This window comes from Perognathus longimembris, chromosome 1, assembly GCF_023159225.1.
Source record: "Perognathus longimembris pacificus isolate PPM17 chromosome 1, ASM2315922v1, whole genome shotgun sequence".
NCBI classification, from domain to species: Eukaryota; Metazoa; Chordata; class Mammalia; order Rodentia; family Heteromyidae; genus Perognathus; species Perognathus longimembris.
Genome location: NC_063161.1, coordinates 84,100,219 through 84,244,397, shown reverse-complemented (window position 1 = coordinate 84,244,397; position 144,179 = coordinate 84,100,219). Strand labels below are relative to the sequence as shown.

At 43.3% G+C, this 144,179-nt stretch overlaps 1 protein-coding gene across 1 annotated transcript; it reads left to right on the top strand.

Annotated features, from left to right (window-relative positions):
• The first annotated feature begins 31,624 nt into the window (after window positions 1-31,624).
• On the top strand, window positions 31,625-100,584 carry Slc28a3 (solute carrier family 28 member 3). Its single transcript, XM_048351525.1, has 18 exons — window positions 31,625-31,718; window positions 64,255-64,347; window positions 67,214-67,299; window positions 70,033-70,124; window positions 72,636-72,825; window positions 75,269-75,413; window positions 76,994-77,107; window positions 77,933-78,010; window positions 81,259-81,339; window positions 83,660-83,740; window positions 85,863-85,988; window positions 86,801-86,931; window positions 88,852-89,020; window positions 90,305-90,502; window positions 96,961-97,042; window positions 97,729-97,827; window positions 98,046-98,166; window positions 100,181-100,584. The coding sequence occupies exons 1-18, from the start codon at window positions 31,650-31,652 to the stop codon at window positions 100,305-100,307; spliced, it is 2,082 nt and encodes a 693-aa protein (XP_048207482.1). The 5' UTR covers window positions 31,625-31,649; the 3' UTR covers window positions 100,308-100,584.
• Window positions 100,585-144,179: the final 43,595 nt, after the last annotated feature.

The following is a 144,179-nucleotide window of genomic DNA, read 5'->3' as shown; positions in this document are numbered from 1 at the left end:
CAGGGTAGGGTTATAAAGGCAAACACCACGTGGTCAAGCTTGCCACACGCAGGTGGCCAATGAGGTTACAACACTTATAGAGCATGCCAGGTCACACGCAGGTGGCCAGTGGAGTTACAGTCTGTCTCACAGTATCTGCTTGAACCAATCTATCATTCTAGTTAAATTGGCGCATGGATTTGGCGGGGCTCACATGATGCAGGTGGATAGCCTACTCATAGGAGGGCACAGGATTAACCTTGAACATTCCTTGAAACTTCCATGCTTCAGGTGGTCAAGCAGTTTACACAATCTTATCACAGTGAAGGGGAACTTCCCTGGATAGGGTGGGGGAGATCTTAGTGAAGATGGAGTTGGCTTCTGCTCTAATCTGACCTGGAGTCAATCTGATGCCCCTCCACAGTTAATGATGGCACTGGCCAGATCTGACCTCCCTATTACAAAAGCCATTCTATAAGGCTCCACCTTGAATTAACCAGCAAAATGCTGGGCTGGAGGCATGACTCAAATGGTAGAGCACTGTGAAGTTAGAGCTAAGTAAGCAATGTAAGGAAGCATAAGGCTCTGACTTCAAATGTCAAATGCCTATACTGGCAAATACATATATAATGTATATGTCACATGTGCGTGTATACATCTACACATATGTGTATATATACATAGTTTATGTATATATATGTATGTATATGTGCATATGTGTTTCTACACACATTTTTACACTCAGCCTTGGCCATTTAAATATAATCACATGAGTAATAGGAATTTAAAGGAAGGAGAAATGGAATGGAAGAATGCATATTCCCTCATTTGTCACAGTAGGACGTCAACTGCCCCATTCAGAATTGGACACTGGAATTTACAAAAGCAAAGGATATCCCAACCTTCCTATCATCTTTATTCCCTTCATCTCCAAGAAGCATGTGAGAGCTGTGCCCATGAGGGCAGAAAATCCAGTCTAAGTCTCAGCATTTCCCCTCCTTTCTGCTCCTTTTCTTCTATTCAATTTAAGTGAAAGTGAATTTAAAGTATTTCTAAATATAGCTTCCATTTTAGAGACGTGTCTTCACTTATATAAAATTATTTTCCCCCTTCTAGGAACATATCTACAAAGATGTGAAGGGGAATTTTTTTTTTTAAGTTTTGGAAATGTGCACCTCACACACTGAAGGTTACTTTAGCTCAAGGGCTAGCCTGTGCAGCTTGTGGACCAAATAAAGTTTTATTGAAACACAGTTGTTCCTGTGTGTTTACGTGCTGTTCATGGCTGCTTTCATGCTGCAGCTGCAGAGTTCAGTCACTGTGGCATGGAGCATCTGGCTTGCAGAGGCTAAAATATTACTGAGTACATTTCCACCAAAAGCTTGCTGACCTCTGCACATAGATAGGGAGGTTTGGGGAACAGACGGTTTAGGGTTTTTTTTTTCCTTTTACTTTCTTGTTACTTGTACTTGCATAACATTTTTAGTGAGCATTATAATTATTTTGGCAGTATCAGGATTTGAATTCAAGACCTCACTCAGTTTGTTTACACATGGCTGGTGCTCTACTACTTGAGCCATACCACCAGCCCTGTTTTTTGCTGGGTTACTTGTTTGTTTTTTTGTGGTTTTTTTTTGCCAGTCCTGGGCCTTGGACTCAGGGCCTGAGCACTGTCCCTGGCTTCTTTTTGCTCAAGGCTAGCACTCTGCCACTTGAGCCACAGCGCCGCTTCTGGCCGTTTTCTGTATATGTGGTGCTGGGGAATCGAACCCAGGGCCTCATATATCCGAGGCAGGCACTCTTGCCACTAGGCCATATCCCCAGCCCTTGCTGGGTTACTTGAAGATGAGGAATCTCAGACTTTTCAACCTGGTTGCCTTTGAACTATGATCCTCTGGATCTCAGGCTCCTTAGTAACTAGGATTACATGTGTGAGCCACCCACTCCCTACTGAGGATTAGAATGTGTGACACCGTAATAAAGCCATTTTTGTATTTAGAAATCCTCATCCCCCACTGTATAAGGTAGTCACTTGTTCTCTGGGAGCCCCATTGTCTTCAAGAACAACATTCTGCCCTGGGCGAAGCTGCTGTCTCTGAGACTCAAAGAGCTGGTGTTCCTGGCACTCTTAGCCCATTTATCTGAAGAAGCCCATGGAGCCACTATCTTTGGCAAACAATTTGAGAATTCTGTCCAAATAATAAAATAATAGGTAAAGGAAGGCAGGAAAAGAGGGGAAAATACAATCTTTAGCAAATATCACATAACTCATTACAAAAATTAAAAAATCCTCCTTTGCTGACACTCAAGTGAATGTCCCAAGTATCAGAAGAAAAACCTAATGAATCCTGCTCCTGTGTTGAAAAATCTATTTCTCAGTTACATGCTAATTTTTCTGGACCCAAATAAAGGCTCCTTTTTTCTCTCTCTCAAGGATTCAAGTAATAAAATGCTGCAGTCCAAAGAAGGATGGTTAGAGTGTGTGAAATCTCCTCAGATCTGTGTGCAAGAGACCCTATTACAAAGAAGTCAGTCTTAGTCAGGTGCTAGTGCTTACACCTGTGAATCCTAGCTGCTTAGGAGGCTGGTTCAAAGCCAGACAGGACAGGAAAGTTCATGAGAGTCCTATCTCCAATTGACCACCAGAAAACCGGAATAGGAGTGGTGGCTTAAAGTGGTAGAGAGCTAGCCTTGAAAAAAAGAGCTCAGGGACAGCACCTGGGCCCTGAATTCAAGCTCTACAACCAACAAAAAGAAAAAAAATAGAAATCAGTCACAGAGACCTACTATACTGAGCCTCTGCCCTCAACTCAGAGCCTTGTTATTTAGCCTTCTGGTTATATGAGCGGCCAAGGGGAGCCCAGCACGAGAAGAATGCCCGCCTCTCCTCTGCATTTCTTTTCACCCAACATCAATTATTCATTAATTACAGACATTCCAAGGGCACAGAGGCCTAATGCTCCAGAATGAGCTATTTTGCCATCAGAAATAGGAGGAAGATTAAGACCCAAGAATTAAAGATTTTTCATGGTTCAAATGTTTTCTGCTTTAAAATAATTAATAATGTTGATTATTTTTCCCCTTTACTGAATCAGTGTGCTTTTTCCAAGAACAATAAATCTCCCCAAATCCAAAAGTGCTCAGAAGAAAAAGACTTCTAGCCAAAACCTTCCGCTTCCTTTCTGATTAGAAAGCAACTGTAATTTTTGCAGAAAGGAAACAAAAATCCATAATGAGGTCTGTTTTTCCTAAAAATGCTAACTGATCCACTTGCTATGTCTAAAAACAGAGGAATACAAACAATTTGGCTTCACACCTCATCTGGCTTCTTGCACAATTAGAAGGCTTGAAAAATCACTCTTCTTGCTTTATTTTACAGTCCTGGGACTTGAACTCAAGATCTTGCACTCTCACTTGGCCTTTTCTGCTCAAGGCTGGAGTTCTACCTATTGAGCAATACTGCCACTTCTGGCTTTGGTGTTAGTTATTTGGAAATATGAATCTCAGGCTTTCCCACTTGGGCTGGCTTTGAACCTCAATCCTCAGATCTCAGCCTCTTGAGTAGCTAGTATTACAGGTAAGTCACCAGCACCCATCAAACACACACCAGTCTTACAAATCAATTTTAAAAGGTATGCATTACTCAGGCCAGACACTGGTGGCTCATGCCTGCAATCCTCACTACTCAGGAGACTGAGATCAGAGGATTGTAGTTTAAAGCCAGCCTGGGCAGAAAAATCTGAAAGACTCTATCTCCAAAATAATCAGCAAAAATCTGGTCTGGAAGCATGGTTCGAAGGGTAGAGTACCACTCACTTCTGCTACAAACCTAATGAGATTGGAAGCCATGAGTTCAAGTCCTGGAACTAGCTGACACACGCATGTAATAAAAGGTATGTATTAATCAGATTTTCTGTCCCTGTGACAGAATTTCAAAGGAGGAAGGATTTATCCTTTAGATTCAAGGTCAGCTGGAACCATAGCTCTGGTCCCAGGCCAGGTAGAACAACATGGTGGTGGGAGTGTGTGTCAGAAATTGCTCATCTCATGGCAGCCCGGAAGTAGAGCTGGGAGGGGGAAAGACCCAAGACAATCTATCACCACTAAGGATATGACTCTCACAACTTCTCACAACTAGGTCCCATCTCTGAAAGTTTCTACCTCTAAAAAAAGTCATCACCAACCAGTTTGGAATCAGTCCTGGACTAGTAAGGGGAGAGGTCACTCCACCAGCTCTTTGCCCTGCTATGCAAGCTCCCCAACCTCTATTGGTAAATCAACATGTGAAGCACAGACTGCCAATGTCTCTTTTAGCTCTGGCATGTCACCATGCTTCTGGTCCCACAAGGCAGTTGGATTAATGAGATGAGCTACTTCAAGAATCAAATCAACATTTCCTCAGGAAGGGCAAGGTCATTTTAGAAGCCCTCATCAATTGGTCAGAAACTGCCTCTGCCCTCCAAGTGCTCCACAGTCCCTTCTAAAGTTAGTGTAGGATGTAGGGCAGCCCAGGGCAAGACAGAGGGGGAGCAGAGAAACAAGATGGGTGAAGTAGACTCAGCCCAATGCATCAGATTTCCAGGTTCACTTGTAGAGAGGTCTTGTCATTTCCCAGCTGTTTCCTTGTCTGTGGAATGGCTGAAGTGAGGATGTTTTACAAGCTTAATTGGAATTGAATAAGATGATGTATATATTTTGTGGGTCATGTACCATCTTTACCCCCCACTGACTTTTAGAGATAACAGAAATCCCCAGTGGCCCCTCAGAAATGACAACTAAAGAATAACATAGTATCATTTGCAGGGAAATGAATGAACCTAAAACAAATCATATTAAGTGAGGTAAGCCAAACCCAGAGAAACAAATGGCACGTGTTTCCTCTCATATGAGGAAGCTAGATCTAAAATACATCTGGACATGATAACTTACACAGGACTCAGGCTTTCACTCTCAGTGAGACCAAAGAAGGATTCTCTTAGAAGAGGAAAACAAAGCTCAAAGTCTATGTGCGTCTGATCATATAAAATGATATTTATCAAAATAAACTCCAGGAAATGGAAACAAGAGGGTTCTTTGGTTGCTGTTTTTGTTTTCTTTTCTCTTCTGCCTTATCAGTCTGACAGGGTTGGCGGGGGGCACAAAAATGGAGGGACAAAGAGTGATCAAATGCAGCAGTGGTACTCACTAAACACCATGTCAAAATGAACAATACCACTTATGGGTGGAGACAGGAGGGAAAAACTGAGAGAGAACAAGGGAAGGGATGGCATTATCCAAAAAGAAATGTACTCTTTACCTGACTTATATAACTGTAGCCTCTCTGTATAATACCTTTTTGGTTTTGCTGGTAGTAGTGGTCATGGGGCTTGAACTCTGGACTTGGGCTCTGTCCCTGAGCTCTTCAGCTCAAGACTAATGCCCTACCACTCTGAGGTACAGCACCACTTCTGGTTTTCTGGTGGCTAACTAGAGATAAGAATCTCATGGATTTTTCCTGCCCAAGCTGGCTTTGAACCACGATCCTCAGATCTGAGCCTCCTGAGTAGCTAGGATTACAGGCACGAGCCCCCAGTCCCCAGCTACTTTATATCACCTTTATAATAACAATAAATTAATTTTTAAGATAAATGACAAGTAATACGTTAAGGTTTGAAATGTCTTCCTCTCTGTAGCTATATCTACCAAAAAAAAGTATCCAGAAAACTTGGATGGCAATGCTATTTCAGGAAGGGAGTTGAGTAAAACTTTTAGATTTTTGTGTGATTGATTTTTGGTGCCAGTCCTAAGGCTTGAACTCAGAGCCTGGGCACTGACCTTTAGCTTCTCCCCTTGAGGCTGGTGTTCTATCACTTGAGCCACAATCCCACTTTCAGCTTTTTACTGGTTAATTGGAGATAAGAGTCTCATGGACTTTCCTGCCCAGACTGGTTGCGAACCTCAACTCTGAGATCACAGCCTTCTGAGGAGCTAGGGTTACAGGTGTGAGCCACCAGCACCCAGCCAAGCTTTTCAATTGTGAGGAATACAAAGGAAAATCCATCTTAGTATTGGTTTCAATCTTGATCTACCTACTCAAAGTACCCACAGAACCAGAGACAGGTCCTCCAAGGGAGGACTCTTGGAGAGCACAGTGGCTCCAAAGAACCCAGCCTGGGGCATCTTAGACTGAGCAGGACTCAGGGGAAGGACAAACGCCTTCTTCTGAAGATCTCCAAACTGCCTGGACTTGACTCTTGGGCAGAAGTCAGTCGAATGGGTAGACAATCTAGGCTCAGCAGCGCCCCCAAGTGGCAAGAAGAAGCAGCTCCAGAGCTGCAGCCCAACCTTGAGATTTTTCTCTCTATTTGAAAATGGAAGTTTGGAGACGTTCACTTTTAGATTGTGAATGCTTCAAAATTTCACTGATAATCTTTAATGAAAGAGAGGGGACTGTCCCCTAAAGTATGAAAATGGGTCTTCACTAATCTACTGGGCAGACACCCACATTCTATATCAGCTCATACATGTGACACTCAGAAAACCAGTAACAGAGCTCAACATGTGACACGTATTCAGTCATCATTGTGAATAAACATGAACTGAGTTAATTATGACAGAAGTATGTGCAACAGAGCCAAAATTATATCCATTAATATGTAAGCTTCATAAATATGGAATTTTTGGTTTTCCTACTTCTGAATTTCAGGCATTTAGAATAGTACTTAACATGTAGAACCAAATAGATAATTGTTTAATTAAATATTAAATGAATGGAAGAAGGCAGTAAAACCTCCTACCATGTTACACAGTGGGTCCCAATCCATTTACTGCTCAACACAGGATCATGGCACCCCATAATAACATAGCGACCAATATTGGACCATAGATGCAACAGAGGTCCCAGAGGATTGTACAGAGAGTGAAAGTGTAGCCATCAGGTGTGTGCATGCAAGTACACGCATAATAGACAACAAAATGGCCTAGCCACATATCTGAGAATGTGTCTCATTATTAAGCAACAACAAGAGATTGAGGAAAGACCTCAAAGCCTACTGAACACATGAGCAGAAAATATCAAGCTGGGAGGCAGCTCGTGGGCTGCTTGATTTCAAGACACCCAGCACAGCTGGCCACTGGCTGCCTGTTTAGAACTATTCAAATGGTTCTAAAGGAAAACGGGTTAGTGACATGGCTCAGGTTTTAGAACAAGCATGAGGCCCTTGAGTTCAAACCCCAGTACTACCAGAAACAAGGGGGCAAAGGGGATACGATTGTTTGGAGCAAAACTTTTGGTAATTGCTGAACCCCAATAACATATAAATCAAGGGCTATGATACCATGATCTTAGCTTTGCCTCATATTTTCCATACTAAAAAGAATCCAGCCAGGTACTGGTGGCTCATGCCTATGTTCCTAGCTACTCAGGATGCTGAGATCTGAAGGCCAAAATTCAAAGCCAGCCCTGGCAGGAAAATCCCTGAGATTCCTATCTCCAATTAACCAGCAAAAAGCCAGAAATAGAGCTGCGGCTCAAGTGGTTGAGTGCCAGTTCTAAACAAATAAACAAAAAGTATATACAAAAGTAGAAAGATACACAAAAGTATAAGCCCTGAATTCAAGCCCCAGGACTGGGCACCAATGTGGTAATCATAATGAATAATAATAATATAAATAAGAATTTAAAGTTTAGGTCTGAGGCCTCCCACAGTTACTAGGTGAGGAGGGACCAGCGGTCCTGAGCCCTCCCTTCACCCTGCATACCAGTGTAACCTGCATGGGGCAGGACAGGCCCCAGGCACAGAATGTGCTACTTGCACCAGAAAAATCAGAACTCTGCAGACTGCATGCACTCGAGCCTCTGTGCCACGTGAAATTCTACCTCCTTGATAACACAATTTCCCCATGCAAGGAGCCCAAGGCAGCAAGCTTCTCTCCACCCCATCCAAAATCGGTCAGGGCCCCTGGGAGCTACTAAACAAGCAGGCTCCAGGGTTTCATCCTAGACAAACAGGCAGGCTTAGCAGTGACTGGGCCCTGGAATCTGAGCAATGCTGATTCTGCAACAGTCCTGAACTGGGAGCTCCGGAAACTGTGAAGAGGGGATGGGGAACCTGGCAACTTCACAAAAGAGGAACATCATCCTAAACAACCTCCAACCTGCCCAAGTCAGCCCAGGTCTCAAAAAGACCTGGCTACGTGGGGGCCCTAGATAATTGTGTGCTCCTTATTGTTGTTGTTTGGTTTGGTTTGGTTTAGTTTTGTGTTGATACTGGGGACCTCTCACTCTCCTGATTTTCATATTCAAGCTCTATCACTTGAGCCAAAGGACCACTCTGGCCTTTTGCTGGTTAAGGGGGGGGGCGGGGTAAGAATCCCTCAATGTGTCTGCCTGAGCTGACACTGAATCATGATCCTAAGATCTCAGCCTCCTGAGCTGCTAGAATTACAGACATGAGCAGCCACCAAGGGCTGGCTACCTGGATGGTTTTGAAAGAAGATTCCAGCTCTCCTTTGGGGCTCCCTTGAGTCCTGGGCCACCCCTACATGGTTAGTAGCTCTTTGACTGCAATCCTCTCCAATGGTGTTAGGCCCAGCCCCCAGTCAGTTGCTGCTTCTCTGTTTCTGCACCGGCAACCCTGACCCCCTGCCAGGCGCTAAGCAGCTCTTAGCAGGGAGCTGTTCTAAATAGGAAAAAAGACTAGAAGCCTGAAGATGCCTGTTATCGTCCTTATTTCCCACTCCAGTCAGGAATCTATTTTGCATCTGCACTGGAGGCCCGTGAATTGACAACGGGGGAAGGGCTCCCGAAATCCACAAGGATTCCTTAAAATGGAAAAGGTTGCCTTGGACCAGGCAAAGTATAGCACTGCCCCCAAGTGGTCACTCCGTGTCATTGCCGGCTTCCTTCCTCTTGCAGAGAGCAACCTGCCTGGCCTACATAACCGCATAACAAAGCAGATGAGCACACACACACACACACACACACACACACACACACACACACACACACACCTTTCCTTTCCCTAACACTACCTTGTTTATTGTTCTAGAAATGGATACACAAGCCACAAAATTTATAAGGTCCAAAATGGTCCCTGGTGGTTCCTGGGATGTAGTAATAGAAGTCTCCACCAAGTTCTTTTAAGTCCACACTTCCCAGGAGAGTCCTGGTTCTGAACAGCCCTAAGCACCGACCCAGGGGGTGAGAGGTTATGAAATGGGTCGTATGCCTCTCAGAAGTGTCCAGAAGTTCCCATCGGGTGAGAAATGTAATCTGGACAGATGCCAGGAAAGTCTTCAAAATGGTTACCACCTTGAAATGCCTGGCCGAAAGAACTGTTTCCTCGGGAGATCTCTGTGGTTGGATTAAGTGATGAGAAGGATGCTACTAGTGATCATGAATCTCCCATGCTTTGGAAGATGAGACAAGGCATAGAACTGTTTGGATACATGTTCCTTTTCCTGGGCGTCTGGGGCTCTTCACTGAGCCAAAGCACCAGCTGTGCTCAGAGACTCGGCCTGAGATTTCGTATTTGAGTTAAATAAAATGCTCTGAAGCGAGCAGAAGGCTCCTAAATCCACTAGAAGGGAGAGGCTCCAGGCAAAGGCTGGGAGCTGAGGCGTCTGGGGGACGCGCTCCCTCTAGCGGCGATATGCGGAAACACCGCTGCTAAGCTGGCAGAGGGGCGGTTTCAGCACCCACCTGAGGTTTCAGAGTGCGGCCATCCGTGCCTTCCGGAGGCTGGTGGAGTTCCCTGGTGCACTTGTTTAAAGACACTAATCTGTGTGCCATGCTGCCCAAACATATCCTTTAGACTCACTGAGAGAATTTAAGTCAAAGCAAGCTGTTGTGTTTTTTAGTGATACGTTGCAGTAAATGAACTGCATAGGCTTAATTTGTGGTAAGTTCTGCAGCTCTTGTAAGAAATTGTAGGTGTTGGCTGGGCACTGGTGGCTCACACCTGTCATCCTAGCTAACTGGAGAGGCTGATATCTAAGGATCACAGTTTGAAGCCAGCCCAGGGCAGAAAAGTCTGTGACTTGTGACACTCTTATCTCCAATTAACCACCAAAAAGACAGAGCTAGAGCTATGGCTCAAGTGGTAGAGTGCTAACCTTGAGCAAAACAAACAAACAAACAAAAAAACCAGCTCGAGGACAGGACTTGAGTTCAAGCCCCAGCACCAAAACACACACACACACACACACACACACACACACACACCACATACACCCCACATACACACACACACAGATAAATTGCAGATGTACCTAAGTCCTTCATCTTTCCCCCAGGATGGATGGGAATGTGAGTGTTCGCAGACACCCGTGCTGACACATTGCTAACAGGCGGAAGGGAGGTGTCACTTCCTGCTTCTTGGGGACCATGTTGCTGTATGTTAATAACTTGTCAGGTAGCTATAAAGGGACTAGAATTGATAACTGTATACAGAGTCCCTTTGCAATAAAATGGAGAGTGGAGGAACACCACAAAGCAGCTGGTGGCCAAGATCTGGAGGATTGCCATTGAATGCCAGCCCCAACAGAAAAGACCAATAAACTCCATTTCCAGTTAATTCACAAAAAGCTGAGCTGGAGGCATAGCTCAAGAGAGACCCAGAGTTAGAGATCCTGAGTTCAAGCCCCAGTACAACCACAAAAAAAAAAAAAGAAATGAAGACAAAACAAAAGCTACTGAACATGGAAGCCTGAAGTCTGCCTTGCATTCAAATCTTCTCCTCATGTGTATTGACTGCATGTGTTTAGCTACAAATATTTTATTCATTCACATAAGGTGCATATATTACACAGTTCTTCAAGTGAGCCCTATGTATTATACATCTGACAGTAACTTGAATATTATTAAGTAAAATATGTAAATTTTCACTGCATAAAGGAGACAAAATATTAGTTGTTTTTCCTTCATTGATGGTGGACATAATTAACTGTCCTTTTATAGTTAATAAGTTGTCAACTGAAGTAATGCTACTTGATAGTGTTTGGTTTTTTAAATAATGTAAGAATTTATCATTATTTATTTTATTAATAATTCATATAATGTAGCATGTATAATATGGTATGTATAAATAATTATATTATTAATAATTTAATAATTATGTTTTAGAAAAATTGGAAAACAGAAAATCCAGATTGGGTACAGAACAAACCCAGAATGCTGATGAGTTAAAATCCAGTTGGCGAGATGAAGGCCCAGCACAATTCCTTTCACATAGGCCATGGACACGGAAGCCTCAGCACCTGAAAGGGCTCTCCAATGGCTCCTTATTCATTTTTCCTGGGAACACTGGGAACCCCTTTCCAACTTTGAAGCCCACTGATAAAATGAACAGCTTGGATAATGGTCTGGCCATGACACTCCCATTTCCCACAGCTCCTCCCTGGCTGCAGCATTCATCAGGAACAGGAACCCCAGCAGCCACAAATCCACATCAGCATCTGGGAAACAGGAACAGCCCAAAGTCTGAAACTGTGGCTGGCTCAGCAGGGCCTTGTCATTCACCACCACCTCCTCACCCATCAGGCTGCAGCTAGGATGCAAGTCCATCATGGCTGGGCCTGACCCAAGGCTGTCTTCCCAGCAGCCAGCCTGAGGGGGTAGCAAGCAGCAGGGCTCTCTGCAGTGGCCTGACCAGATGTGCAAATATACTCACAAGCCCCCACCTTCAAGGAGAAAAAACAATCCAAGCCAGGAGCTGGTGGCTAACAGCTGGAATCCTACCCACGCTGGAGCCTCAGATCTGAGGATTGTTATTTGAAGCCAGCAGGGGCAGAAAGGTGCATGAAACTCTTACCTTCAAGTAACCACTAAAAGGCCAGAGTGCAGCTGTGGCTCAAGAGGTAGAGCACCAGTCTTCAGGGGGAAAAAAAAAAAGCCGTGTGAGAGCATGACCCTGGGTTCAAGTCCAAGTAATAGCAGAAAGAAAAAGAAGGAAAAAAAAAAAGAAAAGGAGGGAGGGAGGAAAGGAGATAAGGAGGGAAAGAGAGAGAGGAAGGAGGGGGAGAGATGAAAGAAAGAAAAAAAGAAAAAAGAAGAAGAGAAAGAGGGAGGAAGAGAAAGGAGAAAAAGAGGAAGGAATTCTTCCAAAGTGAGAGAAGCAAGAAAACTTTGTTTGACCTTGAGGAGTGTCCTTGGACCTTGAAGGATGCATGGACTCACAAGGAAAGAAAATTCTGGTAAGGAAAAGTGCAGAAACAATGGATGCAATCTTAGAGAGAAGTGTGAATAGGGATAATAGCTTTGACTCTGCTGGCCCATGGGGACGTTTAGGGGAGAAGAGAACAAGGAGAGTTAGAAGAAGTGTCCGAATGCCTAAAACCCAGGGTGATTCTGAGCAGTGACTACAGCCACAGTGTGCAAGGGATGGAAAGAATGAGGGAAGAAGGCATAGAGACATTTTAAAGCAAAGGTTTGGAGGCTGATTCATTGTGACAAAGGACACAGCTCCAACAAAGCCAGGCAACTCTGAGTCGAGATCAACTTGCCTGGACCACAGGGTGTCCAGATATTTTCTCACACATTATTCTAGATATTTGGGGATGCAATTAATTCTCTCTAAGCTGGGCTTGAACTCCCCCTGCTTCACCTTCAGAGTACTGAAATGAAAAGTGCACTCTTTCAACCAAAATTAACAATTATTTTCTATGTTGGTCTTGGGGTTCAAGCCTCAGAGCCTGGGCACTGTCCCTGAGCTTTCTTACTTAAGGCTAGTGCCCTACCATTTGAGCCTCAGTTCACTTACAGCTTTTGGGTGGTTAATTAGAGCTAAAAGTCGTAGGGACTTTCCTGTCCAGGCAGGCCTTGAACCACAATCCTCAGATCTCAGCCTCCTGAGTAGCTCATTGGCGCCCAGCTAGCAGGTCATCTATAAATGAGGATTTGGGGTTTCTACCTAGTACAAAGGATGTGGTTAGAAAATCAAGGATGATTTGATTCCATAGATAACACATTAGTTCTTGGATCTAGCCACAGAGCTCCACCACCAGCCTGTCTGAGTGAGACTGAGAATTCTCCTTTCCCTCTGACACTTAATCCCCTGCATTTGAAATGTGAGCCTTCTCCAGGGCTCTGCCTGGTGCTCAGCCACTCTGTGCCTGACTTTCTCAGGCACATGATACTGACTCAACAGGTTCTCATTAGAAGACCAGTTCACATATTTACATTTTACTTTAATAAATACTAATATCCTCGTGACTTAATAAATACCACCTGTTTGCTTCCTCTTTGAGTGGCAGAGGTTAAAAAAAAATAAAATATGTCTTAATTTTGTTGTCAAAATACAGATTCTCTATAGCATTTATCAGGCCTGTAGAAGTGGAAGGAAATATACATGGAGAAAAGAACTATATTTTTAAAAATTTAGAAACCAATAGAATTCATTTTACATAAGAAACAGATGTACTACGTAGCTAATCTGAATTTCAAAGTTTTCTGAAATGACAAGTCCTAACAGGAGCCCACTAGGAAGGCCAAACTTAAAGCTGAAGGTGACCGGGGCAAAAATAAAGATAAATGAAGCCTACGAGAGGAAAATAAAGATCTGGCATCACTTCTAACCAGGCCAGACAGCGACAGCTCCGAGAACTGATGAGGTTTGTTTAGGCTAATCCAAAGCAGAAGGTGCTCATAGCTGATACTGAGAACGGATGGGCTCCATTTCTCTCCTTCAACATAGCAGCTGAGCCATGCTTGTCAAATGCACATCTGGCTGTGGGAGTGTGGCTTGGTGATGGAGCCCTGGGCCTAGCACAGAGTTCCATCCCCAGCACAGCCATAATTACACAGAACAAACAAGAGATCACATCACATCCTCCAACACCCTCTGTCTTTGTCCAGACTTCCAATTCCCTTTGCTCTAGCTTCTCCCTCCTGGCCTATCTGCAGTTTCTCCTATACCTTGTACTCTTGCTGTAGAGAGTTTCATTTCCTTTTTCACTACTACTAAAGCTTGAACTCACTCTCATTTGTTTTTGGTTTTTCTCCCCTCAAGGTTAGCGCTCTACTACTTGAGCCATATCTCTACTTCTGACATTTTGCCAGGTAACTGGAGATGAGTCTCATAGACTTTCCTGTCCCAGCTGACTTGAACCATGATCCTCAGATCTCAGCCTCCTGAGTAGCTAGGATTATATGCATATGCCACTGGCACACGGCTTTGTTTCTTTTTTTAAAGCTCAAATATAATTTTGAAGTTTTTATAAGTTTACTAGGGTGGGTTTTGTTGGGTTTTTTTGCAGGGCAGTGGCTGGGGGGGGGGGGGCTTGCCAGTCCTGGGGCATGGACTCAGGGCCTGAGCATTGCCCCTGGCTTCCTTTTGCTCTGCCACTTGAGCCACAGCGCCACTTCTGGCCGTTTTCTATATATGTGGTGCTGGGGAATCGAACCCAGGGTTTCATGTATAGGAGGCAAGCACTCTTGCCACTAGGCCATATTCCTAGCCATAAGTTTACCAGGGTGTATTCAGTGTCATTTGGGGCTATAGCCATGAAAGATACCCTTCAGGCTGGGGTTCCAGAAACCACATCTATTCTATTGAAGCCAAAAATTCAAATGTGGGCATAGACAGAAGACAGACAAGAAAGCTACAATTCATAAAAATTATTTGAGACTGGGGTGGTGGGGAGTGATACTGGGGTTTAGGGTTTGAACTCAGGGCTTTGTGCTTCCAAGGCAGGCACTTTACCACTTGAGTCATGCTCTCTTCACCAATAAACAATCAGTATTTTTAAAGGGCTTGTTTTCTTAATATTTTTAATTTTGATTACAGATTCATGCCTGTAACCCTAGCTACTCAGGACAGTGAGATGCAGAGGACTGACCCTTAAACCAGCCCAGGCAGAAAAGTCCAAGAGACTCTAGTTCTAATTAAGCAATAAAAAGAAGTGCTAAAGCATGTGCATTTCCAGAGCAATCTGAAGCCTATGACTCATGCTTGTCATTCTAGCTACTTGGAAGGCTGAGATTCTGAGGATCTCAGTTCAAAGCTATCTTGGATAGCTAAATGTGAGGGACTCTTATCTCTAAAAAAAAAAAAAAAAAAAAAAAGCAGGTAGTTAGAGTGTGGCTCAAGTGGCAGTCAGTTGTTTTTGTTTGTTTGTTTTCAGGTTTCGGGGCTTGAACTCAGGGCCTGAGCACTGTCCCTGGCTTCTTTTTTTTCTTTTTTTCTCAAGGTTAGCACTCTACCACTTGAGATACATCACCACTTCTGGATTTTTCTACATATGTAGTGCTGAGGAATCGAATCCAGGGCTTCATGTATATGAGGCAAGCACTCTACCACTAGGCCATATTCCTAGCCCGGAGATAGACAGGTTTGAGTAGAAAAACCCAAATGAGAATATGAGACTCTGAGTTCAAGCTTCAGTACCAGCATGAAATTAAAATTAAATTAATAAAATAAAATTTTAAAGTAGCATAACATAACACAGTGAGACAATTTATGTTTTACTATTACCAAAATAGATGACTTTAATGCAGCTGATAGCATGATTAAGACTACTCCATGAGCCACAGAACTTAGAATAGCAAAGTAGGAGGAGAAGATGGAAGCCCATCTTTGCTGAATGTCAGTGTCCCATGGATGAGTGCCAGGAGTTCTTGCTCTTCTTTGTGTGTATACACATTGATTTCATTATATTCGGTAAGTTTAAGCACCTTTCAGAAGACCCACGGACTTGGATGGAAAACAATAGTCTACCTTCACTAACCTCTAACTGAAACTAAGAATTCATTTTGTTCATGAATAAATTAATATTTCAATATCTGTGGCTTTGTCCCCAACTGAAATCAAATTTCATATTCAGTTGCAGTTGTTTTAGATACCTGGAAATACTGTTTTAGTACTTTGAAATTACAGTCATTATTAGCCATACTCACCTGCTATTTAATGTATCAACAAGGGAGAGTATTATAGTACATTATCACAATTTTTAAATACTGAATTATATTTTAATATGCTTTTCCTTTGCAATCTTTTTAGTATATGTGTGTGCTAGTTCCAAGGCTTGAACTCAGGGCCTTGCATTGCATTCTTAAGGCAGGAACTCTGTTATTTGAGCCACAACTCCACCCTGGACTTTTGCTGGTTAACTGAAAACCAGTCTCCTGGATTTTCTTGCTTGAACTGGCTTCAAATTACAATCTCAGTCTCCTGAGTAGCTAGGATTATAGGCATAAGCCACTAACACCTCGCTTTCTTGGTAATCTTACTGTACTATACCGTATTTAAAAGCATTATTCCGAGAAGAGAGATACATAGGCTTTCCCCAGTTGCCAAAAGGAGTCCACAGCATGAAAAAGTAAGCAGTCTTGGGCTGGGAATATGGCCTAGTGGTAGAGTGCTTGCCTCACGTACAAGAAGCCCTGGGTTCCTCAGCACCACATATATAGAAAAAGCCAGAAGTGGTGCTGTGGCTCGAATGGTAGAGTGCTAGCCTTGAGCTAAAGGAAGCCAGGGACAGTGCTCATGCCCTGAGTTCAAGCCCCAGAACTGGAAGAAAAAAAAGAAAAGGAAACAGTCTTGGTTTAAGTGGATGACATTTGATATCTCCACCTAGGTGGCAAAAACATCCCACTATTAGCCATATAAAACCCAACCCTGGGACTCTCCCTCCAACCTCTTCATGCTCCTCTTCATGTCTCTTCTCAATACCAGCCTCCCAGTTGCTGAAGCTCAGACCTTAGGACCACTATGCTATACCTGCTCTACTTTCACTCACCATCACAGCCGCTCCTGGAATTCCCACTCTACTCAGGAGGATCCACTGACAAAGAGAGTACTGTATGCCCAATTTTCCCAAGGAAATGTGAATGGGTTCTTTTTTGTCTGTGTGCCAGTCCTTGGCTTGAAATTAAGGCCTCGGTGTGGTCTCTGAGCTTTTTGCTAAAAGCTAGCATGCTACTGCTTGAGCCACACCTCCACTTCCAGCTTCTTTTAGTGGTTACTTGGTGGTCTCATGGACTTTCTTGCCTGCATTGACTTTGAACAGCAATTCTCAAATTTCAGCCTCCTCAATAGCTACGATCTACAGGTGTAAGCCACTTGGTAAGGATTCTTAAAATTACAAAAAAGTAGCACAATAGATCTGGGATTTAGGATGTGTCTCTTTGGCAAATTTCTAAGCAATCTCTCTCTGTAGTCACAAGGATTTTTTTTTCTCCTGAAGCAGAAAATTCAGACATCCATATGGCCTGTCTTTTCAAGGTCTACCACAGGGTGAGACAGACCTAGGTGGAGTAGCAGAGTGAAGGATGATGGGAACAAATAGGTACATCCTTTAAGATGGCTTTATTCACTCCCAGACAGGAAGACGTGGAAACAATTCTGACAAGACAGCATTCTCTTGGAGAACAGGATGTGTCTCAGGCACACCAGAGAATTGAGGCAAAGGACTGTGGAGACCCTCTGTGGCTTAAATCAGTATGTACAGAGAACCGGATTCCTTTCCTGACAACAGGAAAGACATTTTCACTTGACAATGCTCTGGTTTTTTGTAACTCAACAAGTATGTGATGGCTCATATTCTGAAATAGCCCTGGTATCCTATCACATGTTTGTCTTTAAACATCTGCTAGAGTTGAGGTCTGCTCATTTAGCTGGTCTTTTTTGTTTTTTATTTTTTGGCAGTGGTGGGGCCAGAACTCAGGGCCTAGGAACTATCCCTGAGTTTTTTCCACTCAAGGCTAGCACTCTACTACTTTGAGCCACAGCTCCACATCCAGTTTTCTGATATTTAATTGGAAAAAAAGAGTCTCAGGGATTTTCCTGCCTGGGCTCGCTTTGAACAGCAATCTTCAGATCTGAGCCTCCTGAGTAGTTAGGATTATAGGCCTGAGCCATCGGCTCCTGTCCTCTTCCCTCTCTGTGAAGGGCTTGTGAAGACCTCTGACCTTCACCATGTCACACCCCAGTTGCACCCACCCACCCAGGCCCAACCTCCAGTGCTGGCAGGATGCAAGAGCCAGGTATCTGCTCCACTCACTGATGGCTACACATCAGCATACCCATGTCTTCCATTGCATGGGACATTTCCCCCACTCCCCCACCCCTTACCACAAGCTGACTTTATTTTTTATTTTGTCAGTCATGGGCTTGAACTCAGGGCTTGAGCACTGTCCCTGAGCCTCTTTATTCTCAAAGTGAATGCTCTACCACTTGAGCCACAGTGCCATTTCTAATTTTTGAGTGGTTTATTGGAGATAAGAATCTCACAGGGACTTTTCTGCTCAGGCTGGCTTCAAACCAACCTCTATCCTCAAATCTCAACTTCCTGAGTAGCTAGGATTATAGGCTTGAGGGACCGTTATCCATAAAGTCTTGCTTTTAGTGTGTATGCCAATCCTAAGGCTTGAACTCAGGGCCTGAGTGCTGTCCCTGAACTTTTGGCTCAAAGCTGCTAATGCTCTGTAGACCACTTGAGCCACAGTTCCACTCTGGCTTTTTTGGTGGTTAATTTGAGATAGCTGAGATGACAGACACATCACTACACTGAACTTTGCAGCTTGTATTTTTTTATGTAATTTTTATGTAATATTTTTCTTTTGCCGAGTTTGGCTTCGAACTATGACCTTTCTATCTTGTCCTCCTAAGTAACTGGGATTACAGGCCCAATCCACCATACCCAGCCATGAAAGACAAAACTCTTATTATTATTATATATATATATATATATATATATATTTTTTTTTTTTTTTTGCCAGTCCTGGCCTTGGACTCAGGGCCTGAGCACTGTCCCTGGCTTCTTTTTGCTCAAGGCTAGCACTCTGCCACTTAAGCCACAGCACCACTTCTGGCCTTTTCTATATATGTGGTGCTGGGGAATCAAACCCAGGGCTTCATGTATACGATGCAAGCACTCTTGCCTCTAGGCCATATTCCCAGCCCAAACCCTTATTATTAACAAGATAGTAGCACTTCATTCTGATGGAGTACACACAGTTCTGTGCATTTGTACTAGGCTCTTTGCTTTCCAAGGTTTCATAGACTGTCAGAGGAATAAAGGAAAGTTGATTTTTGCCATCAATTGTATTTATGTCTAGCAATAGTACTGCTTTCTTCTCTCATTTAGCCCTCACAGCCACAATAGCTGAGCATGTAGACAGTAGCTTGTAGCATGAGACAATAGAAAATACAGCTGGGTGCTAGTGGTTCACGCCTATAATCCTAGTTACTCAGGAGACTGAGATTTGAGAATCAAGGTTCAAAGCCAATCCAGGCAGGCAACTTCATGAGACCCATCCCCAATGAACCAGAAGAAAACCGGAAGTGGCGCTGTGGCTCAAGTGGTAAAGCTCTAGCCTTGAGCTAAAAAGCTCAGGGACAGCGCCCAGGCCCAGAGTTCAAGCCCCATGACCAACAACAACAACAAAAAGAAGATACAAATGAAACTAAATAGAGTGAACCTTCTCTGCAAATTTTAAAATTCTCCTCCCTCTGCTTTACCCACTTCTCACTTGAAAACATTTGGATGGTCAAACTTGATGTGCTATAGTGTTTATTTTGTTCCTTCCATTAATCTAGGTGTGGCTTGTTGTACACCAGAAAATAAATATGCTGCCTTGTGTGTTAAATCATGATTTACAGCTTCATCCAGCAGACAGTGAAAATACAGAGTAACAAGAGCATGAAAGCTGGCAGCATATACCCAGATGTTCCTCTGAGGACATGGGAGGACCTCAGGAGCCTGGCATTTGTTTCCTAGAAAAACCAGGAAGGGCTCCAGAGGAGGCAGCCCTGGAGGGGAAGACTTGATAGCAGAGATGATTTGTGTGGTAGGTTGCAGGTAGAGAATGAATGGTAAGGAAAGAATTGTGCAGGCCATGTTCCACACAGCGTGTTGCCCATGTTGTGGGATAGTCTAGCAAGATCTAGAAGCCACGGGGAATTCTGGGTTTCTGATCATGTTGGGTAATAGATAATAATGGGGTGGGGCTTTTTCCATGAGCAAAGAATGAAGGAGAACCAGAGGCAAGCAATTGCGAGGAAACTGAGGCAATGATTTACATGAGAAGGCAATGAAGGGGTGGAGAGGAGGCCAAGGATAGAGAAGCAGAAATTGCTGACTGGTTGGGTTTAGGAGGTAAGCCTAAGGTAACAAGGGAGGCTCTCCCCCAGGTTCCAGTCTGGAAGGCAGGAGTGGCTAAGAACAAACAGGAATGGGAACCTGCTTGAGAGCCTCTGATTTCAGCTTTAACCACACTGAGTAGGAGGCGCCTGCAGGATATCCAGGTGGATATGTCCAATGGGCGGTTTGCAAATGGGTGTGCCGAATCTGTTTCTGCAAACATGAGCTTCATTTTCGTCCTTGCTTCATTTCTTCCCATCTTTTCACTCCTGACCCTTCCCTGAGTTTCTTTGCTCAAGGCTAGCACTATATCACTCGAGCCATAGCTCCACTTCTGGAGTTTTGCTAATTAATTGCAGATAAGAGTCTCATGGATCTTCCTGCACAAGCTGGTTTCCAACCTCAGTCCTCAGATAGCAGCTTTCTGGGTAGGTAGAATTATAGGCAGGAGCCCCCAGCACCAGACCCAGAGTCATAATTCTTAAGAATACTCACAGAGTGAGGAGAACTGGATGGTAGAGTACTTGCTTAGCATGCATTTAATCCTCAGCACTGAAACAAAGCATAAATTAAAGAATGATGCCTGGTACTGATGGCTCATGACTATCATCCTAGCTGCTCAAGAGGCTGAGAGCTAAGGATCCCTGTTTAAAGCCAGCCAAGGAAGATAAAAATTGCAAAATTCTTATTTCCAATTAATCACCAAAAAGCCCAAAGTGTAGCTATAACTCAATTACTAGAATGCCAGTCTTGAGTGAAAAAGCTACGTGACAGAGTTCCAAGCTCTGACTTCAAGCTCCAATAATGGCAAAAACAACAACAAAAAACCAGAATAATTATGATTGGATTGGAACTCAGGGCTTTAAGCTCATTAAGCAAGCCCTCAACCATTTCAGCCTCAGCTTCACTACCTACCTCTGGCTCTGAGATCAATCCTTGATATGGGGGTGGAGGGCAATCTTGAAAACTCAACTCTCTCAAAAAAATAAATAAATAAGCATACAAGACATTGAATAATTTCAGAGTATTTCATTGATGGTCCTGGCCTGATCAACTCTTAATCACAAACCCTGGTAGAGTAAGGACGTCCTGGGACTTCACATGCAAGGTGGAGGAACAAGAGGAGCCATGATGTTGAGCAACAGGAAAGGGAGGGCTGTTGCAACCAAGAGCGGTTCAAGGCTCAGGAAGCCTGTCAAGCATTCATGCTACAGCTTCAAGTTCCAGTGACATTAAAGGGTACAGGTCCTCAGAGTCACCAGGGGACAGAGCTGAGGAGCGAGGAGTGACTCTCAGGCAATGAATCAGCTGAGTAAGTACTACCCCTTTAACAGGATGGGTTAGACCAGACCTGAGGTGCTGTGCCCAGCGCTGCCTCTATCATTCTGGCAGCTGAAGTACCCTAGAAATAAAGGTCAGGTAAGAACACTTTGGAGAGGAAGTTGAGGAAGTCCTAGAGGGGAGAGAAGAAGAAGACACAAAGAAAAAGTAATAAGAGATTGATAACTTTCCTAGAGACTTGACTTTTCTTTTCCATTAAAGATTAGAAGTATGAGCACCAGTGGTTCATATCTGTTATCTTAGTTACTCAGGAGGTTGAAATCTGAGGATTGTGGTTCAAAGCCAGCCCAGGCAGGAAAGGCCTTGAGACTCTTATCTCCAGTTTACCAGCAAAAATCCAGGTCTGAAAGAGTGAACAAATGCAGCAGTGGTACTTTTTAGAAACAATGTTGAAAATGAACTATACTACTTATGGGTGGGAACGAGAGAGGAAAATTGGGAAAGAGCAAGGGAAGAGTGGCATTGCTCAAAAAGAAGAATATTCTTTACCTGACTTATGTAACTGTAACCCCCTCTGTACATCACCTTTATAATAACAATTTAAAATTTTTTCAGTCAGAACTGGAGTTGTAGCTCAAGTGGTAGAGTGTCAGCTTGAGCAAAAAATCCAAAGAAGAATGTGAGGCTTCAAGCTTAAGCCCCAGTACTGACACACAGAGGGGGTAGAGACACAAGGAACCGATAGCAATAAAAAATCCACATTGCTTAAAAAGGTGTGAAAATGATGTTGTGTCCTGTTTCTTAGAATTCTCCATTGCAGGATATAAATTACTAATGCTTCCTGGAGCCACAAACCACAATGAAGGGCCCTCTTTCTCTCTGGTGTCCTGGAATGGCTTCAAGTAAATGTCCTGGGGCCAGAGCAGAACTTATTTTTTTTTCTCCAGAATCTCTTCACTGGCACTACCTCCCTGTGAGGTTTCTCTGCATTATAAAACCTTAAGATTCAAATTGTAACATATAAGCCTATAGTCCGATTGTACAATCTTTCATTGATGAATTTATAATTATGCCTACCTATTTCTTTAGTTATAGAAATGATAGTGCTGGTCCTTCAGTAGTTCTTACTCTATGCCCACTTCTAGCCCTAACACTTGATGTATAAACTCATTCCAGTCTAACACCACCTGAGGAAAGAGCTAGCTGAATCTTTACCCAGCGCTAAGTGATAGAACTAGGAGTTGAGCCCTCCGCACACAGAACATCCCCACTTCAGATGGTTCCACTGAATAATGTCAGATTTTGCAGTGCTGTGAAAGTGATATTCATTCTGTAGAATGAATGCTCCAGATTTGGAATTTTTGTCTTTTTTCCAAGCTATTGGTACATGCAGTCCCCTCTGGAGATGATGGACAATGGTATCTCCCAGTCACATGATCACCAGGGCCCACCGTTTACCCTGTGGTGTGCTGCTAAGCTGCTAGCTGTGCGTTGTTGCCCAGCAATTAGCTGGGCTCAGTGTACTTGCAACTTAGGATATTTTCAACTTATGCAAAGTTCATTGGTGAATCAAGAAGTATCTGTGTTGTGTTATGCTTGAACTAAGGGCCTTGTAGTCTTGCTTAGCATTTGCACTCAAGGCTGGCACTCTATCCTTTGAGCCACACCTCCACTTCCAGCTTTTTAACGGTAAAATGGAGATTAGAGTCTCTTAGACTTTTCTGCCTGGGCTGGCTTTGAACAGAGATCCCCAGATCTCAGCCTTCTGAGTAGCTAGGATTATAGGTGTGAGCCACCAGTACCCAGCTGTCTATCTGCTCACTAAGTAGATTCTCACTAATGGAAACAGTAAAGTCTGGGGCTTTCTCTGTCTAGCCAAGAGTATGCTAAGCTCACTCACTCCATACCTACCCTGTCCCAGAGGTCTTGTCTTGAGGTTCTTATTCTTGGTTGGCTTGTTAGTGATTAGCCAACAAAGAGAGGTGAGGCTGACATCCTGATTCCTATTCACTTCCTATAAGTGATGCAAGTGGAGGGAGAGGTATGAGGATGAGGAAGTCCCAGCCTTCACACACCACACATACTAAGGCCAGGCCTCACCCAAGTTTTCAACAGCTTTGACGTGGAGACAGATGACTATCCCCATTGTGTAGGTATAGACTAACATCCCCCTCCCCCCGCCCTTAACCCCCCCCCCTCAGGGCCAGGTGGTGTCAGAGTTGAGAATTATCACAAAACCCTAAGTCTGAGTGTTCTCATCTCTAAAATGAGTATATTAGTACCTGTATTCCTCAGAAAGCTCTGAGAAGCAGAAGCAATAGGAGATAGATAGACAGACAGACAGATAGAGAGACAGACAGACCCTTTTGGAAGGAATAATGAAGAGATGTATCTTTATGGATCCTATCAGGAAGCAGGTAATCTTACTTTGTCTAATTTTTGACCATTTGGTTAAAGTGGTGTTTTCCAGGTCTCTCCATTAGAATGTTTGTTATTCCCTTTCTTTGATGATTAATGCAATTGTGGAAAGACATTTAGCATCCATGTAAATGTCATTGTCATCAATACTTCCAGCTGCTGTCCATTCATAACTTTTTCCAGGTGGTCACATAAAAGGGTAAAGAAAAACAATATCCTAGCAATCTCTTTCCCAAAGACACCAATACTCTTTTCCAGTAAGAGTTTCCAGAGCTTACCACCTGAAGTCACTTGGAAAAGAAATTAGTGTTTATCACAATTGAATAACAAGCACTGAGATGCCAAAGAAATGAAGTGTGTTTTCAAATCTTGAGTTCAATCCTTACACGACTGACCCACCCAATCACCCTGAAGCAACAAAGCTGGCTTTACTGCTTATCCTTTTTATAGCTTGGGGAAAATGTATGCAGAGATATTTCGATTATTTTCTCTGACATACATTATTATAATATCTGCAGATAATAATCTGCAGGCAAACAATAATAATACTATTAAAATTGTATAAAAAATTATCTCTGGGAATCTTATTTTCCCAGAATGGATTTCCTGGAAGGTCTTTGTAGACCCACAAGTGTTGCCAAGACCTTACCCTGGCCAACCTAATGTTTGCCTTCCATGCCTGTATTAGTCTTACCTCATTTGGTTTCACGTTAATCTACCTAAGGAAATAGACACTAAGTCTAACTGACTCAGCTTTGGAGTCAAGAAGTTCCCTGAACAGCCAAGTACAGTGACTGGCTTCAAAGCTGTAATCCCAGCTATTCAGGAGACTGAGATCAGGAAGATTGTGGTCTATGCCTACCCCAGGAAAAACAAACTTAGATCCCATCTCTACTAACAAGGCCTAGGTATCAGGTATGTGTCTGTCATCCCATCTATGAGGGAGGAATAGGTAGGAAAAAGATGGTGTAAAGCTGGCCCTAGGCAAAAATGTGAGACCTAGCCCAAGCACTGGTGGCTCACACCTGTAATCCTAGCTACTCGGGAGACCAAAATCTGAGGAGCATAGTTCAAAGCCAGCTTGGGCAAGAAAGTCTGAGAGACTCTTATCTCCAATTAACCACCAAAAAAACAGAAGTGGAGCTGTGGCTTAAAGAGATAGAGAACTAGTCTTCACCAAAAAGAAACACTCAAGAACAGTGCCTAGGCCCTGAGTTCAAACCCCACAACCAGTATCCCCCCCGCCCCACAATAAAATAAAATAAAATATGAGACCACATCCAAAAAATAAATAAAGCAAAAAGGGCTGGTGGCAATAGTGAAATTAAAAAGCTGGTGGTATGGCTCAAGAGGTAGAATATATTCCTAGCAAGTCCAAGGCCATGAATTATAACTCCAGCATGGCCAAAGGAGGAGGGGAGGAAGAGAAGGAAGGGGGATGGGGGAAGGAGGACAACAGAGAGGCACGGCTGGCAGGTTGGTCCTGGAATCCTATGTTTTGTTTTGCTGTTTCATTTTATCTTGCTTTATAGTCCTGCCATCTTAAGTGTATAGATGCTTACCATTTAATTTCATTCTCCAGGCAGATATATGAAATATGTTAATTGAGAGAAGAGTCAAGGACGTTACTGACTTCAAACCAATATCCTCAGATCTCACCCTCTTGAGTAGCTAGGATTACAGGCTTGAACCATCAGAGCCCTGCCTGAAATGTGTTAAATCATTTGTTATATTCATCTCAAAACAAAGCCACAGGTTAGTTGTGCATATGTGTGCGCACGCGTGCACACACTAACCCAGGACCTGAACACTATCCCTGAGATTCTTTTGCTCAAGGCTATTGCTCTATCACTTACTGATCTGAGTAGTTTATTGGAGATAAGAGTCATGAGCCACAGCACCCAGCCATAGGTTGTTCTTGACAAAACCAGAAGCAGGTGAGCTTGGCAAGGTGCCCACTGTGCAAAATTAAAGCAGATAACTCCTCACTCTCAGAGCTTACCCTGCACTTAACCCAGAGAGCAAGTACTCTCTTAAATCTTGCACCTCAATCTCTTTGTTTATTTTACTTTACCCTAGTCCCAGCCCTGGCTCTTGGGGGTGAGCTGGTCCGTGAAAATTTGTTTCCTAACAATTCACTTTAGAATCCCTATGTAAATTCCTGGGGCACATCAGAATGTAGAGGTTCCAGTGCTATTGTGTTATATTCTATTTGCAATATTAACCCAGGGCTTTTGACATGCAAAGAAACTGTTCTACCACTAAACTACACTGAGCTAAGCCCGAGAAACCCTCAGTTTTCCTCCTTTATCTTTAGTCAGTGAATAAGCCAGTCACCCTTGCACCAATTCTGTTCTAGCACTGTGTACTGATGCTGAAGAGCAGAATGAGGTACTCAGAGTTCAAAAGTGCTCACTACTTCTGGGGAAAGCAAACCACAGGTGAGGTAAGTAAAAAGGTGATGAATAAAAAAGCTATAGGGTTGTCCTGGAAGCAGGGTCTAATCCATCTGTATACTTCTTATTTATTATTTTTTGCAATGCTAAGGATTAATGCATGTTAGACAAACCCTCTACTACCAAACCACACCCCCAATACTCCTGTGTACTTTGAAACCTTCAAAAACCTCCCACACAGCTGCTTAGCGAAGATGATTCTTTCTTTTTGTGGTACTGGGGATTAAAATCATGGGCTTATGCATAATAACCAAGTACTCTACCACTAAGCTAAACTCCTGATAATTCTATGAGTGTGGAGGGAGGTGTGGGTGTGGGTATGTGTGAGCTGGTATTGGAGCTTGAATTGAGGGCCTGGGCTCTGCTCCTTAACTTTTTCACTCAAGACTGGTACTCTACCATTTAAGCCACATCTCTATTTTTGGCTTTTTGGTGGTTAATTGGAGATAAGCTTCTCATTGACTTTTGAAACTGTCTAGATCCTCAGATATCAACCTCCTGAGTAGCTAAGGTTACAGGAGTGAGCCACTAACACCAGGTTGTGTCTTCTTTTCTTCTGGATGATATGAATAATGGAAGTTGGTTCACTTGGTTAACCAATTAGTAAATCACCCATGATTTCGTGTGTGTGTGTATGTATGTGTGCGTGTGTGTGTGTGTGTGTGTGTATGTTTATCTCAGGTTGACACCTGGAATTTACAATCCTGTACCAGTTTTTGAGGTACTGAGATTACCTACTACCAAGATACCTGGAATTATCTATCTATCTATCTATCTATCTATCTATCTATCTATCTATTCATCTATCTATCTATAGGTGCTGTTCCTGGGCATTGTCCTTGAGCATTTTTTTTTTATCAAATTTAATGCTTTACCACTTGATCTACAGCTCCACTTCTGGATTTTAGATGGTAAACTGGAGATAAGAGTCTTGAGAATTTTCCTGCCACACTGACTTTGTTTTTGTTTTTGTTTTTTGCCAGTCCGGAGTCTTGAACTCAGGGCCTGAGCACTGTCCCTGGCTTCTTTTTTCTCATATATGTGGTGCTCTATATATGTGGTGCTGGGGAATCGAACCCAGGGCTTCATGTATAGGAGGCGAGCACTCTACTACTAGGCCATATTCCCAGCCCCACACTGACTTTGAATCTGTCTCCTGAGTTGCCAGGATTACAGGTGAGCCACTGGTGCATGGTGAGCCATGATTTGCAGAGGAACTGTTACCAGTAGATACAGTGTTCAGATGTTCTTGAGTTCTTAGGTACAGTGTCTAAGAAGACACTGCTCCAGAACTATGGAAAAAAAAAAGTATAAGGATAAGAAAAAGTATAAAGAGAGTAAAAAGTATTTATGAAGAAAGCAAAGGTATAACTCAAAAGGTGAGCAGGTGTAGGTGGCACACATATATAGTCCTAGCTACTCAGGAAGCTAAGGTATGAGGATCTTAGCTTGAAGTCAGTCCAGGAAGGCAAGTCTGAGAGACTTCTATCTCCAATTAGCCAGCAAAAATCCAAAAATGAAGGTGTGGCTCAATCAAATGGTAGAGGGCCACTTAGTGGTAGAGTGTTTGCCTTGCGTTCATGAAGCCCTGCGTTTGTTTCCTCAGCACCACATAAACAGAAAAACCCGGAAGTGGTGCTGTGACTCAAGTGGTAGAGTGCTAGCCTTGAGCAAAAAGAAGCCAGGGACAGTGTTCAGGCCCTGAGTTCAAGGCCGGACTCGCAAAAAAAAAAAAAAAGAAAAAACAGTTAAGGAAGAGAATGAAGCTGTTAGTTCAAATCCAACTACCAAGCACACACACACACACACACACACACACACACAAACACACACACACACAAAGAAAGAAAAAAGAAAAAGAACTAAGATAGGCAGTTCAGGAAGGGATTGACTGCCTGAAAGCAGAGTTTGGGTTTTATCCAATGGAAGTAGGGCTTTCGCTGACGCAAAATTCATCCCCTAATGGTTTCACATGTGGTAGGCTTATGCCCAGGCATTTGATCCTCCCTGACCTTCCCACTTTACTCTCTCTCTCTCTCTCTCTCCCCCCCCCACCCCTACCCCTCAGTCCTGGGGCTTGAACTCAGGGCATGGGTACTATCTCTGAGCTACTTTTGCTCAAGGCTAGCACTCCAGCCCCACACTGACTTTGAATCTGTCTCCTGAGTTGCCAGGATTACAGGTGAGCCACTGGTGCCTGGTGAGCCATGATTTGCAGAGGAACTGTTACCAGTAGATACAGCACCACTTCTAGCTTTTTCTGTTTATGTGGTGCTGAGCAATCAAACACAGGGCTTCATGCATGCTGGGCAAGCATTCTACCACTAAGCCACATTCCCAGACTCTAGTTTAGTCTTGATGTGGGGAATGGGCTCAATAAGGGTATAGGGCCATTATCTTTCCCATTGGCCTACAGTGTGGGCATCTCGGGTTTTAGAATGGAATCTGGTAGCCCAGGGCATTTCCTCATTCCTACAGAATTTCTGCCTAACCTCCCTGTTCAGGCTGACAGTACCACTATTGTAAGTGATAATTCTATCATTTAGTGTGGTGGGGCTTGGAATGGGAAAAAAAAAAATCAATGTGGTGCTGCTGGTCTGAATCTGTTAACTCCTTAAATTCAAGCTTTACATACGTACCATTTTACAGTTTATATGAACACTACCTTTGTTTGAGTATTTTATGATCATGGTTGTCTGTGCAACTTCCTCTACTAAGGTTTCAATTTTCCCTTTTGCCCACTGGAGTTGGAGAATAGGAAAAGGAAGTCTTTTACTCAACTCTTCAGTTTTCTTGTTTGCATAACAATATGCTCTCAAGTATGCTTGCCCATATACATATGGGCACCAGGGCCTGGACTCTGGGCTTTTAGCTTTTTCACTCAAGCTGGACAATCTATTGCTGAAGCCTCACCTCCACTTCCAGCTTTTTGTTGTTTAATTAAATAGAATCTCACAGAATTTCCTTCCCCTGGCTGGCTCAAACCAAGATCTTCAGATCTCAGCTTTTTACATATGATTACAGGCATGAGCCACCAGCCCCTGCAATATTTTGCCTATAGTTAATAAGCAGAAAGCACAATAGGTTGTTGTTTATTTTGTGGCTGTTTATGTGGGAAATTTTTGTTGGTGGTCATGTTGGTTTATTTGATTTGTGATGCTGGGACTCAAACCCAGAGTCTTACACAAACTAGGCAAGTAATCTACCACTGAGCTGTTCCCCCAGCCTCAGGACTGCTTCAAGTAAGTCAGAAATTTGAGTTGAATTTCTGCAACTATCATCATAAATGCAGAGACTTTTTTTTTTTTTTGCATGTGTGAAGGTCCTCAGGCTTTGAAGTGCCAGACTTTGAAGTCAGGCCCCATTTTACCACGTGAACCCCATTTTAGAATCGAACCCTGAGCCAATCAGATTTGTACCTGTATCCTAATCTTGCTTGCTTGAACACCTGATTGTTGTTACTTTGTTCTTTGCCTTTATAAGCCCTGTGTAATCACAGCTTGGGGCTACCTCCTAACCTCCGCTGTGTTGGTGGGTAGGACGAGGCCCAAGTTGCAGCTCGCTTAAATAAAGCCTTGCCTTGCTTTTGCATTTCGGAATGTCTGAGTCTCGGTGGTCTTCTTGGTGGTGGTTTCGCGACTTGGCACAACAGCTTGAACTCAGGGCCCAGGCACTGTCCTTAAGCATTTTTTCTCAAAGCCAGTGCTTTAACATTTGAGCCACAGCTCTCACTTCTGGTGACCAATTGGAGATAAGAGTCTCTTGGACTTTGCTGCCTGGGCTGGCTTTGAATACTAGTCCTTAGATCTCAGGCTTCTCAGTACCTACAAATATATGTGTCAGCCCCTGGCACAAGACAGATTGTTTTTTCTTTTCTTCCAGAAAGTAAAGATCATTCAAGACCTTAAACTAGACTGAGTCTAAACTCAAGATGAAATAACACGAGGTCACAGCCATTGGTTTCCTCCAATAATTTCACAATGGAAGTTTCTCACATATTCACTCTCTATTTATTCACCCCTCTCTTGATCACTGCCCCTGGACTCTTTGCCTTTGGTGACACGGTGAAAGTAATATGGCATACTGCAATTGCAGGGAGGAATTAATGAAAATTCTCAAGTCTCATTGGTCAGTAAGAAGTGCTAAAGATCCAGGTGCCTGTGGCTCTTGCTTATAATCCTAGCTACTCAGGAGACTGAGATCTGAGGATCATGGGTCAAATTCAGCCTGGGCAGACAAGTTCATGAGACTTTTTTGTTGGTGGTGGTAGTGGTCATGAGGCTTAAACTCAGGGCCTGGGCTCTGTCTCTGAGTTTTTTCACTCAAGGCTAGCACTCTACCACTTTAAGCCAAAGCTCCAACTCTGGTTTTCTGGTGGTTAACTGGAGATAAGAGGCTCATGGACTTTTCTGCCCAGAGTTGGCTTTGAACCTCAAACCTCAGATCTCAGCCTCCTGAGTAGCTAGGATTATAGGCATGAGCTACTGGCACCCAACTCCATGAGATGTTTATCTCCAATTAGCCAGCCAAAATCTTAAGTTATGTAAGGCTTAAATGGTAGAGAACAGACCTTAAGCAAAAATCTTGAGCAAGCAAGAACCGGAAGCCCAGAATTCAAACCCCAAAACTCTGGCGCACACACATACACAGACACACAGACACACATGCACCCTTAAACCCATTTTTGGCTTTTGGCTCAGGTCATATTAAAACAGAGCACTTGCCTAGCAAGTACAGGCCCTGAGTTCAATTCCCACTACTAAGCTAGATTTGAATCTTAAGTTATCATTTGTTGGAATTAAGAGGGAGATCCAGAAATAAATTGTTTCATTTATTTACCACATCCTGTATTTCTCTAAATGAGATTTTGAAGTCAACATACTGTAAAACGGTGTAGTATAGTGAATGAAGGCTTTGAACTGTTCCAGAGTTGACTTCGACTCCTCCTTGTCCCTCTGCTACTTTTCCCATTGTCAAAGGAGAGGACCGAGTTATGTCCATTGTACCTATGATAGGATCACTTGATGAGAAACAACCCTTCCTCTCCCTACGACCCCATACCCTCTCAGTCCCAATCCAGTCCACAGAAAATGAACAATTTCACAAAAGACCACGAAGAATGTGTTTTTTATGTTGTTGCATTACAAAAAGTTTCTTTCCCTCTCAATAGTGAAAATAAGAAACCAATCATCACTGGAAAGATAAACGAGGTGGGCGGGGACAAATGGGAGGTCTCCACCCCGCCCCTCTGGTCCCTCGGCCCCACCCCAACCTGGTTTCAGGCCAAGTCATTCAGAAGATTATTGTAGTCGTTTCCAAACTGAAGCAATGCCCAGGTCTCCACAACAGCAGGTGGCCTGACAGCCATAGAAACCGTGTTCCTTTTCCCAGGTAGGAGGACCTCCAGGCCAGACCCAGGAACGAATTCAGCGCCCAGCCAGCATCAGAAGAAACATGGAGTTGAGGAGTCCAGCCACCCCTGGGACCCCAAGAACTGAAGGCTGTAGCAACACTGCATTCCAGGTGAGCAGACATTGTCTCTGTTAGACACAAGTATATAGAAACAAGGCAAGTTTCTTAACTAAAGCAATGGGATTATTAGGCCACAAGCCAGCATTTTAATAGCATACTTTAAGCCCAGTGTGTGTGTGTGTGTGTGTGTGTGTGTGTGTGTGTGTGTGTGTGTGTGTGTGTGTATGTGTGTGTGTGTTAGAGGGTTTTTTGTCCTTTTTTTTTTTTTCCTGTTTGTGGCTCTTCTGGGTTGACAAACCTGAAAAGTCTCTTAACAAACTGTTGACCTGGGCTTGCTCTAATCTTGTGAAACAGATCTGCCTTCTCCCAGTTTTTCCTCACACAGCTGGGTGAAGCTTGCTTTTGTTTTGTTTTAATCTGTAGGCATCTTTCTAAAGAACTGAAAGAATTGGGGGAATTTAGATCCTGGATGAAGTTAGTAGCTCAGGATTCCTTTCTCTTAAACCAAGGTCACACAGCACCTATCAGCCCCAGGAAGGGCTGGTTACACAGGTCTCATCACCAACCAAAACTCACTGAATGATTAATGCTACTTGAGCCCAGGCTGGGAGCCACACACTGAGTCCCAGAGGGAAGCAGTGCCTGGGTGTGACGGATGTGGGGATTTTGGAGCTTTTCTGAGCATACTTCCTCTTCTAATTGACATTCAACACTGGAGAGATTTGGGAGGTAAACAAAACCTTAAGCATTTAGGTTTCAGGATCACTACTTGGGCAGAACTAGAAAAAGAATAAAGGTAAAGGAGCTTTGATCTGAGGCCCCTACTCTTTCATCCATAAGTTACAATAGCTTCCTATTATCTGATTATCTGAGCAATAATACAATGGTGCCCATTTCATAGTTTGTGAGTGTCTAGAGGAAAAGCCTTTCTCTATACTTTCAAGTTTACTTCCCAAGGCCTGAGAATGAAACTGACAAAGACAGGTTACCAAGAGGAAGAACATACACTGTTATAAGTATCTTTGTGTGCACTGGAGCATAATCTCAATGCCTCCTTTGCTTAGCTTTTTCTGTTCAAGTCTAGCACTCTGCCACTTGAGCCACAGTTTCACTTTCAGTTTTTTGTTGGTTAATTGGAGATTTAAAAAAAAAAAAAACTCTTGGGGCTGGGGATATAGCCTAGTGGCAAGAGTGCCTGCCTCGGATACACGAGGCACTAGGTTCGATTCCCCAGCACCACATATACAGAAAACGGCCAGAAGCGGCGCTGTGGCTCAAGTGGCAGAGTGCTAGCCTTGAGCGGGAAGAAGCCAGGGACAGTGCTCAGGCCCTGAGTCCAAGGCCCAGGCCAAAAAAAAAAACAAAAAAAAACTCTTGAATTTGTCTACTTGGGCTGACTTAAGACCAGGATCCTCATATCTCAGCTTCCTAATAGTGAGGATTATAGATGTGAGCCACCACCAGCAACTGGCCTATTAGTAGCATTTTAAATTCACACATATGGGGGTCTCAGAGAAAATAAGTTAAAAGAAAGAAAGAAAGATTAGTAATTAGACTCAGAAACAAATAGGCTGTTTTAACAAGGAGAAATATATTGTGTAGAAATGACTAGACAAAGGAAAGGAAGAGTGGGTTTCTTAAAGCTAATAAATTGTAGGAAAGGATTAATGGAAGCTGAGGGTTAATGTGTTAAGGCTTGTTCATGAAGACATCTCTCGGTGTCACCTCCATCTCCTTTGACAATGGTTATTCTCCTTTTCCTTATATGACAAAGAGTGACCTGTGTGTGGAGGAAATCTGTGCCTCACTTTTAGGAAAACAGAGGAAAAGCAGAGCAAACTTTCTGTCTGCTTTTTCTCCATTGCTTTTAGTTCAAAATATTCTTAGGGGAGAGTGTCAAATTTTCAAGGAGGCATAGTCTGACTCCCAACATAAGTGTTAAATGGGAAAGGGTAGTGTTAAGTATGGAAACTGTTATTACCCAAGAGAATGGCAGAAGACTGGACATCAGGTGCTGGTGGCTCATGTCTAGGATCCTAGCTACTCAGAAAGCTGAGATCTGATGATCTGGGCTCAAAGCCAGCCAGAGCAGATACATCTAAGAGACTCTTGTGTCCAATTACCCACCAAAAAGCCAGAAGTACAAGTATGGCTCAAGTACTAGAATGCCAGCCTTGAGGGGAAAAGCTAATCCAGACCATGAGACATTAAATACTGGCATTAAAAAAAAAAAGGTAGGGAGATAGAATACAAATGAGAAAAACATGTCTGCAATGGAAAATGGTCCATGCCACCAGCAATGCTCCCAGCTCACAAAGAAGAAGACACATAAAGGGGTCCCCACTTTCTATTCCTCACTCTCTTCCATCAATACAGCACCCCTAGACATCAGGATTCTGAGCTGGCTGTTCCAAACCAACAGACTCCCACACTAACCACACCCTCACCAGCCACAGTGACTGGGCTATTTCTTCCAAAGTTACTTTTCAACAAGAATTTCTGGAGAGCTGTATTGACTCAACAGAATCATTAACTGTCCCTTAGACAGGTCACTGCTCTTAGAAGGGATACCAATGCCAGAAGCAAGCCTCTGGGTTTGTTGCCCTCAAGAAGCAGAGCAGGCAGAAACAAGCAATTACAACATCATGTAATGTAATTTAAAGGACACAGCATATAAATGTGTAGTTGAAACAGGGCCAACAGGAGAGTTTATGACAGTGATCATGGGCTGCATAAGCTGCACTTCAGCCTGGAGGATGGAAGCAGTTTCCTAAGACAAGTCTCCCACTCCCTGCAGGCAAAGGAGCCAGGAAGTCTGTGACCAGGCCTGGGACCTAAAGAAGGAGTGGGGAACAGGCAGGTGCCAGATCATGTGACCTCAATGTTTACCAACCCATGTGAGAGGATATCAATAAAAATTTACATGATCAAATAATAATTATTAACAATAATTTATTATTGTGTCCAGTAGTGGATCTTGAATTTAAAGCCTTGAACTCTCACTTGATTTTTTTCACTCAAGGCTGGCACTCTACCACCGGAGCCACAATTCCACTTTTGACTTTTTGCTGGTTCCCTGGAGATAAGAGTCTCATGAACTTTTCTTTCCAGGCTGGCTTCAAAAGTAGTAGTAATCAAACCAGGTACCAGTGGTTCACATCTGTCATCCTATCTATTCAGAAGGCTGAGATCTGAGGATTGTGGTTTGAAGCCAGCCCTGACAGGAAAGTCTATAAGACTCTTATCTGCAATTAGCCACCAGAAAACTGGAAGTGGCTCTGTGGCTCAAAGTAGTAGGGCACTAGTCTTGAGTGAATAAGCTCAGGAACAGTCCTAAAGCCCTGAGTTCAAGCCCCATGACTGACAAAACAAAAGAGGAAAGAAGTTAGTATGGGCTGGGAATATGGCCTAGTGGCAAGAGTGCTTGCGTCATATACATGAATCCCTAGGTTCTATTCCTCAGCACCACATATATAGAAAATGGCCAAAAGTGGCACTGTGGCTCAAGTGGCAGAGTGCTAGCCTTGAGCAAAAAGAAGCCACAGACAGTGCTCAGGCTCTGAGTCCAAGGCCCAGGACTGGCCAAAAAAAAAAAAAGAAAGAAAGAAAGAAATTAGTATAATCATTCAAACTAAGCTAGAGGTAGACCTCCTTTAGTGACTTGTATTGCTGTATTTAGAGGTTTCTTGAGCTTCCACCCACAGTACAGGAATAAGCACTTGTGTACTTGCTCCCAGGGGACCCCGGGACACTTTACTCTGGGTCATACTTGGGAGTGGAATTGCTAGGTCAATACCATACATACACATTCAACTCTTGACCAACAATGCCAAATGATTGTGCCAACGTACGCTTGCATCAGAAGAATGTGAGTCCTTGTTTTTCCTCCAGATCCTCATTAGCACTCAGCTCACATTTTCATTTCAGTCATCCTGGTGGGTGCTCAGCAATACGGCCATGCCTCCCTTAGTGGTAGGATCATGTCTTCCTTAGTAGAAAAGTCTCCTGAGAAATATGTCATTAGGTGATTTTATTTTGTTTTGGTTTGGGTTTCTTTGTTCTTTGCCAGTCCCGGGGCTTGAATTCAGAGTGTAGGCACTAGCACTCTACCACCTGAGCCACAGTGTTACTTCTGGCTTTTTATCCCCCCTGTTTATGTGGTATTGAGGAATCAAACTCAGTGCTTCATGTATACTAGGCAAGCACTCTACCACTAAGCCAAATTCCCAGCCCCAGATGATTTCATTTTTGAACCAGTATAACAGAGTGTACTTGGGTGGTGGGGACCAGCCACTCAGTTTAACCTCTTGATTCAGTCAAGAGATGTAGTAAATGTGAGCATGCCCTCCATCTCAGCTCCTCAGCCCCTCCCACAAAACCAGTTGATCTGCCCAGGCCTAACTGGCCTTCAGCCCTGGCCATTCCTCCCACTTCACTTCCGGGGCTGTGTTTTACCCTTAGCCCCCAGCTGCATGAGGGAATGCTGTCTAACTATAACTGTTACAGTCAGAAAACCCTGCCTGGCTTTGTGCCATCTTTAGTGCTCAGCTGCCCATGCAAGCAGAGGACTTCCCGTACTCCCCACCTCTAGCCCCTGACTATAAATTTGACCCTGAACAAAGGACAGTAGCCATTCTTGCCTCTCTGGTGGGGGGAGGTGGCCTTGTCAGCCCAGCTGACAGTAAAACTCCTTTTCCTGTACGTGACTGTGTCCCTGTGGTCTTCTGGGATGGTGGTTTTCAGTAAATATGATCAGTAAAAGGTTCTTCCAGTGTTGACCTGGCTTGCTGTCCCACAGAAAACTTTTTTTTTCTGTTTGTTTGTTTTTTGCCAGTCCTGGGGCTTGAACTCAGGGCCTGAGCACTGTCCCTGGCTTCTTTTTGCTCAAGGCTAGCACTCTACCACTTGAGCCACAGCGCCACTCCCGGCTTTTTCTATATATGTGGTGCTGAGGAATCAAACCCAGGGCTTCATGTATACGAGGCGAGCACTTTACCACTAGGCCATATTCCCAGCCACACGGAAAACTTTTGTTTCTTTCTTTTTATATCAATCAGTCCTGGGGCTTGAACTCAGGGCACCAAGCACTGTTTCTGAGCTTTTGTGTTCAAGGCTAGTGCTCTACCACTTGAGCCACAGTTCTACTATCAGCTTTTTTTTTTTTATGATTAACTGAAGATAAAAGAGTCTCACTTGGAAAAAAAAAAAGTCTCACAGACTTTCCTGCCCAAGCTAGCTTTGAACCACAGTCCTCACATCTCAGCCTACTAAGTAGCTAGGATGATAGGTGTAAACCACCAGCACCCAGTACCACCACAAACTTTTTTTTTTAATTTTAAAAAATTATTATTATAAAGATGATATACAAAGGGGTTACTCTTTCATAAGTCAGGTAATCAGAACATTTATTTTTCTCTCCCAGTTTTTTCTTCCCAGCCTCATACACAAGTTGTAGAGTTCATTTTCATTCAACATATTGCCTACTGAGTACCACTGCACAGCAAACTTTTTATAAGAGCTCACTCTCAAATAATAAGATACTCATTACTCAATTTAATATACTATGCATAGTTCTATGCACTATACTTTTCAACAGCTGGCAGCATAGTAGATTTGTTTATACCAGCATCACCACAAATGTAATGTATCACGCTATGACATCATAACACCTTGTGATATCACACTCTTACCAATGGATAGTCACAAAGTAAAGATCCCAGGTTATTGGCATCTCTAACAAAGACTTGAATGAAGAGGCACACACAAAAGTGGCAACACAAGGAATTAAACAGAAAAGAAAGTACACTGTTAAGGGAGTCAACAGGCTGGAGGTAGATGGCTCCAGAGCAAAACCATGGCGGTGGAGATTTCAGTTTCTCAGATTTGGAGGGGGCAGTTCATGGTAATGATAGTGGGCTGATCTTGGGAAATGAAGGACCTGGGAGAGTTTGGGAAGGGATCTGCTTGTACAGAATTTGGAGATAAGAGTCTCACGGAGCTTAGCCTCCTGAGTAGCTAGGATCACAGGTATAAGCCACCATGACCAGGGAGTATTTTGGTTTTTCACTTTGTAAAAAAAAAACAAAAAAAAAGCCCATCTTTTCACCACTTGATAAATACAAGTGTCATATGTCAAATGTCTATATTTAGGAGGCATTTTGGAATAGAGAAGCCAGTTGATTTTTTTTTTGGGAGGGGGGCTGGGGAAGGATTGATCCAGAGAAGAGAGAGAAGCAATGTTGGCCACAGAGGCAGTCCTACAAAGCTCAGAATCTCTAAAGGAGGAAACACAGACTCCTTTTTGAAAGAGCATATTTCTCAAAGGGTGTCTTAGCAACCCAGCACTAAGCATCAGCCTGACCACCAGTGGCGCTGGGATGCCCAGATCTCACACTGGCTCTCCCTGCAGTTGGGTGGAGCCCACTTAGGAAAGTCCTGGAGCAGAACTGGAGTGGAAAAAGAGGCCTTTACTCAGCACTGACACAAGAAAGGCTGGTGATGACTCAGTAGTACATGGCCTGGTGAGCCAGCTGGGCAAGTCTGGAGAGCTTGCTTAGGGCAGGTCAGCACTGGGGAGACGGTAGAAGTCCCATCTGGGATCAAATTCTACTGGAAGCCAAACACCAGTGGCTCACATATGTAATCCTTGTTAAACAGGAGCCTGAGATATAAGGATTGTGGTTTGAGCCAGCCCAGGCAGGAAAGTCCATAAGGCTCTTATCTCCAATTAACCACTACAAAGCCAGAAATGGAACTGTGGCTCAAGTGGTAGAGCACTAGCCTTGAGCAAAAAGCCTTAGAGACAACATCTAGGTCCTGAATTCAAACCTCAGGATTGGCACCAAAAACAAAAAGGAAAACAAATAGCCCTACTGGAACGTGGCCATCAACTGTGACATCTCTGACTCGCTTTCTCTCCATCTGTCTGTCTGTCTCTTTAGGCCTTTCTCTTGCCAGGCAGATGTGTTTTCCACTTGAGCCCCCTCCCCCATAAACTTCTGCACCACACAGTTTGAAGTGCTGAGGATAGAGGTCATTATGCAAAGAGGGAAAGGATTGCTTCTCCTGAACATGCTAGTCTGGGAAGGCCCACATGAAGCATGCTTAGATTACTAAGTCGGTTTTCACATGCATCCACTTGCTGGGAATTACTACAGTGTCTTTCCACAGGTGAACTGAAACACACACACACACACACACACACACACACACACACACAAAACAATAATTTGCTTTAGTGAAGGAAGGTTTCTTCCCCCCCCCCCCCGCCACTCCCCCAGTACTAGGACTTGAACTTGGGGCCCAGGCACTATCCCTTAGCTTTCTTTGCTCCAGGCTGATGCTCTACCACTTGAGCCACATCTCCACTTACAGTTTTTCACCTATTAATTGGGGATAAGAATATCATGAACATTTCTGCCCCAGCTGGATTTGAACTAAGTTCTTCAGATCTCAGCCTCCTGAGTAGCTAGGATTACAGGCCAAAGCTACGGATGCCTGGCTTGAAGGAAGTTTAAAAAATGCACACTCTCCTCTTTCCCCAAATGTACTTGACCATGCCTATATTGACTGAATTCTAGAGGAAAGTTGCCTGGGTGATTGGGACCAAAGTCAGGTCTATGGCATCCTAAGTGGACAAGCATTCAAGCATTTCTGAAATGATTCCCCTTACAAGAGGAGCCACTCACTCATCAGGAGTTGAGATATTGAAAGGAAACAAGGACTTACTAACAAACCCTATAGATGAAGGTAGTTGCTGAGGGCTGAGGCAAAAATATGTAGTAGATATGACACCAGCTACATAGACAATTTGAATTTTTCTACGAGTCCATTAAAACAAATGTGATTGATTTTAGCTACATGTTATTTAACCTAACATGTTAAAAATTAATGCAGTGTTCTGTCTATTTATTTATTTATTTATTTATGCTAGTACTGAAGCTTAAACTCAAAGCTACTGCTCGCTTTTCACTCAAGACTGGTGAGCTACCACTTGAGCCATAAGTAACCAGCCAAGAGTCTCTTGGATTTGTCCACCTGGGCTGGCTTTGAACTAGGAGCCTTAGATCTTCACTTTTCAAGTAGCTAGGATTATAGGCATGAACCAGTAATGCCCCTAATATGTATTTTACACTTACAATACCTGTCAAGTGTACAGTAATGCTAATTTTTATGAGACATACTTGGCCTGTATTTAAATTTTGTTACATTTATAATTAATAAAAATGAATTCTTAGGTGAGGCGCTGATGGTTCATGTCTGTAATCCTAGCTAATCAAGAGGTTGAGATCTGAGGATTGCAGTTGGAAGCCAGCTCAAGCAGGAAAGTCTATGATACTCTTATCTCCAATTAACTACCAAAACACCAGAAATGGAGGTGTGGCTCAAGTGAGAGCTCACTAGCCTTCAGCCAAAAAAAAAAAAAAATGCTCAAGGACAGCACCCAGGCCCTGAGTTCACACTTCAGGACTGGCATACACACACAAAAAAAAATTAAATTTTCAAGTCGTTCTTGAGAAGGGTCTCCTTCTAGCATTCCTTTCAATAAGGTGTTTTGTGCAGTAAGCATAGCATTTTTATCTGATTAATTCTCCATTTTCATATTACAATTTTCAAGCCAAGGGTATAATAAACAAGTGACTTATGAAATTTGATATTTACAGAGTTGGACCTATACTGATGAAATATGTATGTTAAATACACAGAGGATTGTTGGTATAAGAAAAGTTAAAAAACACTAGTGTTTCCATACTCTTATGTTTCTCATAAGGGACACTTGAAACTAGTGAATTCACAATTTATTTGTATAATATGCAAATACTGAGACTCCAATTCAGTATCTGATGCTTTTGTTCATTGGCTGGTACTCTACCACTTGAGCCATGCCCACTTTTAGCTTTTTTAAATAAGTGAAAGATTGTAATATTAGGAATACCAAGATTGTCAATAAAGTTCATTTTTGTTTAAAAATATTCACACCTATAATTCTAGCTACTCAAGAAGCTGTGAGATCTGAGAATCATGGTTAGAAGCCTGCCCAGACAGGAAAGTCTGTGAGACTCTTATCTCCAATGAACTACCAGAAAAGTAGAACTGGCACTGTGGCTCAAAGTGGTAGAGCTCTAGCTTTGAGTGAAAAAGCTCAGGGACAGCACTCAAACCCTTCATTCAGGCCCCTCAACTGACCAAAAAGGAAAAAAACAAAATGACCCTTAGCCTCCTGAGAAGCTAGGATTATAGCTGTGAGCCAGCAGTGCCCAGCAAATCTAACTTTTCATCATAAAAATTGGGAAGCCTAGCATTGGGTGTGGTAGTCCATGCCTGTAATCCCAGCTACTCTAGAGGTAGAGACAGAAAGATTGCAGGTTTAAGGACAAAGGTAGGCATTCCAAAACACAACAAAATAAAAGGCAGCCAGGCACTGATGGCTCAAGCCTGAAATCCTAGCTGCTCAGGAGTTTGAGAACTGAAGGATCATAAACTGAAGCATCCCAGAAACTCTATCTCCAATTAACCAGCAAAATACTAGGCTGAAGTCATGGCTTGAGTGGTAGAGCACCAGCACTGAGCAAGGAAGCCCAATGACAGTATAAGGTCCAGAGTTCAAGCTCTAGTCCTGGAACAAATAAGACTAAGAGAAAAGGGACTTGGTCAATTTATTCCTGCACATAATCTCTCTTTCATCTCTTTTTTTCCTGGACATTCTTGGGAGGTTTTTAAAAACATGTTTTTTATTGATATTATAAAAGTAATGGGCAGTTATATAAATCAGATAAAGAGTCCATTTCTTCCTGGCTTTCCAGGTTGTCCCTTAGTTTGTCCATCCCATCCCACCCACAAGTTTTGTTTTGGTTAGGTTTGGTTTTGGGTTTTTTTTTTTTCCAGTCCTGGGGCTTGGACTCAAGGCCTGAGCACTGTCCTTGGCTTCCTTTTTGCTCAAAGCTAGCACTCTACCACTTGAGTTACAGTGCCACTTCTGGCTTTTTCTGCTTATGTGGTGCTGAGGAATCAAACCCAGGGCTTCATGCATGAAAGGTGAGCACTCTACCACTAAGCCATATTCCCAGCCCCCACCCACAAGTTTTATAGTTCATTTTCAATGTAGTGTCTAGTGACTATCACTGCTGCATTTGTTCACTCTTTGTCCTCCTACTTCTGAGAATCCTTTATACTCCCAAAGACATATAAAAGAACATACAGGGGCTGGGGATATGGCCTAGTGGCAAGAGCGCTTGCCTTGTATACTTGAAGCCCTGGGTTCGATTCCCCAGCACCACATATACAGAAAATGGCCAGAAGTGGCGCTGTGACTCAAGTGGCAGAGTGCTAGCCTTGAGCAAAAAGAAGCCAGGGACAGTGCTCAGGCCCTGAGCCCAAGGCCCAGGACTGGCAAAAAAAAAAAAAAAAAAAAAAAAGAGTGGGCTGGGGATATAGCCTAGTGGCAAGAGTGCCTGCCTCGGATACACGAGGCCCTAGGTTCGATTCCCCAGCACCACATATACAGAAAACGGCCAGAAGTGGCGCTGTGGCTCAAGTGGCAGAGTGCTAGCCTTGAGCGGGAAGAAGCCAGGGACAGTGCTCAGGCCCTGAGTCCAAGGCCCAGGACTGGCCAAAAAAAAAAAAAAAAAAAAAAAAAAAAAAAAAAAAAAAGAACATACAGAACAAAATAAAAAGAAAAACAATAAAAAGGAAAAAACCTCTTGGTTCGGGCCGGGGATATGGCCTAGTGGCAAGAGTGCCTGCCTCATATACATGAGGCCCTGGGTTCGATTCCCCAGCACCACATATACAGAAAATGGCCAGAAGTGGCGCTGTGGCTCAAGTGGCAGAGTGCTAGCCTTGAGCAAAAAGAAGCCAGGGACAGTGCTCAGGCCCCAGGACTGGCCAAAAAAAACCTCTTGTTTCCATTTCCTGGAGTTCATTTCAATAAATATTATTTTATATGATCAAATGCACATAGGCTTTGTACCTTTGTGTTCCTGTCCTATGAGTAACCTCCTTTAGTCTCACTGTGAGTGAATGCCTAGAGTCCTGTGTAATTTATCACGTCCTGGTGCATTTTAGATCTAGCTTCAGTATCCATTCTTAGTATCTTTTTGTTCATCTCTGTTATTCATTTCTAATTTTATTTTGGTTGACTAGAGAAGATACTTTATATGGTTTTATTTTTATTTATTTTTTTATTTTTTTTTTGGCTAGTCCTGGGCCTTGAACTCAGGGCCTGAGCACTGTCCCTAGCTTCCTTTTGCTCAAGGCTAGCACTCTGCCACTTGAGCCACAGCGCCACTTCTGGCCGTTTTCTATATATGTGGTGCTGGGGAATTGAACCCAGGGCCTCATGTATACGAGGCAAGCTCTCTTGCGACTAGGCCATATCCCCAGCCAAATAATTCGACTCGATGAGTCACCTTTTGTTTGTTTGTGTTTTGTTTCTTTTGTTATTGTTGTTGTTTGTTGTTTTTTTTTGCCAGTCCTGGGCCTTGGACTCAGGCCTGAGCACTGTCCCTGGCTTCTTTTTTGCTCAAGGCTCAGGGCTTTACGTATACAAGGCTAGCACTTTACCACTAGGCCATATTCCCAGCCCCACTTTTTCTTTTTTTTCTTTTTTTTTGCCAGTCCTGGGGCTTGGGCTCAGGGCCTGAGCACTGTCCCTGGCTTCTTTTTGCTCAAGGCTAGCACTCTGCCACTTGAGCCACAGCGCCCCTTCTGGCTATTTTTTCTGTATATGTGGTGCTGGGGAATTGAACCCAGGGCTTCATGTATACGAGGCAAGCACTCTTGCCACTAGGCCATATCCCCAGCCCTTATTTTTTTATTTATTAAATTATTTTCTCCTAACATGGTCTTATCTGGAGACCTTTCCCAAGTACACCTGCAAGGAATGTTGATTGACTTATCTATATACATCTGTTAGATTTGCGTTTATAACATTGCCCCATCCCTCTCTTTTCTTAGTGATCATCTCTCTATTTGTTCTATCTATTATTGAAGGTAGGGCATTGGAATATTGAAATATTCAACATGGTTGAATTATCTATTTCTCCCTTGAATTCTTCACTTATTGATTCATGTGTCTAAGGCTTTGTTATTAAGTAATACATGTTATACAATTGTTAGCTGTTTGGTTAATTTACCCATTTATCATTATATAATGTCTTTTGTTTCTAACAACAGTTTTTGTCTGAAATTTTATCCGATATTATAACCCTTTGAAATGTCTGATTACAGTTTGCATGGTACATATTTCCCTATTCTCTTAGCCTATTTAACCTAGTTAGGTCTTTGCATCTAAATTATGTCCTATAGACAGTATATAGGTGGATTCTGTTTTTTTTCTCAATTTGGTCAATCTCTGACTTTTCACTGCTGGACTTAATTCATTTAATTTATTGTTATTATTGATAAAGTAGGACTTACATTTGCTATTTTGTGTATTTATACATACACAATTTATCTATAGCTGTTGCTTGATGAGTGTGGCAAATTGGTTGCAGAACACCCACAGACACCAAAAACTGGATGTTCAAATTGCTAATCTAAAATAATATGATATTTGTATATAACATATTTATCGACTTATATTCTTTTATTAATCTCTAGATTAGTTTAATTTTAATGCAGTACAAATGTTATGTAAACAATGGTTATGTTGTTCTGTTTAGAAAATAAAGATGGTTATATATATGAGATGTATCTCCCTCATTAATTTTGTGTTAAATATACTTTTCTCTAGTATAGCAGTGAATTCCTTTGTCATTTTGTTTGTTTTTTGTCAGTTGTGGAGCTTGAACTCTGGGCCTGGGCGCTGTCCCTGAGCTCTTCAGCTCAAAGCTAGAGCTCTACTACTTTGAGCCACAGCATCACTTCCAGTTTCCTGGTGGTTCGTTTGGAGATAAGTCTCATGGACTTTCCTGCTTGGGCTGGCTTTGAACTGAGATCCTCAGATCGCAGCCTCCTGAGTAGCTTGAATTATAGGAATGAGCCACCAGTGGCCAGCTGTCCTTAGGAGCATTTTATTCCCCAGATTTCCCCTTAAGTGTTGGCTTGGCTTGTTAGCTTTGCCTGGTCTCACTGCCTCAGGCCCTTGCCCTGAACTAGTACTGGGTGAGTTCTGCAAAGGGTCTTGTAAGCAAGGTTAGGACAGATCAGATAAAGGCATTTATCTGGGCTGAACTCTGAGGGAACTCCAACCCCTAAATTTTGGCCCTCCATCAGCTGCTAAACTGCTAGCTTTCATTATGGTTGCAGGATCGTTTCTACAAGACTTCTGAATCTGGGGAGAATCAACTAGAGCTAGGCCAAACTAAGACACCCCAGTTCTTGCTGATCCAAGGTTCATTTGTTTTACTTGAAAAAGATGTTCTACATTGCTATAAACCTGTGGATTTTTTTTTTCTAGAGTTCAGATGCATCTCTAGGCTCAGGTGATTTGAATCATCTCTGTCAAGAGTAGAACAGGGCTGAGGTTTGGACTCTCACAGCTGTCCTTGGTGCTGCTTGCAGGAAATAGAGAAAGAAATATTTAGTCATCTAATGATAAAAGGAAAGGAAAGGAGAGATGGGATGGAATGCTTCTTGTTTTTGTTTCGTTTTGGTGTTGGTCCTGGCATTTGAACTCAGGGTCTGGGCACTGTCCCTGAGCTACTTTTCTCAAGGCTAGCCCTCTACTACTCAAGCCACAGCTTCACTTCTGGCTTTCTGATGGTTAATTGGAGATAAGTGTCTCATGGACTTTCCTGCTCCAGCTGGCTTTGAACCTAGATCTCAGCCTCCTGAGTCGATAGGATTATGAGGATTATGAGTATGAGCCACTGGTACCTGGCACACACCTCTTAATTGAAAATAAGAGTAGGAGTACCTGCAGACCCATTTCATCCAGATGCAATTGATGTTGAATGGAGAGGCTGGGCCGAATGCTACTTGAACTGTTACTCATCAAACTGAAAACAAAACAAAAGTTAAGTATCCAGGGATTTTAGATAGGAAAGATTATTCTGGCCATGAATCCCCAAATTTCTGTTCCACAGAAGATCCCAAAGCACCTGGCCCATGTGGGATCTTTGAGAGCATCTAATTTCTCTCCCTACGGGACTAGGTGATTATCTCAGATGCATGACAAATTTTTCTTTTCTTTTTCCTGGGAAAAGCAAAGAAAGAGGAAGAGAGGGGAAAGGAAGAGAGAAATGGAGAGGAGACAAAGTAGGGCAGGGAAGGGGAGAGAAGGGATGGGGAGGGACGGGAGAGGAAAGGAGTCAGTGAAGAAAAGGAAGAGAAGAAAGAGAATGGTCCGTCTTACAGTCTGCTGATTCTCGTCATTCAAAGTTTTGTGTTCATTTTTCTTGTCCTCTGAGAGCCAACACATTTGGACATAAAGCAGGACATACTGATTCAACAGAAATTTATTGAGCTCTGACATTGTGTCAGGCATTTATTTTACCTGGAGCTGGAAAGAGAGCTACTGTTTGCTTTAAATCAAATCAAACAATGAAAACCTCCCACAATAAGGCATGTGAAAAGGGCTATTCAGCTGCCTAGAAGGTGACTTCACCTAATCTAGGGTCATTTTGTAATTATTCTAGTTTTCATTTTTCAACAAATTATATTGAGCAACTACTCTATGAGAGACAGAAATACTCAGCTGAGCATATAATTGCCTGAGCTACCTCGTCAAGAACTAGTTTCTATATTACTTGTTTTGTGGAGGAATCAGGATCCTAAAGGGGAAGGAAACATGAGACAGAGTAGCAAGGAAAGGCATACAGGAACAGAGATTTTTTTTTTTGCTGATGTTCCACAAGGTGGAACCTCAATACTTTCTGACCACAAAACTCCAGTCCCAAGAGTCCAAAATCACTGACAAGTTTAGGTTTAAAGTTGAATTTTGGAAGCCAGATAGGCACCAGTGACTCACACCTGTAATCCCACTCAGGAGACTGATTTCTAAGGATCATGGTTCAGAGGTAGCCTGGGCTGTCCCAGGACTAGCACAAAAGAAAGAAATAAAAAGAGAGAAAGGAAGGGAGGGAGGGAAGGAAGGAAGGAAAGAAGGAAGGAAGGAAGGAAGGAAGGAAGGAAGGAAGGAAGGAAGGAAGGAAGGAGAAGGGAAGGGAAGGGAAGGGAAGAAAGAAAGAAAGAAAGAAAGAAAGAAAGAAAGAAAGAAAGAAAGAAAGAAAGAAAGAAAGAAAGAAAGAAAGAAAGAAAGAAAGAAAGAAAGAAAGAAAGAAAAAGAAAGAAAGAAAGGAAGAAAGAAAAAGGGTGAATTTTGGTGCACTGTGGACTCAAGAACATTCTAAAATAAATTAGCCTGCTTGATTGTAAGGAGTTAGGACTAAAGTAATACAGCAAATTCCTTCATGAAGCATGATCAGAAAGCAGTCCTTGATAAGAGGCTCAGCTCTTCACACCCTAGGGACTAAAGCAATCAAACTCGCCCTCCTGTGGACTGGCAGTTCCCTCCCCCTGAATTTTGGGTTGTTCTCTCTTTCTCTCTCTCTCTCTTTCTTTCATTCTTTCTTTCTTTTTTTGCCAGTCCTGGGGCTTTAACTCAGGGCCTGGGCACTATTCCCAAGCTGCTTTTTGCTCAGGGCAAGTACTGTACCGCTTGAGCCACAGCACCACTTCTGGCTTTTTCTGTTTTTGTGGTACTGAGGACTTGAACTCAGGGCTTCATGAATGCTAGGCAAGGACTCCACCACTAAGCCATATTCCCAGCCCGTGGTCTGTTTCTTTAATGCTGGTACTGGGGCTTGAACTCAGGGCCTAAGCACTAGTCCTTAGCTTTTTCACTCAAGGTGGTACTCTACCACTTGAGCCACAGTTTCACTTTCAGCTTTTTGGTGGTTAGTTGGAAGTAAGAGTCTCACACACTTTGCTGTCCTGGCTCACTTCAAACCACGATCCTCAGATCTCAGCCTCCCAAGTAGCTAGTATTACAGAGATGAGCCCCCACCGCTCAGAGTCCTGCAGGCTCAGCAACTGAAGCTGTGAAACACAATTGTCCACTGATAGAAAGGCCCTGTCTCACTTTAACCTTTTACTGGACAGTTTCACCAGTTTCCAAAGAACTTTGATGCTTTAAGGTTCTCTTCCACCAGAATCCATTGGATCAGGAACATTGAGAAGAAGGCAATAGAGAACAATGGTCTGATAAATAACTCCAGGCAACTTTGGATGAGAAAGTTGCTTAAGGAAAGCCCTGGCCCATGGAGAGAAAGCAGTGGAGCAAAGGGACAGAGTGAGTTGGATCCAATCAGGAGGGAGTAGAGAAACCAAAGTGCCAATAGAGACGTTTCTAGGAGCCAGCAAATACCAGGCTTCCTCTTGGCACATATCTCCACTTCCTGATTCCCCTGCGAAGCACAAAGCCTTTCTGTCTCATTCACAGAAGATGAAGGCTGGCACCGCCCAGGTGGGAGCCGGAGCAGTGGCTCCATTGCCCACTCACTGGCTGTGCTGTGTGTGTCCAACCAACCTGGCTAGAGATAGCGATCTGCCCCTTGACAGAAAAGAGTCACAAGCTCCTGAAAAGGACCAGCTGCATGGGTGGCACTGCCCCAGCTGAGAAGGCTGAGAGCCACATTCTTGCTGTGATGTGGGCAAACCACAGGTTCTTCGGGTAGAGCTGAGGGTTCTGAGTTAGACTGCCTGGATCTGCCAGACCCACCATCCAGGCAAGTTCCCTAACTTCTCCCTGTTTCTTTTCTTCTCTCTCTCTCTCTCTTTTTTTTTTTTGTCAGAGACTGGAAGTGGAGCTGGGTACTTGATGGTTTCACTCACTGGCTGGTGCTCTACCAACTGAGCCATGCCTCCAACTCCCTCTCTGCTTCTTTCCTCATCCAAAAATAAGTAAACTAATGTCTCTCATCCTAAGACTCTTAGGAAATCAATGCAATTCTCTGGCATCCAGCCAATGTTCAGATATAGACAACTATGCAGATGCTATTTTGGCACAGGCCAAGCCAAATAGGAGATCCTGGTAGGAAATCTCTCTTCTGGTAGCAAGTACTGGAAGCACTGGAAGCACTGGAAGCCCTGGAAGCCTCTGGAAGCTGCCCTGTGCTGCTTTGAGTTGCTATCATGTCATCAGACTGTGACCTCTGCAGCCTGGCAGTCCCCACCAGACAGGGCAACAGGGACCCCAACTGTGCCAGCCTCATCATTCTCCAGAAGTCTTGGGGTCATTGAAATCCCTTTCCTGCTGAAAATGTGTTTCTTAAAATTTTCTATGCTGTAAAATTATTCTTTGTGTTTCTAATTAACTTTCACTTATTTAATCAGTATCCTTTTGGAAGAAGTATTTGATGGCCAAGTTATTTCTTTTTAATTCCCATAAAATAGCCAGGTGCCAGTGGCTCATGCCTGTAATCTTAACTACTCAGGAGACTAAGATCTGAGAATCACAGTTCAAAGCCAGCCTGGTCAGGATAGTCCATGAGACTCTTATCTCCAATTAACTACCCTCCCCACCCCCCACACCAAAAAAGCCCCAGAAGTGGGGCTGTGGCTCATGTGGTAGAGTACTAGACTTGAGCAAAAAAGATCGAGGGACAATACCCAAGCTGAGTTCAAGCCCTGAGTTCAAGCCCCAGGACCAGCCATACACACACACACAGGCATACACACACCCCACACACAAAATAGTGTTTCTGTCTTATTCCAACGATGGGTGTTAGTAAAAAAAAATTAAGAAAAGCTCTATTAGGGAATGGTGGTATATATCTGTAATCCCAGCACTCAGGAAGCTCGAGACAGAAAGATACAAGTTCAAGACCAGCCTAGGCTTGAACTTTTTGAGACCCTCTCTTAAAACCTCAAAAACTGGAAGCCATGTTTCCCTACCAATTTTAGAAATAAATCATTTTGTCCCCTGTCTGGCCAAATGTTTCATGGACAGGTGGCACTGCTTAAATCATAGTAACTTTTTAAAATAAACCATAAGTAGCATGTGATAAGCTCAAACTTGGGAGCGAAAGAGTGCTAATATTAAGGGAAAAAAGGCTTCTCACCGTTGCCTTTGGTGCACCCAGGGGAAGACGCTTTCATGAAGAACAATCTATAATCACTTTGCAGTTTGAACTTTGGTCTCCTCAGACAAACTCAGGACTTTTCCTATTAAATTCAAGTGAGAGAAGCATAAGAGAATAAGACTTTAGGTTGACAAATTTAAAGGGATTTCTCTCACCTGTAGGAACGCAATTTGTTGGTAAGAACGTTTCCTGTTCCCCTAGACTAAACAGATTATATACTTTATTGGAATGTCAATTAACCTGTAGAAGTAGGTAGCACATTAAACTTCTACGTTTGAGTAATTAATCAACTGTGTAATTGAAGGTTGCCAGCTTCTCTTCCAAACTCTCTGACAATAGGACCCCTGTTTGCCATGCCCAGCATGCAGCATGCTATGTGTCTTTTTGGGAGCACAGAGTAAATATTTGTTGGAGGAATGAATGGGAAGGCCTGGGAAAAAGCACCAGGGCATTCACTGATCATAACAGTCAAAGCTGCAAAGAAAAGGGTTCTAAAGCACAGGCAAAAGAAGAAGCAGTCTTGTTGGCAGGAGGAAACTATCAGTGTGTGTTGTCACTGAAGTGGGGGGAGGGGAGAGAGAGAGAGAGAGAGAGAGAGTGCATGCACCAGTACTGAGACTTGAACTTACTCAACATCTTTGCTAATGACTGGCACTCTACCACTTGAGCCACACCTCCGGTCTGGCATTTTTCTGGCTAATTCAAGATGAAGACCCAAAGGCCTTTTGTCCCCAGCCTGGCTTTGAATGGTGATCTTCCAGGTCTCTGCCTCCTGAATGGTTAGCTGTATGGCATGAGCCACTGACACTCAGCTCAAAAGGACTAGGGTATCTTAAAGAGTACTGAACATGATGAAAACCAGATTTAGGAACATGGAAACCATTGGCAAGAGCAATGTCATTGCAGTGATGGAAGGAGAAGCCAAAGTTGAATGAATTGAAGAATACATGTAAAGCAAGAAAATGGGAGCAGGGGGGCTGAGGACAGGGCTCAGTTGGTAGAAGGCTAGCCAATAAGCAAAAGCATCAGCTACCAAGGTTGAGCCCTGGCCTTGGACCTAAAACCCAATAATAAGAAAGGAAAAAAGAGGGAAGGGGAAGGGGAAGGGGAGGGGGACGGGGAGGGGAGGGGAGGGGGAGGGGAGAGGAGGGAAGGGAAGGGAAGGGAAGGGAAGGGAAGGGAAGGGAAGGGAAGAGGAATAAGTACAGAGAAATCTGTTTTGTTTTGTTTTCTCCAATGTGTAACAAGTCTATAAATTCTTAGCTTCAGGGAAATAAAAAAAATGGCAATAGTAGAAATATTGACGAATCAAGAGAGGGAGAGGCTAAGCTCATTTTGTGCTGTATAGCAACTTTTGGAAAAAATATATATTCCTCACATTTGGAAAGGATGGGAAATGTGTTATCAAGACACCAGTATGCGACAAAGGACATCTTGCTTCACATCCATGACAGAAAGAGAGGGAGAGAGAGCTGAACCCACTTTTATAAGAAGCCCACTCTTTTCTTTTTTTTTTTTTTTTGGCCAGTCCTGGGCCTTGGACTCAGGGCCTGAGCACTGTCCCTGGCTTCTTCCTGCTCAAGGCTAGCACTCTGCCACTTGAGCCACAGCGCCGCTTCTGGCCGTTTTCTGTATATGTGGTGCTGGGGAATCGAACCTAGGGCCTCGTGTATCCGAGGCAGGCACTCTTGCCACTAGGCTATATCCCCAGCCCCCACTCTTTTCTTAATATATAAAATTGACTATATTTTTAAATTTCTTTATTGTCAAAGTGAAGTACAGAGGGGTTACAGTTTCATACATAAGGCAGTGAGTACATTTCTTATCCAACCTGTTACCTCCTCCCTCATTTTCCCCCCCCTCCCCCCTCCCCATTTCCCCCTACCCCCATGAGTTGGTTTACACAATATAGTTTTGTAAGTATTGCTGTTACATTGGTTTGTCTTTTTATCCTTTTTCCCTCTATTTTGGTATTCCCTTTCCCTTCCCTAGTTCCAATACACATATATACAATATCCAGGGTACTAAAATCAGTTACAGTGATATCAGGGGTAAAACCATGGGAAAGAAATACATAAAAACGGGGGGGGGGGGCACAGTTTCACATAAGCCCATTCTCCTGATTTAAAAAAAAAAACAAAAACAAAAACAAGCCTTTCTGAATAACAACATGAATCCATTCATCATGCATCATGGCAGACCTCAGCCTCCTATCCCTAATCATCTCCTAAAGGTCTTACCTTTTCTGTCTGTTGCATTGGCAATGAAGTTTCTCTGCAAGACACATGCAAATAATAGAAAGGTTGAAGCAATATCTTGTGGGAAAACTCTGCAGGTTGGGGCGGGGGGGAGGGGGGCGCGGAGTGAAGGGCAGGCTCTCCCAGGGTGATTGAGGCATCTCTGCTTTTCTCCTTCCATGCTTCATTGTGGACATTCTCATGAGATGGCTTCCTCCACTCACATGCATGCAGGCATGAGAAGCAAGACTCAGGCTGCAAGAATCACAAACTCTTCAGTGCAAATGTTGACCACAAATATGAGGGTTTTCTAGAAGGAAGTGTTAATGGAGGAGACAGTCCTGCATTTATGTGACTTTTAGCTGGTCCTCCAGCTTGGGAAACAAAGTAAATCATCTCCACAATCAATCAGACATTGAAGCTGGGAGCCAGTAGCTCATATCTGAAATCCTAGCCACTCAGGAGGCTGAGCTCTGATGATTATGGTTTAATGCTAGCCTGGGCAGAAAAATCCATGAGACTCTTGTCTCTAATTAACCACCCAAAGAGCCAGAAGTGGAGCTGTGGCTCAAATGGTAGAGTACTAGCCTTTGATGGTAGAAAAAAAAAAAAAGCAAGCTCAGGGATAGTACCCAGGACCTGAGTTCAAGCCCCAGCCCCAGGACTGGCACAAAAAGAAAAAGGAAATTGAACCCAGACCACTTGATCTTATTTATGCCAGATATTATTCATGTTACAGTACAAAGGCGACATGACCATCCATTACAACAGTGGGCAGATTCTACTGAGTAATAAACTACTCCATTGGAAAGAGAGCCCAGCACAAACTGGTCCCAACTTTGTGCTCCTGGATGGGTCTTTTGGAGGAAGAATGAGGAAAGCAAGAGAGCCAAGAGTGCAAGGCAGCAGAGGTGTGGAAGTTGTACCAATAGCTAGGAAGCTGGTGGGTGTGAAACCCACTGGATTTGCTAATTGGCACTTATGCAAGACTTTTGCCCTTTCTGTCAAACTGGAGCAAGAAAGAGTTAATTTCTTGAATGTTTGCATTTCAGATCTTGGTGACAGGACTTTCATCTCAAAGGGACAGAGGAACTGCACACTAGTGTCTCACACTTGTAATCTTAGCTTCTCCAGAGGCTAAGAGCTGAGGATAAAAGTCAGCCCTGACAGGAAAGTCTGAGAGACTCTTATCTCCAATTAACCATCAGAAAAGTAGAAGTGGAGTAGTGAGTTTTCTCAGACAGGTATTTGACAGGAATCTAGTGTCATCCTGGAAGGAAAGATTTGCACCTTTAGAAACTATGCTAGTATTCATCCAAGTCTCTTATCCTGGAAGGGTAGGGGGAAATGATTTGTACTAAGTGCCATTTTTATAGGCCAGACAAAGGCTCAATGTGAGATGAGGTCTTAGAAGAGTCTAAATAGAGTTTGGTCAAGGAAAGAGTCATTGTCATTGATCACTTTCACATACATGCAGGCCATCCTACTACTGCTAAGCCACATTCCCAGCCTGAGTATACTCTTAGGGCTATAATTTCTCAAGTGTCCCAATGTATCTGTACCCACTTTCTGAGGCCTCGTGTCTTGTGTCTCTTTTCTCTCTTGCAATAGTCAAAGGCTCAGGTCAGATGGCTCATTAAGAAGTCTCGCTTTCGGGCTGGAAATGTGACTTAGCAGTAGAGTGCTTGCCTAGCATGCATGAAGCCCTGGGTTCAGTCCCTCAGCACCACATAAACAGAAAAAAAAAAAAAAAAGCCAGAAGTGGTGCTGTGGCTCAAGTGGTAGAATGCTAGCCTTGAGTAAAAAGAAGCCAGGGACAGTGCTCAGACCCTGAGTTCAAGACTCAGGACTCCCCCCCCCCACACACACACAAAATCTCCCTTTCAACATTTGTGTGGTTGTTTCTTTGGATTTAAATCAGATACCACATTTGTGGCAAGGTATATCTTGTAAATGATGGTATGTGTTTCCTGACTGCCCCATCGCAGGAGGGATATATATGATGTGGGTCACTCAGTATCAGATGACTTGCACAAGCACATCTCTCCAGGAGAAGGGCGCTGTTTCCTCCTTTGATTCCCAAGGAGTCTGACCAGTGGCTTCAGTCTGCACTATCAAGGCCCTCGGCACAGTTCCCTCTCTCCTGTAAAAATTCTTCCATGATCCTGTTCTGAATTACTTACTAGTTTGGGATTACAAAATAATGATTTTCTTTCTTCAGTATTAACTTGCACTCTTCTGAAAGGAATAGGTTTATAACCTTTCTGATTCCCTCTAAACAAAATACCAAAGATAGGGTGGCTTAAAATACAGACACTTATTTCTGTGTTCAAGAAGTCCAACTAAAGAGGTTTCATTCTGAGGCCAGACAGACAGATGGACAGATATAGAAATCTCTTTTCATGAGACTACTAGATCACTCAGATTAAGATTCATCGTTATGAGCTCAATCTTATTTAAATTATTATTTTTATTTATTTGATCTGTTAAATCTCACATCCGTAAGGCCTTCTCTCCAAATACAATCATATTGGGTCTTGAAGTTTCAACAAAACTTCTTTAGAAGAATGTAATTTTTAGTTTATAGTATTCTCTTTTGATTGACTTTTTTTATTGACAAACTGATATACAGAGCGGTTACTGTTTCATACATTAGGCATTGGATACATTTCTTGTACTGTTTGTTACCTCCTCCCTCATTCCCCCCCATTCCCCCCTCCCCTTTTCCCTTTCCCCCCATGAGTTGTTCAGTAGATTTACACTAAACAGTTTTGCAAGTATTGCTTTTGTAATCGTTTGTCTTTTTTTAGCCTGTGTCTCTTGATTGATTAACATTTTTATAATCAATTACCAGCATCATTTGTTTCTTCTAGTGTTTTATTATAGGAATTCCCAGAATACAGAAAGGTTGAATTTCCTAATGGACATCTATACACTTACCCCCTGCATTCTATAATTAAGCATTTTGCTATACTCACTTTATTGACTGTTTTCTCATTTATGCTGTACTCTAATCAACCATCAATCCAGCATCTGTTGTTGTTGTTGTAGGTTTGTTTTTGTTGTTGTACTCAGGCCAAGTTGCAAGGATTAGCCATGATTTTATTCATTTATTTATTTTAGATCTCAATTTGTTTCAAATTTAGCTAATGATGGCACAGTACTCGTGTGTATGTATGTGTGGTACTGGGGTTTGCACTCACTGCTTTGCACTTTCTAGGCAGATGCTTTATCACTTGACTGATGCATCTAGCCCCTTTTTTTGCACAGGTGTGTGTGTGTGTGTGTGTGTGTGTGTGTGTGAACTATGGGTCTAGATGCTGTCCTTGAGTTGGGGTTTTTGTTGTTTGTTTGTTCAAGGTTAACACTCTACCACTTGAGCCACAGCTCCATTTCCAGTTTTGTTTTGGTGTTTAATTGGAGATAAAAGTTTCAAGAACTTTTCCTGCCTGGGCTGCCTATGAAACACAATCCTCAGATCTCAGCCTTCTGAGTAGCTAGAATTACAGATGTAATCCACCAACACCTGGCTTTTGCACTGGTTATTTTGAGACAGGGTCTCCTTATTGCCTAGGCCCATGCCTAGATCTCAATTCTTCTATCTTTTCATTCCTGCTGTCGCTAACATGACACTACAACCAGCTCTTCCACTGAGATAAATACTAAGAACCTTGTTGCCCCCTGGGCCTAGAAACAATATCCTCTTGATCTCAGCTTCCCAAGTAACTGGGATTACAGGTGTAAGCCACTTTTCCTTGACATTTGAGTATCACCCCAGAGACTATATGATCCAAATAACTAAAATATATGAAATTGAGATTATGGCTTAGTGTATTAATACTTGTTTTCATTTTTATTATTATGTATTAGTTATACTAGCATAGTCTACTTCCAGAGCCAGCAAATAGCTGTGTAATGGTGCCACCTAGTGGACACTGTGAGCAGCAACCATACTGGTGAGCCGCCAGACCAGACCTCCAGACCTGAATGAGGTTGAAAGCCATGCCTTCTTTCTTCATCTTCTTCTTCTTCTTCTTCTTCTTCTTCTTCTTCTTCTTCTTCTTCTTCTTCTTCTTCTTCTTCTTCTTCTTCTTCTTCTTCTTCTTCATCTCCTCCTCCTCCTCCTCCTCCTCCTCTCCTCCTCCTCCTCCTCCTCCTCCTCCTCCTCCTCCTCCTCCTCCTCCTCCTCCTCCTCCTCCTCCTCCTCCTCCTCTTCTTTTTGTGCCATCACTGAGGCTTCAACTTAGGATCTAGGTGCTGTCTTTGAGCTTTTTTCCATAAGGCTAGCACTCTATCACTTGAGTCACAGCTTCACTTCAGCTTTTTGGTGATTAAAAATAAGAATCTCGGGCTGGGGATATAGCCTAGTGGCAAGAGTGCCTGCCTCGGATACATGAGGCCCTAGGTTCAATTCCCCAGCACCACATATACAGAACACGGCCAGAAGCGGCGCTGTGGCTCAAGTGGCAGAGTGCTAGCCTTGAGCGGGAAGAAGCCAGGGACAGTGCTCAGGCCCTGAGTCCAAGGTCCAGGACTGGCCAAAAATAAATAAATAAATAAGAATCTCACAGACTTTTCTGCCTTGGCTGGCTTTGAGCTATAATCCTCAGATCTCAGTCTCCTGCATAGCTGGAATCACAAGCATGAGACACCAGAGCCTGGTCTGACAGTTGCTTCTTTGGGACATGATAGGTCTTTTTCAGTCCACAGTTCAGCCTGGATGGATTAAGTTCATAATCACTGCGTTTTTCACTGTTCTGGGCCCGTAAGTCATTTTCAGTCTAGGATTACATTAAGTCCATTCATTGATTCGATAAATATTTGTATGTTCTTAGCTTCTGTTATAATCAATGTGTTATGTAATCTTTTCACAGCACTGCTTCCTTTTTGGGTTTTTTTGTTTGTTTGTTTTTCCTATAGATTTCTTATGGAGGTTTTTTTTTCTCTTTATCACTAGCAAGACTATGACAAGTTGTAGAATGATTACCTTTCCCACCTTCTATTATTTTCTTTCCTTCTCCTCCCCTGCTTGACTTTAGTGAAATACATATATGTATACATCTGTATCTTACATTGCTATTTTATAATATCTCTGAACTCCAAGAAACTAAAAGATGAGGAAGGTTGGTTACCTTTCTCCTTTCTTTTCGTTTCCTTCTCTTCAAGTAGCAATCTGATTGCCTTTCTTCCATTGTCATAGGTTATAATATCTGTAATTTAGTCTAGACCCACAATGGCTGGAATTCAGATGCAAAACCCATTAAATAGATTCAAACTACTGTTCCTCTTTTTTGTCTTCATTTCTCTGTTTCATCTGTTTCCTCCTCTAGTTGTTTCTTCAAGAAAGCTCGCTGACACTATGTGTGTATGTGCATTTTAAACATTTTTTGCACCCTTTTTTTTTATCTCCTGTAGCAAGAGAGAGAGGAGGGAGAGAGAGAGCATGAACTAATGGATTTGCCTTCTCTCTAAGGCAGGAGAGAAATGGGGTACTTGAATCCATACAAAAACCTTGTATAGCCCTTTGGCCTCTTCAGACTGAAGTACACACGTGCTGCTGTGTGTGATTAGCTCAGTGATCCCTGATTTCTTCCCTGAGGTCTTGGCTAGATACCTTATCTGTTAGACAGTGAAGCAAGGTGTGGGAGGACCGCTTGGCACTGTGGCCCCGGGCTCCTCCCCAGTCATTTGGTTTCCCGAGCCTGCAATGCATGCCACCCCGCTCATTCAAAGTCAGGCTGTCATCAGCAAGCCCTGGAGGTTAGGAGAGTGAAGGGTACCCAGGACTGAATGGGGCTTCCCTGGGGGCAGACCTCCACTGCACCTCGCTCACCCTGTGCATGACATGGAACAACCTGCAGGGGGCGCCGCAGGACCCCAAAGCCATATTAAGCTTTTTAAAATATGGAAGCCTTCTTCCCTTCATTCTTTGGGCACAGAACCCTGCTTCTTCTCTTTTTTCTTAACATCCCTACCCTTGAGAGTTCACAGGCACACACACATACACACACACACACACACACACACACACACACACACACACACACCCTGAGCACTTAAAGATAACCATAAGAAACCATAGACCCTGCTTGTGTTATTGTCATGCACAGCAAAACACAATCCTGACTCTTTGTGCCCAATTCAAGGCTCCCAGGACATTCGGAGGTGACAGGATCATGCCAGTGTGACAGAGCCCAGGCTGATCAGGTGGGACCTTTCACTAGCACTGCTGCATTTTATCTAATCTCCTAACCCACATGAGCAGGCTAGAAAGTCAGTCATAGGCTCAGGAAACATGAGCCTATCTACTGCTCATTAACTCATATTAAAGGATCAACACAAACCTGAGCCACAACTGACATGTGTCAAGAAGCCAAGGGCAATGAGTAAAGACTGAAGGTTCTAGAATATAATCTCTGAGTATGTCATCATTCCTAGACAAAGACCATGCCTCAAAGAACTTGACATTTATAGATTGGAAAAAATTTAAGAATTGGGGAATCGGGGAAGTATATGACCCCAAACAATTTAGAGAGATCAAATTTTTGTCTGTGATCTCAGCATACAGGAGCTGGAAGCAAGAGGATCACAAGTTCAAAGCCAGCCTGGTCTGCATAGGGAGGTCCACGACAGTTTGGGCTACATAGTAGGACCCTATTTCAAAAATAAATAAATAAGAAGGAAGTAGAGCTGCGGCTCAAGTGGTAGAGAGCCAGCCTTGAGCAAAAAAGCAAAGGGACAGCACCCAGGCCTTGAGTTCAAGTCCCTGTTCTAGCACAAACAAACAAACAAAAGGGCTAGGTACAGTGTCTCACATATATCATAACTACTCAGGAAGTAGAAATCCGGAGGATCACGGTATGAGGCCAAACTAGGCTAAAGCTTAGCACAACTCTGGTCTCAGCCCACCTCTCAGTATGTGCCTGTGGTTGGGCTGCACAAAACCCACTAGAGAGACATTGCTGTTCTTCCCATGCAAAGGGTTCTGAGGCCTCAAGAAATGAAGCCTCTATATCTTAGCCCACATAAGACCACATTTGTTCATTTATTAGTTTATTTATTTCCTGTGGCTTGAACTCAGATCCTGGGTGCTGTTCCTGAGCCTTTTTTCTCAAGGCTAGTGCACTACCACTTGAGCCACAGCTCCACTTCCAACTTTTTTTTGGTAACTAATTGGAGATAAGAGTCTCACAGACTTCCCTGCCCAGGCTCTGCCCAGGCTGGTTTTAAGCTGCAGTCTTCGAATCTCAACCTCATGAGTAGCTGAGATAACAGGTGTGAGCCACCGGCACCGGACTTACATATGGAATGTTAAATTACCATTTGAGGAAGTTGCTCTTCTCCACTCCTATTCTGTGTTCTTAAAATAGGTTCTAGAAAGGTTAAATCTCTTGTAGAAACAGAAAAACAACTGAAAATTAAAAGGTTTTTTTTTTTTTTTTTTTTGCCAGTCCTGGGCCTTGAACTCAGGGCCTGAGCGCTGTTCCTGGCTTCTTCCTGCTCAAGGCTAGCACTGTGCCACTTGAGCCACAGCGCCACTTCTGGCCGTTTTCTGTATATGTGGTGCTAGGGAATCGAACCCAGGGCCTCATGTGCACAAGGCAAGCACTCTTGCCACTAGGCCATATCCCCAGCCCCTTAAAAGGTATTTTTTATACCTTCTCTTTAGCATTGAAGGGAATAGTCTAATCCTTTAAACTATCAGGGAAACTTCTTGGAGACAAAGGAAAGCAGTCTTAGACTATCTTAGTCTGTTTCCTGTTGCTATTAGCACACAATGCCACACACTGGGTGAATTGTGAAGAAAAGAGGTTTGTTTTGGTTCTTGGCCCAAGGTCAGTTGGCTACAGCTGGTAATAGCCAGCTTGTTAGCAGTCCTGAGGCAGTAGAGGGCATCACGTAGTGAGAGGCAGAGAGATCGTGGGAGACCTCACCAAAATGGCTTTCCTAAGAGGTCCACTCTGAGGATAACACAGCTCTCCATTAATCTTGTGTGTGCAGTAATCCACTCATGAGAATAGACACCAGGTCAGCTCATAAAGCCATCAGGGCCCTGATAGCCTCAGAAATATTCAAGGCACTGCCATTTCTCAGAATGTACTTTGTTGACTGCATCTAAGAATTTATTCAGCAATGTATAGGGTTTTGTAAATTGGATAGAAAGAAGGAAAAGAAAAGAAAGAAAGGGCTGGGATGTAGCTCAGTGGCAAAGCACTTGCCTAGCAAGTCCAACGTCCTGAGTTCAATCCCCAGTACCAAAAAAGAAAGAAGAAAGGAAGGAAGGAAGGGAGGGAGTGAGGAAGGGAGGGAGAAGGAAAGAGAAGAAAAGAAGAAAGAAAAGAGCAGAGAGAAAGAATATATGACTAAGCTTCAGGTTTTTTCCTCTCTCTCTCTCTCTCTCTCTCTCTCTCTCTCTCTCTCTCTCTCTCTCTCTCTCTCTCTCTCTCTCTCTCTCTCTCTCTCTCTCGCCAGTCCTGGGGCTTGAACTCAGGTCCTGGGCACTGTCCCTAAGCTTCTTTTTGCTCAAGACTAGCTTTCTACCACTTGAGTCACAGTGTTACTTCTGGCCTTTTCTGTTTATGTGGTACTGAGGAATGGAACACAGGGCTTCATATATGCTAGGCAAGCATTCTACCACTAAGCCACATTCCCAGCCCTAAGCTGCTTCAGTTTCTTTATCTGTACAATGAAGATAGAACCTATATCATAGTGCTCTTACAGGAATCAAACATCAAGCCTTATAAAGTATTTTACATAAGGTCTTTTGTCTACTAAGTACAGTATCATCCAGGAAAACACCAAATCAGCAGGGGAGAAGTAGTTTCATCTATTCACAATTCAGGAGGTGGGTATTTCTGAGCTGATGTGAGCAGACTGCTCAAGGTTTTGACAGCACTCTGCTGTCACTAGGGTAGGAGCTCTGGCGTTCTCAGCCTGGACAGAACCATCCACACACTAGGAACAAGACAGGGGAGTGGACAGGAGGGACTGGGAGCACCCACTAGCCACTCCACAGGGAGCACTCCCTGAGCTGTCTTACTGGGGTGGCCTCCCATTATCCTAGTCACTAGACAAGGCCGTGTGTTGACTAAAATCTTTGGAAGGGGCTGCTGCCAATGGAAGGGGCGCTGACATTAGTCATTGCCAGCCTTCTGGAAGTTACAGCAGGATTTAGAAAGTGAATGGGAGGTCTTTGTCCACCTGTATCATGCTGTCATCACCTAGAAACATAGCAAGAGCAAAAGCAAACAAATCCAAGGCACAGGAACACTTAGCAAGGAGGATCTGTCCCAGAAAGGGGCTCAGTCCAGGACCACCACCCTGTGGCACAAGCTGAGTAGAGAGATGAGGCAGAGTGAGCTGAACATGGTTTAAAGCCCTCACTTCCCTGACTTTCTCACGCATACAGCAGCATGTTTGTGTCTGCCTGCCAACACAGTCATCTCAAGTACTAAATTGATGGAAAGAAAAAGTGAGCTATGAAATAATGAGCAGCCCCTGTTATAGCCCCATGACTCCACTGTGAAAAGAAACAAAAAATAATAAAAAACCAGGTATGCCAATGGTTATTTTCCAGGCACTAATTAACCCCCTTCACAGCCCAATCATTTCTCTTGTATATCCAGAGTGGGCAACACTGTTCTTCCTGAGGACACGGAGGCCAAGGACTGCACTCCATCAGCACAAATAATTTTATTTAAGAAGTGAAAAATACATTCAGAGGAGTCGCTATCTCCTTGAAAGGAATGACACTAGATTTCTCCAAAACACAGACACCCATGTTCATGAGCTTGAAAAGAGGCAGGACCCATCCAAGTTCCACAAGCAAATCTCAGTTCTGCCACCAGGTGGCAGTATCGATCAACAGCAAAAGGGCGAGGCCGCTAATGAAGCCAGAGAATGTCAGGATTCTGGAGGGGCTGTAAGAACACACTTTTCTTTTGTCTTTCTTCCCGGGTCCTTTTACCCCTGCTGTCACTGTAACTGATTTGGTACCCTGGGTATTGTATATATGTTTATTGGAACTGGGGAGGGGAAGGGGAACATCAAAGTGGAGAGACAAAAGATAAAAGACAGCAATACAATAGCAATACTTATAAAACTATAAGCTATAATAAACCAACTGTACAACTCATGGGGAGGGGGAGGGAAAGGAGGAGGGGAGAAAGGTGGGAGAAAAATGAGGGAGGAGGTAACAAGTTGGATAAGGAATGTACTCACTGCCTTACTATGAAACTGTAACCCCTCTGTACATCACTTTGACAATAAATAAATTCAAAAAAACAAAAACGAAACACACTCCTAAGAAAGAGTGTTCCTGGAACTTGGAAGCTGCAGCTTGGGAAGATGCAACCTGCTGAGTGTCATGTGGGGAACTAGGGACCCAAGAGCTAGCCCTTCAGTGACTTGAGTCCTGTTTTCCTAGCCATTATTGTCCCAGTCTGTTATTTTCCTTTATTTTGTTTTATTTATGTATTTATGTGTGGTGGTGTGCCAGTTCTGGGGCTTGAACTCAGGGTACTGTCCCTTAATGGTCTTGCTCAAGGTTGGCATTCCACCACTTAAGCCACAGTACCACTCCCAGTTTTTGATGGTTAATTGGAGATAGAGACTAACAGTTTCTTGGCCCAGCTGGCCTCAAACTGCAATTCTCAGATCTCAACCTCCAGACTAGATAGGATCACAGGCATGAGCCACCAGCACCCAACAGTCTGTTTTTTTTAATTTCTAATTTGATGGTACAGAGCCTTTAAGAATTCATCAAAGTAGGAAAATAGTAAAAATGAGTCCCTAAGTACCCCATCAGTCTATCTCCCATACTGTATTTATTGTTTTCTTCCATACCATATTTCGTGCCAGAAACCCAGATACAAAATTGTTATATTAGTGCAACCTTAAAACCACCACAATGCATTAATTCAATTAGTAATTCAAAAATAATTGTTACTGTCTTCATTGTGCCATTGTGCTAGAAAGTATCAGCAATTACATTGATCAAACCATGTAAATGGCACAATTAATCCTCTTCATACAATTAATTTATGCTGATGAAAAGTTGTGTTTGTTTTTTTAAGCCAGAAATTGGTGGCTCATGCCTGTCTGTAATCCTAGCTACTCAAGATTCTGAAATCTGAAGATCTTGGTTCAAAGCCAGTCAGGGTAGAAAAGTTCATGAGATTCCATCTCCAATTAACCAGCAAAAAGGTGGACTGGAGGCGGGGATCAAGTGGTAATGCAGCAGCAATGAACCAAAAAGCCAAGTGAGAGCTTGAAGGCTTATTGCCTACACACACACACACACACACACACACACACACACAATTTTTTAGGTTATCTCACCACCTGCTGAATAAAAAAGTGGTGGGTGAGCCACTTGCTTACAAGTATTAGGAAATACAATGCTTTTGTGCATAAAGCATGTATAAAACCATAATCATAGCACTTTTTCTAAGACATATTTGCAGCCTTTAGGCCAGCACAAGGCAATTCCCAATCATTAGTTGCCTAACTCAAAGCAAGTTAGGACAAGATGAGTGAAAGTAGATTCCCCCCGCCCCCCCAACAAAAATGATGAAAAGACAATGATCCTGGTGTTGGTCACATCAGAAAATAGCTGCTGAGGGGTCAGGATAGCCCTCCAAGAAGCAAACCTTAATCAGCTCCTTAATGTAAAACCAAAGCAGTTTTGCAAAAAAATGCATTTGTGCCCATTACCACCAGAGATTGCTTTGCATTAAACAAAACACATGACCACATCATAAATCCAACATAAGTCGCAAAGCTATATGATATGAGCTAGGCACTGGAGGCTCACACCTGTAATCCTAGCTACTTAGGAGACTGAGATATGAGGATGGAAGTTCCAAGCCAGCCTTGGTAAACAAATCCATGAGACTCTTGTCTCCAATTAACCAGCAAGAAGTTGGAAGTGGAGGTGGCTCAAGTCATATAGTGAAAAAGCTAAGGGACAGTACCCAGGCCCTGAGTTCAAGCCCTAGTACCAGCACAAAAATAACAACAAAAACTACGTGATGGAATAGAGTGAATGAAGCCTGCTCACTGGTCTCAGCTTGGTCCTCCTTTCTCTAGGTAGAACACATTTATCTTTTTTATAAAAAACAAAAAATAACAAAAGCATAAAAGCAAAGCTCATCTGTGCTTATTAGAAGTCCAAAATTAACCTATAGTTTTGGGAATAAAATGCTCCATCTAAACACCTATCTGTGACTTGTCTCAACCTTTCAAGTTCCTCTAGGTATCATTACTAAAGAATATTTGTGTTTGGGCTCTGACATTTGTATGCTCTGCCCTTTTTTTCCTTAGGATGAAAGCATTCTTGAAAACCAGAATGCATCAGGAAACAACTCGATAAGGAGTAGAGCCGTACAAAGCAGGGAACAAGGAAACACCAAACAGGTAAGGTTGAGGGGGGATGGCTGAGGGGCGGACAGTTACCATGGTAATGCTGTGTAGCAGGCAACTGCACCTGTCTGTGGAAGCAAAGTGTGATGTTCCAACAGCAGGCAGAGGACTGAGTTAAATGGAGTGTGGAAAACAGAGTCAGGGAGAAATCACACTGCCCAATTAAAGAGACTGTTTTTATACACCTGCCCTCAGAGTTCCCAGATGGGAAACTCCATCCCAAGGGAGAATACATTGGCTTTGAGCTGGCATGGAGGCATGAACCTATAGGTCCAGTTACACTGGAGGATCATGGGAACTCAGGAGAGCCTAATAGGCTAGATAACATATTAAGACCCCTATCTCAAGAGGAAGGAGGGATGGATGGAAGGTGGAGGGAGGGAGGGAGGGAGGGAGGGAGGGAGGGAGGGAGGGAGGGAGGGAGGGAGGGAGGGAGGGAAGGAAAGTTGGCTAAACAGAAAGCATCTGAATTTTCAGGTGAATGATTCAAAAAAAGAAGTAGGCTCTATCATGGTTCTAACACTACAGCCATCATACCCTAGAGTCTTTTATGGGCACCTTTGGCACTAGTCTGAGGAGCTCTGCTTTATTTCATTTATATATTGAATTCTCTCTGGATAGAATTTCATTTAAGGAATTTGTTGTGCAGTAATAAAAAGAGTATTCTTGTAGATTGTGTGTGTGTGTATGTGTGTGTGTTCATGTGCACTGGTACTGAGGCTTGAACTCAGGGTCTGGGTGCTGTCCTGCTAGCTTTATGGCTTTTTTTTTTCTAATTAACTGGAGATAAGAGTCTCACAGACTTTTTCTCCTGGGCTGACTTTGAGCTTCGAACCATGATCCTCAGATCTCAGCCTTCTGAGTAGCTAGGATTACAGGTGTGTGTTACCGGCATCTAGCTTGTAGATCATTTTTTGTTTGTTTTTGTTTTGAGCTGGTGCTGGGGCTTGAACTCAGGGCCTCGGCACTGTCCCTGAGCTTCTTTTGCTCAAGGTTAATGCTCTACCACTTGAGCCAGAGCTCCACTTGAGTTTTTCTTCCCCTTGGTAGTTTACTGGAGATAAGAGTCTCATGGACTTTCCTACTAGAGGGACTTCAAATCGTAAACATTGGATCTCAGCCTCCTTAGAAGCTAAGATTACAAGTGTGAGCCATGGTGCCTGGCTTGTAGGTCATCTTTGAAGGGCTTGGCATGGAAGTTAGCACTTCTAATGACAGCTACATGGGAGACATAGGTAGGAAGATTGTGATCAGGGTCTTAAGCCCATGAGGGCACAAAGCATAAGACCCTATCTGAAAAACAATCAACCCAAAAGGTATGAGGCATGGCTCAAGGGTTAGAGTGCTTTGCCTAGAAAGCACTAGGTTTTGAGTTCAAAACCCCATACTGCCAAAAAGAAAATAGTCCTTTAGAAAAACTAATTTTGATTTTTTTTACCATTTTATTATTTTGTCTGTTTTCTTGTGATAAAAGAATAATTCTTTAAAAGTAGAGCCTTTGTACCTGGTGCTGATGGCTCACACCTGTTATCCTAGCTACTCAGGAGGCTGAGATCTGAGGATCGCAGTTCCAAGCCAGCCCTGCAGGATAGTCTGTGAGACTCTTATCTCCATAAACTACTCCAAAAAAGGCCAGATGTGGCCCTGCGGCTCAAGTGTAGAGCACTAGCCTTGAGCCAGAGAAGATCAGGGGCAGCACCCAGGCCCTGAGTTCAAACTCCAGGACCAGCACACACACACACACACACACACACACACACACACACACACAAAGATGGCTGGAGGCTTCACTCAAAGTACAGTGCATGCTTGGCAAGCACGAGGCCCCATGTTCAAACCCTAGTACTGTCTATAGAAAAGAATCAAAAAAACTTAGTTATGTCTACATTAAAAGCTAGCACACAGATGTTTATTGCAGTTTTACCTGTTTTATAATTGCTAAAACTTAGAAACAACCCAAAGTTCTTCAGTAGGTTAATAAATAAATAATGATATAGACAGTATAGTATTTTTGAGCAGTTTCTAAAACAGCAAACAATCAAGCCAGGAAAATGACAAGAGGAATCTTCCATCCATACTCTTGAGCAGTCCAAAGTAGCAATATACTGTGCCCTTCCCCATAGATAACATTCTAGAAAAGTCCAACCTAAGGCAGTAAAGCCTTCAGTGGTATCAGCTGAGCCCTGGTGGCTCATACCTTAAATGCCAGCTACTCAGAGGCTGGCCAAGATCTGAGAATTACAGTTCAAAACCAGCCTGGATAGGAAAGTCTATGAGACCTTATCTCCAATTAGCCACCACAAAGCTAAAAGTGAAGCTGTGGCTCACGTGGTAGAGCACTATCCTTGAGCCAAAAAGCTGAGGCACAACACCCAGGCCCCGAGTTCCAGCCACAGAACCACTACACACATGTAAAAGATTATGTTAGTAAATATTCATGCAATTACTAAATACTAATTTAATTATAAAATACTTATTTAGTAATTATCAAATCTTTACTAAATGTTCACTACTGACATTAACTTCATGTAGTTCTCTAAACATAAAGATGGTATTGAATAATTATAGTACAGACAGGAGAAAAAAAGCAGAAATAGGAGCCTGTTCTCTTAAAAAAAAGGGGGGGGAATGCCAATAGTTCCTCTGGGAAACAAGAGGACAATAAACATGATCTTGAATTTCTTGTGATGAGAAGAGAAAAGGAGAAAATGTGTGATAGATAATAGGAGCCATCTTCTTGCATAATAATGTAAAACGTCCTATTGAAATTTCTGGACAAGCATTCTGAACAAAGGATAGCAAAGTCTATAATCCCCAGCATTCTCATTATTCTGTTTCTGCCCCAATGTCTGGTCTCCAGGGTGAAGAAGAGCAGGTCACCATAGAACAGGATGCCCCAAGAAATAAAGAAGACACAGAGGAGGACCAAGATATAATTCCAAAAGGGTACAACTTCTCCACCCGTGAAATAACCATGCCTGCCTCCGATCTATTCTCCAGGCTTCCCCTCTTTGTTCTACCATCTATTTTTAATCTTCCTTTTGCTTCATTAGATATTATCACCTCCCAATGCCACTTGCAAAAAAATTAATGGAGTTCTAGAATAATCAATGTGGTCAATTCAAACTTCTTTATGTCTGAGGAACCCAGTGTCTAGACTTAAATCTACCCAGGATAGTCTCCTCATTAAAGTTGTAAATTACCAACTAATTGCTCCTGTCTATACAAGAGTAGTTAATTCATCCTCTCAATGTCAATCAATAGCAATTGATTTCTTCAAACTCAATCCACTTTAAATTTCATTGAACTGTTGCTATTCTTACCTTGCTTCCTTAAGTTATCTAAGACCTTACAACTCCATAAGGTAGAAGAGGAAAGGCAAGATTTTTTGTTCATTTTATTTTTGGATCAGGAAAAGGAAGCTATGAGTGACCTAATCAAGGTCAGACAGCTAGAGAGAAACTGAGCCAGTTTGGAATTTCAGCCTTTTATTTTTACTTGTTCTTTTATCATAACGCTAAAGATCTGTCCTTTTTTTTTTTTTTTTTTTTTTGCCAATCCTGGGGCTTGAACTCAGGCCTCGGGCACTGTCCCTGAGCTTCTTTTGCTCAAGGACAGCACTCTGTTTTCTGTTTATGTGGGACTGAGGAATTAAACCCAGGGCTTCATGCATGCTAGGCAAGCACTCTACCAATAAGCCACATTCACAGCCCCATTTAATAAATTATTTAAATTATACTTAATTTCCCATCTCTCACAGGAACTTTTATTTGTGTGTAACGGAAGATATCTCTCTTGCTGGATGGACATAGATAGCTCACATCATTAATCCTAGCTACTTAAGTGGCTGAAATCTGAGGATCGAGGTTCGAAACCAGCCCAGGAAGGAAAGACTGTGAAACTCTTATTTTCAATTTACCAGTATAATACCTGGAGGTGTGGCTCAAGTGGTAGAGTGTCAGCTTTGAGTGGAAAAAGCTAAAGGACAATATCCAGGCCCTAAGTTCAAGCTCACTTCAGAGACAGAGCTGACTACCATCCTTCATTTTACACTGACCCAGAGAGGGCTGAGACAATACACACACACACACACACACACACACACACACACACACACACACACACACCACACACACACACCCTTCTTTTTTAGTGCTGGTCCTAGGGGTAGAACACAGGACCAGGGTGCAGTCCCTGAGCTTTTTGCTCAAAGCTAACACCTCCACTTCCAGGTCTTCTGTTGCTTAATGGGAGAGAAGAATCTCAGAGTCTTTCCTGCTCAGGCTGGCTTTGAACTGATATTCTCAGATCTCAGCTTCCTGATTACAGGCATGAGGCACCAGTGCCCAGCTGGAAACAATCTCTTGAGTGGTCATATGTTCTCAGGCTTCACTAATGTTAATGACACCGAAATGGCACCAGTAGGATGGGAATTGTTCACCTTAGACCGCCAATGGTCACAGTGCCTAATTCCCAGCTAATTTGCTTTAATGTCAGCTTGCTGTAATGCATTACACACAGTTAAGAGATCTGATAACGCCACCCCACTCTGATGGATATGCTTATAAAATGACATAGCTACATCTTTCCTTCTCTCCTCCCTTCTTTTCTTTTCTTTTCTTTCTTTCTTTCTCTTTCTTCGGTGTTAGTCGTTGGGCCTAAACTCAGGGCCTGGGCACTGTCCCTTAGCTTTTGCTACTCTAGGCTAGTGCTCTACCACTTGAGCCACAGCTCCGCTTGCAGCTTTTTGGTGGTCAAGGGTCTCATAGACTTTTCTGTCCTAAATGGCTTCAGGCAAAGATCTTCAGATCTTAGCTCCCTAAGTAGTCAGGATTACAAGAGTGAACCATGGGCACCTGGCTTGTGCTACATTATTTATTTATTTATTTATTTTTTGCCAGTCCTGGGCCTTGGACTCAGGGCCTGAGCACTGTCCCTGGCTTCTTTTTTGCTCAAGGCTAGCATTTTTTAAACGCTAGATCTGCAACTGAAGCTAATGAATTATTATCTTTTTCCAAAATGAGACCAGGAAACTTGGTCTTCCCCTAAATTACAGTTCTATGAGCAACTTAGTGACAAGCTAAATAGGAGATACTAGATTTTATTCTTTAAAAGCACTTGGGAATGATGCATCTTTTCCTAGTATAAACAGTTTCTGTTGCTCTTCCTGTTTTTTCTCCCATCCCCATAACTAAGCTGGTTTTATTTGTATTGGCCTATATTAATCACACAAAGAGAGTTCAAGCAATATGTCCATGTTTACATATAGACTTTGAACAAATTCAAATATGTATTCACCCAATATTCTAGAGCAGCTTTTGAGTTATCAGCACATTACTACACACATCCAGGACAATACCAGTGGTGTCTGTCACTGTGTGTGTGAGAGAGACACCCTAATGCTTTTATCTAGAAGCTTCCACTTGGCTATCCATCTGCTCTGCTCCTGGAAGTCCACTTTTGGCATCTCTCTAATCTCTTGGGTTAGTCATGGTTAACCAATCCAAGGCTGCTATTAGTCAATGAGATGAATTTTCCTGCTTCTGTTTTGTAACAAATAGCTTTGTGAATGTGTTTGTCATGTGCTTCATTGTTTTACATGACCTAACCTTGCCTTTGCATGGCAGTTTATGTTGTGTTTCCAGCATTTACTTCTGCCTTTTTGCTTTTATGTTGCAGGTGCTTGGAAAGGAACTATGCTACAGTTTGTGAGTTCTGTAGGAAACACAAAACCATTCTCCGTTACATCATCTGGGGCATTTTGTTAACTGGTAAATACCAATGGACAATGGGGGTCACTATTATCTTTTAGGGGAACTCTCCCAAGCATTAGGTTTTCAGGAAAAGATAAGAAACCTTCCATTTCTCCCTGGGCTTCACTGAATCTTCCATAGAAATAAATGAGGAGATCTCTGTAGGGGAAACCTAGGCATGCTGCTGCCCTGCCTCATTTAGGAGGCCAACGGGTAATTTTCTTGAGGCACAAAATTGCCTTGGTCCATTCCTGCTGCTGGAACTGAATGCCACAGATGAGAGAGTTTATAAAGACTTACTTCTGGGCAGACACAGATGGCTCATGCCTGTAATCCTTACTATTCAGAAAGCTGAGATCTGAGGATCACAGTTCAAAGCCAGCTGAAGACAGACAAGTCCATGTGCTTCTTATATCCAAATACCCAGCAAAAAGTTGGAGGTAGAAGTATGATTCAAGTGGCGGAACACCAGCCTAGAGTAAAAGAGCCAAACATAAATCCAGTACCAGCATGAACCAACAACAACAATAATAGTAGTAGTAATTATTTCTGAGGCTGAGGCTCCAATGTCAAGATGGCAGCAGTGAGGAGGGCCATCTTATTACATCATAACATGAAATAGAGATCACAGCATATGCTAGGTGGAGTCTAGACGAGAATCTCTTTTTCTCTTTTGATAAAACCACTATATAACATCCTCGGGCTCCTGCCCTCACAGCCTCCTCTAACCCCAGTTACTTCTAAGGTCCTCACCTTACCAAACACTATTAACATTAACACTGTAGTTAATTAACATTAACACTATAAACACTACTAATATGATTTGGATATTAAGTTCCCAACACATAAATTTTTGAAGGATATGTTCAAACCATATCACCTACCATACTCTTGTGACTGCTATTTTTAGGGTGCCTTGGTTAATGCAAGCCCAGAAAACTTGAGTAATTGACAAGACATGGTAATAACAACAAAGGCAAACCACACATTATAGAGTAAATATGTGATCACCAGTGTAGGCCATTTGGCCAACTCCTCTTGGCTAAAGGCAAGGCAAAAATGTCTTTGGTGTTTCCCTCTCCAAAGCAAAGGGCTCTACATCCCACTCTAAAGAACATTTTGTCTAGAGCCAGGAATGGTTGTACATGCCTATAATCCCAGCTACTCAGAAGGTAAAGATAGGAGGATCTGGAGTTCAAGTCAAGCCCTGGCAAAAATAGCAAGATCCTATCTCAAAAATAAGAACAAAAAAGGCCAGGGATGTAGCTCAGGTGGTAAAGTACTTGCCTAGCAAGGACAAGGCCCTGCACTCAATCCCCAGTAGGGGAGACAAAAATTCTGTCTATGAAATGGAAACTCCCACCTAAGCCCACTGGTACCAGTCCAGGACTTCTAAATTCCAAAAGTCAAGTTCAAGTTTTCTCATTCTCAGACAGTTGTACGAGGCTAGATAGAATTTTAGTCTCATCATTATATTGTGCATACTGTCAAAACTATGCAATTATGGTGGCCTATGATGCAGTATTGTAGCTTAAAAAAATGTTTTTAAGCCAAGCTCCAGTGGCTCACACATGTAATCCTGAATACTAATGTGGCTGAGATTTTAGTATCAAGGTTCAAAGCCAGCTTCAGCAGCAAAGTCTGTAAGACTTTTATCTCCAATTAACCATCAAAAGCTGGTAGTAAGGCTGTGTTTCAACTGACAGAGTATGAGCCTTGAATGAAAAAGCTAAGGGAGAGTGCCCAGACCCTGGATTTAAGGCCTAGTACTAGCGCATGCTCATGTGCACACACACACACACACACATACACACACACAAACACACAAGCAGCCACTGTATGCAAGCCAACACACATAGCTAAGTTTCAATATGACTTTATTTGTAGGGCACAAGTACAAGTTGGTGAGTGCAATCGTATATGCCACCTGTGCAAACAAGAGGCAGGCCAGACTTAGGTTGCAGGCCCTGTGTGCTGACCTTTCTGAATAGGAAACTGTAGTCTTAGCCTAGAATCTGCTCTTCAATGGCAGCCACCATAGTCATAGCCAGATCTGTCCTCCTTTGAGGTTCTACAGTGCATAGAGAATGCTATAGGTCTATTTTACTACCTGGTCTTGGGCCAAATCTGAGCTGTAGGAAAACCAACACCTCTGCCAGCATTTGCCTCGATCCCTAGCCTTTCTACCTACCATGACTCACCTATAGAGTCTGAAAACAGGGGAATTAAAACCAAAATGTTAGCACTGAAAGGCTCAGTGATAAAGCATTAGCATTCAAGAACTCAGAAGGTCCTATTATTTTTAAAAAGCCAGCAACCTTCCCCACCCCTTGCATTCATGGTGAGAATGTAGAGACTTGATTGAAGTGGAGGAGGAAAGGGAAAATAAGCAAAACCTTGCCCAGAGCAGCCAGTACCCATAGCAAGGCATTTAATGGATGCTTGGTTATAACTCTCTTTGACTGAGCCAGACTGGGTCCAGCTGGCTTCCATGATATCTATCATATGTCTGCTTTGCCTCCTGGACAGGTTACCTGGTCCTGGTGATCACAGCCTGCGTGCTGAACTTCCACAGAGCCCTTCCTCTTTTTGTGATCACTGTGGCTGTCATCTTCTTTGTTGTCTGGGATCACCTGATGGCCAGATACGAGCATCGAATTGATGAACTCCTGTCTCCAGGCAGAAGGCTGCTGGACAGCCACTGGTTCTGGCTGAAATGGTAAATGCATTTGATTTTCTTCATGCAATTGAAGAAGGTCTTTTTCAACACTGTTCTAAAAGCGTTACCTTATTTATGAGATTGTGAAGCTAGGAATAAGGTTGGGAGCAATTCATTGTAATATTTTCATTTTGCAAACAAGAAATCAAGACCTAGGTGAGGTGATGAGTCACTTGACAGATGTTCTAACTGCCTTAATTCAAATGCTACTAAATGGTAAAATGTTATCCAAAAAAACACTAATAAACATCTGTGTGCTATATCAGAGAGATACCTACAGCCCTATATGCAGTTAAGATTATAAAATATGGGGCTGGGAATATGGCCTAGTGGCAAGAGTGCTTGACTCGTATACATGAAGCCCTGGGTTCGATTCCCCAGCACCACATATATAGAAAATGGCCAGAAGTGGCGCTGTGGCTCAAGTGGCAGAGTGCTAGCCTTGAGCAAAGAGAAGCCAGGGATAGTGCTAAGGCCCCGAGTCCAAGGCCCAGGACTGACCAAAAAAAAAAAAAAAAGATTATTATAGTAACGATGAAGTATACACCACAGATGGGTGGCATATCTCAAATGGAGGAGTGTCTACATAGTAAATACAAGTCCCTGAGTTAAAAAAAAAAAAAAAAAGATTATAAAATAGTGTCAGTGGAATAGCATCATGATCAATCACTAGTATCTAACCTAGCACAAGACAGGGAATGGGCAGCACAAATGCCATCCAGTCTCAGTGCTTATTTAAAGCATTGGTTTTTAAGTACAGAAAAATTGAGATTAGTGACATGCCTGCAAAGGGATTTCATTTTACAAAATAGGGATCATACAGTATAATAAATCTCAGGAGGCTTTGTCAGTTGTTGATTGTTGGTTGTTGTTGGTGGTGGTGTGTATCTGTGTGTCTGTTTGCATGTCTGTCTCTCTGTATTGGAGGGGCTTGAATTCAGGGCCTAGGCACTCTCCCTGAACTATTGTGCTCAAGGCTAGCACTCTGCCACTTGAACCACAGCTCTACTTCTGGTATTTCCAGTGGTTAGCTGGAGATAAGAATCTCACAGACTTTCCTGCCTGGGCTGGCTTTGAACCACAATCCTCAGATCTCAGCTTCCTTGGTGGCTTGGATTTTAGGCATGAGCTACCAACACCAGGCTACAGGCATGTTTTTAATGGGACATCTGTCCCACTCTGTACAAGAAAGAAAACCATAAGCTTGACCACACTTCCCAGCTCTGGATTTCCTTTCTCTGTATTCCTTCTTACCTCCTTTTCTGCCTACCTCAAAGCTATCTGAGAGATCAGGGCCAGGACAATGCCGATTCCGGGGAGTGGCTCTGTGCTGTGGGCATGTGTAAGCAGGCTGTCCCCTACAAGTCCTCATGTCCCAGTGACTGCCAAAGGTGTGTCCTGTAGCCTGTGTCTGTGCAATGTCTTCACTCTCCAGGTGGCCCTACTTTGTTAAGGCCCAGAACCTGTGTGTGGTCTCTGTGGATTCCTACATTGCATCTACCAGAACACACATTCCCTTCTCCTCCTCCCCCAGAACAAGGGCCTTTCTGGTTTTGCCATCAAAGCGTGAATCAGCCTTGCGGGCCCACCAGACTCCTCAGGCAAGGCAGAACTCAAATTCAAATTTATCTCTGATGGGGCCCACCAACTGCACAGAGCCTATTTCAGGTTCTCCCATTAAGAGAAGAAGGCAACACCTCACGCATCCCAAACCAAGGATGAAGCATTCCAGTACACAGCCAGGTGCTGATGGCTCACACCTGTAGTCCTAGCTACTCAGCTGAGGTCTGAGGATTGCTGTTCCAAGTAGAAAAGTCCATGAGACTCACCTCCAATTAGCAAAAAGCTGAAAGTAGATGCATGGCTCAAGTGATAAAGTGCCAGCCTTGAGCAAACAAGTCAAGTGAGAGCTCAGGGTTCTGAATTCAAGCCCCAAAACACCAACAATAAAAGGAATCTGGACAGATTGGGCATGGTGATACTCTCTTATAATCCCAGAGCTCAGGAGGAAGAGGCAGGAGAATCCTAAGTTCAATTCAAGTTTAGGCCATACAGCAAGACCTTATCTCTAGAGGCAGAAGAAGGGAGGGAGGGGGAAAGAGAAGGAAGCCTGGAGAGAGGGAGGTCAGGCAGTCGGGAAGGATTCTAGTAGGTCACTCAAAGCTGTCACCAGACCTCCCACTGCAAATACCCTTTCTCCGCTCTGACCCCTTTATAGAACTTGGTACTTGTGAAGGGCCTGCATTGTCAAATGTGAGGGACACATTGGTTAATTTTTTTGAATCTGTCATTTTTGTTTCAATCATAAAGGCCAGGCTATGGGAATCAGCCAGAGTGTATTGATTTCACTAGCATTGCTGTGTTTGCTAGTTTAAGACTCATTTGCAGGTTCAAGTTAACACAATCAATGATGCCACAGCTTCCTTTCTTTCTGTTCCTTCAGGGTGATCTGGAGCTTACTGATCTTAGGGGTTATCTTCTGGCTGATCCTAGACACAGCCAAGCTGGGTAAACAGCAGCTGGTGTCCTTTGGTGGCCTCATCATGTACATTATCCTGCTCTTTCTATTTTCCAAGCACCCAACCAGAGTAAGTACAGAATTAACCATTTGGGAATGGCTTTTATTTTTTTGGCTACTGTTGTTGTTTTTATGGGTTTTCTGTTTGCTTTTGGTTTTGTGTTTGTTTTTGTTTGCTTTTCCTCTCTACCCAGGTGAAGGTAGTTCAAAATAAGAATAGTGAAAGAATTTACCTCTTCCAGCTACTTCTTAGGATGCTATGGTGAAGAAGGGTAGCCTTCTTTTAGAACTCCCAAAGGGCTGCCTGTTTGTGTCTCAAGTTCCCTTCCTCTGAGCTCCAGTTCCAGAGCAGGGGACATGTTTTTCCCTGTCAAACTCAGCTTTTACTCAAACATCTCTGTCCCCTATCACAAACAGGAAAAATCACTCACTCATCCTTTCAGACTATACAGTCTTTGCCCTTTATCAAAGTTCCATCTGTGACTTTTTTTTTTTTTTTTTGGCCAGTCCTGGGGCTTGGACTCAGGGCCTGAGCACTGTCCCTGGCTTCTTTTTGCTCAAGGCTAGGACTCTGCCACTTGAGCCACAGCGCCACTTCTGGCCATTTTCTTTGTATGTGGTGCTGGGGAATTGAACCCAGGGCCTCATGTATAGGAGGCAAGCACTCTTGCCACTAGGCCATATCCCCAGCCCCCATCTGTGATTTTTTTTCCTCCTCATTGGTGTGTGATATGATAACTCATTGATTAGGTGAGAACTCAGAAACCTACAGGCTCTCTTACATGTGAATCACAATGGCAAGCACTGAAAGACGTTATCCTGGCAAACAGGTTGATCCAAAGAGAAAGCATTAATCAGAGAGAGACCAAGTTCATCTAATGTGATGCCAATAGTTTGTCTTGTACAGGTGAATATCTCCATCTTCTGTGCCTTCAATCCCAGAATTCTCTGCAAGACATTCATGTCTGCACTGAAGTCAGATGATTGTCCATTTATGGGGCCCATGCTGGGTCCATATTTGAGGTCATTGACTCCTTTTATAAGGAAACAAGAGCCCTTCACTCAGGCTGAATTTCATTGAATGCCCCTATAAACTGTCAGATAAAGAGCCTTGAACACAGCCTTGAGCATATGTTCTGCCTTTCCATTATCCGAGGGAAAGGAATCATTGTATGTATAATATTTACAATGTTACTGAGATTGCTAGTCTTTCCTCTAATGATGCTTCTTACATTATACTTGGTGTTTAAGTTATTCATCAAGACTTAATAGTTCACATACTTTCCCAAACTGAGAGGTCACTCTCAGATTTAGTAGTAAATAATGTAATCCTGTGTTCTTTTAAGGTATGGTTCCCAGGAAAAAATTTCTGCTCATGACTGCTTGGGCCCCTCAAAGTGGGTAGGCCACAGGCTATATTTGAGGATATCTTCAGGGAAACAATGGTCCCTGGAATATTTATGCTGAGGTTAGCATTAATTTTCTAATAAACAGTTGCACCCAGAAAAGGGGTCTGTTGCAATTTCTGTAAGCATGGTTTATGGTGCCAGGTCATGTTGCTCTCATTAGTATTTTTCCTTTGTTAATTTGAACCTCATGCCAGTGTTCATCTTAGCACAAGAAATGATTGTCTCTATTTTCTCTGCATAGGTTCACTGGAGACTTGTCTTTTGGGGAATTGGATTACAGTTTCTTCTTGGGCTCTTAATTCTAAGAACTAAACCTGGATTTGTTGCTTTTGATTGGATGGGCAGACAAGTTCAAGTAAGTGATTCAAAAAAATAATTTGCTCTTAGCCTGGCACTAGTGGCTCATGCCTATAATCCTAGCTACTCAGGAGGCTGAGATCTGAGGATCGCAATTCAAAATTAGCCAGGGTAGGAAAGTCCATAAGACTCTTATCTCCAAAAATACTGGAAGTGGAGCTGTGGTTCAAGTAATATAGAGATAGCCTTGAGCAGAAGTGCTCAGAGATAGCACCCAGGCCCTGAGCTCAAGTCCCAGGACCAGCACTAATAATAATAATAGTAATAGTAATAATAATAATTTTTTCTTATGGTACTTCAAGTCATGAAAGAAATAGGGTTTTAAAAAAATCTATAATATTTGACCCTAATTTTAATTCCATAACACAATTTAGACAAATCCCTGTCTATGATAAACATGCTGATTTGTCTTGTTTATTAAGATGACTGCTGCTTTATGCTCCACTATATCACTCCCCTTTACATTGCACCTCAAGGAGTCACACTTCTAGATAGCTCCACACACAGAGAAATGGGCTTCTTTTGCATACAGTGAGAACTAGTACCACCCATGTACCACTTGCTGCAGGGAACAGTCACACTCCGTTCTTTTAGCATCCTGAAGCAGATTTAATGCCAGAAATGGCAGGTATTCGGTATGCAGGTATGATTCAACCCTACACTTCACCTCCATGCCATTCCCTGGATGAGCAAAGCTAAGATGGTAAACTTGCCCAGCCTACCCAGGAGTTTGCTGGGTCCTCATCTTCTGCAAAGCCTAATGTGTCTGAGACTTGTGATATCACTCCACAGATGGAATAATCTATTTCTTTCTTCTATGCAGACTTTCCTGGGGTACACTGATGCTGGTGCTATATTTGTCTTTGGTGAGAAATACACAGACCACTTCTTTGCATTTAAGGTAAATCCAGGCCCTTTTGGTATGCAGTCTCTGCATTGTTATTATTTATTATTATGAAGTAGATGTGCAACGAGTATTCTCCTCCAGCCTCTGCTTTTTGAGCAGCTTCTTGGTCTTTGTAGATATTTAGACAGAAACTAACTGACCCCAAGCCAAGTGTATACTGCTGTATGTGTTAAGGACAAGTAATGTGCTGTCACCCTTACTCGGTTACAATGTTGGCTGGGGTCAGTGGGCTGTACACATCTCACTGTATTACTTCTGCATAAGATTAATGGAAACATCCAGAGGAGGCAAGCCAGGACCCTTAGAACGCTGAACTCAAAACACAACTCAGTTCCAGGCGAACTGGGACATCTAGTCAACCATCCTAGCCTCTGCTCTCCTGTACTACCTTATGCTAAACGTTCTCATCATTTCTTCAGGACAGACTTTGGTAGGCAGGCCTGGATATGCCTAATCAAAGGAGGGATATGATTTTACAGACAAGAGAAAAACCAGCTCCTCCTGGACATAGTCAGTTCCCTCTCAGAGAACCCCAGAGAGAGCTCACTCTCCTTTGGGAAGATCCTACAAATAAGATTCTGAGTCTGAAATATATATTTGGAACTCTTCCGCTTCCGTGTGTGTATGTGTGTGTGTGTGTTTGTGTGTGTGCACGCACATGTCTGTGCAATGTTATGGTTCCTACATTTCAAAGTTGTTTCCTCCCTCAGGGACTCCTAAATTATCTCCAAATTACCCTGGCTTCAGTTAGGCTGTTTATGCTGGATCTTATACATATTTTTTCTCATTTTAATGACCCAGTAATTTTCTATGCTTTTGGAGTACAGTGTGACATTTTAGTGTGTGTCTCAGCATGCAGCGATCATATCAGAATCTGAATCTTTACTAAAAGTGCTGATTTGATGCCAAGATAACAGAGCCATAGCAGAAAGGTCAAGTGTTTATAGACTGAAATAGAAACATGTTCCCATCTCGAACTGAATTCGGAATTGGGGAAAAAAAAATATGTAAAGTGGCAGAGGAGAAACTTGCTACCAAAACTATAGCAGCATCCTCAGAGCTTGCTGTCCCCACCTCCTTTGGGGACAGTGGTCTTCTTTTCTTTTTCACCAAAGAATTCCTGGATGAGCACTTATAAGTTCTTGCATTCAGGAAAGTTCTGCCTGCCCAATAAAGCTAATAAAAGGCTCATGGTAAGTGAGCTGTGAATAGTGGCACAAAGTATCTTTAAATGTGTATTATTAATAGATTTTTTTTCTAAATTAAATCCTGCACAAGTTGTTCTTGGTCATTCTGTGCTTTTGGTGGCTCTGGCTATTTAGTTGGGGAAGGATGGGGAAGGGTGATCAGAGACCCAGCCCCCAAGCTCTGAGTGGTTTCTACAGGGTGGAAATTGCTCCCTGTGAACACACAGGCTGTACTGAAGGATTCTAAACAGACTCAGGAATAGGATTTGGGAAAGTACCGGATACATTAAGGCAGAGTTAAGTTATTCTCCAAACCCACCTTTTTTTAGTGATTCAAAAATCCATAGTTCAACTGGGGTATTGGTGGCCTATAATCCTAGCTACTCAAGAGGTTGAGATGTTAGGATCCCAGTTCAAAGCCAGCCTGGGCAGACAAATCTGAGGCTCTTATCTTCAATTAACCACCAAAAGGCTACAAGTAGAGCTATGCTTCAAGTGACAGAGCACCATCCTTGAGTGAAAAAATGATTGTTAGTGTCATTATTGTATACTCCCCCCAAGCTATATTCTTTCTGTGAATAAGAGAAGCTCATCATACAAGAGGGAATTAAGTTCCTTAGGAAATATACTTTTCTTAGTCTGCTCTCTTCTGTTACCATAACAAAATATCCAAAACTGGATAAGTTATATAGAATAGAGTTTTATGTAGCTCATTGTTCTGAGACTAAGAAATCTTCTAGTATGGTACTCGTGTTGGTGAGAGCCTCTTGTTGCATTTTGACCTGGAGGAGGGCATCACAAAGTGAAGAAAGACTAAGTATGCTAGCTCAAATCTTGCTTCCTCTTCTTACAAAGCTACTACTGGGGCTGGGTGTAGCTCAGTGGTAAAGTATTTGCCTAACATAGAATAAATCTTTATTTATTCTATTTTTTAAAAAATTTAATAGAGGGCTGGGGATATGGCCTAGTGGCAAGAGAGCTTGCCTCGTATACTTGCCTCGTATACATGAGGCCCTGGGTTCAATTCCCCAGCACCACATATACAGAAAACGGCCAGAAGTGGCGCTGTGGCTCAAGTGGCAGAGTGCTAGCCTTGAGCAAAAGGAAGCCAGGAACAGTGCTCAGGCCCTGAGTTCAAGGCCCAGGACTGGCCAAAACAAAAAAAAAATTTAATAGAATAAAGCTAAATATCAAGAGCTGTAATCCTAGCTATTCCAGAGGCTGAGATCTAGAGATACTTCTGAACTGTCCCAAGCAGAAAAGTCCCCATGAGATTCCATCTATAAAATAACCAGCAAGGCTGAGTGCCAGTGGCTCACAATTGTAATCCTAGTTACTCAGGACGCTAAGATCTGAGGATCAGGGTTCAAGCCAGCTCAGGCAGGAAGTTCATGAGACATCTCCAATTAACCACCAAAAGGTCAGAAGTGGAGCTGTGGCTCAAGTAGCAGAGCCCTAGTCTTAAGCAATAATAATAATAACAATAATGAAAAAAAGAAGAAGCTCAGAACCAGCTCTCAGGCCCTGAGTTCAGGCCCTGAGTTCAAGCCCTAGTATCAGTACAAAAAAATGAATAAAATAAAATGAAGTGAAATAAAAAGCCAGCAAAAAAAAAAAGCAGGTCTGGAAATATGGTTCACATGATAGACTACTAGCTGAGCACACAAGTCAAATGAATGAGAGATCCTGAATTCAACCTCCCATATAGCAAACAAATTCAATAAAATAAGGCCACTACTGCTGTCATGGACACCCCACCTTAATGACTTCATCTAATCCTAAATACTGCCCCAAGACCTCCATCCCCAAACACAACTAATGTGAATTTGGGGATTAGGTTTTTTAATGTAACTTTTGGGTAGAGGGGGCGCACACACACACACAATTGGAATCCTCAAGCGTTTCCAATTAGAATGAGAGATTATAGAGAAGAAAAATGACTGACAAAAGTATCTCCAGTATTGTCGTGGCAGAGAAAGGGAGGCAGAAAGAGGGCCTAATAGGAACCTGCAATAACATTGGGCTCAGCCCTGATGCACGATCTCTCCTATGCAGATCCTGCCCATCGTGGTTTTCTTCAGCACAGTGATGTCCATGCTGTATTACCTGGGATTCATGCAGTGGATCATCAGAAAGGTACTGGGACTGGGAGGTGTTGAATGGCACAGGTAGAGCCAATTATTGAAGGACACCATCTCAAATGCCTTTTAACCAAGCATCTGGAACTTGCCTTTCTCTTCCTACAAAGATTCACCACTACCCCTCAAGTCATTAGATTCAAACTCAAAACTTTCCTCCATGTGTCCATAAAGGGAACTTGAACTTAGGGACTTCAAACAGAGCTTTGATTTGCTGAAACCCATTGGGTAGCTCCATGAAACCACAGCAGTTACCACATTAGCCAAGGAATTAAGGTCAGATATCTGCCAGGAGAAAGCAGTGTCTGTCCTTCTCATGGTTATCCACCCTTGCCTTACATATGCACTGCTTGCTTCAGTACATTCTCCTTGTCTTGGAACAGTTAAAAGAAATCCAAGCAAGGAGATGTTCGTGTTTATCCTGGTGGGAGTTTTGTAAGCATACAACTATTTTAAATAAGGAAGAGTTAGCCAGGCACTGTAGCACACTTCTATAATCCCAGCTACTCAGGAGGTGGAAGCAGGAGGATTTTGAATTCAAAGCCAGCCTGGGCAAAGGTAATGAGACCCTATATCAAAAACAAAACAACAGTAAAAAAGAGGGGAGGATATAGTTCTAGTGGTAAAGTGCTTACCTAGCAATGTAAGTCTTTGACTTTAATCTCAAGTACTGAGGAGAAAAAGAGCAAGAGAGAGTGAGAGACACACATAGAGAGAGATTAGTCTCATAATCTCATTCTGTCTTTCTGTCCCAGTAATGGAGTCCTACTCTCACATTAGATCAGAAAACTAGGAAGATTTTAAGCTAGTATGGATGCACATGAGAGCAGAGCGGTGCATAGAGTCTTTGGGGAATAGCTACAGCTTTCCTTTGATCCTTGTAAATCAAAATGTATAAACAAAAAGAAGAAAAAACAGAGGAGAAGCGCGAGCGCACACACACACACACACACACACACACACACACACACACACACACCAATACCAACAGAACTCAGAATTACATAAAGAGATCCAGACCTCATAATTCTCTGATTGTTGGATTAAAACTACTACTCAGCTATTTAAGGATGCAGAGAAAATGCAACAGGAAATCTGCATCCTGAGGTGGCACTGTTTCTGGTTGAAAGGTGTGTTAGCCAACTGTCTATGACTGTAACAAATATTTGGGGTAATCAACTTACCAAGAAAAAAAGGTTGGTTTCAGCTCATAGCTTAGGTGGTTTCAGCCCATGGTCCATTCACTTCATTGTCAGTAGCCTGTGGTGACACACTGTGGCAGGGAGGGCAGAGTGGAGCAGAGTGACTCAACCTGAAGGTCAGGATAAAAGGAAGAGGAAGGCACTAAAGTACCACAATTCCCTGCAAGACTACCGCCAATAATATAACTTCCTCCAACTAGGCTCCGCCTCCTAAACTCTTCACTGCCTCCCAGCAGCATTATAGGCTGGGGACCACACCTTTAACACATGAGCCTTTTGGGGGACATTCCAGATCCAGACCAGTATAATAGGCCAGTACAAAAATGGGACCTATGAACTCTATTTATTAGAATTAAATAGAAAAATAAACAAATTTCACCTACATTCCAGTGTCCACTAGCTGAGTGATCTTTGAGAAAATAACCATTCTTTCTGTACTTGGTTTTCCCCAGTCTGTAAAATGGAAATAATTATAGAACCTACTTCAAGGGAGCAAAGTTCAATACATCACTGAAGTCAAGGGTACAACAGTGTCTAGAATGTATGGAGGCTTCCCATGAGGGTTAGAAATTTTCATTTATTATTTTCACATATCCATAGAATTTATTTTCTATGAAAAATATTCTTCAGGCATACATACAATAGGCCAGGTGCTAGACCTCATACTTGTAATCCTAGCTATTCAGAGGTGGAGAACTGAGGATTGCAGGTCAAAGCCAGCCTGGGAAGGAAAGTCCATGAGACTCTTATCTCCAATTAACTACCAAAAGCTCTGTAAGGGGAGCTGTGGCTCAAATAGCAGATTACTAGCCTTGAGCAAAAAAGCCCAGGGATAGTGTGCAGGTCCTGAATTCAAGCCCCAGCACTGTTGTGTACATGTGCACTCACATGCACACACACACACACACACACACACAAAACTTACCACTTGTATAGGATTTGATTGACCTGCTCTATAGGCTAAATGAGTTATATATACATTTAGCATTATCAATAACCTGTATTGTAGACATAAATATTTTGCTGCACTGTAAAGATTTTTTATCACTACTTTGGCATTTTCTTCTGTGTAAATATATAAATAATTCTTCACTGATATCCATTTCTTTCTTTTAGGTCGGATGGGTAATGCTCATTACTATGGGTTCATCACCTATCGAATCTATAGTTGCTGCTGGCAATATATTTATTGGACAAGTAAGTTGTAATATCAAAAATCAAATAAGAGCAAAATACCTGGCAAAATGCAATAGTCTCCTTCCAAAATGCAGGAGGGGAGGGAGAGGGGGAGGGGAAAAGAGAGGGGGACAGGGAGGAAGAGAGGGGAGAAGAGGATAGGAAGGGAGAGGAGAGGTTTCTAGGGAGAAGTAGAGTTGAGACATTTCACTAACACACAGGGCTTCCCAAGTACAAATTCTCACCGGAACTTTTCAGAGTTGATGGAATTTCTGAGGTCTCTGGTCAGTCTGCCCTGGGAGGCTAGTAACTTGTCCCCTTGGATGTTCTTTCCCATCTCAAAGCTCCAGCCTCCCATTCCTTATTGTAATGCCCATGGCAATGTGGAAACCCAGAAAAATGCCCCACCAGCATCCATAGGCTGCAGAAATACTTCCCATCCTCAGCTATCTTCACTGGCCATCTGCCTCTGCTGACCTGGAAGAAAAATGCCCTCAGGGTTTTCTTCTCATAAAAAATAAACTTTCAAGCTACACTTTTTCATTTCCCTGACCCACCACATGGATCAATACTCTTGTGCCTGTAAGCAAAGAAATATGAGGCCAAGAGATTTCTCTCAAAATAGCAGCATTTCTAAAAAAGAAAAATAAAGAGGGGGGGGTGGATACGTAGGAAAAGGTACTGAGCTACCCATCACTCAGGACATGCAGCTCCAGAGGATCACACACCAACAATTCCCCATGGGAGGGTGGCCAGTGCTGACACCCAAAGGAACTGGACTTGAAGCAAAACTCAGGTCATGCAGAAACACACATGACCCAGGCTTATTGTTCAAAGCAGGCTGTGTTTTCATGGTAAGCCTGGCTCACTGGCCCAGATGTGTCATGAATGGGAGGGGGAAGGAGACATCCTTCCTTCCCTAGGAGATGCAATCATAATGATTATAATCACAGAATTTCTCAGGACTCATTAGAATGCCCTCTTGAGTTGATTGCTAGTACCTATAGGGTAAGCAGGCTCACATATCAGGCTCCAATTGAGTCTATAAATTGAGGCATGGCCACTCAATCATATAGAACAATTTGAAATAATGAGGATAAAATTATAAAATTGCACCCAGGCTTCTGTGGTGCTTTTTGATACTTAATATGCTAAAGGTACTGCTCTTATTGATGGAGAACCCTACACTGCAGACTGATAAGATTCACATCCTTACAACTCTTCTGTCTAGTTCCTTTCCACATTCCAGAGAAGGAGAGGTCTCTGAAGTCTCTGCCTGTCAATTATGAATGAACTTGTGGCTCCTGTTTTTTGTTATTGCTAGTATATTTGTGTGTGTGTGTGTGTGTGTGTGTGTGCCTGTGTGCGTGTGCATACCCATGTGTGTATGCATGCATGCATGCAAGCACACGGGTCTCTATTTTCCCAAGGCCTCAGGAAACAGATTGTCAAGATGAAGCTGGAAGATGGAAAAACCCCAAGGCCAGGACACTGAACAATTACTTGGTCAAAAAAATTGGGGAGGGGGCGGGCTGGGAATATGGCTTAGTGGTAAAGTGCTCGCCTTATATACATGAAGCCCTGGGTTTGATTCCTCAGCACCACATATATAGAAAAAAGCCGGAAGTGGCACTGTGGCTCAAGTGGTAGAGTGCTAGCCTTGAGCAAAAAGAAGCGAGGGACAGTGCTCAGGCCCTGAATCCATGCCTCAGGACTAGCAAAAAAAAAAAAAAAAATTGGCGGTGGCTAAAACTCTACCGCTCTGAGCCATAGCTCCACTTTTTGGGTGGTTAATTGGAGATAAGAGTCTCAGGGACTTTGCTGCCCTGGCTTGCTCCAAACTCTGATCTTTAGATCTCAGCCTCCTGAGTAGCTAGGATTACAGGTGTGAGCCACCAGCATCTGTCTCTTGATCAACTCTTAGAAACACACACCAGGTCCTCCTACAGTCCAATTAGGGAGAGGCACTATATAACTAGCTTCACAAATTGGAAGATTTACTCATGACTATATAGTCATATTGACCTTAGTAGAGCACTAGCCTTAAGCCCTGGTCCTGAGTTCAAGACCCTGGACCAGCACAAAACTTAATAAATAAAGATAGTATTAATTACTCACATTAATCACCTTCTTTGATCCCCAGACAGAGTCTCCACTACTGGTCCGACCGTATCTGCCACACGTGACCAAGTCAGAACTCCATGCCATCATGACGGCTGGCTTTGCCACAATTGCTGGAAGTGTCTTGGGTGCATATATTTCTTTTGGGGTAAGTCTGTTTCAGAATTACCTTATGCAAAAGTCATCCTCTTTATTTTCAACTATTATTCTTTCCTTTCTTTTCCCTTTTTTGTTTTTTCTTTTCCATTGCTGGTAGAAAAGGAAGTCACCAGACAGCCCTTTTGCAGTATGGCTCACAGAAATTATTCACACTTGCTTTGACATTTGAATGTAGTGAGCCCAAAGAGTTTAGGGGTTCACTTTCATGTTCCTGCCACCAAAGTGTGAATTATATTCAATCATAAAATGAAATTACCTTGCCAGTTGCCCGTTACTGGTAGCTCATGCCTCTAATTCTAGCTATACAGGTGGCTGAGAGCTGAGGATTGAGGGTCAAAGCCAGCCCAGGAAAATCAATCGGAAAGACTTTTATCTCTAATTGGCCAGAAAAATGCTAGACATAGAGGTGTGGATCAAGTAATAGGGCATGAACCTTGAGTGGAAAAAAAAACCAAAAAACCAAGAAACAGCATGTCCCTGAGTGCAAGCCTCAATACTGGTGCGCATGCGCGCGCACACACACACACACACACACACACACACACACACACACAAATAAAAACATAATAACAGAAGGTGAAAACTCTTCTTTGAAAGATCTTACAATATAGTCATTTCTCTTTTGAGGGGATCCAACTTAGGCTTGGTGCTTTTGCCTCAGACTGGGGTCACTTGACAGATATTCCTCCCATAGTCCCTGACTCTCCTGCCCTATCTCTTCTTTCTCTGTGAGGCTTTTGGACCCTTCCCCTAAGTGCAGGGGAAAGGCCAAGCCTGCTCGTTTTGTTTTGGCAACTGCAGGTGTCATCTACCCACTTGTTGACAGCCTCAGTCATGTCAGCACCTGCGTCACTGGCTGTTGCCAAACTCTTTTGGCCTGAGACCGAGAAACCCAAAATAATGCTCAAGAATGCCATGAAAATGGAAAATGGGTAAGTGGGACCAACTTGGGATCTAGAGCTACACTGCAAATTCAAAGGACAGCAAAAGTTCTACTGCCAGAAACCACAGTGAATTAGGGTATTTGAGTAAACTGAATTTCCCAGTATTTAGACATTACCAAAACAATCTTGTTTCAAAGCTGGAGGGAAAACCTGTCCGAATATGTGAGCAGCAATATATTTCCTTAAGTGTTTATGATAAAGGTATTTAATTGTAAATGCAGCATAGTGTTCATCCACACTTGGTTTAATTAACACTGTCAGGAAGTCCTAGAATGACCATTTGTGGAAATTCCTCATGGCATAAGGAAGCTGCTTGTTTTCTTTTGCCCTGTGAATAAAAAAAGGAAGTATTTTATTAAATAACAATTCATCAGCCAACATGTGTCTGAGAGTCACCTCTTACTTTCTTACGGAAATAGAATCATTAGTCATAAACGGAAATAGCAAGTTGCCATGGATACAAGTAAAGGTTGAGCATCCTGAACTTAGGAAATTCAAAATGCTCAAAAAAATAGTATATATAAAACATAAGATAATTTCCTAAGATATCTTATAACATATCTACAAGGACTCTAAAATCTAAAATCTGAAAGCATATCTCATCCCAAGCATTTCAGATAAGAAGCCTTAAACCTGTAGATCCACTTATAAAGTTAGTGACCATTCCAATCCATGCAGTATATTATTTAAGGGTGCTGCCATGCCGGAGAACTAATAAGAAGGGGAATGATAAGCAGAATTTGGGGGAGACAGGCACCTCTGAGGTTAGAGTGAAGAGGGTAGCATGGGATTCAAAGATTATGTGGCATTCCATTTCCTTTTCTTCATTTCTATTTTTTCTAATACTGGTGGTTGAACTCAAGGCCTTGCATTTATTAGACTTACTTTCTCAGCTGGTGCTCTACACTTGAACCACACCTCAGCTCAACTCAGCTTTTTGCTTGTTATTTTGGAGATGGCATCTCACAGACATATTCTGCCCCAGCTGGCTTCAAACCATAATCCTTCTAGATCTCAGCCTCCTGAGTACCTATGTTTATAGGAATAGGTCACCAGCCCCAAGCTGACACTCCATTTCTTAAAGGAGTTGTTGATGATACAAGCCGTTTATAAATAGTACATTTTATGCCATATTTTATATTCCCTGAAAGCTACCTTTTTTTTTTTTTTTTTTTTTTTGGCCAGTCCTGGGCTTTGGACTCAGGGCCTGAGCACTGTCCCTGGCTTCTTTTTGCTCAAGGCTAGCACTCTGCCACTTGAGCCACAGCGCCACTTCTGGCCCTTTTCTGTATATGTGGTGCTGGGGAATTGAACCCAGGACCTCGTCTATACGAGGCGAGCACTGTTGCCACTAGGCCATATCCCCAGCCCTGAAAGCTACCTTTTTAAAGAAACATTATATGTTGTTATTATCTTTAAGTAGTTGTACAGAGGTGTTGGCATTCAACAAGTCAGTTTATGAGTATAAATGTATCCTGATTGATGTCACTCCTTGAACTCTACTTTTAATAGATGAAATTTTAAAATCCTATTTGTTAAATCATTTATCCAATTTGATTATCAATGCTCCAAAATTTTAAAAAATACTCTTAGGATAGGGCTATACATTGTGGTCGAATGAGTGCTTAGCATGTGTGAGGCCATACATTCAATCTCCAGTGCTACCCTCCCCCCAATAAAGGAAAGAAATGGACCAGTTTGATTCCCATACTCCCATTACATAAATTTCAACAATGATAAACCCTATCATGATTTTCACGAATCAGATGAGCACCTAGACCAAGGCACAGGCCTGGGGTTGGCCTCTCTCAATAACCCAATAACCTCTGTTTCTGCCATTTCTACCCCTGTGGCCTCCACCTACCAACAACATTTTAGTAATTCTGGAATTGCTATTTTTTAATGAAGTGACTCCAGGAACCTCCTAGAAGCCGCGACACAGGGAGCGTCTTCATCCATCCCCCTGGTGGCGAACATCGCTGTCAATCTGATTGCCTTCCTGGCCCTCTTGTCTTTCATGAATTCAGCCCTGTCCTGGTTTGGAAACTTGTTTGACTACCCACAGCTGAGTTTTGAGGTATAATTCTACCATGCTTCTGCCCTCTGTTTTGTTTCTGCCTTTCCTTGCTTAAAAATGCATTTGTGAGTGGCTGGGGATATGGCCTAGTGGCAAGAGTGCCTGCTTCATATACATGAGGCCCTGGGTTCGATTCCCCAGCACCACATATACAGAAAATGGCCAGAAGTGGCGCTGTGGCTCAAGTGGCAGAGTGCTAGCCTTGAGCAAAAAGAAGCCAGGGACAGTGCTCAGGCCCTGAGTCCAAGGTCCAGGACTGGCAAAAAAAAAAAAAAAATGCATTTGTGAGCCAGGTGCTAGTGGCTCATGCCTATAATCCTAGCTATTCAGAAGCCTGAGATCTGAAGATCACAGTTCAAAGCCAGTCCACGCAGGAAAGCCCATTAGACTCTTATCTCCAATTAAGCACTAAAGCCAGAAGTGGAGCTGTGGCTCAAGTGGTAGAGTCCTAGCCTTGAGCAGAAAAGCTTAGGGACAGTGCCAAAGCCCTGTGTTCAAGCCACAGAACTAGTACCATAAATAAGTAAGTAAGTTAGTTAGTTCATGAACAACCTTCCCTAACTACCTATGATGTATTTACTCTAACACATTGTAGAAACTTCTCTTAGCTCCTCCTTCCCCCAGCCATTCTTTTTTCTCCTGACCCCTTCCCCAAGAATCCAGGTTCCAAAAGAAAGGAGGGAGGGAGGGAGGGAGGGAGGGAGGGAGGGAGGGAGGGAGGGAAAGGAAGGAAGGAAGGAAGGAAGGAAGGAAGGAAGGAAGGAAGGAAGGAAGGAAGGAAGGAAGGAAGGAAGGAAGGAAGGAAGGAAGGAAGGAAGGAGCTTATTCAGCTGATAGATGTGAAGTTTAAAAATCCAAGCTCAGGTGGCTGCATCTACCTGTATTATTTCATACATGAGAAAAAGGCAGGAAAGGCAAAATGGGCACATGTAAGGAAGAGTTATCACGGGACAAAGGAATTGCCCACTTTATAACCACTTGTCTTCTTGAGTACTAATATATTCTAGAGGGAACAAATGCATTCAGTCTCACAAGAAAGTCATTTGGCCATCTCAAGGGCCTCACTGCCCCTCCACATCATTACAATGGGAACCAAAGCTCAGTGTGAGTTTGGGTGAGAAAAGAGTTTTAGCAACTTCTGAGAGACAAAGATGCACAGCTGGTGTGATGCCCCTTAATGGAGCTAGAGGTGACAGGAGCCATCTCGTCCCTGAGGAAGAGGGAAGAGAACTAGACGCAAATCATTCTTCCTTATAACAAAGCATCCGCTTGTGGTTTTCACAGCTCATCTGTTCCTACATCTTCATGCCCCTTTCCTTCATGATGGGAGTTGACTGGCAAGACAGCTTTATGCTTGCCAAACTCCTTGGATATAAGACATTCTTCAATGAATTTGTGGCTTATGAGCACCTCTCAAAATTGATCAATTTGAGGAAAGCAGCTGGACCCAAATTTGTCAATGGTGTGCAGCAATACATGTCGGTGAGTACATAGTCTGATTTTCCAGATGCACATTTGTCACCCAGCCAAGCACTGAGGTATATCAGAACCAAACCATAACCAAATCTCCACTTTTGTGGAGCTTATAATGTACATAGCACTTTATTATTTTCTGTTACATCACTTTACTGATATGTAGGGGGTGGATAGATACATGCACTGAGAGAGAGAGAAAGAGAGACCAAATTACTATGATTATTTACTTTTTTGTGTGTATATGCTGGTACTGGGGTTTAGACTCAGGACCTCATGCTCTCGCTTAGGTTTTTCACTCAAAGCTGGCACTCTAACACTTGAGCCACATCTCTACTTCTGGCTTTATGCTGGTTAATTGGAGATAAGAGTATCATGGACTTTTCTGCCTGGGCTGGCTTTGAATCATGATCCTCAGATCTCAGATTCCTGAATAGCTAGGATTATAAGTGTGAGTCACCATAGCCCAGCATGATATAATTTAGATTTAAGGACTACAGACACCAACACAAGCTAGGACTAGAATCAATCAACAAATACCTATCAAATCCCTTCTATGTACAATGTGGTATGTACTGAGGCCATAGCACTGAACTGAGGCCATAGCACTGGAATGGAGCCTTATAATGATAAGGCCCTCTGTTAGTCAACTTTCTATTACAATAACAAAATACCTGAGATAGTCAACTGAAAGTACAGAAAGATTTGCCTTGGCTCATTGTTTCAGAGGTTTCCATGGTCCATAGGTGCCATTGCTCCTAGGCCTATCACAAAGCAGAATGTGAAGGTGGGAGCTCAGAGCAGAGGAGGCCTCTTTAGTACATGGTAGTTGGGAAGCAAAGAGAGAGGAAGAGAAGGGGATTGTGGTCCTAATATGCCCTTCAATGTCACATCCCCAAGAACCTAATTTCCTTCCCCTGTCCCCAACTTTCTAAAGATTCCACTACCTCCCATAACATCAGAGGCTAAGGATCAAGCCTTTAATATACAGGCCTTTAGGAAATATTCAGGATCCAAATCACAGCAGACGCTATCATCATAGAGTTGATAGTCTATGACTGTAAAGGTCTGGACCTTCCAGGTCAAGGGATTTTAATGATCTCAGAGAAACTCTCTAAATCAATATAGTTCTGTCCATCTTCAAAAGATAACAAGCATGACACAATTGCTTATTGTCCAAGAGGCTGAGAGAACATCTGTCTATGTCAGGTGAATGAGGAAATTAGGTGAGGCTATATTTGCCTCCGAAACTTCTTTCTCCTAAAGAACAGAATGACCCCACATGGAATCTCTAAGGGAAATAGTAAACGTTTCTCACCACCACCATTACTCATGGAAAGCAGCCACTAGATGCTAATGTCATGGGCTTGTACTGGGTTTTACAAGGAAAGGAGAGGAAAAGCATGCTGCCTGGGCTTTGTGACCACTCACCCCAAGCCTCACCACCATCCCAGTGTTCTGAAGACCAAGCATGCAGATACAGTACTCTTCCTGCATATCACACAAGTGCAACAGCCTACCACAGGACAGTACTGGCTGTTATTTTATGGGTGGGGATCAGCCCATCTCGTTTTTCACATGTTTATTCTTCAGCTAAGCTTATGGTGAAACATAGCCAAATATCCTCATTATTTGGATTCCACTTAAACCAGTTTCTTTCCCTGCCAAAAGTGAAACAATAGGCCAAATGAAGTGAAATGTGTTCTATCCCCAACTACCAGTTGCCAGAAGAAAATAGTTTAGTTAATGAGTAAAGCAAGCTGCCAGTGCTGGCCATGCCAAGCAGTTTTGTGAAAAGACCAGCCTTGGGAAAGGTGAAGACAGAACTGAGGATCTGATTTGCTTTGGGAGTGAGCCCAGCAATGGCAGGCACCATGGAAACACAAACCCAATGCTATGTGGAGCCACAAGGGAACAGCATTTCAGCATTCCAAATTTCTGATCTCCACTCATCTAAATGGGAGTGATTCCCAGCCATTTCTGCTTACCAATGAGTGTTGGGATGTGTCCCAACATTGCCCTAGAATATCTGCCACAGACTGAAACACATCCTGTGGGTCCTTGAGGCAAAACTCTATGAAATCCACTGCCATTGTGATCCATTGCTGACCTGGGTCAGAATGTATGCGTAGTATCCACATATAGAGAATTTATTACTCCATTCTCATCTATCTCTCTCTCTCCCCCTCTCCTCCCACCTTCCTCTCTCCTTCCCAACCCCCTCTCTGTTTCTCTCCCTACCTCTCTTCCTTGCTCCTCTCCTGACTGACCTTTGAAGAGTTTGCCCTTGCTAGTTCAGCTCAAGCTGATCTCAAACTTATAATCTTCCTACTTCATCCTTTATGCTTCATTGAGTCCCTGTGTATGCTATCACTGGCTCTTTAACACACCTGTAATCCTAGCTACTCAAGAGGCTGAGATCTGAAGATCACAATTTGAAGCCAGGCTGGGAAGAAAGTCAGTGAGACTCATCTCCATTTAATCACCAAAAAGCCAGAAGTGGAGCTGCAGCTCAAGTGGCGGAACATAAGCCTTGAGTGAAAAGGCAAAGGGATAGGACCAGGCCTAAGTTCAAGTCCCTTTAACAACACATATACACATACATGATAATATTAGGAGTATTCATTTTATTATTATTATTATTAATTATTGTTATTATGTAGTTGTAGAGATTATAGTTCTATAAGCCAGTTTATGAGTACAATGCATTTTTTTTTTTTTTGGCCAATCCTGGGGCTTGGACTCAGGGCCTGAGCACTGTCCCTGGCTTCTTTTTTTTTTTTTTTTTTTGCTCAAGGCTAGCACTCTGCCACTTGGGCCACAGCGCCACTTCTAGCCGTTTTCTATATATGTGGTGCTGGGGAATCGAATGGAGGGCTTCATGTATATGAGGCAAGCACTCTACCACTAGGCCATATTCCCAGCCCCAGTACAGTGCATCTTTATCAATGTCATTCCTTTAATCATTCTCCCTTATTTCCCCCCTTCGATCCCTACCCTAAAGCTACAAAGCTCAATTTTTACATAATGTATATAGAATATAACTGCATTTGCTCACCCTCCTTCCCTCTCATTTTTAATTTACATGTAATATGTATTATGGTATTGAATTCCAGACAACACAAAAAGGTGTAGAGGGAAAAGTAAATCATCCTTCCCATTTCTCTGCCAACCAGCTCTTCCTCTTGGAACACACTGCTCACCCAATAATGTCTTGGCTACCTTTCCATATCTTTGTCTGTGACATGTTATTCTATTGCATAGCACATTGCAAATTCATCTAACTCATCCCTAATAAACACTGCTAGAAATTTTTTGCTATTAGAAATATGACCCCAGGGGCTAGGGATATGGCCTAGTGGCAAGAGTGCCTGCCTCATATACATGAGGCCCTGGGTTCGATTCCCCAGCACCACATATATAGAAAACGACCAGAAGTGGCGCTGTGGCTCAAGTGGCAGAGTGCTAGCCTTGAGCAAAAAGAAGCCAGGGACAGTGCTCAGGCCCAGAGTCCAAGCCCCAGGACTGGCCAAAAAAAGAAATAGGACCCCAGTGACCATCCTTTCTCATATACCACCTCTGCTCACCCATAATAAGGGCTGTAGAGTATATTATTATTTTCCTAATGCAGCTCATCTCTTTCCTTTGCATAATGTTCCACGTTTGTATACAAAGGCTAAGTGGAGTCACCATGGCCTCCTTTTCCTCTTCCTATAAAACCACACATGGCCACATCTGTGCATCCCCATCCCCAGATAGAAAGGAAATGAAAGCCCTTTGGGTCATCTCTCTCCCTGCAGTCTCTTAATAAGCATGCCTGGTTTTGAAGCCAATTGAACTAAATGAAAAGCACTAGAACGGATAGAGGATGAAGATGAACTTTTCCAGGAACTGTGGACTGTATAAACACTCAATACTTTTTTTCCTGCCTGCCTGCTATCTACACACAGTTTGAACCCAACAGGACAGTTCTCAGAAACCACAAGGGAGAAGAGGGGCCTTGTCATCAACAAAAACCTTGCCATAAACACTCAATTTTGAAATGTAGGCTTTCAAAACTCCAGATAGCACAAAGAGAGGGGGAAAATCACTGATTATGAAAGTAGAATTTGTTTGGTTTGTATTTTTAACCACATCAGGATTTTTCAGGATGTTGGAAAAAAAATATTTGTCCCCTTTGTGTGCATACCTGTGCCAGATTTGGTCTGACTCTCATTGCACAATATAACTTGCCAACTCTTCAGAACATCCTGTAGTCTGTCCTTCAACCTGAAAGAGTGTGGTCCTGAGCAGGACGGAGATCCTTAAAACCTGATATTGGTCCTAAGCAGTACCCTTGACTGTTGGGATGAGCCAGAGGGCCAGATGCATGTTTTCACAAACACCTTCCATCTGCCCCATGAAAGGGGCATTCTCTCACTTCCAAGTAGACTTTTGGCCATTCCCGTGAGATGGTCAGAGCTGAGGAACAGACAAGCACACACCAAGACCACGTTGTAAGAAACCACCTGTCATATCTGGGAAGTTTCTTTTTATTTGCGTAATTCTCAATTTCCCTATGGCACTACATAGTCAACAGCCTCTTGAAGACCTAATCTCAGGTAACTAACAATTTTTTTATACTATAGATTACTGCTAGTCAACTTTTTTTCCTCTGTGACACAATAATGAAGTAAATCAGATACTTGAAGAAATCAGATACTTAAAAAATCAAGCCAGGTACCTTGGTGGCTCACATCTGTAATACTAGCAACTTGGCTGAGATCTGGGGATCATGGTTCAAAGCCAGCCAGGGAAGATGAGACTCTTATCTCCAATTAACCACCAGAAAAACAGAAGTGGAGCTGTGTCTCAAAGTGGTAGAGAGCTAGCCTTGAGCAAAAAGAGCCAAAAAGGACGACACCCACACCCTGAGTTCAAGCCCTACAACTGACAGAGAGACAAAGAGAGACAGAGAGACTCAAATACTTAAAAGAGGTGATAGCTTAGTCTGGTTGCTTTTGGACCTGTTGTGAGGTGGAGCATCATGGTGGAAGCACAGGGTGGAGGAAGCTGCTTACCTCAAAGCAGCCAGGAAGTGAAAGAGAAGGCCCTCTTCTGTAACAAAGCTCCTATCCTGTAATCCAATAAACTGTGGATCCATAAGTGGATTAATGTAATCATGGGACCAGAAGCCTCAGAATTCAATCACTTCCTCTGCACACCACTGCACTGTGGACTAAGCCTTTGACATGTGAGTTACTGGAGGACATTGAAGATCCAAAATACAGTTATTTTGTTTGTTTCAAAGAGTGGACTCTGTTTTTGTGTGTGTGTGTGTGTGTGTGTGTGTGTGTGTGTGTGTGTGTGTGTGATGATTCTGGGGCTTGAACTCAGGTCCTGACCCTCTTTTTCCACCCAAAGCTGGCATTCTACCACTTGAACCGTGCCTCCACCTCTTGCTTTTTGCTCATTAATTGGAGATAAGAGTCTCTCAGATTTACCTTCCCAGGTTGATTTCAAACCATCATAATCAGATCTCAGCCTACTGAGTAGGATTACAGGTGTGAGTTACTGGTGGCCAACTTAGACTCATATTGTTGTAAATATTGCTTTCCTTTTTCTTACAGAGCAGTATTCTATTTAATGCATATATCCAGTTTGTTTTCCTACTGAAAGGCATTTGAGTTGCTTTAAGCATAAGGCTATAATAAGTAAAAGCTGCTATAAATATTTATGAACAGTCTTTTTGTGGGCATGTGTTTTTATTTCTCCTAGAAAGGAAGTATGGGCTATTCTGCTATTATATTTTATAAACAGCTTGTGTCATTTTATGTCCCTACCAACAACATGTAAGCATCCCTGTTGATTTACAGACTTGCCACACTTAATCTTGTCAGTCTTTTTCAATTCTAGCCACTTTAGTAAGTGAATAGTGGTAGCTCAGTGTGTATTAACTTAGGTTTCCATGGTGATTAATGATATTGAGCATCTATTCATGTGCTGATTGGCCATTTGTGTATCTTTTAAAAATATTCACATGTTTTTATCCATTCTCCCTAGAGTTTGTTTTTCTTGTGGAGTAACAGAAGTTCTTTATGTATTCTGGATAAGCTGTCTCAAATAAATATATTTTCAGGGCCAATTTTATATCACCAGCAACAAGTACTATGCCTGAAATGTTATGTACATGAGGTGGCCAGGTCATCGAGAATGAGATGATATCAATGAGTGTGAATTCTTATTTCTAGATGCTGAAACCACTAATTTCAAATCCACTGTAGAGTGTTTCTTGAATTGACACATCCCCTTTCCATCTCAAGGGGAGACAGTAAAGAGTCGAAGCAATGATAGATACTTGATACTACCCACCTGCATTTATTTGTCAATATTAATTCTGAAGGCAAAATATAAAGCCATGTTGGACTGTACTAGTCCTTTAACTGGATTAGGTCACATATCCATCAGTATCCTATGCTTCGTTACAGGTTCGATCTGAGACAATCGCCATATATGCCCTGTGTGGTTTTGCCAATATGGGTTCCCTGGGAATAGTAATCGGCGGACTCAGTAAGTGAAAAGAATATTCTTTACCAACAGATGTACCCTAACTTTTTGTTTCTGTTTATGTGGTACTAAGGAATCAAAACAAGGGCTTTATGCATGCTAGGCAAGCACTCTACTATTAAGCCACATTCCCAGCCCATAACATAACATTTTTTGGATCTTCATTTTGGTCTGCAGTGCTATTCATGTCAAAGGGAACACAGCCCTTCCATAGAGGCCCAGCTCTACAATGTACTTTCCCAGTGTCCACCGAAACTTACCTCAGGAACAAATAGATTGGACTTACCAGTGCTTCTCCTAACCCAAGGGTGACACATGGATTTTGTTTGTGTGCCAATGTCAGTAGATTTATATTGAGGACTAATGGAAATTTAGTGGGAAAACGCTATGATTTATCTCATTGTCTGCCATGATGACAACTGTGCTGGTGATCACCTTGCTAGTTGGCCCCTTCTTACAATGCATTTGCCTTTTCATGTCCTCCTTCTCTGTGAGGCCTTTGGAAGAAGCTGGGGGGTTATTTTGTTTATTAATTTATTTATTATTATAAAGATGATATGCAGAGGTAGGGCTTATTTCTCGTCCATGGACTCGATACTCTAGTCCTAAAGCAATCTATAAAGGCTGCAAATTAATTTCCAATCAATAGCCTCAACACAAATTTCACCTACTCTTTCCATATTTCCCAGCATCCATAGCTCCTTGCAGGAAGCGCGACATTGCCTCAGGAGCAGTGAGAGCCCTGATTGCAGGAACCATCGCCTGCTTCATGACAGCCTGCATTGCAGGTACAGGGTGCCGCCCCAGGTGTCCTGGGTACCTTCTGGGGAGGCAGGGTGGCTCACCCACGTGGGCACCACAGCTGCTCAGACAGCTAAGTGTTGGAGCTACTGGTAAGCATGTTGTAAAGGAGAAGGTATAGAACAAGTGGGTAGGGAAGCTAAGAACTAGAAAGTTCAGAAATTTGGTCAATCATGAAAACCAACAGTATTCTGTTCATCTCCAGGCTTCCTCTCTGACACCCCAGTGGACATCAACTGCTACAACATTCTAGGAAGTGCCTTCAACTCCAGTTACCTTAGCAACATGACAGATGTAGTATCTTGTTGCCAAGGTTTATTACACAGGTATTCATGGTGAAATTTTCTTCACGATCCCTTAGTAATAATCAAATCTGCCCTAAAGATTCCATCTACTTATCTTTTGTAACTTTATTAATTTTGTATATGTGTGGGCTTGTGCTTTGTTTTGTTTAGGCATCCTAGAGTTGAAAGTACTAGGGCCTCATGCTTGCTAGGCAGGCATGTCTCCACTTGAGCCACACTTCCAACCCATTTGCTTTAAGGCTATTTTCCAGATAGGATCTCATGCTTTTGCCCATGGACCAGCCTCAGACTGAGATCCTCCTAAGCACACGTTCCACTCAGCTGGATCACAATAGCCACCTCCACACTCAACTTACTAAGATGGAATATCTATCATTTAATGTCCAGGATGGCCTGGAGCCAAGCTCCTCCATAACTCTGCCTCTCAAGTAGCTTGAATTCTAGGCAGAAGACATCACACCCAACCTTCCTTCCACAGAAAGTTCTAACAACTTTTCATTTTAACTTTTCCCTAATAAAATCAGGGACTAAAATATTCAGTAGTACTACTCAAGTATTTCATTTGCTCAAGTATTTATTTAGCTATGCATTAGGCACATGAATTATTTCACTTGAAGTTTGCAGTCACCCTGGGCAAAGGTGGTCATTCTGTTATCCTAGCTACTCAGGAGGCTGAGATCTGAGGATCGTGGTTCAAAGCCAACCAAGGCAGGAAAATCCATTTAGACACTTATCTCCAATTAATCATGGAAAAAACTGGAAATGGCACTGTGGCTCAAGTGGTAGAGTGCTAGCCTTTAGTAAAAAGAGCTCAAGGACAGTGCCCAGACCCAGAGTTCAAGCCCCAGGAATTTTTTTTTAAATGTGGTATTGTATAAGTTGGGCTTTGTGCTTTGATTTAGTTTGGTTTGGCTTTTTTGTTTTTGAATTTGATATAATGGGACATAGAGAGGCTAGGTACACTCAAGAAAAAGTAGTCCCAGCACAGTCAATACATAAAATCCGGCCCACAAAATCAATACTCTTAGTTACTAACTTCTACTACCTCCCTTTCAAGAGAGCCAAGGCTGTCCCAATGATGTGGGACCACATAATGACACATGGCAGCCACCTCCCCCCCACCCCCCGCACTACAGTTTCTAGTCATAAAAACAATATCCTCATCCCAGTGGCTCTCTTTCATTTTCAAGTGTTTTATAGGGGTGAGCCTTTCCCTTCTTGGTTTATTCTGGAGGAAAGAAGGAAACCTCTTGAGGCCACCCAAATTTAAGAACCAGAATCACTTCTGTGAGGCACCTGTTTTTAGCATACTCTAGTTCAAAGATGATGACCAGAATGTGAAGGAGGAAGTCAGTTTCCTGCCCTGGGTTGTGAGTGTGTGTGTGTGTGTGTGTGTGTGTGTGTGTGTGTGTGAGAGAGAGAGAGAGAGAGAGAGAGAGAGAGTGGGGGTATAAGAGAGAGTATGTGTGTATATGTGTGTGTGTGTGTGCGCGCGCGCGTGCGTGTGTCCTGGGGCTTGCCTGCATGGCCTGGGTACTACTACTTAGCTTTTTTGCTCAAGGCTAGAACTCTACTACTTGAACCACAGCTCCACCTTCATCTTTTTGATGGTTAATTGAAGCTAAGAGTCTCACAGACCTTCCTGCCTAGGCTGGCTTGGAATCATGATATTCAGATCTCAGCCTTCTGAGTGGCTATGATTACAGGTGTGAACCAAAATGCCCAGCCCATGGGCTGTTACTTTGTTTTGGGGTTTTTGGTTTCTGTTTTCGCTGGTCATGGGGCTTGAATTCAGGGCCTGGGCACTGTCCCTGGAATTCTTTTTGCTCAAGGCGAGCACTGTACCACTGAGCCATAACTTCTGGCTTATTCTGTTTATGTGGTACTGAGGAATCGAACCCAGGGCATCATGCATGCTAGGCAAGGACTCTACCACTAAGCCACATTCCCAGCCCTGGGGTGTTTTTAATGCAACTTGTACCTACTGTATCGACCATGCAAGGCTCAACTAACTGTTCCATTCCATTCCCACCAGCACTTTGGCCAAGGGCCCCGGGGAAATCATCCCAGGAGGAAACCACAGCCTGTCATCTTTGAAGAGCTGCTGCACCTTGGTGAATCCATCAACACTTAACTGCAGTTGGATTCTCAACACATTTTGAGATCAACTATTTCTCCAGTGGAACTCGGTACATTTTCTGCTTAGAAAGAACAACCACCACCGAAAAAAAAAAAAGCAACTATACATAGATTAATAGCCTCCCTTGTTGAATCAACTTGAATCATAAGGAAAAAAGAAAAACAAGAGTGAACCTTTCAAAACTGCCATTGCTATTGCAGCTTCCTCCCCTTCTTTGTCAGCCCACTGCTTCTCCACTGAGAAGTGAAGGAATCCCATACTGAAGTGCCCACTCCAGGCCCAACCGTGTTTTCTGACCTTTCCAGACATTTAGCTAGAATACAGGTATAGATTGTAGATCCCAACAACTGGGCTGTGACTCAATCACAGACTCTTAGGGTATTGAATGAGTCTAAGTCATTCCAATTACTTTTTTCTTTTCTTTTGCCTGTTTTTGTTTTGAAACGGTCTTACTGTGTAGCCCAGACTAACCTTGAACTTGAGATCTTCCTGCCTCAGCCTCCAGAGTGCTAGAATGAGAGATATACACCACCAACAAGAATAACTTGTTTTCAACATACCTGGGGGGAGGGGGAGCGTGTCACTGCTAGGGTGATAAACTTGGATTACCTACCTTACCTGAGATACCTTGTACTTGAATCTTTCATGAAGAAAAGCTATTACTGGCTACCCTTCAGAAATCCTTCAGAAAAAGCCTACAGATCCAAATCAGGTTTCAAGTCCCTTAAGCTTTGAGAAGTCTATCAGTCAGCTTGAGCTACGTTATGCTACAGTAACAAACACCCCCCAAACCTTAGCAGTTTACATATTTCTCTTTCACTCATATTATATGCTTGCAATGGTCAATTTTGGCTATAACCTATGTTGTCTTTCTAATACCCAGGGTAAAGGAGCTGCCACCGTGTGGGGCATTCAAGTCTTAGAGAGAGAAAGAAAAGAAAGGTGGGGATAGGATAATGGTTCTTAAACATTGTTTTAGATACTGACACTTTTACTTCAACTACATTCTATGAACCAAAGCAGTCCTATGACAAAGATGTCAATGACCACAGATGAATTTTCCTTCATAGGAATCAGTGAATATAATAAAAAATAATTTTATATGCTACAAAAGTGTATAATATCCATGTCTGCCAGTAAGGAGTCCACCTGCCCTGGGGCATAATGTTAGACCTATTCATGGGCAACTTTTGTGATAATCATGGTAACAAGACTGGAAAAATACCTTTCAATCAAAAAGCATGGACTAGCAAGGTGCTATGGGTCTCACCTGGCTACTCTTCCTGGCTACTCAGGAAGCTGAGATCTGAGGATCACAGTTGGAAGCCAGCCCAAGCAGGAAAGTCTGTGAAACTGTTTGTCTCAGATTACCCACCAAAAGCCAGAAGTGGAGTTGTGACTCGAGTGGTACAGTGCTATCCTTGGGCCAAACAGCTCAAGGACAGCCCTGAGTTCAAACCCCAGGACACACACACACACACACACACACACACACACACACACACACACACACACACACACCCATGGAAGGGCCAATTGAGGAAGAAAACTTAGTCCTGACTAAGCTCATTGATTCTTCTGTTAACCAAGAAGGCATCAGTATCAAGCTTGCTTGCTGGGTGTCAATATCTCCAAAGAAAATGCTAGAGATGTTGATGGAGTGCTTGGTGGAAATCACTCTTTAATGAAATCCTCATTGCTCTTAGCAGAAAGACAACATTATGTGAAGAAAAACTCAATGTTCCCTAGTGAGTCAGAAAGTGGTTCCTTTTCTCTCTCCCTCTCTTTCTTTCTTTCTTCTTCTTCTTCTTCTTCTTTTTCTTTTTTTGTCAAGACCAGTACTCAAACTTGGCAGCTGATGTTTTCACTCATTGGCTAGCACTCTACCAAAGGAGCCACATTTCCTAAGGAAGAGACTCAATGTGAAAATGGTTCTTCCATATCTTAGATAATTTATTTTGTTTATATTTTCCCTTCTGTTCATGCACAAATCATTTTTCAAAGAAAAAAAATCTATGTGTAAAAGTTGCCTTTGGTTTTGTTTCATTTGTTGTTTTTTTTGTTGTTGTTGTTGTTTTTGGCTATTTAGTTGGTTGTTTGGGGTTTGGTGGTAAAGGAAGGGGTAAAACCTAAAGGACTCTTTATCTCTGAAGTAAGCATACTATTTCTCATTTTCAGACTTGGCATTGTGGCGTGTTTTTCTTAACCCCAACTATTCAGATGGCAGAGGATGGGGTGTCTCAAGTTCGAAGCCAGCTGGGGCAAAGTTAATGAGATCCTTTCTCCAAAAGAAATGCAAAACAGAAGGGCTATGGGTGTGGTTCAGTAGCAAATGCCTAGCAGGCACAGGCCTTTGGTTCAATCCCCAGTATTACATAAAGAAAAATTCTAGGGATTTTATTATTTGGAACTCAGCATGCCCTTTCAGTCTTTAAACATTAAGTATACTTGCCAGGCTTTTTCTTTCAGTCTTTGTTACAGACTATAGTAGCATGTCAACAGTGCCAGTTATTTATATACTGGTTCTCCTTTGTTCTCACTAGCTATAGTTCTCTCTAAACCTTCCCAACTCTCTGAATGTTCCTATTCCTCTGTGTGTGTGTGTGTGTATGGGCACGCGCACGTGTGTGGGTGTGCGTGCACATGTGTGCATCAGCCTTAGGGCTTGAACTCAGGGCCTGAGAAGTACCCCTGAGCCTAAGGCTAGCATTCTACTACCTCTGCTCTACCTCTGGTGTTTTGGTGGTTAATTGGAGATAAGAGTCTGCCGGGCTAGGGTCGCCTCCCCTGGCGCGGGGATCAAGGCTCTGCTATGCTTCTAACAACTCCCTTTCTCACCCTCTCCCCCGGTCACCCGACCCGCAGGTAAGGCCAGGGTGGAGTGGGGGGGCCAGGAAAGACCTCAAGTGCACGCGGTCATACGAGATCGCTTTACCTCCCTCCTTACCCGTGAAGAAAGCCAGACAAATGCGGACCTCAGAGACGCTTCGTGAGCAATCTGATTTATTAGGGCGGGGGCAAGGGCTAATGGTAGGAATGGACAAGAGAGGGCGGATCGGCCAGGACGCTGATAGGCTACGAGCTTGCCATATGACACCCTCATGAGCTAACGTCACTCGGAAAGTGCCAGGCCAGGGGGAGACAGGGGGCGCATGGGCTGGCGAGAAAGTTTGGGGGCTGTTCGCAAAGCCGGTTCTTCTGGTTCCGGACCCAGAGAATTGTGGCCTGCTTCCGCATTCCCCAGGGCTGGGAGGAAGGGCGGCGTCTTGGGCACGCTCCCAATGCCCATCCCCCGTCAAGTCCAAAGGCTGGACAAGAGTCTAATAGACTTTCCTGGCCTGACTAACTTCAAACCATGATCGTCAAAATGCAGCCTCATGAAAAGCTAGGATTACAGGCATGAGCCACCTGTGCCTTACAACTAATTCTTAACTTCTGTTTTTTTGTCACTTATATGCCTTAAATCCTTGTCACTCTTCTGCTTGTTTGCTTGTTTCAAGGAAAATAATTGCTACCCTATAATTATTATTTTCCTTTTCAGACAATAAAAAAGGAATCGCTATTTGTAAACTTTAAAAATGGAAGATTATTTTTAAATGAAATACAAAAATACATGTGCAAAAATGACTAAACATCTTTCTCCCTGATGTGGCTTGCTCGCTGTACCACACATCCCAGATTGTCACTCCTAGGTGGTTAGCATACATCCCTTTCTCCTTGCCCATGCCAAACATATAAGAATGTGGGGACTTATTGGAACACAGGAAAAATGTTCATTTACACATTACCTTCAACTTCCTTCTTTTTAGCTATACTATGCCTTGGAACATTCCTCCAAGTCATTATTTTAGTTATAGCTTTAGCTTTCTCTTCTCCCTTCCACACTAACTCCATGTGAATGCATATATGTGTGTACAATCCTACATAAAGGAGATAACAGGCACCCTGGACAGAGAGAGAGCTGGGTGTTTGCTACAGCCTGGATCTTGAGTTCCCCAAAGGCTTGGCTGTTGAAGGCTCACCCCCCAGCCTGTGGTGCTGCTAGAAGGGAGTGGAACCTTTAGAAGGTAGAGCCTACCAAGAGACGTTGAGTCATTGAAGGTGTGGCCTCGGAGAGGATGATGGGACCCCAGTCCTTCATCTTCCTTTCCATTTCCCAGCCACCATGAAGTGATCAGGCCTTCTCTACCCCACAGAGCCGCCATGATGCACTGTGCCACTACAGCCCCAACCCCACAGCAGGAAGAGATCACAGACTGAACTTTCTGAAATTGTGAGAAAGAACAAAAACAAAGCAAAACAATAGGTGTATGTATATGTGTCAGTACTGGGGCTTGAACTCAGGGCCTGGGTCCTATCCCTTAGCATTTTCACTCAAGACTGGGGCTCTACTACTTGACTACAACTCCACTTCCAACTTTTTGGTGGTTAATTAGAGCTAAGAGAGACTTTTCTGCCAGAGCTGGCTTTGAACTGCCATTCTAGCTACTCAGTTACTCCCCTTATCAAGCATTAGTGTCTTCCATATTAGATAGAGTTCACATTCCCCATGAGGTGTGTGTATATTTTTTGGTATTAACATATGATACCAGACTGGTTTTTAAAAAAATATGTTGTCTTACTTTTAACTTGCTTTGGTCAGATTTCTGATTCATTTTACTCATCTACCTCTATATGTACATAAAATGCCTTAAAAAAAAAAAAACAAAAAAACAGTGTCTCACTATGTAGTTCAGATTGGCTTCAAATTAAGGATCCCCCTGACTCCACTTCCTGAATGCTTGGATTACAGGTGTGGACCAGTGAGCTCAGTGAGAGGTATTTCTCCAGCCAGCTTTTTGCTGGTTATTTTGGATGTGGAGTTTCATTAACTGTTCTGCATAGACTGGTCTTGAACTCAGGTCATCCAGATCTCAGCCTTCTGAGTGGCTAGGATTATAAGCATGGGCATCAGTTCCAGGCTTGCTTGTTTATTTGTTTGTTTTACATACTTACTTATTGTGCTGGTCCTTTGGGTTTGAATTCAGGACCTGATTAATGTCCTGAGCTTTAGTGTTCAAGGCCAGTTCTCAACCACTTGAGCCACAGCTCTACTTCTGGCTTTTTGGTGGTCAATTGGAGATATAAGTCTCACCGACTTCTGCCAAGGCTAGCTTCAAACTTAGATCCTCAGATCTCAGCCTCCTGAGTAACTAGGATTACAGGCGTGAGCCACCAGCACCTGGCAGTCTCTAGCTTCTTAATACCTCACAGGGAAGATTCAAGTTCAATGTGAGTTTTCATGGGGACATTCAGAGCCAGTGAGGGAAAGCACTTGAAAGAAGTCTTCTCAGAAAAAGCCTATAAAATAATTATTTTTCTTCATCAAGGTGTGTCTTAAGAGTAAACATATAGCTGTACACTAATGGCTCACACCTATGTCCTAGCTATTCAGGAGGCTCAGATCTGAAGATCAGGGTTCAAAGCCACCTAGGCAGGAAAGTTAATGAAACTCTTAGCTCCAACTAACCTCCAAAAAGTAGAAGTGGAGCTGTGACTGACTCAAGTGGTAGAGCACTAGCCCTAAAAAAAAGAAAAAGCTCAGGGATAACACCCCAGCCCTGAGTTCAAGCCCCACTACCGGCCCCAACAACAGCAAAAAGTAAGTAAGCAGATTCTAAGTATACAGTTGGGTGAGTTTTGACTGTCACTCCAATGAAGTGCATTCCATGCCCATCTTCAGAAAAGTCCCTTTAGTGTCTTGTCACTGCCTCCCCATTCTTCCAGGCAAGCCTGATTACCTTTGCTTCATAGCTCATACAGATGGTTGAGGTAGGCATCATCGAAATGGATAGTACAAGCTATGTTCCTTTGTCCCTGGCTTTTCTCATTCAGCAGAAAGTGCTAGATGCAAGTTTTCTCCAGTAGAGCATCTCATTGTATAAAAATGTCACAAATCATGCATCCATTTGCTCTTGATGGATACTGAAGTTTTGAGTTTTATAGAATGTTTGTTTCGGGAAATTTTTGTGTGTCACACATTCTCCATTATTTCAGTGTAGTGTGTGTGTGTGTGTGTGTGTGTGTGTGTGTGTGTGTGTGTCTATTTCTGGAGCTTGAATGTGTGCTGCTCTTAAGCTTTTTTGCTTAAGGCTGGCCATTCTACCACTTGAGCCACTGCTCTATTTCTGGCCTTTTGGTGGTAAGAGATAAGCAAGCAAGTCTCAGATATTCCTGCCAAGGTTGGCTTCAAACCTCAGTCCTCAGATCTCAGCCCCTTGAGTAGCTAGAATCACAGGTGTGAGCCATCAGCACCTGGTTAATTTCAGAGGAATTCGAGCTGAGGAAACATGAAGTATGAAGGTGTGTTGTACACATATGAGAGCTTGCACCTCCATCTCCCTTTCCTCTCATAATCTTGGGGGAAACATACCTGTTGTTCCTCACACAGGTTTAGAGGATCATTGGCTTCAGGCTACCGAGTAAAAGAGCAATCATGACTAAGGTTTCCTAGAGGAATAATAATCTAGAGATCACTCCACTGAATAGGAGGCCATTAGTTGGTTCCTGCACTAGCTACACAAAGGCACCTGGTTTTATTTTAAGAAAAAGAAAAATCCCTTGCATTTTCTAAATCTTCAGTGAGATTAGCATTTAACCTTGTATGCTTATAGAAAGGGCCAGATCATGAACAAAGTGGAGAAACAAGGAAAGGTTAACACTCAGGAGTTTGAAAGTATTGTGCAATAGCCTGTTGTACACATGTGACTCATTGAGCTCCATTTCATACCAAATGAGGCCTCCAGCAGTTATGCCTTATATTGTGTCGAGCCACTGACAATTTTATTAATCAGTAATCATAAATTTAATTACACTAATTCTACTTATGGGAAAGGTTGGCTAGTTCCTGAAAACACTGACCCTCATTCTCATTAAAATGTACTCCTCATTCTGGGCCTCATGTCTCACACCTGTAATCCTAGCTATTCAAGAGGCTGAGATTTGAGGATCACAATTTCAAGCCAACATGAGCAGGAAAGTTGTGAGACTCTTATCTCCAATTAGTCAGCCAGAAGTGGAGCTGTGGTTCAAGTGGTAAAGCACTAGCCTTGAGCCAAAAAGCTAAGGGTCAGAGACCAGGCCCTGAGTTTAAGCCCCAAGTAGGGCACCAAAGGAAAAGAGAGAGGGAGAGGGAGAGGAAGAGGGAGAGAGAGAGAATCCACTCATCAAAACAACCTGTTGCCAGGCACCAGTGACTCACTCCTATAATCTTAGTTACTCAGGAGGCTGAGATCTAAGGACTGAGGTTTAAAATCAGCCTTAGGCTCTCTCTCTCTCCCTTCTCTCCGGCCATGGATCATCTTGGCCACAGGCCAGCAGTTCAGTAATAAACTTTCTTTCCTGCCTGAATACCGCGTGGTGTTCTCCTTTACCGGCTACCTACTTTAAAAACCTAACATATATGGTGCCGAAACCCGGGATAGGGCTTAAGAGTCAGGACAGGCGGAATTCCCATCTATTTTTCTTCTTTTTCTGGGAGTATCCCCAGTCCTGACGGCCCTTTTTCCACGAACCGAACTGCTGCGAATCGCCACGTGGCACTTTTCACTAATACCATTGCTGACCTCCATATCCACCTTCACCTCCACACCACTTGTCTACCCTGGTGAGTGAAACTGCTGCTGCTCAGGTTCTCTGCTGCTCCATCTGCTGCTTCTGCCGCTTCTGCCACTTCTGCCTGCCGCTTCTGCCCGGTAAGCTCATCCACTCACCAGGCGCCTCTCTCCCGTGCTTTTGGGGTTTTGCATCACAGTCACATCCAAGCCGGGAAACTGCTAGCACGCCTCTTGACAGTGCAATGAGGCCTGCTCGAAATACTCGCTCGGATACAGTTTTTGCCATTGCAATGGTAAATGGTTAGAAGTCACTTATAGTCAGGCGCTCTCTCTCTTTCTCTTTTCCTTTCTTTCTCTTCCTTTTTCTCCCTCTCTCATCTTCCTGCTTACTTGCTTACTTTATAAAATTCCCAAGTCGTACCATCGTTGTGTGCCTTGCTCACAAAGCTGCCTCTTTTCACAGAGCTCCAATACTGAGGCTTGACCACCAATGTGCTTTGTCAGCAAAGATATCTAAAAGTTCTTTTCTCTAGCATTGACCACGTGGTGAATATTGGGTTTAACAGGCATCAGCTCATGCACCATTATGCCATGCCACGTGTTCTCTATTAGTGTGTTTGTGTCCTCCTGCCACCCCCCTCAACATAGCATCCCACTGGAGTTTATCAAAATATGGTTTCTCCATTTGATAATCTGAAAATTGTTGTTTGCTAGCAAAATTGTTTTTCTGACCGACCACGTGGTTCTAAAATATTGGACAAAAAAATGTCATTTACTATTGGAATTCCGAAAGTCTACTGCTGAAATTCATTTTTGCATGATGTAAAACCTATGTGCACAGTGTGTATGTCTGTGTAAATGTCATTTGTTAGTGTGTCCATCTAGCTATATATCTGTGCTAAAACTCATCACATCTACTGAGTTTTGTCATTGCAGAATTCTGGAAAGTATTTGGTCAGTTCTTGACAAGGTACAGGTAAGCTCTAGTCCCCTTGGTCTCCTTGTTGTTTTAATTGGAAATCAAAAAGGGCTTTTGTGGCAAAGACTCCTTGGATTGCAGTTCGAAGCCAGCCAGGGCAGAAAATCTCTTAAACTCCATTTCCCAACTAACCAGCAAAGAGCCTGGCTGAAGAGACTTACCTCTTACCAGCCAAATGCTGGAAGAGGAGCTCAAGTGGTAGAGTACTAGCCTCGAGCTGAATTGCTCAGGGACAGTGCCCAGGCCCTGAGTTCAAATTCTGTGAATGCCAACGGGGGCAAGCCATCCCAGCAACAAGCACCTAGACCACTGGGACTCAGCCAGTCCCGGGAACAAGTATCATGGAGTGAAGTAAGAGGAAAATAATCGCATCCAAAATGGAGTCACTTTGTCTCACCCTTTCAAAATTAATCAGAGTCGGGGGATCAAGAGATAGTAGCTTGTCCATCTAATGTCCATGCCTGAGTATAAGAACTGTCCAAGTCATCCAAATTTTTAATTTTGTGCCCTAAACCCTTCCTTTTGCCTTAATATTTTTTTTGCCCAGCCCCTGACTCATGAGACTTCTTCCAGGCTTCATTCAAGCACTGGCATCTACCACCAAGGGACCCTGCTGCTCGCCTTCTCCAGGAGGGGCCACATTTCTGCCTTTTACCCCTAATGCCAATGCCCCTTGCCATCAGGAAGCAGCCAGAGAGAGTCTTCGCCCTTTTTCATAACTATTAAAAGGCTGGAATGTAAGGTCCTCTCCCTGAGGGCTCCATGTAGATGCCCCCACCTCATTAAGTCTCCACCCAGTTACCTGGGTAACCTGCAGACCTGAAGGCAGTTACCTCCCCTTTCCCTGAGGTCACATCCTAATCCACCTGGCCACACCCCTTGCCCCTGCCCTAGATATAAGGCAGGGCTGGGTGGGGGTCGCTCTCTCTCTCCCTTCTCTCCAGCCATGGATCATCTTGGCCACAGGCCAGCAGTTCAGTAATAAACTTTCTCTCCTGCCTGAAAAAAATAAAAAATAAAAAAATAATAAAACCAGCCTTAGCAAGAATATCAGAGAAACACTTATCTCCAGTTAACCACCAAAACCACAAATAGAGCAAGTGGCTTAAGTGGTAGAGTGCCAGCCTTGTGCAAAACGCTAAAGCTAAGGGACAGTGCCCAGGCCTTGAGTTCAGGTCCCAGTGGTGATTGGGGTGTGTGTTGGGGGGCGAGGGGAGGGGGGACCTTTGTAACACATTCTGACAGAAACATGTCCAGCTGTTCAGTGATTTTCCCTCTTTGACATCCACTCATCAATGTCTGGCCACAGAAGCAGCTTAACCAGAAGGTAAAGGTTTCCCTGGCTACTTAAACCAAACCGAAGGAAACAATATGTTCTCAGGGACTCGGGAGAGATCCTCCGCAGCAGTTTCACTTGGCTACTGTTTCCATAGCGACAGACTATGGAGTCCTCCGAAGGGGAGATGGGTAGAACATGATGTGCTCCCAGGAGGCTCTGCAGCTGGATACTTGAGAAAGTTGGTTGATTTTTGTTTCTTTCTCCTCTTTCTCAAAAGCTACTGAACATTTAGAAAGAACCCAATCAAAATTCCATTCCTAATTGGCAATGAGTAGGGGTGCTCTTTTCTGGTCCTCTAAATGACATGAGGATGAGATTAAGTTCTTAAATGCCTTCTCCTCCTTTCTGCCAGTAATGCCAGGAATATACTGAGGTTAGAGGTTTGTACATGTGCCTCTGCTCAGGCTTATATATAGATACCATGTAGGCATCAGCTGCAAAGTACTGCCCCAAGGTAGACAGTTTTTCCAGGAACTAGCTGAGGGCTGGAGTGGGCTGGGGGGAAAGCTGGGATCTGGACTCTGGAGTGACCCTGCAGTGCCCTGGGTTGGCACCAGAGAGAGGCACGGGAAGGCATTTACACAGTAGCTTTCATAAGATGCTTCATTGCAAAGCAATCATATTTGTTGTAGAAATATATAATCTTTTTGCAGTAGTGAGAATCAAACTCAAGTGTTCTGCCACTTGAGCCATTCTCCCAGATTTGTTTTGGAGTGCTAGGGATTTAACTTAAGGCTTCCCAAATGCTATACATCCATTGGGCTCTTTTCTCTCTGTCTCTGTTTCTGCTTCTGTCTCTCTGTCTCTGTCTCTATGTCTCTCTCTCTTCTTCCCTCTATCCATTAAGTAGCCTGGGCTAGTGTTAGACTTGAGGTGCTCCTGCCTCAGCTTCCAGTGAGTCAGGAGGGATTACAGGCATACTTTAACAACCTGGGGAAAGTATTAATAATCTTGAAAGTATAACTTTACCCATTTCCCATTAGAAAAATTTAAGTACTGAAGCTAGGGTGTTGGCACATGTACAAACAAAGTGCCTATAATTCAGGCACTTGGTGGCTGAGGCATGAGAATCAGGAGTTTGAGGTCAGCTGGGCTATACAGCAGAACCTTATGCCATAAAACCAATAGACAAAAGAAACAAAAGGATGGTAACAATTAGTGGTAGCCAGTCAGCATCTACAGGAGTGCATGTGTAACACTTTTAGATGAGATCACTATTATGATTTCAGGCTAGCATTTCCTCTTACCCACTTTATATGTAATAAGCCCTTTTCTACATTAACTAATCTTCTACATCCTGATGCTAAAATCCCTGCAGAACCTCCCATTTTAGTGACACATGAGAATTTAACTTGCCCATTGCACTAGCAAATATGTAGTGAAATCTTTCTGCCAATTCATGATTAGTTTCTTGAGGGACATAGACTATAATTTAGATGTGGTTTGTTCCCAGGGGTTCATATGTTATAAGCTTAATTCCTAGTATGGTGATATGAAAGATGATGGGACTTTTGAGAGGCAGAACCTAGTGGGAAGTCCTTGGGTCATTGGTGGCATGCCTGCAGAGGGACTGATGTTAAACAAGCCAACCCACCGCTCCTGCCCCTTGCTCTCTGGCCTTCTGTCCTTGGATCTCTCTCGCCCCTACTTTTACCATCATCCACAAGGCCCTTAGCAGAGCTGAGATGCTGCCAACATGTGCCCTTATCCCTTCAGAGCCTTGAGCTCAATAAATCTCTTTTCTTTTTCTTGTTTGTTTTTGTCAGTCATGGGGCTTGAACTCTGGACCTGGGTGCTGTTCCTGAGCTCTTCAGCTCAAGGCTAGAGCCCTACCACTTGAGCCATAGCACCACCTCTGGTTTTCTGGTGGTTCATTGGAGATAAGAGTCTCCCAGAATTTCCTTCCCAGGCTGGCTTTGAACCTCAATCCTCAGAGCTCAGTCTCCTGAGTAGCTAGGATTACAGATGTGAGCCACCAGCACCCAGCAAACCTCTTTTCTTTATAAGCACTTTGCCACAAGTATGTCATTAGAGGAATGGGAAACTGACCGATATATCATATAGAAAACGCAAGTGATCATGTTTTATCTTTTAACAATATGTTTCCTATCTTATATGAGGACTCTGGGCAAAGATAAGTAACACATTTCCAGTACAAAGTCAGTTACCCACCAAAATCAAAAGTTCAGGTTCCATGGATAATATAAAGCAGACAGTGAAGATATGAAGACAAGCCTCAGTTGGTGAAGGGCTCCATACCTGGTTAGTCTTACAGATGCCTGCTTTGTAAATGACATCTCAGATGTTTTCATTTGAATAAAAATTAATTGTCCAGCTTCTGAGTTGACACTAAGGTGGTTTCTTTCTGTCTTTAGCCAGCATTTATCCCACTGACATGGAGTCACTGGATATGAATGAAACAAACTGGAATGTCAATGCCTGACATCTTTAGAGTCAGTCCCGGGGGAAAGGAGAAATCCTGGAACCCAAAGCAGAGTTGCTACCAACACAGTCACACACAGAGCTGACAGCAACACTGGAGTGAGCACTCCACAGAGGTTCCTGAAATGGAGTAGAGCTGAGTCTCCTCATGTAACCAGGGGATGCTCAAAGGTATCAACACAGACCTGTGTCCTCTCCCCACTGTGTTCCCAGGAGGAGCCACAGGGAAGGGTCCCTGGGAGTGGTGGGGATGTAGGCCCTCCCTGTACTCTGGAACACAAATGGCGCATGCTAGACTCTGTTCCATATGCCACTCCTTCCTCCTCGTAATTCATTCTGGGGTTCTGTGAAAAACTCTGTAGAAACTTTTTATTGCTTTATATGTGTCATATGTCTTTGCTATCACTTAGTAAGTAGTTGTCTACTTAAGTTGGATACCATTTCTTTGCAAAGCAAAAACAATAATGTCAACGTCACATAGCCCTACCTAGGTTGCTTCACACATGTGCAAATGTATTTGTAGGAGACATTAACAACTTGGCCTTGGAAAGATCTCCTGATTGACACTCCTACCAGTCATCGATGGAGCAGTATTTTGTGCAACTTTGGAGTTTTGGAAAAATGCATAAAAGTGGTATTGCCACATTGTTTTGATTTGCATTTCCCTTGCTCTATGAGGCTGTGCATGTTTCTGTATGTGTAAGAGCCATTTGTATTTCTTCTAGAAACAATGAATTTTTATTCTACCTCTGTATCTATCAAGGTAGAGATGCCACTAGAGCCTTTAGCATATGATAAAGTCCTAAATCTTAGGGTAAGGTATGATTAATTTGTTCTATTTCATTGATCCACCTAAGACAATGAACATTCCTGGTTTGATCCTTAACCCAGAGATTATGATTCCTATTTCACAGAATTTTTCTCAAAAATAAAATGGATATATAGTGTTAGGTTCACATAAAAGTTCCATATATTCTAAATTCCAGCACCATGGAGCCGAGCTGCACTACTGAGCATCCATTTGCACATCCACAAACACTCCAAGACAAACTCTGATTGATTTTCCTTCCATCTTGCTACTTCAGTAGAGTGAAGCACTTGCCATTTACTTCCCAGGTGACTTTTCCAGCTGCCTTTGGGAATAGGGTCCTCTACCTTCCCTGAAGGCATATACCTCTTACTTCCAACTGGTCCCAGTGACAGGTCCATTCACTTACCCTGTCTCTGACACCCATCGTGCACCAGAATTCTCACTCCCACCCAGTTTCTCTCTAGCGACCACTGTCTCCAGTCCAAACAGCTTCACATCCAGGAAACAGCACAGAGAGGTGCTGGGGGTGGAAAACCCTGATGCCAGAGTGTTTTGGAAATCCAAAGTCATCTTTAGCCTTCCCTTGTTGCTAAGAAACGGCTAGACGCTGTGTAGAGTCGCTAGCCTGGAAACTGACAGGGATCAGTATGTGCTGGTTGCCATGGTGACAAGAAAACAGAGAAGATTTTCTCCAATGCCCGTTGGTGCCTGGCCTGTTGGGCCATCCGAGCTGCCAGTGCTAAGAGCCCCTCATCAAATTGCTGCGTTTAAGTTCACTTGCTATTTTTTTAAACAAAGAACTGATTCTTTCCTGGATACCACAAGCCACAAATACGTTTGTGGTTTTCTCCTGCACTCATTAGTTTCTTTTTTAATTTACCTTATTGTTATTATAGAGGTAATGTGCATAGGGATTGCGATTACATGAGTCAGGTAATGAGTACATTTCCTTTCACACAGCATCTTTTCGGTTCTCTCACTCTCTCTCCTAGCCCCTCCCTCCCATCTCCACCCATGAGTTGTATAGTTCACTTTCATCTGTGTTCAGTGAGCTCCACTGCTGTACTTTTTCACCCTTTTTCCCTCCAGTTCTGTACTTTCCCCCTCCCTCCCAAAGATATATACAGGAATATGCCATACATGAAGAAAAGAAGACAGAATTCTCACAAAAAAAAAATTTAAATTAAAGAAAGAGAGAGGGTCTGGGAATGTGGCTTAGTGGTAGATTGCTTGCCTAGCATGCATGAAGCCATAGGTTCGATTCCTCAGCACCACATACACAGAAAAGGCTGGAAATGGTGCTGTGGCTCAATTTGTAGAATGCTGGCCTTGAGCAAAAAGAAACCAGGGACAGTGCTCAGGTCCTGAGTTCAAGCCTTAGAACTGGCAGAAAAAAGAGAGAGAGAGGGAGATCTTGTTTCTATATCTTGGAATTTGTGTGTGTGTGTGTGTGTGTGTGTGTGTGTGTTTATATAAATATAGAAAGGCACATAAGGATTTGTGTTTCGCTCTTGAGTATCCTCTTCTGATCTCACTGTGTGTGAGTGTCTAGAACCTTGTATAATTTCTCACATTATTAAGTTCACTTTCAATTTTGTGTGGTAGGTCTGAAGACCCTATTTTACAAAATGACAAGTAAAAAAGAAGATGCTGTTCCTACCAGCAGCCTAGAAAGTAAAGTATCCTGGGGTTGGGTTTTTTGTTTGTTTTTTGTTTGTGCCTATACTGAAGCTTGAACTCAGGGCCTCAGATTCTCATTTAGCTTTTATGTTCAAGACTGGCATTCAACCACTTGAGCCACAGCTCCACTTCTAGCTTTTGCTGGTTCATTGAAGATAAGAGTCTCAGGAACTATTTAATCTGGGTTGACTCTGAACTTTGATCCTCAGACTCAGACTCATGAGTAACTGGGACCACAGGTATGAGCCACCAGTGCCTGGTGCAAACCCTGTATTTTAATGAGTTTCTCATAATCTTTGTTACAAAGGAAAGCTTAGCTCCATTTGGAAACACTACTCAACTTTAGACTATTAGCACTCACTAGTCCAATATCTGCCACAATGCTTTGCTCATGCCACCTAGGCAATGAAAACCTGTGGGATCAGGGGCCAGCTATCTAAAATTTTAACTACATCCCAAACTAAGGTTATTTCTAGGCAGACCAAAGTTGGAAAAGTACTGCTATAGCCCACTCAATTTTACAGTCTCACGGAAAAAACATCAACTCTAGCCAGGAGCATCTCAACGTTTCGCCATTCCATTGTCAGGTCTGTCCCTCCCCATAGCGCCCCAAGCAGCCCATTTATTTGCCAGATAAATCGCATTTATTGAATAAAAATAAACCCTGCCATTATTTTTTAAATCAAGGAGGACTTACATAACTACCACCTTACCAGATGAGAGAAGCCGTGTAAAAACACTGTAGTGATAAATTCAAACCAAGGAATGTTAATCTTCCTTTGAGATTCAGCTCAGGTGAATGTGGAGTGTTCATCAGACTTTCCCAGGTAAAGAAGATCTTTCAGTAGATCTTAGCAATCCAAGGATCCCAAGTTATGATATAGGGAAACTGTCAGAGAGCCCAAGGTACCACAGAGCCTGCTCTCAGAGTCTACAGACTAAAAGCCACACACACACACACACACACACACACACACACACACACACACACACACACACACACACCATCCCTCCATTCCAGTACTGAAGTTTGAACTCAGGGACTGAGCACTGGTCCCTTAGCTTTTTCACTCAAGGCTGGCACTCCACCACTTGAGCCACAGCTCCATTTCGGGTTTTTTAGTGGTTAATTGGAGATAATAGTCTCACAGACTTGCCTGCCTGAGTTGGCTTCAAATTGAGATCCTCAGATATCAATCTTCTGAGCAGATAGGATTGCAGGTGTGAGCCACCAGTGCCCAGCCACAATTCACATTTCCACACTGTCCTTACAGCCAGGTGCAGCTCCAAGTTTGGGGGAGTAGAAAGTAAATTTAAGTTGGGGGCAGGGGGGAGGTTGTATGTGAGTGCTTGGGTGAAAATGTTAACAAGACCCCATCTCAACTAATATGCTAAATATATGCACCTATGATTCTAACCATATGGAAGGTGTAAGTAGGAGGACTGAGATTTGAAGCTAGCCTACCCTAAACTTCAAGCACCTACCTGAAAAATAACCTAAAGCTAAATAAACTAGAAGCAATAGAGCATCTAATCTAGCAAGCTCAAGACCCTGAGTTCAAACCCCAGTAGTGGAACAATACTTTCATGTTGTTCTCCGATATGGGCCAGAAGAATCAACATGTAAATACTGTGAATTTGCCTGATACCTTTCCCCCAACCATCACCAATATCACCTGGTAGTGACTTGAAGGAGATATCTGGCCATGCATCAGTGGCTAGGATCACACCTGTGACCCTAGCTCCTCAGGAGGCTGAGATCTGAGGATGATGGTTCAAGCCAGCATAGGCAGGAAAAATTCTTATCCCCAGTTAACCACCAGAAAACTGGAAGTGGAACTGTAGCTCAAAGTGATCAAGTGCTAGTCTTGGGGAAAACAGCTCAAGGACAAGTGCCCAGGCCTTGAGTTCAAGTCCCAGGACCAATACCAAATGGGGGGAGAGGTGGTATGGTAATGGTGGTTTAAAAAAAAACCCAAGTTTTACAGTTAATCATTGCCTATATTGTCTACCTCCCCACCAATACCATAGAGGAGAAACTATCACCCCCTCTCTCCCTTCTGTACACCCATTCAACCTTGGTTTTTGTCCATCACTTTTTCCTTAAATATACATTATACATTATTTAATGGTTATTGAAATCATGTGTGGCCAGGCATGGCAATACATGCACTCCAGAGACTAAGAGGATGAAATTCAAGGCTAGCCTGTCATAAAGCAAGACCTTGTCAAAGAAAACAAACCAAAGCCATGCACTAGTGGCTCTTGCCTGTAACCCTAGCTGCTCATCACTTCTGGGTATTACCAAGAAATGTTCCTCTACGCAAATAACCTCCAATAGAATATAACTGGACGGTGGATGGGGGGGTAGGGACTGAGTCTTTACTGAATATGTCTTTCCTGCCCAATACTTCCAAAACAAGTGTAACAATTATTATTATAACAATAATTTCCATAGCATTTAGACTGGATTAGATAGTAAAAGTAATCTAGACAGAATTTAAAGTATGCAAGAGGATTACATAGGTTACAGGCAAATGCTGTACCATTGTAGGGAAGGGACAAGCAGGGGGAGATTTTTGTATCCTGAGGGTCTCACACCAGTGCCCAGTGGGTACTGAGAGACAACTGTCCATACTGTAATCACGTGACTTACCGAAAGGACAGTGAAGGCCAACTCAGCTGCTTGCCTTCCTTATTCAACAGCGCTATGGGATTGGATGTGCTTTCTACAGATTGTTGAAGGTTTAATTCATAAGAAGAGATAATACAGCTGGTTGCTAGTGGCTCATGCCTGGAATCATGGCTACTCAGGAGGCTGAGATCTGAGGACCTAAGTTCCAAGCCAGCCCAGGCAGGAAAATCCATGAGACTCTTATCTCCAAGTAAGCATCAGAAAACCAGAAGTGGTGGTAGAGTACTAGCCTTGAGCAAAAGAGCTCAGAGACAGTACCTAAGCCCTAAGTTCTAGGCCCACAACAGACCAAAAAAGAAATTAAAGAGAGAGAGAGAGAGAGAGAGAGAGAGAGAGAGAGAGAGATAATATTGAATGTGGAGGTGTGGGTCAAGTGGTAGAGCACCAGGTTTGAGTGACAAAGCTAAGGGATAGCACCTAGACTCTGAGTTCAAGCTCTAGTATTCACACACACACACACACACACACACACACACATCAACACTAAGCTGAGCACCAGTGGCTCATATAACTACTCAGTAGGCTGAGATCTGAGGAACCTAGTCCAAAAGCCAGTCCAAGCAGAAAAGTCTGTGAGGCTCTTATCTCCATGTGGAACTGGGGCTCCATGTGAGAGTGCTAGCCTTGAGTGGGAAGGCCAACAGAGAATGTGATATCCTAAATTCAAGCCCCAGTACTGGCACACACACACACACACACACACACACACACTAAATGTGTGTGTGTGTGTGTGAGAGAGAGAGAGAGAGAGAGAGAGAGAGAGAAGATGGGGGAGAAATAGTCAATGTGTGTTTTTCAATGGATAATTCCTTCCTATCTTTGAATACACACAAATCAGATAGATAATGGATAGATATGTAAGGCATAGGAACTAAAAACACAAGTATTGAATTTATGAATCATTCCTCCCCGCTGTGAATACAAAGCAGCAAATCTCAGCAATTTATACCTCATCAAGGAAACTAAAATGGTTTCTCCCACCGAGGCAAGCAAGGCACAGTGCTCCAGCTTCAAGATGGACAGGGGGATGCGAGCACATAGAACCTCAGGCCCGCTCCATCCACTCAGCAGCATCTCAAGCTGGACCCTTCTGCACCCAGGCACTGCCAGTCATAGCTGGGTCTCTGTGGATTTGCGTGTTGACAGGGTGAGTCACATGTATCCTGTGCAGAATGGACACCACCTGAGACAGATAGTCAGAGACTTCATATTCAATACAATCCCTTTACAATGTATGTCTACGTTTTGTAACCATAGTTTCCCCTGTTACCCAACTGGGGCTTTGAGAAGAGGCTACACTAATTTTTTTGTTTGCTTTGTGTTACTTATTTTCCTGATGCAAATACTGATTTGCTTTAGCAGAAGAGATGGCTGGGTGAACTCTGTGGGGCATTCAGTCAATCTACATAATGCCAGCCACACCCAAACAGAAGGCAAAGCAGAGTGGATCCCACCCTCAGTGCCGCGGTCCCTGCACACAGCTCCTCCATTCACCCCTGCAGCCATGGACAGACTGAAATCTCAGAACTTGTTCTCGCAGGGTTAGTTGTTAGCGCCTCAACCACCCAAGCCCATTTGTTTCCCACAAAATGGAATCCCTCCTTAAGATCAGCTTCCTTTGAATCTATGCTTCAAATGGGAACACAAAAGGTTTAGAGAACAGCATGAATAAAACAACCTCAACTGATTTTTTATATTTCCCCTCAAGAAGTCATTCTTCAGGCCAAGCACCAGTGGCTCACTCCTGTAATCCTAGCTACTCAGGAGACTGAGATCTGAAGATGGAGGTTTGAAGCCACAAGACAGAAAAGTCCAGTAGCCTCTTATCTCCAATTAACCACAAAAAAGCTAGAAATGGAGCTGTGGCTCAAGTGGAGAGCACCAGCCTTGAGCACAAAAAGCTAAGGGATGTTGCTCAGGCCTCGAGTTCAAGCCCCAGGACCAGCACAGGCACCCAAAGGGTGGGGGGAGAGAGAGAGAGAGAGAGAGAGAGAGGCCACTCTTTTCTTCCATTTAGGAAATAGAAACTTTTTACCTGCCATTAGCAATAATTTCAACAGTGTGGGTATAATAGTAATAATGTTAATTGTTTTAAAGTCAACATATGAGTGGATATTTGTCATTATGAAGCACTATTATTTTTGTATTTTTATCTTCTTTGCTCTTACTTGTGCCTTTTGTGGAACTTTATTTCATTGGCACAGGGTAGAGATTTAATAGGAAGAGGCTGCTTAGGAAAAGACAACAGAGAGTGCTGTGTACTTTGGGCTCAACTATTTCTCACCTGAGTGGCCTTGAACAAGTTCCTTAGTGTCTTGGAACTTTAACAATCTAGTAAATGAAGAAGAAAATAGTATATACCATAGGCAAAGGTTGAGACTTTTTGGTTAGAAAATTAAGTAGCATGGGTAAAATGCCATCTCTGCTGAGAAGAGGAGTTTTGGTGAACTCTCAGGGATAAACAGTTTAATTTGCACAACCAGGGAGAATCCAGCCTCTTAACTCCAGATCTAAGGCTTAGCTGAAGCAAAAATGGGATTTAGTGTTCCCAGCACTTAACCGTTCTCTGTTTCTACTCTCCTGTCAGCCCTGAGTGCACTTGAAGAAGAGGGGGAATACGGCTCTGCCTTTGGAGCAGGACTACACCATGAACAACTTCAACACAGAAGTCTAAGTAAGGAGTCAAATAGAACGATGATGTTGATCCTGAAACCTGGAAATGCCCATCTCATATTGCTTCTGCAGTGTCTACTCATCCTAAGGCAGCCAGCATACTTGGTGGGAGGGGAGAGCCAGCAACAACACTCAGTGCATGTCCACAGCTGGCCACAAGGTGGCAGGATATCACCAGTGAGGTCCTTAAAACCAAAACCACTCAGGAAGTCTTGTGGCCCAGGCTAGGTGCTGACCATTGACTCTAACCTAAGATGACAAACCAAATATTCCAATCACCATCAACCTGAAATCCAAGAAATCCACATTAACTCTAAAAATTCCATGAATATCTTCTGCCTAGTTGCTCAGCTGTATCGAGACAATAAAAAAGACACCTTACCCTTCAATCATAACATACTTCCAACATGAATAAGTAAATTGGAAGGAATATATAAGGGAATCGAGAAACAGTGGCTAATTTCAAAGCCCATAGAACCCTTTTGTTGTACTATTTTCCTATAAAGAGGAAAATATCAATTAAAATATTCCAATTGAAATTATTTTTATATAACTCAACTATTACAACCTTGACTTATTTGCTTGGCAGTACTGGGATTTGAACTTAGGGACTTATGTTTGCTATGTAAGTGCTCAATCACTGAGCCAAACCTCCAACACTTGTGTGCTGGTTATTTTTTAAATTCTGGATGCTGTTTTTGTTCTGAACTTCAAAAGGGGGAAGGGTTACAATTTGATTCATTTCACAGGTCCCACTTCCTTTATCACATATGTACACATCATGCTTGCTGTATTTGTCCCCTGGTCCCTTTTTTCATCCATCCACCCTCTGATTATCTGTTTCTTTGTTAGATAGGTTCTTGGTTTTTCCTCCAGGCTGGTACCTGAACCATGATCTCTTATTTTAAACTTCCTGTTATAGGTAGGATGACAGACATACCCTCATTCCCAGCTTCTTCTACTGAGATGGAGTTTCATGGACTGTTTTTCCTAGGGTGGCCTCAAACTACAATTCTCCCAGTTTCAGCTTCCAGAGTAGCTATGATTACAGGCATGAACCACAAGCACCCAGCACCACAACCATTTTGAAACCTAGAATTTTCCTACTAACCTACCCATTTCTGGGCTATTTTCCTTTCTACAAAAGTGACTATTTAAGGATGCTAAAATAATGGAAATAATGCCTTCACTGTATCCAAGATCTTATGTAGACTTGTATCACTTTACAGTCAGATAAGAGATAGGAGATTCCCCAGGGAGAAACTGGTGTTACCAGACAGTAATACCTTACCCAAGACAGCATGGCAAGTTAGTTAAAGACTGACAGCGAGACCTGTGTCATTGCTCAGGATCATTTTGATTTTGATCTTTTTGATAACTTTGCTTTTTTATTTAACTGTGCCCAGAAAGTCCTGATAATTTTCCTGTACTCTACAGAACAGAAGCCACTGGGAAGGGGAGAAACAGTAGTCCAGCCTTGTGCTGGGCACCTTGACCAGTCCAGGTCCCTTCTGCATTGTACATGGTGAGTCAGACACAAGACTATCTAAAAAGCATTATGATTGCTACAAGAGTCAAGTCCTGCCTGACACTCTTGGCTCCTGCCTGTAATCCCAGCTACTCAAGAGTCTGAGATCTGAGGGGTGAGGTGCAAAGCCACCCCAGGCAGGAAAGCTTTTGAGACTCTTATCTCCAATTAACTACCATGAAAGTTGGAAGTGGAGCTGTGGATCTAGTGGTAAAGCTCTAGCCTTGAGCAAAAAAGTTTAAGGACAGTGCCCAGGCCCTGTGGTTAAGCCCCAGTAGTGCATACACACACATACACACACACACACACACACACAATCAAGTTCTAACAATAAAATCAAAGCCCTCGCAGACCAAGGGGAACATCTTGCTCAACTAGAACCTGAAAAAGAATTTCCAGGTCACAGTCACTCAACTGGGAAATGAGACTGAGAAAAATTCAGACAGCAGACCTGACTGTCTCTCGGGGATCCTGGGCCCAGAGTCCTCTGGGTGTGACTTGAGAGTAATGTGTGTGATTTGAGAGGGAACACAATCAGAGCTCATGAAGCTGAAACCTGTGTTCTCCCCGAGGAGGGCTGTGGCTGCTTAGACATCAAATCTTTGGGAATTGTCTTCAGGGCTTCATCACTCTCATCTAAATATCTACCATGTACACAAAGCTTCAATGTGGGAGGGTGCAGCTGTTTCTGGAAAACTTCACAGTCAACTCTCGCAGAAAAATGGTGCTCCATCAAGACAATCATGTTGTGCATAAGGAAATTTCTGAGTTTCACGCAACAAGATTAGGTAAAGCAGTTGAGAAACTGCTGGTGATATTATGGCCATCCTAATGTCATAGCAACCTACATTAGTTGATGGTAATGATGCTGGTGAACAAACCTACAACACTGCTAGCTGAATACAAGTACCCATACTTATGTGCAGTGCATAAAACTTGAGAATGGCCAAGCTAGGATTACAGATGTAATCATAGCTACTCAGGAGGCTAAGATCTGAGGATCATGATTCAAAGCCAACCTGGGCAGGAAAGTCCATGAGACTCTTCAATTAACCACCAAAAACACAGAAGTAGAGCTGTGGTTCAAGTGGTAGAACTCTAGCCTTGAGCACAAAAGTTCAGGAACAGTACCCAAGGCTCTGAGTTCAAGTCCCAAGACTGGCATACACACACACACACACACACACACACACACACAGTAAAACAGTATGTCACACTATACATCTCCTGACTGCATCAAGAGCCATGTGGAGTTCTGTGTGAGGAACTACAATGAATATTAATCCTATTGTTATAACTGTAATTGTATTTGAAAACCAAGGTGAGTTACATGTGGTCATTGGATTGAGCTGCCCCTGGTGGCTTCAGATTTGGACCACATGGTTCATCTCGTGGCAAAGATTCCAAGACAAGCCAGCACCTGTGGCTCATACCTGTAATCTTAGCTACTCAGACTGAGATCTGAGGATTGCAGTTCAAACCACCCCTGGCAGGAAAGCCCATAAGATTCTTATCTGCAATTAACCACCAGAAAACTGAAAGTGCAGCTGTGGCTCAAGTAGTAGAGTACCAGCCTTGAGCAAAAAAATCTCAGGGATAATGCCCAAGCCCTGAGCTCAAGCCCCAGAACTCACACACACACACACACACACACACACACACACACACACACACACACACACAAAGAAAAGAAAAAGACTCAAAGGGAGAGGGGGGAAAAACCTTTAAAGTCCACTTCAGAGTGTGTGTGTGTGTGTGTGTGTGTGTGTGTGTGTGTGTGTGTCTCCAGCTAATTAGAGATGGAGTCTCTTGGGGAGGTAAGAGGATCACAATCAGTAAGCAAAAATGTGAGATTCTATCCAGAATAACTGAGGCAAAAAGAACTAGGATACGTGGGTCAAGTGGCAGAGCACCTTACTAGCAAGCACCAGGCACCCAGATCCAAACTCCTGTACTAGATAGATAGATAGATAGATAGATAGATAGATAGATAGATAATAGATAGATGTATATAGTGAGAGATGAGAGACAGATAAGCAAAAAGAAAGCAACTCTCAGATGAAATCCTACAAAATTGTTGTTATCCCACCATATCTGATGTATTAAAAATGATAAGATTCAAAGTAATATATTTAACTTCTTTTTTCCTTTTCCTTTTCCTCTTGTGTGCTGGTAACTGGGGCTTGACCTCAATGCCTGAGCACTGTCCCTGAAGCTCAAGGCTGCCACTCTTCCACTGAGCCACACCTCTAGATCTGGCTTTTTGGTAGCTAATTGGAAATACATGTGTTATAGACTTTTCCTGTCCAGTCTGGCTTTGAACTGCCATCCTCAGATCTCAGGTTCCTGAGTAGGTAGGATTATAGACGTACAGGATTACAGGTGCCAGCAACACCTGGATTAACTTCTACTTTAAACAGTGGTAAAAATGCACTTCAGTGCTGTCAACTAATATCATCACGCTGAAATGGACAATACTAAGCCAGAACACAGGATACCACACACTCCCCCCCACAAGGGGGAAAACAGCAGTGTTCTCCCTTGAGATGAGTTTTCTTCATCATCTCATGTAACCTGTCCATTCTGAAGGGATTCAATAGACCCCACGCAGCCTTTCACAAATAGGGCTATTCTGTACCAAAAGAAAAAAAAAATCAGCCTTGCCAATGATGCAGTATTTAAAAGCAAGTTCGTCAACTTGGTTCCTCTCTGTCCTAGGATTCAGTCACTCCAGCCACATGATCTGATTTGTGCCTAAGCAATTTCAAGTAAGGAACAAGGTGTCTGTGGCCTTCCACCGCCCTCTCTCTGGGCAGATGAGATCTGGTAAATCAGAACTGGCTATGAGGCAGCAAGTCATTTTTTTTCCCCATGAGTTCTTCTTTACTGTTTTTCCTTCTTTCTTTCTTATGTGTGTCATCAAAACACAATTATAGACAGACACTACTCACAACCATTACAAAGCCCTGGGCCTCCTAAATTCTGTTCCTTCCATCTGACCATACTGGGCTTGACAAGTACTGAAATATTGTGAAAGAACCATCTAGAATCTCTATCCTGGTCATAAAACCTCTGGTGGTTCTTTCAGAAAACAAATGTCACTTCATCACTTCATGTTTATGTGGTCCTAGCAAAATCATATACCATCTATTGGCTTCTTACACAACATTCTTCCCAACTAAGGAAATGCATTGCTGATAAAAGTCCACTGAACCAGGAGCTGAGCTCATATCTGTAATCCTAGCTAGCTACTCAAGAGGCTGAGATCTGAGGATCAAGGTTGGAAGCCAGCCTGGACAAAACGCCCATGAGTCTCTTACCTCCAATTAGCCAGAAAAAAGGCCTATAGTGGAGGTATGGTAGGGCGCCTGCCTTGAGCAAAAAAGGCCAAAAGAGTGAGAGGACAAGGCCCTAAATTCAACATTAAAAAATTAAAAATTAAAAAATTAGAAGTCCCATCAGAGAGACTTGTCAAGGGAACAGTAGTGCTGTAGGTCCAAGAGGCTTGTATGCTACATCCCATCCAGAGCTGAGCAGAGGCTTGAATGGAAAACCAATGCCTCCCTCCCAGCAGGCCCCACCCCTTCATCTCTCCTTTCTAACCACCATCCCCAGGGAAGCCACTCTGCCCATTTAGTTATATTGTGTCCAGTTGCAAATCCATTCACCTGCACCTCAAATAGGAAGAAGCAGGCTACACAGCATAGAATTCTAGTTTGCCCTTGAGACTTAGTGATCCATCTCAGTCTCCATCTCTATACTCATGGCAGGAAAGTATGCACAGACTTTCCGTGTTAGTTCACCAGCCACACACCATCCCAACAAGATGCTTTTCCATTATTGCCGCCCCCAAATAATGCCTGTTTATTATTATTATTGTTCTAAAATAATTTCTGGGATCATAGATTGAGTATCTTTTCAATATTTGAAAATAGTGGAAAATATTAATCAGTAAAGAAAGAAAGACAAAAGCATTATATTCTTATTCCTAAAATGACCACAGTTACAATCCAGGTAAATACCCTTCTATATTTTCCCTCTGCACAAATAAGATATATTTATTTTGTTGTATATAAAACTATGCATACTGTGAGTATGCATATCTTTATACATTGGTAAATTTTTTCTAATGTTTTTCGACTGACCCCATTGCCCCCCAAATTCGTGTTCTTTTAAGTCTAACTAAGCTAACACCCAGTCCAACACCATACATTATACCAATTATTTGTTGCTAAGAATATCTTTTCATCTCTAGGACATTTGTTTTGTTTTGTTTTTATGCCAATATGGGGCTTGAATGAAAGGTCTTACATTCTCACTCAGCATTTTCACTAAAGGCTGGCACACTACCACTTGAGCCATAGCTCACTTTCTTTCTGGTGGATAATTAGAGATCCTGCATGGGCTGGCTTTGAACCATGATTCTCAGATCTCAGTCTCCTGAGTAGCTAGGGTTGTAGGTGTGAGCCACTGGCTCCCAACAAAGCTTCTGATTAGTGGCCAGCAAAAGGAATATTGCAGGATTAAAATTCCCTCTACCTTCTGAAGTGTTAGTAGCACTGTAATGTCTGGTGTAAACTCAAGAACCCAGCTGGTAAAATCAGCATGGAGTGTTGTGTGATATTTTTTCTGTAAAGCTCTTCCCAAGAGACCATCCAGGACTCCGAATGCTTTTTTTTTTTTAATCTCACCAGACAAAGTCATAACGCCAGGCTCACATGTGCAAGTTCTTCAGAAATAAGAACTGAACTGACTTGATCCTCCTTGGAGGCCTGACCTAAGAGCCAGCTGGAGTGGAAATCCCACAGGGGAGGGTATTATCATAGCAACTAAGCAGTTCCCAGGGTCTTAACCCATCTCCACACTCACCTGCTTTAATCTCTCTCCACCCTGGGGCACAGAGACTTTGTGACAAGGACCCCACACAGGTGTTCTTTGAGACATTGAGTGAGGTTCTCTGGCATATATACACTGACATGCACCATCAGGTGACCACAGTGACATGATGGTCTCATTAGTCAGGCACTGTCCATAGGATGTCATTCAGTTCTTTCAGCACAAAGTCCACAGTATTTCAGACAGCAGATCTGCCTTTCTCAGTCTTCTATGTATAACTGGAAAGCCTCATAACAAAAAATGCATCTGAAGGTCTTGGCCTTTGTGTTTCTGATTGGAGCTAGGGTAGCCACTGGATGGCTCAACTTCTAGAAGAATACTTAAGATGTGCATTGAAGGCCAACTGACCCAGGGCAAAAAAATTATTGCCTGTCTCTAAGGAAACAGAAACTCAGACACACACAGGGATTTGTCCTCAGGCCAACAGGCTTAGACAGTTCAGTCCCAATGAAACATTTAAGGAAGGTCCACAAGCTTTCCCAGACACAAAAGGGCTCCTAGATCCACATGGCCAACATCGGACTGAAGTGACCTTTTCAGTGCTGAGAGAAGTAGAGACTTCTTAAGGTAGATGTGGAGGAACACACCTGTAATTTCAACAAATCTGGAGGCTGAGGCAGGTGGATCTCTAGTCTTCAGGCAACTCAGTGAGATTTCAAGAAGAAGAAGAGAAGGAGGAGGAGGAGGAGGAGGAGGAGGAGGAGGAGCAGGAGGAGCAGGAGGAGGAGGAGAAGGAGGGGGGGGAGGGGAAGGTGGAAGAAGAAGAGGAGGAGGAGGGGGGGAGGGGGAGAGATGGCGGAAGGGGAGGAGAAGCAAAGGCCAAGCACCAGTGGCTTATGCCTGTAATCCTAGCTACTCAAGAAGCTGACTTCTGAGGATTGTGATTCAAAGGGAGCCCAGGTAAGAAAATCTATGAGAAAAGATGGAAGTAGATCTGTGGCTCAAGTGGTAGAGGACTAGCCTTGAGCACAAAAGCCCAGGGACAGCACCCAGTCCCTGAGTTCAAGCCCTAGGTCCTGTGCAAAAACAAAATAAAAATAAAGAAAGAAAGAACTTGGAATATAGCATAGTGGTAGCATTTGCCTAGCATGCACAAGGCCTTAAGCTTGATTCTAAATAGGAAAAGGAAGGAAGGAAGGAGAGAAAGTAGGAAGGGAGGGAGGGAGGAAAAAGGAAGGAAGGAAGGAAGGAAGGAAGGAAGGAAGGAAAGAAAGAAAGAAAGAAAGAGAGAGAGAGAGAAAGGGAAGGGGAAGAGAGGGGGAGAGAAAGAAGGAAAGTAAGAAAGAAGAAAGGAGAAAAGGAACTGGGAAACAGAAAAGGAAAAGAGACATTTGCATTTGCATGGCTGGTGTACACATAGTCCTTAGTCAAATGAAATTCAATAATTCTGCCTAGATGATGCAAGGGTAGGCATGGAGAAATGTAGCTCAATGGCAGAGTGCTTACCTAGCATGTGTGAGGCTCTGAGTCAATACCCAGCACCACAAAGAAATAAATGATCAATCAGTACATTTTCTCCTAATGGACATCAAGCTGTTTAGGAAAACAGGTTCCAGAGCCTATTCTACCTGTTACTTCAACTCTGGGAAGTTCATCTGTTCTCTGCTTTTAGTAGAAGAGCTTTATGTAGGTGGTTTACCTGGAAGCATGCCTGCTGTCTTGCCGGCAGCCCTCATTAGCAGACTCTGACCTTCGGAAAAGCCCAAAATAGAACCTTGAGTCGTTTTTTTCTTCAGCTTGACTCTTATAGTTCACTGTCTTTCTAAATATTAGTGACAGCCAAATGTACTGTTATTTTTAAAGCATTTGTCTCTTTTTGCCTTGATACCCTAACCACTTTTCTTTAGGAAAAGCTTTTCATGTAAAAAGCAGTGATTTACTTTTGATTTCCTTTCTCCATATATAGCTAAAGATACTACGTGTGTGGGGGAGGGGTGTATGGTGGTGGGTGGATGCTTATACTAGGACTTGAATTCTATGCTCTCACTTGGCTCTCACTTTTTTTTTTTTCTCAAAACCACAGTTTTACTTCTAGATTTATGGTGCCTCATTGGAGATTGCCCAGGCTGGCTTTGTACCATAGATCTCAGCCTCCTGAGTAGCTAGGACTACAGGCATGAGCCATTAGTGCCTCATACCTGTAATCCTAGCTACTCAGGAGGCTGAGATCTGAAGATCCCAATTTGAAGCCAATCTGAGTAGATAAATCCAAGAGACTACATCTTTAACCAGCAAAAAGTCAGAATTGGAGTGATAGCTTGAGTGGTAGAATGCCAGTCTTGAGCAAAAAAGCTGAGAAAAGAGTGCCCTAGCCCTGAGTTCAGGCAATTTATAATACAGGCAATTAAAAAAAAAAGCCTCGATGTCTCTTATACTTGTTTAAAATACCTGAAAAAAATCAGTAGAGGATATTAGAATATTCCCTTATCTATAGTAAATAAAGTCCCCAGAAATCCATTTTCTGTTTCTGATGAAATTTTCATAAGCACTTAAAATATTCATTCTAATAGCGTATGTTTTCTTTTGATTCTCAACTGAATTTTGTTTTTTTAATTCTGAGACCTACAGCCTGGCTGACTTTCTCTAATTACTTTGCTCACATAAAAATGTTTTCTTAATTAATAAAAGAATACTTGATTCTTTTCAATACACCAGTGACCTTTGAATTTTCTAACACAGGTCCTCTCTGAAACTGGAGTTAGCACTAGTTGGTAGACACACACAAATTAAATTGTCTTCCAGGAACATATTTTGGATTCTCTGCAATAAATGACAGACATCTTACAAGTCATACCAGGTGTACAAAATTTCCATAAACTCCTGTATTTGTTTTTTGTGACTAGAACAAAATACTCAAGGCAGGCTATAAATGAAGAAAAAGTGGTTCATTTCAACACATAGTTGGGATATACTGTCTGCATGCACTCAGTCCTGAGAAGCCCTGTCCACTGCATCACATGTTGACGGTAATGCGCATGGGAGCAAGGGATCACCCAACCAGACAGGAAGTAAGAGCTGGGTGGGCCCAGATGCCAGCTTTTGTGATAGCCCTCTCTTGAGAGCTACCAAGAGGTTCAACAAGAACATTTTAGTCTCTTCTCAAAGGCATGCCCTGTACTAATTACAGGATGTCCCACCTTGCCTCAACATTAACCATCTCATCACCTTATGGCATTGTCACCTGGGAATAGACTCTCCCAAAACACAAATCTTTGGAAAACAAACCATACCCAAACCACGAAGTATGGGAGCCTCTGGGTCTGGCACTGCAGCCAGACCCTGCAGGATTTTATCCAGGCAAAAAAGGATGGTCACAAGGAAGAGCCTGGCATCTACTAGGAAAAGAGAGCAAATGTGAGCAATGTTGCAACTAGTCACCAACTACTCACCAGCTAGTCACCTAAGCATGCAGGCCAGGGGTGAAGACCTTTTTCTTTTCACTACAAAGAGCCATTTAAATTTTCGAAAATTTTTAAGTTAGCATTAGATAGATTTACATATTATTATGAATTTGTATATTCAAACCCCAAATTCTGCATGTCGTACCACCATTTGGATATTTATCACATACTGACCAGCCATACAAAATTATCAATACATGCAGATGACTTTGGGAAGCCAAAAGAAGCATGTATGTCTGTCCCATCTTGAACCAAATGATTTCTTGGGGCCTGACAGAGGTGGAGAATGAAAAGACTATAGCAACATGTGGGCTCTGAGCATTTGCCCAGGAAAGGAAAGAAACCCTACTTTTCCTGTAAGAATCCTTCAACCCTGCAGTCCAACCTGGAGCTCCATCCATTTATTCCTCAAAATAAGATGCTCAGAGTAAGATTACATTTTGCCTTGCAGAGCTCCATTAATGACAAAAAGGACTGGAGCTTTCACCTGTGAGTCTCAGTACCATAGCACCTGTAAGTGCTCCTTGAAATGGAAAGAGGAGAAAAGAGTGCAGAATGAGAGTGCTGCACACTCTCACACTTTTATCCTCTTGAGAACTCAGCTACTTCTCCAGGGGTGTTCCAAGAACACACACACACACATGCACATGTACACATACATACACTTGCACATGCATACACATGCAGACATGCACACAAACAAATGCACTCTCCGAGTCAAAATTTAAGGTCCCTGAGTTATAATCAGTTGGTAGGCTGAGCATTACCCTTCCACAATGGTGTTAAGATTAGGTTTTCCCTGATGAAATTTTCCCCCACCATTTAACGAATGTGATATATATATATATATATATGTATATATATTATATATATATATTGCACTGCATATAATTCTTTTGAGACTCCTTAATAATTTGCAGAGGGAAAGACCAGACAATAAATAGTAATTGAATCATTCATTCTTTATGCAATCATAACAGTTGCATCTCCAGCACTCTGCCACCACTTGCACCCCCATAGACAGATCCCCCCCCACACACACACACAGCCATCCCTCAGGGACTGACTGTCTATCTGCATATCAAAGGAACTAGTTAGAATGCATAATTAGGAGGCTGACATCTCTAAACACACTTCAGAATCACCCACAGCATGAATTATGGGAACAAAATGCATCAATAAAATTCAGCACCACCCTATTTTTCACCTGATTCTAATCAGAAATATACAACAACATATGCCAGAAATAAATGAATTGCAACCAGAAGCAGGACCCAGGAGAAACAAGTAGATGGTGGGATTCTTTTCTCAGTGATGGGTCTTTCTTCAAGGAATCTAATCAGAAGTGAAGAGTATATACGTTTTAGGGGAGGTTGTAGGAAGGAGGGTTTTGTTATGCTTGCTTTGATAGCAGTACCATCTTTAGCAAATGCAATATTTCCTGTATGGACTTTTTGCACATCTAATATCATCAACACCATTATATGAAAAGAAGGAATACAACACCCACTGTTCTCCAGGTTCTTTTTCCTCCTGACAGAGAGGGAATGTCAACAAATTCAACAGAGATATATTAGCAGTTTCCTGCTGCCATGCTGGGGTGTCCTGGAATGATCTAATCATGGTGGGTCATGTTCACTTGTCCTAGCTACTCAGGAGGCTGATCTGAAGATCATCATTTGAAGCTAGCCCAAGGCAGGAAAGTCCCTGAGTCTCTTATCTCCAATTAACCATCAAAAAAGCCAGAAGTGAGGGGCTGGGGAGATAGCGTAGTGGCAAGAGTGCCTGCCTCGGATACACGAGGCCCTAGGTTCGATTCCCCAGCACCACATATACAGAAAACGGCCAGAAGCGGCGCTGTGGCTCAAGTGGCAGAGTGCTAGCCTTGAGCGGGAAGAAGCCAGGGACAGTGCTCAGGCCCTGAGTCCAAGGCCCAGGACTGGCCAAAAAAAAAAAAAAAGCCAGAAGTGAAGGGGTGGTTCAAGTGATAGAGCACCAGCCTTGAGCAAAAATGCCAAGTGAGAGCATAGGGCCCTGAGTTCAAGCCCTAGTACTAGTAGCACATACACACACGCGTGCACACACACACACACGATATACACACAACTTGAAGACTTAGTATGAAATAAGTCATGTAAAGTATATCACTAATACATTTTTTTGCCAGTCCTAGGGCTTGAACTCAGGGCCTGAGCACTGTCCCTGGCTTCTTTTTGCTCAAGGCTAGCACTCTACCACTTGAGCCACAGCACCACTTCTGGCCTTTTCTATATATGTGGTGCTGAGGAATCGAACCCAGGGATTCATATACGAGGCAAGCTCTCTACCACTAGGCCATATTCCCAGCCCTGTCACTAATAATTTTTGTATGACCAAATGCCAACATGAGAATATGTTGTGATGCCTCTGTTTCCTATTGCTAGTGTAACCAATTGACACAGATATTGTGGTTTATTAAGGACACACAACATGTTATCTTACAGCCCTAGAGTTTTGGAATGGGTCTCAGTGATCTCAAATCAAGGTGTTGACACAGCTGTGATCTTTTCTGGAGACTCAAGGACTAATTTGATTTCCTGCTCCTTCCAGTTTCCAGACTACACGCTCTCAGTCCCCTTGCCAGGTTGTCAGAGCCCACAACCTTCCACTTGTGTGGCTATTCTCTCTCTCCCTCTCTCTCTCTCTCTCTCTCTCTCTCTCTCTCTCTCTCTCTCTCTCTCTCTCTGCTTTTAAGTACTTGTGTGATTAGACTGGGCCCAGAAAATCCATAATAATTGGAATTACTTCCATATATCAAAGCCTTTTACCTTAACCATATCTATATCAGCAGTATGTATGTGAGTGTGTGTGTGTGGGTGTGGGTGTGGGTGTGTGTTGTTCCTGCGGTTTGAACTGGGGGCTTGGGCACTGTCCTTGAACTTTATTGCTCAGGGCTAGCACTCTACTACTTGAACCACAGCTCTACTTTTAACTTTTTGGTGGTTAATTTGAGATAAGAGTCTCAGGGACTTTCTGCCTAGGCTAGATTTGAACCCCAATCCTCAGATCTTAGTCTCCCAAGTAGCTAGAAGTATAGGTATGAGCCATTGATGGCCAGCTTTTACCTTGCACTCTTGATAAGTTTTTTCACTCAAAGCTGGTACTTTACCACTTGAACACAGCCCCGTGGCAGATTCTCAGGGCTATCTGTCTGACCTAGATCTGCTCACAGTTGAACTATTACTAGCATTTCAACTCACCCTCAAAATGCCCAGCTTGGACAAAACATTAAACAGCCACCCTACTCACATCTCATATGTGAAGATGAAACCTCTCACTCTGTCATCTGTCAAGAAGAGCTTCCAATCGATTTTCTAGTAGTGGTAATGAGCTTCCATTGATCTGCACTCCACTCCCTGGCCTCCTGATGAGTAATGGCTTCATCAGCCAGTTCCCCGGGCTGGGATGCCCACCTTCTCAGGTCACAGGCCAAGGGATAGGCTAATTGACTTCTTTAAATTACACTTTGTTGTTGGCATTGCTTAATTACAATATTAGTCATGCGATTATAAAAATAAAATATCACAATAATCTATAGGATTGAATCAAAAGACTTACTTGGCTTATTACAGTGTATGGGGTTGGGGAAATTCCTTGTTATACATATTAACACTGTAGCAAATTAATTTTACCCTCTCTATCATACTCTTAACTCTCTTCCCCTCCAAAACAAATAGCACATAGGATTGAATATTTAAAAGGTTCCTATAACTTTCACACTTCTGTACATAAACACTGTTTGCTGAGCATTTCTTCAAGATTTTCTGTTATTCTTGAGAGTCTGGAATTTGAACTTGAGAACCTGCTGGGCAGGCAGTTCACCACCACCACCACCATCCCCCCCCCCTTTTTTTTTGCTTTATTTTTTTATTGTCAAACTGTGATACAGAGGGGTTACAGATTCATATGAAAGGCAGTGAGTACATTTCTTGTTCTGCTTGTTACCTCCTCCCTCATTTCCCCCACCCCCCCCTTCCCGTCTACCCCCCAAGAGTTGTGCGGTTGGTTTACACCAAATGGTTTCTAAGTGTTGTTTTTTGGAGTTGTTTTTTTTTTTCTTATTTATTGTCAAAGTGATGTACAGAGAGGTTACAGTTTCATATGTTAGGCCTTGGGTACATTTCTTGTACTGTTTGTTACCTCCTCCCTCATTCCCCCTCCCTACTCCCCCTCTCCCTCTCCCCCCATGAGTTGTTCAGTTGGTTTACACCAAATGGTTTTGCAAGTATTGCTTTTGGAGTTGTCTTTTTATCCTTTGTCTCTCGATTTTGATATTCCCTTTCACTTCCCTAGTTCTAATACCAGTATATACAGTTTCCAGTGTACTCAGATAAGGTACAGTGATAGTGCAGGTACAACCACAGGAAAGGGTTACAAGAGGATCATCAACAATTAGTGACAGTGCCAGCCCTTCCTTCAGGCAATTTCTTCTCTGGGAGGATTGAATATTATTCACTGGATAACCAACAAGCATGAAGTGGTTTATGTTCTTTTATGTTTTGTTGGGATCCAGCCTTTGGACTCGACGGGGGACTTGATGCCCTTTCCCCCAGCCCTAGGGGAATGCGGAAGCAGGCTACGGTTCTCTGGGTCTGGAACCAGAAGAACCAGCTTTGCACCCAGCCCCCAACTCTCTCTCCAGCCCAGGCGCCTCCCAGTCTCTCCCTGGCGCGGCGCTTTCCAGTGACGTTACCTCAAGAGGGGATCATGTGATAGCTCCCAGCCTAACAATGTCCTGGCCCATCGCCTTTCCCTTCCTATCACTTCCCTTTACCCCCGCCTTAATAAATCAGATTGCTCTGGAAGCTTCTCCGAGACTCGCGCACGCCTGGCTTTCTTTACCGGTAAGGAGGTGGGCAAGCGTTCTCGTTAGGCCACGCGCACGTGAGGTCAGTACTGACCCCTCCGTCCCATCCTGGCTATCTGCCGGCCGGGTGACCAGGAGAGAGGACGAGAAAAATGGGTGGCGAGAAACCTAGCTGAGCCTTGATTCCCACGCCGGGAGAGGCGACACGAGCCCGACAGTGTTTGTGTATATGTGCACGCGCATGTACACACACGTAAACAAGCATGTGCACACACGTAAACAAGCATGTGCACATGTGCCAATACTGGGATTTGAACTTAAGGCTTTCAATTGGCTTTTTCACTCAAGGTTGAGGCTATACCACATGAGCCACAGCTCCACTTCTGGATTTTTAGTGGTTAATTGGGGATAAGGACTCATGGACTTCCCTACTTGAGTTGACTTCAAACTTAAATCCTCAGATATCAGCTTCTTAAGTAGCTAGGATTCCAGGCATAAGCCACCAGCACCTGGTTTTGTTTTATGCTCTTCGATAAGCTTTTTTATCCCATTTTGCATCAGAAAGACTGCATTTATCCAGCAATACTCCATGGTCTAATTAATAATAAGTAAATCACCCCTGGTTTAAACCAACTCTCTCTTTCTCTTTCTAATTAACACTTAATGAAATCCACGAAGTGTAATTACTAGTGTTTATTTCTGAGTCTCAGTTCTGAGTTTGTGCCTCATCCAGAAGAAGCTGTTTGAAGATGCACTACTCCTTTCTGTCCCTGCACTAGTTCTATTGAATGTATGAGCATGTGTGCACACATGAACACTTGCCTGTGGGTGCATGGGTACATTTTTGGGGTACAGTACCCTTCCTGCTGGCCATTGCTGCTTCGCTGTGCAGATAAAGAGGTGGACGTTGCTTCTGCCTATTGGACTGTGAGTCCCTCCCCTGCATGTTCCCACGAAGACTTTGGCCGGTGTATGTTGGTGTCTTTAGCGCCCCACTCCCCCCCACCCCGGCGCCCCAACCAGATGAGCCAAGAAAGGAAAGGGTCAGCAGACCACCCGCACCCAGCCCTCCCTCACCGGAGGACAAATCAGACACTTCTGGGAGTCAAGTTGGTGCAAGATCTCATTTATTGGGGAAGTACATGCCACTAATATAAAGCACAGGAGCCAATCAGGTCTAAGATTGGCAGGAAGGGGAGGGGTGAGCTGTCCATCAAGGGTGGAAGAGCTGGGGGCATCACAGCCCACAGAACCACCTCCGGGTTATAACAAAAGACACTTGTAGCAGCTGTGCATTGTTGTTAGGCGCCGCCATCTTAGCCACAAGTGGCCCCAAGACTGAGAAACAGGTGGGGCCAGCTAGTTGACTTCCAGGTGTGCCCCACATCTCCTCCTTTTTGTTTTACTGGGGGGCGGGGAGGGAGAGATTGACACTCAAGAGGGAGTCCTGTTACTGCACGGGGCAGCTGTCCTCGATGGAGCTCCTCAGCACCCAGCAGCAGGTCGCGTCCTTGGCATTCTCGGGGCCACCATTTCCATGCCACGGGCTCCTGCCGGGGCCCCACAGCTGGTTGACGAGCAGCTGCGCGTTGTCCCGCACCACGTGCTCCCTCGCAGGTGCACCGGTCCCCAGTGGCACCGCCACTCATCACTCGCCTGCTGCCAGCTCTTGTTCCAGGGGTGGATGCCCTTGAAGTGCACAAACTCCCTTGCACTTGCTCCCGGGCCCAGCCGGCCCCCTTTCCTCTTGCCCTTCTGGCTGCGGTTTCTCCTCTTGGTGGCCTCCTCCTGGTCCTCCTCCTGCATCTGCTTGTTGGCAGCTCTGGTGTGGCTGAGGATGTGCAGCAGCTCCAGCTAGCTCTGCTTCTCGGCAGCGTCCGGGCTCCGGGGGCTTGGCCGGTGGCACTGGGTGTGACGACAGAGGTGGTGGCCAGGAGCCGGCCGCTTCCACTGAGTCCCCACTCCACTACTCTCCTCTCCTCAAGTCAGGTCGGTTCTCCTCTCCATCTCGTTCCTCCGGCTGTCTCCGGTGGGCTCTGCACCACTCCTCCAGGCAGCCGGGCTCAGCTTTCCACTCTGCTCCTCCAGGCCGTCTGGTTCCACTCCACTCTGCTTCACACCCCTCCTCTCTTCTTCCTTCTGATCTTCTCTTCTTCCTTAAACAGTCTTCTTTGTTCATTTTCCTGTCGTCTAAAGCTTAGTGTGAGATTGCCCTATCTTTTGGGGGATACCCTTACCTTGGGTCGTCTAAAGCTTAGTGTGAGATTGTCCCATCTTTTGGGGGATACCCTTACCTTGGGTCGTCTAAAGCTTAGTGTGAGATTGCCCCATCTTTTCAGGGATACCCTTACCTTGGAACTCACTTGGCTTGGCTTGACGAATTTCGGGGATACCCTTACCTCGGGTCATCTAAAGCTTAAACCTACGCTTCCTAGTGCCCCACGTTCGGCACAGTTGTCGGGGTCTCTAGCCCCCCGTGCTCCCCCGACCCGCGGAAGAGATGGGGAAGGCACGCCCCGACCAGATGAGCGAAGCAAGGAGAAGGGTCAGCAGGCCGCCCGCACCCAGCCCTCCCTCACCGGAGGACAATCAGATGGCCTGGGAGTCAAGTCGGCACAAGATCTCATTTATTGGGGAAGTACGTGCCACTAATATAAGGCACAGGAGCCCATCAGGTCTAAGATCGGCAGGAAGGGGAGGCATGAGCTGTCCATCAAGGGAGGAAGAGCTGGGGCGTCACAGCCCACAGAACCGCCTCTGGGTTATAACCAAAGACACTTGTAGCAGCTGCGCGTTGTTGTTAGGTGCCACCATCTTAGCCACACGTGGCCCCAAGACAGAAACAGGCAGGGTCAGCTAGTTGACTTCCAGGTGTGCCCCACAAGTTGGTTCAGCAAATGGCAGCTAGTTGATGTTGGTTTGGCTCAGGGCATGGCAACTTTGCTTCTCCTCTCTCCTCTGTCCTCCCAGTGGTAGATGCTGTTCCCCTGCAGGCTGTATGATTCCCACCTTGCTGGGGTGCTTCCCTCACCCCCAGCCTCCTCATGCCTGAATGGAAGTGGCCACCTCCTCTGTGGATGAGTAGTAGGTGAATGGAGAGGTCTGACTTGGTGGCTCCAACCCCTCAGAACAAGGAAATTTCCTTCTTGAGCCATCAGCAACTCTGGGAGATATCAGGCTCTTGTCCTAAGTTCCAGGGTATAGCAGTTAATTATGTATGTTAACTTGACTGGGCTAGTTAGTGTCCAGATATTTGGTTACACATATTTCTGGATGTTTCTGTGAGGAGGTTTTGAATGAGATTAACATTTAAATAGGTGGACTGAGCAAAGTGGACAGGCCCTCTCTGTTGTGGGTGGGCCTCATCCAATCAGCTTAAGGCCTGAATAGAACTGAGAGACAGATTGTTCTTTGAGTAAGAAACAACCCTTCTGACCTTACGGCTTTGAACAGGATGTCAGCTTCTTCCCAGCTTTTAGTTCTAATTGAAACATCTGCTTCCTCGCTCCCTTGCCTATGGAGCTGGGACTGGCCCACCCCATAATTACATGAACCAATACCTTATAAGAACTCTCTCTGTGCCGGGCTAGCTCTACCTCCTTTTGTGTAGAGATCCTGGGCCTATCCGCCTCCTCCGTGTGGTCCCCTATCGCTCTCACGCATATCCTCTGGCCAGTAGGAATTGACTGTGGGAGCGAAGTCCATGTGTAGTCTCAGTCAGCGTGTGGTTGCAGGACGCCCTGCCCCCTTCCCCATACTTGCCAAGGAAGACAAGAGCGCGTGGGGTCTCGGAGAAGCCTCAAGGGGCATTCTGGTTTATTCAAGGGAGGGGCCAACAGTCCCATACCAGCAATGACACAGGAAGGAGAGGGACCAGCCAGGAGCCAACAATAGGCCAATGAGCGCATGATGCCACAGAACTTCCCGCAGAGGCGGAGACCCCCTGGCTCCGCCACCTGGGCCAGCCAGCGCCACCACGACACACATGTTCTCGCCACCAAGAAGCAGGGGCTGGCCTGGCTTCTCTTCCAGCAAAGGAGGTGGGAGTGGCTAGAGCCATCCCAGGTCTTAAAGGCATAGCCATCCTCTACATCTCTGCATATGCCTATGTGTAAAATATATAAACAATCTATCAATTCTGCTGCTCTGGAGATTCTGAATTATTCTCAAACCACATGAAGAATTTTTGCAATTATTCACCTGAATGTTAACTGTGGCAAATCCCCCCTTCCCTCTCTCCCTTAGAAGGTTGGAGGAATAGTAAGACTAACCCAGGAATCCTGAAACTCGCTGTATGACCCCCTTCCCAGCCCTTTTTGTAAATAGAAGGGGTGTCTGGGCCTGCTTTTCTGGAACCCAGATCAAAAGGCCTGTATATGCAGCCCCTCCAGGCTGAGCTCCCTTGGTTGTCAGGTGGTGCAGCATCACAGAAACCTAGAGGGAGCTGAAATTGCTACTCAAATGCTGGCCTCCTGTGTAGATGCTAACTACTGTTTCAGAACTGTCCCCTCTGGGGACATTCTCCAGGTCTTAGCGTTTAAATTAATTATCCACAATTACTTCAACTATTGCTTCAATTGTTAACTTAAACATACATATAATTCTCAAGATTTGTGTAAGTGCAACTTAAAAGCAAAAACATAGCCAGGCTACACTGGTTCATGTCCATAATATTAGCTACAAAGAAGGCTAAAACATGGGGAGGATCACAGTTCAAAGTCAGCCCAGGCAGAAAAGTCCATAAGACTTCATCTCCAATTAAGTAGCAAAAAAGTTGGACTGGAGGAATGGCTCAGTTGGTAGAGGGCCAGCTGTGAGTAATCAAGCTGAGTGATACTAGCCAAAAAATAATAATGATGATGATACTTACTGAAAATAGTAATAACCATAGAATGGCCTACATGGACAACTCTTACATAGATTACCCTCATGATAAACAAATGAGCCATAAATTTGTTGTTGTTAATATTATTAACAGTACTATGGTTTGAACTCGGGGCCTTAAATTGCTCAGCATGCTTGAGCCCTACCACTTAAGCTATACCTCCAGCTCACCTTCTTTGCTGTTTATTTTGATATTGAAGGCCACCAGAGACTTACAGGAAGATGGCGGAGGAGCAGCAGAGCCCTAGCTAAGCTCCCTCCAACATCCCAGTGTTACCACTCCAGAGAAACTTTTACTCCTAGAAAGACATCCAAAGTAAGTTATAACAGTACAGGGATTCTGGCCAGGAAGGAAAAAATCGAATTTGCTGGCCTGAAAACACAGATTTGAAGGCTACCAAACTTTTCCATCTGGGCTATCCTTGAAACTTGATTCTTTGGATGTCAGCCTTCTGAGCACCCATGATTACAGGCATCAAACTCTAGCACTCAGCATGAAAATTGCTTTTAGCAAGTCAGCTGCTGGAAATACCAAAACATAAATCAAAATTCAAGAAATATTTAGAAAGAGTCATGACAATTGTCCAGAGTATGAAAAAGAAAGTTAAGAAGATGGGCTAGACAAGGCAAAGGATAAATCTTCCTAAGAACTAACCATCCAACAGATAGATGTTCTAATGGTTTGGGTGGGGGGGGGGGGTCTTTGCTGAGTGCAGTGGTTCAGGCCTGTAATCCTAGCTACTTGGGAGCCTGAGATCAGGAGGACTGTGGTTCCAGGCAACTCCAGGGCAAAAAGTCCATGAGATTCTGTCTCAGTAGAGGAAATTGTGCATGGTGGTACATGCTTATCCTCACGCTACTTAGGAGTCAGAGATTGAAAGGATCCTAATTCAAGGCCAGCCTAGACAAAAAGAAATTCACAAGACTCTATCTCAACCAATGGCTTGGTAAAATGGTATGTACCTGTTATCCCAGCAATTTGGGGAAGCACCTATAGGAGAATCTCAGCCCAGGGCATCCCAGGCATAATTTTCAAGACTATCTAAAAAATAACCAATGCCAGGGCTGGGAATGTGGCCTAGTGGCAAGAATGCTTGCCTCGTATACATGAAGTCCTGGGCTTGATTCCCCAGCATCACATACATACAGAAAACAGCCAGAAGTGGTGCTGTGGCTCAAGTGGTAGAGTGCTAGCCTTGAGCAAAAAGAAGCCAGGGACAATGCTCAGGCCCTGAGTCCAAGGCCCAGGACTGGCAAAAATTTTTTAAAAAATTTTAGAAAGAATAACCAATGCCAAAAGTGCTGGCAGATTGTCTCAAGTGGTAGAATGCCTGCCTAGCACACATGAGGCCCTGAGTTCAAACTCTAGTAGTACCAAAAGAAAAAAGATTCAAGGCTAGCCCAGGCAAAAATATCAGCAAGACACCAAGCATGATAATGCATACCTGTGGTCCCAATTACTTGAAAGCATGAAGGAGGATCAAGGTCCAAGGCTGGCTCAGGACAAAAATACATTAGACCCTACCTGAAAAAATTACTAAAACATAAAGAAGCTGGAGGCACAGCTCAAGTGTTAGAGTACAAGGCCCTGAGTTCAAGCCCCAGTACAATCATCAATAAATAGTTCTGAAAAGAGAGCAGAAAAGTAAAGATGATAAAATGATGAATGATTATGATAATAATAGTAATGCATTCCAGGTGGAAATTTTTTTGGCATAATGAATGGAAAAGAATTTATTCTAAATGGAATTCCGAAACAAATTAAAGAGAAGATTCCAGTAGCTTCCAGAGAAAACTAATGGCCTTGTGCAAAGAAGATGCTCTCAGAATTGCATCAGCTTGAAAATGGAAAACCCAGTGCCTTCTTGTTCTTCACCTAGGACAAATGATCCATTAAGGATCAGTGAAGGGAATTGGAGGACATTAGACATGAATTTCTTCCCAATCACCCCTTGTAGAGAATCCAATGGATAATAGCACCCTAACCATGTAGAAGGTACTTGTATATGGCACTTCCTGTACCAAGCACTATTCAAAGCATTTTCACTAGCCTCCACCTCTCCAGACTCCTTGGAAGTAAAGACAATAACTCCGTTTTACTGGTGAGGAAACGGCACAGATCACTTCTCTGATTTGCTCCTATCCTACAAGTCCATAACAGAATAGCAGGAACTAAGCTCAGAATGAAGACATGAGATTCAGGAAAAAGAGACCAGGAGTGGGGCCCAGAAAAGTCTCAAGATGGTGTCAACTGTTGCCCTAATGTGCCTGTGTTCAACACAGCTGGCCCAATAAGGAGCTAAAGGAAACCTCAAAGAGCTAAAGGAAAGCCTCAAAGAGGTCTACAAGGCTAAGAACTGGTGAGCATACTTTGTCACACATACATACATGTAATTAAGACTTTGGAAAATAAAATTAATCACTGTACAACCCACCAATAGGATGTGATCTTCATATACTTTATAGCTGTATAATATAATAATACTATTATTATTAATAAATGTTTATTGATTTTGTAAAAACTATTCTTATATCAGAAGGTAGAGGTAGGAGAATCTCAAATTTGAAGATAGCCAAAATACAAAGAAAAGGCTGGGGGACTGGATAAAGTGGTAGGGCTGCTTGCTTAGTTTGCCAAGGCCCTGGGATCAGCTGAGTACTGCAGGAAATTTCACATCAGACGATGACTTGATGGAATATGTTCCCTAGCTCGTAATTTATTTCAGTGACAAAAACCTTTATGTAGATAGTCAACAGCTCGATGTAAAATTAACACATGTGACCTCATTTGTGTCTATAATTCTCTCTTAAGTACTTTAAAAAATACATTATCAGCTCATGTCTTTGTATGGCAGGGCCTTAGAGAAATGCCATTTCTCCAAATGAAAGGTTATCTGACTCACAGCTGCCAAGTGCTATGACAAAGCCAATTTGACTGTCCAACACCCCCCCAACCCACAAGGGCAAGACGCCCTCTGTCCTGGAAGGGAAGAACAGGCAAACAGACCTGTGGAGCTGCAGAATCTCAGCACCAAGGGAACATCTTCCAAGTGTTACCATTTCTAGTCTTTTTTGTATAGTCCTCAAATCACCCCCACAACACCATGGTCCAAGATTAGGGGAGACTTTGAGAATGCCCAAGACCAGTGTCTTTCAGCTCTAGGAGGCTGCCTGGAGTGGAAACACATAGCTTTGGATTGTTCCCCAGAATGCCTGGTCTAATACTCAAGGACAAGCTTGGGGAGCTTGGATCAGGAGTCTGGAAACATCCTCTAGTGTTGCCCAAGGAGTCTCTTGGTGATGACTCATACAGTCCTAGGACAAAGCAAGGGTCAGAGGAACCCCAAAGGCACTGGTAGCCCCTAGAAGAAACTAGTACCACTTCCCATGGCATTAATCCACCCCAAAGATTTCTTGGCACAAGCTGTAAGAGATCCCAGAACAACCTGGTGCTCCTAGACCTGTTTCCAAAGACCCCACCTGGGAGACCTTAGTTAACAGCTTTCCCTGAGTCCTCCCTACATTCTGGATCAAGTTCTCAGGTCGTGCCAAGGGTTCCACCCCCCCGCCACCTCACCTCTGTCCCTGTGACCTGCTACCAATGCTTGACTCCACACACATTGATTTCTTCCCTCACCTCTGGATTGCTGTACCAGGCTGAAGATTTCCAATTTCCAAACAACAAAGCAGCCTCCACCTAGCCTCCCCTAACTAGGAAGCGCTCTCACATCCACTCTTGCCAGTGTGGTTGGAATTATGGTTTGAGTGTCATCATGGTCCTTACTGCCTAATTCAAATAAACTTCTGCACCCCGCCCCCCTCCCAAGGGCATCTATTTTCCAGCTTGGTGGGAAGTCCACTGCCTGTGCCTTTTCCAATCACTTCCCTTTCCTCCAATTATCAGGGCCTTTAAGGACGCTAGATGAATGGAGAATCTCTCAGCATATGGCCTTGCTGCTGCATTGCTCTTTGCAGGGTCTGGTGTGTCACCATTTGCCCACTGTCATTGCTCTATCATGCACAGGCTCAGGACCAGTGTTCCCAGCAGGCCTGTGCAGGTTTTCCAGGCTTCCGGTTTTCTTAAGAAATTAAAATCCAGCCCCCACCCTGGGGGTAGCCCACCAA

Bases quoted from the DNA above. Each gene is read 5' to 3' on its own strand.
- Slc28a3 (XM_048351525.1), top strand. From the start codon at position 31,650: ATGGAGTTGAGGAGTCCAGCCACCCCTGGGACCCCAAGAACTGAAGGC. The intron at 67,300-70,032 runs GTACAACTTCTC...TTTATGTTGCAG, and splicing joins CAAGATATAATTCCAAAAGG to GTGCTTGGAAAGGAACTATG. The intron at 70,125-72,635 runs GTAAATACCAAT...CCTCCTGGACAG, and splicing joins CTGGGGCATTTTGTTAACTG to GTTACCTGGTCCTGGTGATC.